The 121,896-nt window shown below is 54.1% G+C and overlaps 6 protein-coding genes across 21 annotated transcripts in view; 4 read left to right on the top strand and 2 right to left on the bottom strand.

The window, feature by feature from the left end:
* Positions 1-322: 322 nt before the first annotated feature.
* On the top strand, positions 323-26,592 carry FUT3 (fucosyltransferase 3 (Lewis blood group)). 5 transcript variants are annotated; one of them, XM_055104052.2, is made up of 4 exons: positions 323-7,677; positions 13,839-13,896; positions 22,078-22,258; positions 23,840-26,592. In XM_055104052.2, the coding sequence occupies exon 4, from the start codon at positions 23,852-23,854 to the stop codon at positions 24,968-24,970; it is 1,119 nt and encodes a 372-aa protein (XP_054960027.1). In that variant the 5' UTR covers positions 323-7,677; positions 13,839-13,896; positions 22,078-22,258; positions 23,840-23,851; the 3' UTR covers positions 24,971-26,592. The 5 variants fall into 5 exon arrangements, with proteins under 5 accessions (XP_054960027.1, XP_054960028.1, XP_054960026.1 ...); XM_055104053.2 differs by having other exon boundaries at positions 323-7,681; XM_055104051.2 differs by lacking the exon at positions 13,839-13,896.
* An 11,458-nt stretch (positions 26,593-38,050) lies between these two features.
* On the top strand, positions 38,051-40,772 carry FUT6 (fucosyltransferase 6). The gene has a single exon (XM_008972654.6). The coding sequence runs from the start codon at positions 38,062-38,064 to the stop codon at positions 39,139-39,141; it is 1,080 nt and encodes a 359-aa protein (XP_008970902.2). The 5' UTR covers positions 38,051-38,061; the 3' UTR covers positions 39,142-40,772.
* Positions 40,773-42,376: 1,604 nt separating this feature from the next.
* Positions 42,377-65,666, bottom strand: NRTN (neurturin). Its single transcript, XM_034945970.4, has 3 exons — positions 65,280-65,666; positions 46,366-46,932; positions 42,377-42,952 (listed from the first exon to the last, which is right to left on the bottom strand). Exons 2-3 carry the CDS (start codon positions 46,532-46,534, stop codon positions 42,528-42,530), a joined length of 594 nt encoding a protein of 197 aa, XP_034801861.1. The 5' UTR covers positions 46,535-46,932; positions 65,280-65,666; the 3' UTR covers positions 42,377-42,527.
* A 13,539-nt stretch (positions 65,667-79,205) lies between these two features.
* Positions 79,206-86,889, top strand: DUS3L (dihydrouridine synthase 3 like). Of its 2 annotated transcripts, none has more exons than XM_055103154.2 (13): positions 79,206-79,425; positions 80,134-80,422; positions 80,750-81,274; positions 82,079-82,120; positions 82,309-82,461; positions 82,776-82,892; positions 83,121-83,186; positions 84,851-84,961; positions 85,177-85,273; positions 85,480-85,555; positions 86,237-86,425; positions 86,518-86,646; positions 86,754-86,889. In XM_055103154.2, exons 1-13 carry the CDS (start codon positions 79,328-79,330, stop codon positions 86,824-86,826), a joined length of 1,965 nt encoding a protein of 654 aa, XP_054959129.2. In that variant the 5' UTR covers positions 79,206-79,327; the 3' UTR covers positions 86,827-86,889. The 2 variants fall into 2 exon arrangements, with proteins under 2 accessions (XP_054959129.2, XP_054959130.2); XM_055103155.2 differs by lacking the exon at positions 79,206-79,425 and adding an exon at positions 79,472-79,942.
* Positions 86,890-87,028: 139 nt separating this feature from the next.
* Positions 87,029-89,069, top strand: PRR22 (proline rich 22). 2 transcript variants are annotated; one of them, XM_055103157.2, is made up of 3 exons: positions 87,029-87,498; positions 87,590-87,652; positions 87,976-89,069. In XM_055103157.2, exons 1-3 carry the CDS (start codon positions 87,369-87,371, stop codon positions 89,049-89,051), a joined length of 1,269 nt encoding a protein of 422 aa, XP_054959132.1. In that variant the 5' UTR covers positions 87,029-87,368; the 3' UTR covers positions 89,052-89,069. The 2 variants fall into 2 exon arrangements, with proteins under 2 accessions (XP_054959132.1, XP_054959131.1); XM_055103156.2 differs by having other exon boundaries at positions 87,029-87,652.
* Positions 89,070-91,984: 2,915 nt separating this feature from the next.
* Positions 91,985-121,896, bottom strand: part of CATSPERD (cation channel sperm associated auxiliary subunit delta) — a 58,947-nt gene continuing 29,035 nt past the window's right edge. For 6 of the 10 annotated variants that reach the window (XM_034945973.3, XM_055103760.2, XM_055103758.2 and 3 more), the window contains 11 exons: positions 120,239-120,415; positions 117,815-117,928; positions 114,095-114,184; positions 112,886-112,944; positions 108,776-108,854; positions 105,926-105,978; positions 103,811-103,885; positions 100,968-101,096; positions 99,069-99,246; positions 95,720-95,874; positions 91,985-93,658 (listed from right to left, as the gene is read on the bottom strand). In XM_034945973.3, the coding sequence (XP_034801864.1) occupies positions 93,358-93,658; positions 95,720-95,874; positions 99,069-99,246; positions 100,968-101,096; positions 103,811-103,885; positions 105,926-105,978; positions 108,776-108,854; positions 112,886-112,944; positions 114,095-114,184; positions 117,815-117,928; positions 120,239-120,415 (1,410 nt within the window). In that variant the 3' untranslated portion in view covers positions 91,985-93,357. Of the gene's footprint in view, positions 93,659-95,719; positions 95,875-98,374; positions 98,490-99,068; positions 99,247-100,967; positions 101,097-103,810; positions 103,886-105,925; positions 105,979-108,775; positions 108,855-112,885; positions 112,945-114,094; positions 114,185-117,814; positions 117,929-120,238; positions 120,416-121,896 lie in introns of all 10 variants that reach the window. The other 4 variants (XM_055103762.2, XM_055103766.2, XM_055103764.2 and 1 more) reach the window with 1 other exon arrangement.

The raw sequence follows: 121,896 nt of genomic DNA, 5'->3' as shown, positions 1-121,896 counted from the left end.
TCCACCACTTAGGGGCTGCAGGTGGTTTCTGACTGTAAATGAGGATGTCCAGAATATTCCGGAACATTCTGGAACATTCTGGGCTTGGGGGAAATTGCTGCTCTCTGGAGAATGCCAAGGGGAACCTGGTGGTGGAAGGTGGTGGTGAATTCCAGGTGCTCTCTGAGCCTCAATCTCCCCATTTGCACAGTGGACATGCAGGCTCTGAGGGCTGAGGAGTGGGGCCCACGCTCTCCAGGAGTGAAGGTGGGCAGGGCTGGGATAAAGGGACCCTCTCTGCCCAGGGTACAGGGTCCAAGGGAGCTGGATGTGTTGCCCAAGGTGTGCAGGGCAGGTCAGGGAAGGGCAGGGTCCCCTAAGGAGGAGGGCAAAGGGTATGTGTGTGACCGTCAGCAGTGGTGTGCACATGGCTGGGGGACACTCGGTGTGACCGCCAGCGGGTGGGTGTCACCAACGCATCACTGTGGGTGTGACCTCAGCGTGACTCTGATAGTGCCTGCAGATGTGTCTCGATGCCTGCCTGTGGCTCTATGTGGGTGTTCGTAGGTGGCGGTGATTGTGAGTGTGAGACGGAATGTGTGGCCCTGGGAGTGAGGCTTTGAGTGTTGGACGGAGCAGCGGCCCCTCTCTGAGTGTGCCGGGCTCTCTGAGTCTGTGTGTGTCTCTGTGTGACTGTGCAAGGCGGTGTCTGCATGGACCTGTGTCCTTGGGTGTGGTGAAGTGGGCTGTGTGTGGACACATGTGGGACTCTTAAGCTGTGTCTGCAAGTGGCTGTGACCGTGTGTGTGGCCTTGTGGATGGGCAGGGAGAGGTGGGCTTCTTAAAAGTATTACAGGAGGGGAAACTGAGGCCCACAGAGGGCCAGGGACCCAGGCCAAACATTCCTCCCTGCAGGGGGGTACGCAGAGACCCAGGCCAAACATTCCTCCCTGCAGGGGGGTACGCAGAGACCCTGCGGGGTGGTGGGAGGATCAGCATGACCTCAGCCTCCTGAAGAAGGTGCCGGCAGTGGCTCCACTCTGTAGAGGAGGTGGCTGACGCCCAGAGAAGTTGAGGAACTCACCCAAGGCCACACAGCTGCCAGAGGTGAAAGTCGGTTTTCTGAAGATCTCAGGTCAAGAAATCCAAAGTCTGGCAAGCCCTGCATAGAGCCCTGCTCCACCACTTAGGGGCTGCAGGTGGCTTCTGACTGTAAATGAGGACGTCTGGAACATTCCAGAACATTCTGGAACATTCTGGGCTTGGGGGAAATTGCTGCTCTCTGGAGAATGCCATGGGGGACCTGGTGGTGGAGGGTGGTGGTGACTCCCCGGTGCTATCTGAGCCTCACTTTCCCCATCTGCACAGTGGACATGCAGAGGTGCCTGTGATGGCTCCCCCAGGCCCAGGTGGGAGGGTGGAGGGGCATAGGGTGGGGAAGGTGTGAGGGGACTGGAGAGTCTCTGTCAAACCCCCTTGTGACTCCGGGCCTGAGCCAGCCTCGATGGGCCCATCACTCACCTGCCACCCATACCACACACCTGGGCCCCTCTCTCCACTGCCTGGCTGCAAGTCAGGGGTCCCAGGAGGGGATCGGGGGCTCACGGGAGGCCAGGCCAGGTCTTCCTAACAGGGTGGTGTGGGGCCAGTCCGCTGGGGGTAAGGAGTTGGAGTGGGGACAGGCTGCTCTGTCCCCTGACGCCCCTGGAGCCCCTGTTGTCTCCGCCTCTACCTGAGCTGATGTCAGAGTGAACAGCTCCCTTTCCCAACTTCTCTTTCTCTCCCTCTGGAATTTCCTCTGAGGCTTAGAGGGACATGGAAACCCTCCTTGGGTCCCACAAGGGCAGAGGCCCAGCCACCTGGCCAACGTTGGGGGACCCTGGCCTGCCCCCTCTGGAACCCCAGGACCGCTCCCAACCCCCATTGCCTCCCTGTATGCTCCGGATCTCACATGTGGTTCATGGCGCACCCAGCCCAGCCCGTGGGGCCTTCTCCCTCCTCCTGAGCGGCAGCTGCCCTTGGCTCCCAGCCCTGGGCCCCAGGGGGAGAAAAATTTCCAGCAGGCTGGCAGCTGCTCCATCACCCACCCAGCCCAGGCTGAGGGAGGAGCTGGGGGGTCCGATGAGGGCAGAGACCCCAACGAGGAGGTCCTCGTGATCCCCCAGTCTGGGCTCTGGGCTCAGCTGTTTGACAGGGAGACCTCACCTGGCACTAGCCTGATGAGCCCTGCTCAGAGAGGGCCAGGGAATCTCTCAGGTCACACAGCAACTTCAAGATAAGCACACACTGTCTCTGGCAATTGGCCGCAGCTCCTCTTCCAGATCTCAGTGGCTGGAGGCTAGTCCAGTTGTGGATCTGATGGCCAAGGGGCCTGGGTTGCAATCCCAATCCCCACCCCCAGCCCTCCCAACTCCTGGCTACGTGAACAAGGTGGACTGGGGTTGGATGTTACAGGAGGAGGGAACCAGTTCAAAGGACACAAGAAGTGATTCAGGGTGAGGGCCAATCAGATGTGGGCCGTGAGCTGCCAGGGCGGATCTTGGGGACAGGGCAGGGGCTCCATGGGCGACAGTGCCAGTGCGGTAATGACCACATTTGAGTGGGGTGGGGTGACCTCACCAGGAATCTGTCTTCTGCCCTGCTCTGTCAAAAGGAGCATGTGGCCGGGCACGGTGGCTCATACCTGTAATCCCAGCACTTTGGAAGGCTGAGGTGGGCGGATCACTTGAGGTCAGGAGTTCGAGACCAGCCTGACCAACATGGAGAAACTCCGTGTCTACTAAAAATACAAAAATTAGCCGGACATGGTGGCATGTGCCTGTAGTCCCAGCTCCTTGGGAGGCTGAGGCAGGAGGATCACTTGAACCTGGGAGGCAGAGATTGCAGTGAGCTGAGATTGGGCGATGGCACTCCAGCCTGGGAGACAGTGCGAGACTCCGTCTCAAAAAAAAAAAAAAAAAAGCATGGGATTCATTTCCAGTCCCTGTGGAGGGACAGGACATGCAGGAAAGGGCAGATGTGGCCAAATTGACCAGGATTCCTTAATGACCCAATAAAGTAGGCCGGGCGCAGTGGCTCACGCCTGTAATCCCAGCACTTTGGAAGGCCAAGGCGGGTGGATCACGAGGTCAGGAGATGGAGACCATCCTGGCTAACACGGTGAAACCCCATCTCTATTAAAAAAAAAATACAAAAAATTAGCCAGGTGTGGTGGCGGGCGCCTGTAGTCCCAGCTACTTGGGAGGCTGAGGCAGGAGAATGGCGTGATCCCGGGAGACGGAGCTTGCAGTGAGCCAAGATCGCGCCACTGCACTCCAGCCTGGGTGACAGAGAAAAACTGTCTCAAAAAAAAAAAAAAAGACCCAAGAAAGCATTTACCAACCTCTACTTTCTTGCTGTTGGGGCTTAGGCAGAGTCTGGCCTCAGGTGTGATTGGAGCTCAGCCTGGAGTGTGGACTTGGCCCCCATTGCCATTGCCTGAGGCAGGAGGAGCACCATTGCCTCAGCCAGCCCAGCCTCCCATTGCCTGGTGATCACAGCTGTGGAATGGGCAGAGTCCTGTGGCCCTCCACTAGACACCTACCCTTGGGTTTCTCACTCCAGCTTCCCTCATCTCTTGCTCTTCTAGGTTTTCTGTCCTCACGAGGCTGCCAGCCCAGCAGGGGAAAGAAGGGACACAGTGTGGCCTGAGCTAGGACAGGGGAGACAGAGGCAGTTGCAGGAGCCAGTGGAAGGAATTGATCTGGCTGGAAGAGGGCCCCTATCTGTGGAGGCTTCCTAGGGGAGCTGTCTGCACCAAGCCCTGAAGAATGGGAACTAGGCAGGAGGCAGGGGGCAGAGAGTGCCGTTGTCCAACTGGAGACAGCCTGCTACATTTGAAACTCCAAGTGACTCAGCAATGAACACCCTCTCTCAGGACCTCAGTCTTCACATCCACAGGACAGCTGTGTGGGGCGGAAGCCTTGCCCATCCAGGCTTGGCTGGGGCTCCACTCTCAGAGGCATGTGAACCAGAGCAACTCCATCTTGAATAGGAGCTGGGTAAAATGAGGCTGAGACCCACTGGGCTGAATTCCCAGGTGGTTAAGTCATTCTAAGTCACAGGATGAGACAGGAGGTCAGCACAAGATACAGGTCATAAAGCCCTTGCTGATAAAACAGGTTGCAGTCAAGAAGCCGGTCAAAGCCCACCCAAACCAAGATGGTGATGAGAGTGACCTCAGGGCATCCTCACTGCCACACTCCCACCAGCACCAGGACAGTTTACAGATGCCATGGCAACATCAGGAAGTTACCCTATGTGGTCTAAAATGGGGAGGCATGAGTAATCTACCCGTTGTTTAGCATATCATCAAGAAATAACCAGCTGGGCACGGTGGTTCAGGCCAGGTGTGGTGGCTCACGCCTGTAATTCCAGCACTTTGGGAAGCCGAGGTGGGTGGATTGCCTGAGGTCAGGAGTTCGAGACCAGCCTGGCCAACATGGTGAAACCCCATCTCTACTAAAAATACAAAAATTAGCTGGGCGAGGTGGCGCACGCCTGTAGTCCCAGCTACTCAGGAGGCTGAGGCACGAGAATCGCTTCAGCCCAGGAGGTGGAGGTTGCAGTGAGCTGAGATCCTACCACTGCACTCCAGCCAGCCTGGGCGATAGAGTGAGACTCCGTCTCAAAAAAAGAAAAGAAAAAAAGAAATAACCATAAACGGGCAACCAGCGGCCCTCAGGGCTACTCTATGGAGTAGCGATTCTTTTATTCCTCTACTTTCCTAATAAACTTGCTTTCACTTTACTCTAGGGACTAGCCCTGAATTGTTTCTTGCGTGAGGTCCCAGAACCCTCTCTTGGGGTCTGATTGGGACCCCTTTCCTCTAACACCAGGACAAAGTGATACCGAGACTGATAACCCCACAAGTTGTCTTAATCAGTCACAGAGAATGTCCCCAGCGAGGACATGAGCAGAGAGCAGACTTAGGTCACCCCTTCTGGAAATGGCCTGCCTGGGAGACTCCAGTCCCTGGCCCAGCCCTGTCCCCTCAGTCTTCCCCACTGTCTTGGGCCTGGCTGGGCACCGAGATGGTGGAACCCCAGGCAGCGTGAAGCAGCCTCCTGGAAATGATTTCTAGAACAGGGAAGACATCATACATGGAGGCTGGACCTTAGATTCGGTCGCCTCTGCACCCAGTTTGGGACTGACAGAGTTGAAGGCCATCCTGTCTCAAGGACAGCCTTCCAGATCATTTCTCTTCTCCATTCCAGGAAGCCTATCTGGCTCCCTGGACTTCTGCTGTGATTTACAGGAGAGGGTGGGGAAAGGGAGGGCTTTTGTGTTTTGTTTTGTTTTGTTTTTGTGAGACGGAGTCTTGCTCTGTCTCCCAGGCTACAGTGCAGTGGCGCAATCTTGGCTCAGTACAACCCCCGCCTCCCGGGCTCAAGTGATTCTCTTGTCTTAGCCTCTCAAGTAGCTGGGGTTACAGGTTCCTGCTACTGCACCTGGCTAATTTTGTTTGTTTGTTTGTTTGTTTTTTTGGTGGGGATGGGGTTTCACCATGTTGGCCAGGCTGGTCTCGAACTCTTGACCTCATGATCCACCCGCCTCGGCCTCTCAAAGTGCTGGGATTACAGGCGTGAGCCACTGTGCCTGGCCAAGGGAGTGCTTTTGAGGCACACAGAGGGCCTTGGTGAGGCCACCGCTCTGGGGCAGAGGACCCTCACTGCTTGCCAGGACGCCTGAAAACAGCCTCCTCTTCCTCCCCGCTCTCCTCTGCTCTGTCCCGATGGCCTGTGCCCAGCATGTCCTGATAAAGCATCTCAAACCACATATTAATATGGTAACCTGGCTGGGTGAGGTGGCTCACACTTGTAATACCAGGGATTTGGGAGATTGAGGTGGGAGGATCACTTGAAGCCAGGAGTTCGAGACCAGCCTGGCCAACATGGTGAAACCCCATCTCTACTAAAAATACAAAAATTAGCCAGGCGTGGTTGCATGTGCCTGTAGTCCCAGCTACTCAAGAGGCTGAGGCAGGAGAATCGCTTGAACCCAGGAGGCAGAGGAGCCGATATTGCACCACTGTACTCTAGCCTGGAAGACAGAGCAAGACTCCATCTCAAAAAAAAAAAAATTAAAAATTAACGTGGTGGTGCACACCTGTACTGCTAGCAACCAGGGAGGCTAAGGCAGGAGGATCATTTGAGCCCAGGAGTTAGAGGCTGCAGTGAGCTATGATCACCACACTGAACTGTAGCCTGGATGAGAGTGAGACCTTGTCTCAAAAAAAAAAAAAAAAAGAAAAGAAAAATGGCCGAGCGCAGTGGCTCACGCCTGTAATCCCAGCGCTTTGGGAGGCTGAGGCGGGCAGATTGCTTGAGCTCAGGAGTTTGAAACCAGCCTGGGCAACATAGCGAGACCTCGTCTCTACAAAAAATAAACCATATTAGCCAGGCATAGTGGCACATGGCTGTAGCCCTAGCTACTCGGGAGCCTGAGGCAGGAGGATCGCTTGAACCTGGGAGGTGGAGGCTGCAGCGAGTCGTGGTCATGCCATTGCACTTCCAGCCTGGGCGACAGAGTGAGATTCTGTGTCAAAAAAAAAAAAAAAAAGCAACCCCACTGCTTGAAGCTTTGCACGGCTTCCTATCACCCTGGTGCTAAACATGCCACCATTGACCATGGCTGGATGTGGCTCAGCCCCAGAAGCAGCACTGTCTCATCTTCCGCTTGTGAAGACCCAGCCTAGAGTTTCCTTCAGCTCCTCTAATGCGCCTGGACCTCTGCTTTGCACAGATTCTTTTTTTTGAGACAGCGTCTCTGTCACCCAGGCTGGATTGCAGTGGCATGATCTCGGCTCACTGCAATCTCCTCCTCCTGGATTCAAGCAATTCTCCTGCCTCAGCCTCCTGAGTAGCTGGGATTACAGGCGCGCGCCACTGCGCCCGGCTAATTTTTGTATTTTTAGTAGAGACAGGGTTTCACCACGTTGGCCAGGCTGGTCTCAAACTCCTGACTACAGGTGATCCACCCGCCTCAGCCTCCCAAAATGTCATGCGTGTCTGTGTGAAGAGACCACCAAACAGGCTTCATGTGAACAATAAAGCTTTTTAATCACCTGGGTGCAGGCAGGCTGAGTCCGAAAAAGGAGTCAGCAAAGGGAGATAGGGGGTGGGTCAGTTTTACAGGATTTAGGTAGGTAGTGGAAAGTTACAGTTAAAGATGGTTATCTCTTGCGGGCAGGGGCAGGGGTCACAAGGTGCTGGGTAGGGAGATCATGAGACTCATTGTCCAGGAGAAGAAATGTCACAAAGTTAATTGATCAGTAAAGGTGGGACAGGAACAAATCACAATGGTGGAATGACATCAGTTAAGGCAGGAACTGGCTGTTTTCACTTCTCTTGTGGTTCTTCAGCTGCTTCAGGCCATCTGGATGTATACATGCAGGTCACGGGGGATATAATGGCTTAGCTTGGGCTCAGAGGCCTGACACCAAGTGCTGGGATTACAATAGTGAGCCACCGCACCTGGAGCACAGATTCTTTTCTCTACGTGGAATGCTCTTCTCTTCCCTTTTGACTTACAGAACTCCTACGGGGCTTCAGCTCCCAGCTCAAACCTCCAGGAAGCCCAGACCACGTGACAGCCACCTTCATATTCTGCAAATATTGTGTCACGCACGTCGGTGCGAAGAAAGTCACCAAACAGGCTGTGTGTGAGCAATAAAGCTTTTTAATCACCTGGGTGCAGGCGGGCTGAGTCCAAAAAGAGAGTTAGCAAAGGGTGGTGGGATTATCATTAGTTCTCATAGGGTTGGGATAGGCGGTGGAGTTAGGAGGAATTTTTTGCGGGCAGGGGGTGGATCTTACGAAGTACATTCTCATGGGCGGGGAGGATATTACAAAGTACCTTCTTAAGGGCAGGGGGAGGATATTACAAAATACCTTCTCAAGGGCAGGGAGGGTGTATTGTTACAAAGTCAATTGATCAATTAGGGTGAGGCAGGAACCAATCACAATGGTGGGATGTCATCAGTTAAGGCAGGAACTGGCTATTTTCACTTCTTTTGTGGAAAAATACTGGCCCTCTGGAGCGGGGGCTGGAATATTGGCAGGTGTGGAGGCATTGGCTATTTCTTTTGCTGTCCTGTCGACATAGGCATTTCCTTTTGCAATAAGATCAGTAGGTTTCTGGTGTCCTTTACGATGAATGACTCCAGCCTTGGGCAGCAGGAGAGCAGCCTTAAGGAGGGCCTTTATTAGGGAGGCATATTGATCATGGAAGAGCCTTGTGTGGTAAGGAAGCCTCTTTCAGCCCAGAGGGCAGCATGGTTATGGAGGATGTGGAAAGCATATTGGAGTCAGTGTAAATGTTAATGTGCATTCTGTTAGCAAGAGAGAGCGCACGAGTTAAAGCAATTAGTTTGGCTTGTTGGGAAGTGGTGGAGGGAGGAAGTGCAGCAGCTTCGAAAATAAAGGTGTGGGACACGACATCATATCCAGCTTTAGCTGGTGAAAATTGATTGGGTTTAGAAGCACTGCCATCGATAAACCAAGTGTGGCCTGGGTTTGGAATTGGAAGAATAGAAATCTGAGGAAAGGGGGAAGATGCTATGTGTATTAGGGAAACACAGTCACGTGGTTCAGGACTTGTGTTGGGTGTTAAGTGAGAAGCTGGGTTGAAATCGGGCCCATAGGCAATAGTTACTGTTGGGGTTTCAATAAAGAGTGAACAGAGCTGGAGGAGTCGAGGGGCAGACAGTAAGTGTGAAAGGTGTGAGGAGGATATTAACGCTTGAAGGTTGTGAGAACTGTAGAGGGCAAGTGGAGCATGGCCTGTGATTTTGAGGGCTTCCGGAAGTATTAAAGTGGTGGCTGCTGCCACATGTAGACATGAGGGCCAGCCTAAAACAGTAAGGTCAGGTCGTCTGGATAGAAAGGCTGCAGGGCACAGTCCTGGCTCTTGTATAAGAATTCTGACCACACAGCCCAGCACTTCGGCTGTGTGTAAGGAAAAAGGGTTGGGCTATGTCAGGGAGAGCTAGTGTGGGAGCAGTCTCTATAGCTGTTTTCAAGGAACGGAAAGAGGAGTGGGGAAAGGATTTAGGATCTATGGGGTCAGCTAGATTTCCCTTTGTGAGTTTATATAATGGTTTTGTTAGGATGGCAAAACCAGGTGTCCAAAGGCAAAAGTACCCAACCATGCCCAGGAAGGAAAGAGTTTTTGCTTTGTAGGAGGGGTTGGGGTTTGAGAGATCAGCCGGACATGATCGGCAGGGAGAGCACCTGTGTTTTCATGAAGAATTATGCTGAGGTAGGTAACGGATGAGGAAGAAATCTGGGCTTTGGAGGGGGATACGCAATATCCCTTTAAGAATAGATGTTGGAGGAGCAGGAGGGTATCCTGTTGGGAAGATTTGCAGGAGGGGCTATAAAGTAGAAGGTCACCAAAATATTGAATAAGGTGAGAAGCAAAGGGGTGGAAAGAAAGTAAATCATGAGAAAGAGCTTGGCTGAAGTAATGAGGGCTGTCCCTGAAGCCTTGTGGCAGTACAGCCCAGGTAAGCTGCTGGGACTGATGGGTGTCAGGGTCAGTCCAGGTAAAAGCAAAAAGAGGCTGGGATGAGGGGTGCAGGGGAATGGTGAAAAAAGCATCTTTAAGATCAAGAACGGAATAGTGAGTTGTGTAGGAAGGTATTGAGGACGAAAGAGTGTACGGGTTGGTCCCCACAGGGTGGATAGGAAAAACAATTTGATTGATAAGGTGCAGATCGTGAACTAACCTGTAAGACTTGACCAGTTTTTGGACAGGTAAAATGGGGGAATTGTAAGGAGAGTTTATAGGCTTTAGAAGCCCATGCTGTAGCAGGCGAGTGATAATAGGCTTTAGTTCCCTTAAAGCCTGTTGTGGGATGGGATACTGGCATCGAGCGGGGTAAGGGTGATTAGGTTTTAATGGGATAGTAACGGGCGTGTGATTGGTTGCCAGGGAGGGAGTAGAGGTGTCCCATACCTGTGGGTGAAGGTGGGAGGGATACAAGAGGAAGACACGAAGGAGGCTTTGGTTTGGGAAGAAGGGCGGCAATGAGATGTGGCTGTAGTCCAGGAATGGTCAGGGAAGAAGACAATTTGGTTAAAATGTCTCGGCCTAATAACAGAACTGGGCAGGTGGGGATAACTAAGAAAGGGTGCATAAAAGAATGTTGTCCAAGTTGGCACCAGAGTCGGAGAGTTTTAAGGGGTTTTGAATCTTGGCTGTCAATACCCACAACAGTTATGGGGGCAAGGGAAACAGGCCCTTGAAAGAAAGGTAATGTGGGCTGGGTGCGGTATCTCATGCCTGTAATCCCAGCACTTTGGGAGGCCGAGGTGGGCGGATCACCTGAGGTCAGGAGTTCGAGACTAGCCTGGCCAACAAGGTGAAACCCCATCTCTACCAAAAATACAAAAATTAGCCGGGTGTGGTGGCGGGCATCTGTAATGCCTCTACTCGAGAGGCTGAGGCAGGAGAATCACTTGAACCCGGGAGGTGGAGGTTGCAGTAAGCCGAGATTGCTCCATTGCACTCCAGCCTGGGTGACAGAGAGAGACTCTGTCTCAAAAAAAAAAGAAAGGTAATGTGGATGGGTAGCTCCCATATCAGTTAAACAGGGGATGGCCTTACCCTCCACTGTGAGAGTTACCCGAAGCTCGGCGTCCATGATGGTCCAGGGGGCTTCCGAGGCGACCAGGCAGCATCAGTCTTCAGCCGCTAAGCTGAGAAGATCTGAAAAGGAGTCAGTCAGAGAGCCTGGGGCCAGAGTTCCAGGGGCTCTGGGAGTGGCTGCCAGGCGAGTTGGACGGTCTGATTTCCAGTGGGGTCCTGCACAGATGGGACACGGCTTAGGAGGAATCCCAGGCTGCGGGCATTCCTTGGCCCAGTGGCCAGATTTCCGGCACTTGAAGCAAGATCCTGGGGCAGGAGGTCCTGGAGGAATGCCTGGCAGATGCGGTTTAGGCGTTTTGAAGTTCTCATGTTCTGGAGATGTGGCTGGCGTTTCTCTCTCAGTGGAGGCAAGTAATTACAACTCAGAAATACGTTGCCACTTGGCTGTATCTTTTTTATTATTGTATACCTTGAAGGCAAGGTTAATTAAGTCCTGTTGTGGGGTTCGAGGGCTGGAATCTAATTTTTGGAGTTTTTTCTAATGTTAGGAGCGGATTGAGTGATAAACTGCATATTGAGAATAAGACGGTCTTCTGGTCCCTCTGGGTCTAGGGTGGTAAAGCATCTCAGGGTTGTTGCCAAATGGGCCATGAACTGGGCTGGGTTTTTATATTTGATGGAAAAGAGCCTAAATGCTAACTGATTTGAGAAAGGTCAGCTAAAGAAAAAGGAGCATTAACCTTGCCTATGCCTTCAGCTCCAGCCACCTCTCTAAGAGGAAATTGTTGGGCAGGTGGGGGAGGGCTAGTCACGGAACGAAACTGTAAGCCGGACCGGGTGTGCGGAGGGGAGGTGACAGAAGGATTATAGGGTGGGGGAGCGGAGGTTGAGGAAGAATTGGGACCTGGCTCTGCCTGGCGAGGAGCAGCCTGGGGAGGAGGGGAGAGGTCAGATGGATTCGTAGAAAAGGAGGATTCAAAGGACTCAGAGCTTGGGGTGGAGACTGAAGGAACAGACAGGAGAGAAAGAAGAAAGATTTGGGACGAGTCGCACTGGGAGCAGAGACTAGGGAGGGACCAGTGTGTAAAAGAACGCCTGGACGCGGCCGGGCACGGCGGCTCACGCCTGTAATCCCAGCACTTTGGGAGGCCAAGGCGGGCGGATCACAAGGTCAGGAGATCGAGACCATCCTGGCTAACACAGTGAAACCCTGTCTCTACTAAAAATAAAAAAAATTAGCTGGGTGTGGTGGCGGGCGCCTGTAGTCCCAGCTACTCAGGAGGCTGAGGCAGGAAAATGGCGTGAACCCGGGAGGCGGAGCTTGCAGTGAGCCGAGATCGCGCCACTGCACTCCAGCCTGGGCGACAGAGCGAGACTCCGTCTCAAAAAAAAAAAAAAGAATGCCTGGACGTCAGGCACCTCGGACCATTTGCCCATGTTTCAACAAAAATCATCTAGGTCTTGTAAAGTGGAGAAATCAAAAGTGCCGTTTTCTGGTTGGAACCGTTGTCGAGTTTGTATTGGGGCCTAGCAGTATTGCAGAATAAGGCAGTTAGGTTTTTAGGTCAGGTGTGAGTTGAACAGGTTTTAAGTTCTTGAGAACACAGGCTAAGGGAGAAGGGGGAATGGAGGGCGGACGGTTGCCCATAGAAAGGTAGAGACACGGAGAAGTGGGGCTGTGGGGGGTGAGCAGCCAAAGCAGGTGTCCCCGCAATTGACTTGCCACCAAGGGAATGTGGGTGAATGAGCAAGGCAGGCGTCCCCCGCGGTGATCAGACACCAATGGAATGTGGGTGAATGATCAGGGCAGGCGTCCCTGCAGTGATTAAACACCAAGGGAAGACCGTCTTTCCAAGTCCGTGACCGGCGCCGGAGTTTTGGGTTCACGGATAAAATGTATCTCCTTTGTCTCTACTACAGAGGAAAAAGAACTGGAATTGGAAGGACAGGGAGACTGAAGGGTAGCGAGAGAGGCTGGAGAAGAGAGTGAAGAGACCGCTTACCCCATTTGAAATTGGTGAGATGTTCCTTCGGCTGGTTGGTCTGAGGACCTGAGGTTGCAGGTGGATCTCCTCACGGAGTGAGGGCGAGGACAGGAGACCGGTCTCCCAAAGGAGTCCTCCTGTCCTAGGTCTTCGGCACCAAATGTCACACTCACCCGTGTGAAGAGAGTCTACCAAACAGGCTTCGTGTGAGCAATAAAGCTTTTTAATCACCTGGGTGCAGGCGGGCTGAGTCCGAAAAGAGAGTTAGCAAAGGGTGGTGGGATTATCATTAGTTCTTATAGGTTTGGGATAGGCAGTGGAGTTAGGAGCAATTTTTTGCGGGCAGGTGGTAGATCTTACAAAGTACATTCTCAAGGGTGAGGAGAATATTACAAAGTATCTTCTTAAGGGCTGGGGGGAGAATATTACAAAGTGCCTTCTTAAGGGCAGGGAGGAGGATATTACAAAGCACCTTCTCAAGGGTGACCAGGGTATATTGTACAAAGTATGTTCACAAGAGCGGGGGAATATCACAAAGTACATTATTGCAAGGGTGTGGTGTATTGTCACAAAGTCAGTTGATCAGTTAGGGTGAGGCAGGAACAAATCGCAATGGTGGAATGTCATCAGTTAAGGCAGGAACTGGCTATTTTCACTTTTTTTCTGGATCTTCAGTTGCTTCAGGCCATCTGGATGTACACGTGCAGGTCACAGGGGATATGGTGGCTTAGCTTGGGCTCAGAGGCCTGAAGAATTGTTCCCTTACAAAAGTCATGTATTGTGTGATTCACCCACTTGCTCCCTGCACTCTCCCTGGGTCTGGTATGCGATAGGTGCATAAGCAATGTTTGTTGATTGACTGACTGAGTGGGTGGGATGGTTACAATTCTGCTCACTTCCCTCCCTTTACCATCTCCCGAGAAACCCATGGGGCCCCCGTGGGACCCACTTTGAGAATCAAAGCTTTAGACCAGCGTTTTCACTTTATGGATGGACCAGCTATGCACCCAAAGCCAGGCAGCCTTCAGGCTACAGATGGAGCCCCGGTCATGTCCCGGGCCTCCAAATTCCTGCACCCTTATCCAGTCTCACAGGCGAGATTAGGACACCCCGGAAACTGGCTTCCAGACAATATCCCTGCTGCAGGGGAGAACACCCTAGGTCACCTGGTGACAGGTGTGTGTTGCAGTGTACACGTACTTGTTCCTCCTCTTCTCTGTTCCCACTTCCTCCCTGCCCCAGGAAACCTGCCACGGCCTCCTGGTGAGCTGTCCTCATCCACTGCTCGCTGCCTCTCCAGGTAAGTTATCCCATTCTACCTTTCCCCCCCACCCAGAATGCCTGGGAGACCTCCCAGGAGAGGCCTCCTGGCTCCGTCCCTCCTCCCCTCGGCCCCCATCCTATGGGCCCTGATTCATGATGTGGCTGGGCTGGCACAAAATCCCGGTGGAGAGTCACCAAACCGTCCATGACCTGGAATGTGGCCAGCACCCCCTAGTCACAGGCAGGGGTCTTTCTGGGTGTGGCGTGCACCACCGTTGGGGAGGGCATGGAAGGTTCTGGGTGATTTGCCAAACCGGAAGGAAAGAGTGGCGTTTGTCTCTCTCCCTGGCAGAGCTCTGGAGTGGAGTCCCCTCTGCACCCCAACCCCATCAACAGCCTCCCCCCACTCATCTTTTCTGGCCTTGGATTCTCTCTGGCCCTGCCCGGCCTGGGGTGGACTTAAGATGCATTTTTTTTTTTCTTTTTCTTTGAGACAGAATCTTGCTCTGTTGCCCAGGCTGGAGTGCAGTGATGCAATCATGGCTCACTGCAGCCTCAAACTCCTGGGCTCGAGTGATCCTCCTGCCTCAGCCTCTGGAGTAGCTGGGACTACAGGTGTGTGCCACCTCACCCGGATACTTTTTAATTTTTTTTTCTTTTTTTTTTTTTTTTTTTTTTGTAGAGATGGGGTCTCACTATGTTGCTCAGGCAGGACTTTTTTTTTTTTTTTTTTTTTTGAGACAGAGTCTTGCTGTGTCGCCCAGGCTGGGGTACAGTGGCATGATCTCGGCTTATTGCAACCTCTGCCTCCCTCGTTCAAGCAATTCTTGTGCCTCAGCCTCCTGAGTAGCTGGGATTAAGGTGCCTGCCACCACACCTGGCTAATTTTTTATTTTTAGTAGAGACAGGATTTCACCATGTTGCCAAGGGTGGTCTCAAACTCTTGACCTCAGGTGACCTGCCCACCTCAGCCTCCCCAAGTACTGGCATTACAGCCATGAGCCATTGCACCCGGCCAATCAGGCAGGTCTTGAATTCCTGGGCTCAAGAGATCTGCCCACCTCACTCTCCGAAACTACTGGCATTACAGGCATGAGCCACCACGCCCAGCTATTTTTTTGTTTTTTGCTTCCTGATCTTTGTGATGTCTCAGCAGAGTAGCATTTTTTAATCTTTTTCTAGGAAAAAATATCTTGGGTTCAACTGGGGTGGGATCTCAGTCCTAATCGCGATCTCACGTGTCTGTGTGAAGAGACCACCAAACAGGCTTTGTGTGAGCAACAAGGATGTTTATTTCACCTGGGTGCAGGCGGGCTGAGTCCGAAAAAGGAGTCAGCAACGGTGGTGGGATTATCATTGTTCTTATAGGTTTTGGGATAGGCAGGGGAGTTAGGAGCAATGTTTTGCAGGCAGAGGGTGAATCTCATAAAGTACATTCTCAAGGGTGGGGAGAATTACAGAGAACCTTCTTAGGGGTGGGGGGGAGATTACAAAGTACATTGATCAGTTAGGGTAGGGCAGAAACAAATCAATGGTGGAATGTCATCAGTTAAGGCTATTTTCACTTTTTTTGTGGATCTTCAGTTGCTTCAGGCCATCTGGATGTATACGTGCAGGTCACTGGGGATATGATGGCTTAGCTTGGGCTCAGAGGCCTGACATTCCTGTCTTCTTATATTAATAAGAAAAATAAAACGAAATAGTGGTAAAGTGTTGGGGTGGCAAAAATGTTTTGGGGTGGTATGGAGAGATAATGGGCGATGTTTCTCAGGGCTGCTTCGAGCGGGATTAGGGGTCGGTGTGGGAACCTAGAGTGGGAGAGATTAAGCTGAAGGAAGATTTTGGGGTAAGGGGTGATATTGTGGGGTTCTTAGAAGGAGTGTTTGTCATATAGAATTATTGGTGATGGCCTGGATGCGGTTTTGTATGAACTGAGAAACTAAACAAAAGACACAAGGTCCAAATAAGAGAAGGAGAAAAACAGGGATTAAACGACTAAGAGGCCAGACGCGGTGGCTCACGCCTGGAATCCCAGCACTTTGGGAGGCCGAGGTGGGCGGATCACGAGGTCAGGAGATCGAGACCATCCTGGCCAACACGGTGAAACCCCGTCTCTACTAAAAATAGAAAAAATTAGCCAGGCGTGGTGGCGGGCACCTGTAGTCCCAGCTACTCGGGAGGCTGAGGCAGGAGAATGGCGTGAACCCAGGAGGTGGAGCTTGCAGTGAGCCGACATCACGCCACTGCACTCCAGCCTGGGCGACAGAGCGAGACTCCGTTTCAAAAAAAAAAAAACAAAACTAAGAATTGGGAGTACCCAGGACATCAAATTCCAGAGTGTGCAAGGGGATTCTGTGTAATTATTTGCTTGGTTGGTGAGTTTTTGGGAAAAGACCATTAGTCCGTTTTACCTTTCCTGAAGATTGAGGATGGTAAGGGATATGAAGGTTCCACTGAATACCAAGAGCCTGAGAAACTGCTTGGGTGATTTGACTAATAAAGGCCATTCCGTTATCAGACTCTATAGAGGTGGGAAGGCCAAACTGAGGAATTATGTCTGACAGAAGGGAAGAAGTGACCACGGTGGCCTTCTCAGATCCTGTGGGAAAGGCCTCTACCCATCCAGTGAAAGTGTCTACCCAGACCAAGAGGTATTTTAGTTTCCTGACTCGAGGCATGTGAGTAAAGTCAATTTGCCAGTCCTAGACGGGGGCAAATCCCCGAGCTTGATGTGTAGGGAAGGGAGGGGGCCTGAACAATCCCTGAGGAGTAGTAGAATAGCAGATGGAGCACTGAGAAGTGATTTCCTTAAGGATAGATTTCCATGATGGAAAGGAAATGAGAGGGCCGGGCGCGGTGGCTCACGCCTGTAATCCTAGCACTTTGGGAGGCCGAGGCGGGCAGATCACAAGGTCAGTAGATTGAGACCATCCTGGCTAACATAGTGAAACCCTGTCTCTACTAAAACTTCAAAAAATTAGCCAGGCGTGATGGCGGGCGCCTGTAGTCCCAGCTTCTGGGGAGGCTGAGGTGGGAGAATGGTGTGAACCCGAGAGGCAGAGCTTGCAGTGAGCTGAGATCACGCCACTGCACTCCAGCCTGGGCAACAGAGCGAGACTCTGTGTCAAAAAAAAAAAAAAAAAAAAAAAGGAAATGAGAGGTTCTAAGAGGTGGGCTAGCAGCTTGTAACCTACGTGGAAGAGGTTATGAAATGACGATAGAATAGAATGGGCCTGTGAGGCTGGAAGGAGATATTTTCCTTGGTCCAAGAACCATTTGCCTTGTGTGGGAAGAGACTGATAGGTGGAAGTTTTAGTGGGAGAGTAGGTGGGAGTGACTGATGAGAAGGAGAAGAACTTGCCATGAGGGACAGAAGTTGGAACGCTAGCTGCTTTTTTAGCTACCTTATCAGCATAAGCGTTGCCCTGAGTGATGGGATCTGATGCCTTTTGCTGGCTCTTGCAATGAATGACTCCAGCTTCCTTTGGAAGTAAAGTGGCCTAGAGAAGAGTTTTTATTAAAGAGGCATTAATGATGGAGGACCCTTGTGTAGTGAGGAAACCTCTTTCTGCCCATATAACAGCATGGTGGTGCAGGATATGGAAGGCATATTGAGAGTCAGTATAAATATTGACACGTAGTCCCTTTTGCAAGAGTGAGGGCTCGAGTTAAGGCAATGAGTTTGGCTTGCTGAGAGGTAGTGGAGGCGGACAGAGTGGTAGCCTCAATGATAGATGTGGAAGATACTATAGCATAGCCTGCCTTTGTTGGTAAGTGGTGATTAGGCCTGGTGGAACTGCCATCAATAAACCAAGTGTTATCAGGGTGAGGAACACGAAAGAAGGAAATACGGGGAAATGGAGTGAATGTCAGGTGGATCAGAGAGATACAGTCATGTGGGTGGGGGGCAGCCTAAAACAGTAAGGTCAAGTTGTTTGGACAGAAAGGCTACAGGGCGCGGTCCCAGCTCTTGTGTAAGAATTTGGCCACACAGCCCTGTACTTTGGCTATGTGTAATGAAAAGGGTTGGGATGAGTTAGGGAGAGCCAGCATAGGGGCAGCTTCTAGGGCTGTTTTTAAGGAACGGAAAGAGGAGTGGCAAAAGGATTTAGGATCTATGGGGTCAGCTAGGTTTGCTTTTGTGAGTTTACATAATGGTTTAGTCAGGATGATAAAACTAGGTATCCAAAGGCAGAAGTACCTAACCATGCCTAGGAAGGAAAGGAGTTGTTGTTTTGTAGAAGGGGTTTCGGTTTGGGAGATTAGCCAGACATGATCAGCAGGGAGAGCACGTGTGTTTTCATGATGAATTATGCCGAGATAGGTAACAGATGAGGAAGAAATTTGGGCTTGACTGAAGTAATGGGGGCTGTCTGTGAAGCCTTGAGGCAGTACAGCCCAGGTAATTTGCTGAGCCTGATGGGTGTCAGGGTCAGTCCAAGTGAAAGCAAAGAGAGGCTGCAATAAAGGGTGCAAAGGAATAGTAAAGAAAGCATGTTTGAGATCCAGAACAGAATAATGGGTTATGGAGGGGTTGTGGAGGGAGGTATTGAGGATAGGAGAGTATATGGCTTTGGCACCACGGGGTGGATAGGCAAGACAATTTGGCTGATAAAGCGCAGATCCTGAACTAACCTATAAGACTTGTCTGGTTTTGGACAGGTAAAATGGGGGAATCGTAATGAGAGTTTATAGGCTTTAAAAGGCCATGCTGTAACAGGCGAGTGATAACAGGCTTTAATCCTTTTAAAGCATGCTGTGGGATGGGATATTGGCGTTGAGCCAGGTAAGGGTGATTAGGTTTTAATGGGGTAGTAATGGGCATGTGATCGGTTGCCAGGGAGAGAGTAGAGGTGTCCCATACTTGTGGGTTAAGGTCAGGGGATACAAGAGGAGGATGTGAAGGAGGCTTTGAACTGGGGAAAAAGGCAGCAATGGGGTGTGGCTGTGCCTAGAAATGGTCAGGGAAGCAGATAATTTAGTTAAAATGCCTCAGCCTAATAAGGGAGCTGGGCAGGTGTGGATAACTAAAAAGGAGTGCGTAAAAGAATATTGTCCAAGTTGGCACCAGAGTTGGGGAGTTTTAAGAGGTTTAGAAGCCTGGCCGTCAATACCCACAACAGTTATGGAGGCAAGGGAAACAGGCCCTTGAAAAGAAGGTAATGTGGAGTGGGTAGCCTCCATATTGACTAAGAAGGGGACAGACTTACCCTCCACTGTAAGAGTTACCCAAAGCATCTGTGATGGTCCTGTAGGCTTCCAAGGTGATAGGGCAGTGTCAGTCTTCAGCCACTAAGCCAAGAAGATCTGGGAAGGAGTCAGTCAGACAGCCTTGGGCCAGAGTTCCAGAGGCTCTGAGAGTGGCTGCCAGGTGAGTTGAACAGTCTGATTTTCATTGGGGGTCCTTCACAGATGGGACACGGCTTAGGAGGAATCCCGGGCTGCGGGCATTCCTTGGCCCGGTGGCTAGATTTCCAAAACTTGTAGCAAGCTCCTGGGGGAGGAGGTTCTGGAGGAACCCCTGGCAGCTGCGGTTCAGGCGTTTGGAGTTCTTGTGTTCTGGAGATGTGGCTGGGGTTTGTCTCACGGTGGAGGCAAGGAATTGCAACTCAGAAATACATTGCTACGTGGCTGCCTCTACTCTTATTATTGTACACCTTGAAGGCGAGGTTAATTAAGTCCTGTTGTGGGGTATGAGGGCCGGAATTTAATTTTTGGAGCTTTATTTAATGTCAGGAGCAGATTGGGTAATAAAATAAAATGCATTTTGAGAATAAGACGGCATTCTGACCTTTCAGGGTCTAGGGCTGTAAAACATCTCAGGGTTGCTGCCAAATGGGCCATGAACTGGGCTGGGTTTTATATTTGATGAAAAAGAGCCTAAACGCTAACTGATCTGGGAGAGGTCGGATAAAGAAAAAGGAGCATTAACCTTGACTGTGCCTTTAGCTCCAGCCACCTCTTTAAGAGGAAACTGCTGGGCAGATGGAGGAGGGCTAGTCGCGGAAAGAAACTGTAAGCTGGACTGGGTGTGAGGAGGGGAGGTAATAAAAGGATTATAGGGTGGAGGAGCAGAGGCTGAGGAAGAATTGGGACCTAGCTCGGCCTGGCGAGGAGCAGCCTGGGAAGGAGGGGAGAAGTCAGATGGGTTTGTAGAAAAGGAAGAGTCAAGACTCAGCAACGCTTGGGGTTGGAACTGAGGGGACAGGCAGGAGGGAAAGAAGGAAGATTTGGGATGAACTGCATTGGGAACAGAGACTAGGGAGGGACCGATACATAAAAGAATGCCTGAACGTCAGGCACCTCAGACCATTTGCCCATTTTATGACAAGAATTATTTAGATCTTGTAGGATGGAAAAATTGAAAGTGCCATTTTTTGGCTATTTGGAACCACTGTCTGGTTTGTGTTGGGGTCAAGCGGCATTGCAGAAGAAAATAAGACATTTAGGTTTTAGGTCAGGCGAGAGTTGAAGAGGTTTTAAGTTCTTGAGAACACAGGCTAAGGGAGAGGAAGGAGGAATGGAGGGTGGAAGGTTGCCCATAGTGAAGTAGGCAAGTTTAAAGAGAAGGGTAGAGACACGGAGAGAAGGGGTGGGGGATGCTTATCCCTCAGGAAAGTGGAGAAGGGATGGGAGGTGCTTGCCCCCCAGGAAAATGGAAACGGGGTGGGGGGTGCTTGCCCCTCAGGAAAGTAGAGAAGGGGTAGAGACACGGAGAGAAGGGGTAAGGTGAGCAGCCAAAGCAGGCGTCCCTGCAATTGACTTGCCACCAAGGGATGTGGGTGAATGACCAAGGCAGGTGTCCCCGCGGAGATCAGACACCAATGGAATGTGGGTGAATAATCAGGCAGTCGTCCCCGCAATGATTAAACACCAAGGGAAGGCTGCCTTCCCAAGTCCGTGACCGGCGCCAGAGTTTTGGGTCCACGGATAAAATGTGTCTCCTTTGTCTATACCAGAAGATGAAAGGAATTTAAATTAAGAGAAGGGAGAGATTGAAGGGTGGTGCCAAGATTGAAAGGAGAAAGAGGTTGAGGGATAGTGAGAGAGGTTGGAGAAGGAGTAAAAGAGGCCACTTACCCGATTTAAAATCAGTGAGATGTTCCTTGGGCTGGTTGGTCTGTGGACCTGAGGTTGTAGGTGGATCTCTTCAGGGAGTGAAGGTGAGGACAGGGGACTGCTGTCCCGAAGGAGTCCCGCTGACCCGGGTCTTCGGCACCAAATGTCTCATGCGTCCGTGTCAAGAGACCACCAAACAGGCTTTGTGTGAGCAACAAGGCTGTTTATTTCACCTGGGTGCAGGCAGGCTGAGTCCAAAAAGAGAGTCATCAAAGGGTGGTGGGATTATCATTGGTTCTTATAGGTTTTGGGATAGGCGGTGGAGTTAGGAGCAATGTTCTGTGGGCAGGGGGTGGATCTCACAAAGTACATTCTCAAGGGTGGGGAGAATTACAAAGAACCTTTTTTTTTTTTTTGAGACGGAGTCTGGCTCTGTCGCCCAGGCTGGAGTGCAGTGGCTCTTTCTCGGCTCACTGCAAGCTCCGCCTCCCGGGTTCAAGCCATTCTCCTGCCTCAGCCTCCGGAGTAGCTGGGACCACAGGCGCCCGCCACTACGCCCAGCTAATTTTTTTTTTGTATTTTTAGTAGAGACGGGGTTTCACCGTGTTAGCCAGGATGGTCTTGATCTTCTGACCTCGTGATCCGCCCGCCTCGGCCTCCCAAAGAGCTAGGATTACAGGCTTGGGCCACCGTGCCCGGCCTACAAAGAACCTTCTTAAGGGTGGGGGAGATTACAAAGTACATTGATCAGTTAGGGTGGGGCAGAAACAAATCACAACGGTGGAATGTCATCAGCTAAGGCTATTTTCACTTCTTTTGTAGATCTTCAGTTGCTTCAGGCCATTTGAACGTATATGAGCCGGTCGTAGGGGATATGATGGCTTAGCTTGGGCTCAGAGGCCTGAAAATCGCCCCCACCAATCACCCGTTTCCCCCAATCTACCCTCCTGAAGGTCACTGACAAAGACTTCATTGTCTCCTAGGAGAGGCTGCCATATATCCAGGGCTGACGTAATTCCATCTTAATATCAATTACATTATAAAAATTTACCTCGTGCCTGAGGCCCCAGAGCCCAAGGGTGCAAAGCAGTAATTGGTCAAAGTTCAACCTCCCTCCCACTCTGGGCTCAGACTGTCCCCTGAGGGCCTGTGTTTTCAGTCTCTTTCCAGAACCTTGGTGTGAACTTAGGTCTTGGCGTTGGGATCCCTTTTCATCACACCCAGGACACTGCAAGGTTTAGACCAGTTCGGACCAACAGAGAAAGCAGGCAACCACCATGTCATTTGAAAACAGTTTCATCGGGATAGAATTCGCAAACCATACAGTGAATCCATTTAAGGTGTGTAAGTCAAAAGTTTTTCGTGTATTACCTTATGTTTATTTTATTTTATTTTATTTTATTTATTTATTTATTTATTTTGAGATGGAGTCTCGCTCTGTCCCCCAGTCTGGAATGCAGTGGCACTATCTCGGCTCACTGCAAGCTCCACCTCCCGGGTTCATGCCATTCTCCTGCCTCAGCCTCCCCAGTAGTAGCTGGGACAACAGGCACCCGCCATCACGCTTGGCTAATTTTTTGTATTTTTAGTAGAGACGGGGTTTTACCATGTTAGCCAGGATGGTCTCGATCTCCTGACCTTGTGATCTGCCCACCTCAGCCTCCCAAAGTGCTGGGATTACAGGTGTGAGCCACCGCGCCCGGCCTTTTATTTTATTTTTTTAAGACAAGGTCTTGCTCTATCACCCAGGCTGGGGTTAAGTGGCGTGATCACAGCTTGCTGCAGCCTCAAACTTCCAGACTAAAGCAATCCTCCCAAGTAGCTGGGACTACAGGCGCATGCCACCTTGCCCGGCAAATTTTTGTATTTTTAGTAGAGTTGGGATTTTGCCATGTTGCCCAGGCTGGTCTTTTTTTAAAAAATTATTTATTTATTTATTTTCGAGATGGAATCTTGCTCTGTCACCCAGGCTGGAGTGCAGTGGCATGATCTCAGCTTACTGCAACCTCTGCCTCCCAGGTTCAAGTGATTCTCATGCCTCAGCCTCCCGAGCAGCTGGGATTACAGGCATGAGCCACCACACTCGGCTTATTTTTGTATTTTTGGTAGAAACAGGGTTTCACCATATTGGCCAGGCTGGTCTCAAACTCCTGACCTCAAGTGATCCACCTGCCTCAGCCTCCCAAAGTGCTGGGATTACAGGCGTGAGCCACCAAACCCGGCTATTATTTATTTATTTATTTTTGAGACACAATCTCCCTCTGTCGCCCAGGCTGGAATGCAGTGGTGTCATCTTGGCTCACTGCAACCTCCGCCTCCTGGGTTCAAGTGATTCTCGTGCCTCAGCCTCCCAAGTAGCTGGGACTACAGGTGTGCGCCACCACACCCAGCTAATTTTTGTATTTTTAGTAGAAATGGGGTTTCATCATGTTGGCCAGGCTGGTCTGAAATTCCTGACCTCAGGTGATCTGCTCACCTCGGCCTCCCAAAGTGCTGGGACTACAGGTGTGAGCCACTCTGCTCGGCCGGTCAGCTCATATATTACCTGCAAAACCCAGTCCCATTGTACCTTTCTCTGGCTGAGTCATGGATTCAAGCCTTGCCTCAGTGACATGGGAAGCAATGATGACCGGCTATGCCTTCTCCCCTGCCTCCAGGGCATTTGTATTTCAGTAGACTGGGGAAGACTTCGGGGATTCCAGGAAAGGTCTTGTCTAATAGGTAGAAGGAAGTGGACTCTGGGACAAGGTCCCTTTGTTCAAACACCAGCTGTGCTGATTTTTGCTGTGAGTCACTTGGTCTCAGTTTTCTCATCTATGAAACAGGAATAATAGCAGCTCCTCTCAGGACTCATGGCCCGGAGCTTTGGTAAGCAGGAGATTGTCATCAATGACCCTCACTCCTCTCTCCTCTCTTCCCAGATACTCTGACCCATGGATCCCCTGGGTGCAGCCAAGCCACAATGGCCATGGCGCCGCTGTCTGGCCGCACTACTATTTCAGCTGCTGGTGGCTGTGTGTTTCTTCTCCTACCTGCGTGTGTCCCGAGACGATGCCACTGGATCCCCTAGGCCAGGGCTTATGGCAGTGGAACCTGTCACTGGGGCTCTCAGTGGGTCCTCCCGACAGGACACCACTCCCACCCGCCCCACCCTCCTGATCCTGCTGTGGACGTGGCCTTTCCACATCCCCGTGGCTCTGTCCCGCTGCTCAGAGATGGTGCCCGGCGCGGCCGACTGCCACATCACTGCCGACCGCAAGGTGTACCCACAGGCAGACGCGGTCATCGTGCACCACTGGGATATCATGTACAACCCGAAGTCACGCCTCCCACCTTCCCCGAGGCCGCAGGGGCAGCGCTGGATCTGGTTCAACTTGGAGCCACCCCCTAACTGCCAGCACCTGGAAGCCCTGGACAGATACTTCAATCTCACCATGTCCTACCGCAGCGACTCCGACATCTTCACGCCCTACGGCTGGCTGGAGCCGTGGTCCGGCCAGCCTGCCCACCCGCCGCTCAACCTCTCGGCCAAGACCCAGCTGGTGGCCTGGGCAGTGTCCAACTGGAAGCCGGACTCGGCCAGGGTGCGCTACTACCAGAGCCTGCAGGCCCATCTCAAGGTGGACGTGTACGGACGCTCCCACAAGCCCCTGCCCAAGGGGACCATGATGGAGACACTGTCCCGGTATAAGTTCTACCTGGCCTTCGAGAACTCCTTGCACCCCGACTACATCACCGAGAAGCTGTGGAGGAACGCCCTGGAGGCCTGGGCCGTGCCCGTGGTGCTGGGCCCCAGCAGAAGCAACTACGAGAGGTTCCTGCCGCCCGACGCCTTCATCCACGTGGACGACTTCCAGAGCCCCAAGGACCTGGCCCGCTACCTGCAGGAGCTGGACAAGGACCACGCCCGCTACCTGAGCTACTTTCGCTGGCGGGAGACGCTGCGGCCTCGCTCCTTCAGCTGGGCACTGGATTTCTGCAAGGCCTGCTGGAAACTGCAGCAGGAATCCAGGTACCAGACGGTGCGCAGCATAGCGGCTTGGTTCACCTGAGAGGCCGGCATGGTGCCTGGGCTGCCGGGAACCTCATCTGCCTGGGGCCTCACCTGCTGGAGTCCTTTGTGGCCAACCCTCTCTCTTACCTGGGACCTCACACGCTGGGCTTCACGGCTGCCAGGAGCCTCTCCCCTCCAGAAGACTTGCCTGCTGGGGACCTCGCCTGCTGGGGACCTCGCCTGCTAGGGACCTCGCCTGTTGGGGACCTCACCTGCTGGGGACCTCACCTGCTGGGGACCTTGGCTGCTGGAGGCTGCACCTACTGAGGATGTCGGCGGTCGGGGACTTTACCTGCTGGGACCTGCTCCCAGAGACCTTGCCACACTGAATCTCACCTGCTGGGGACCTCACCCTGGAGGGCCCTGGGCCCTGGGGAACTGGCTTACTTGGGGCCCCACCTGGGAGTGATGGTTCTGGCTGATTTGTTTGTGATGTTGTTAGCCACCTGTGAGGGGTGCAGAGAGATAATCACGGCACGGTTTCCAGATGTAATACCGCAAGGAAAAATGATGACGTGTCTCCTCACTCTAGAGGGGTTGGTCCCATGGGTTAAGAGCTCACCCCAGGTTCTCACCTCAGGGGTTAAGAGCTCAGAGTTCAGGCAGGTCCAAGTTCAAGCCCAGGACCACCACTTATAGGGTACAGGTGGGATCGACTGTAAATGAGGACTTCTGGAACATTCCAAATATTCTGGGAATTTGGAGGGAAATTGCTGCTGTCTACAAAATGCCAAGGGTGGACAGGCGCTGTGGCTGACGCCTGTAATCCCAGCACTTTGGGAGGCTGAGGTAGGAGGATTGATTGAGGCCAAGAGTTAAAGACCAGCCTGGTCAATATAGCAAGACCACATCTCTAAATAAAAAATAATAGGCCGGCCGGGCACGGTGGCTCACACCTGTAATCTCAGCACTTTGGGAGGCCGAGGTAGGTGGATCACGAGGTCAGGAGATCGAGACCATCCTGGCTAACACGGTGAAACCCTGTCTCTACTAAAAATACAAAAGATTAGCCAGGTGTCATGGCGGGTGCCTGTGGTCCCAGCTGCTCCAGAGGCTGAGGCAGGAGGATGGCGTGAACCCAGGAGGTGGAGCTTGCAGTGAGCCGAGATGGCGCCACTGCACTCCGGTTTGGGCGACACAGTGAGACTCCATCTCAAAAATAACAATAATAATAATAATAGGCCAGGTGCAGTGGGTTATGCCTGTAATCTCAGCCCTTTAGGAGGTCAAGGAGGGCAGATCACCTGAGGTCAGGAGTTGGAGACCAGCCTGGCCAACATGGTGAAACCCTGTCTCTACTAAAAATACAAAAATTAGCCTGGCATGGTGACAAGCGCCTGTAATCCCAGCTACTTGGGAGGCTGAGGTACGAGAATCACTTGAACCCAGGAGGTGGAGGTTGCAGTGAGCCAAGATTGCACCACTGCATTCTAGCCTGGGTGACAGAGCAAGACTCCGTCTCAAGAAATATATACATATATATAAAATAAAATAAAGTAAAATAAAATTGCCAGGGGAGACCAAGACGTGGGTGGTGGTGGTGAATCCCAGGTGCTCTCTGAGCCTCAGTTTCCCCATCTGTACAGTGGAGGTGCAGAGGTGCCTGTGATGCCTCCCTGAGGCCCAGGTGGGAGGGTGGAGGGGCATAGGGTGGGGAGGGTATGGGGGGCCTGAAGAGTCTCTACCAAACCCCCTGGTGACTCTGGGCCTGAGCCAGCCTTGCTGGGCCCATCACTCACCTGCCAGCCACACCACACACCTGGGCCCCTCTCCCCACCACCTGGCTGCAAGCCACAGGTCCTGGGAGGGGGACGGGTCCCTCGGCAGGCCAGGCCAGGGCTTCCTAACAGGCTGGGGCAGGCCCAGTCCCCAGGGGGTAAAGGTGTGGGGACAGGCTGCTCTGTCCCCTGATGCCGCTGGAGCCCCCGTGGTCTCCGCCTCTCCCTGAGCTGATGTCAGAGTGAACAGCTCCCTTTCCCAACTTCTCTTTCTCTCCCTCTGGAATTTCCTCTGAGGCTTAGAGGGACATGGAAACCCTCCCTGGGTCCCACGAGGGCAGAGGCCCAGCCACCTGGCCGATGTTGGGGGGCTGTGGCCTGCCCCCTCTGGAACCCCAGCACTGCCCTCAAACCCCCATTGCCTACCTGTATGCCCCGGATCTCACATGTGGTTCATGGCACACCCAGCCCAGCCTATGGGGCCTTCTCCCTCCTCCTGGGCGCCAGCTGCCCTTGGCTCCCAGCCCTCGGCCCCAGGGAGAGAAAAACATCCAGCAGGCTGGCAGCTCCATCTCCCACCCAGCCCTGGCCAGGGAAGGCACTGGAGGGTCCAATGAGGGCCAAGACCCCAACGAGGTGCACAGATGGCCTAACTGCCCCTGCAAGCCTCAAGCAGGTCCTAGCTTGCCCTGAGCCTGAGGGAAGATGTCCTCATGATACCCTACTCGCTCTGGGCTCAGCTCCTTGGCAGGGAGGTCCCACCTGGCACTGGTATGGTGAGCCCTGCTCAGAGAGGACCAGGAAACCTCTCAAGTCACACAGCAGTTTCAGGATGAGCACACGTTCTCTCTGGCACCATCCCTGAGGTCAGCCCAAGGTCCTCTAGCCTCCCTTTGCCCAGCGATCACATCGATGGAATGACTAGAGCCCTACTGTCCCTCACTAGAGACCTACCTTTGGATTTTGAATCCTTAAGAAACAACCCAGCTGGGGGCCGGGCGTGGTGGCTCACGCCTGTAATCCCAGCACTTTGGGAGGCCGAGGCGGGCGGATCACAAGGTCAGGAGATCGAGACCATCCTGGCTAACATGTCTCTACTAAAAATACAAAAAAAAACAACAAAAAAAAAATTAGCTGGGCGTGATGGCGGACGCCTGTAGTCCCAGCTACTTGGGGCAGGAGAATGGCGTGAACCCAGGAGGCAGAGCTTACCATGAGCCGAGATCGTGCCACTGCACTCCAGCCTGGGCCGCAGAGCGAGACTCTGTCTCAAAAAAAAAAAGAAAAAAAAAGAACCCAGCTGGGCGGAGTGGCTCATGCCTGGCCTCTAATCCCAGTACTTTAGGAGGCTGAGGCAGACAGATCACCTGAAGTCAGGAGGTCAAGATCAGCCTGGCTAACACGGCGAAAACCTAGCTCTACTAAAAAAATACGAAAGTTACCCAGTGCTGTGTCACGCGCCTATAGTCCCAGCTACTCGGGAGGCTGGGGCATGAGAATCGCTTGAGCCCGGGAGGCATAGGTTGCAGTAAACTGAGACTGTGCCACTGCACTCCAGCCTGAGTGACAGAGCGAGATTCCATCTCAAAAAAAAAAAAGAGAGATAGGGGTATCTCTGTTTTCCCTAGGCTGGTCTCAGACTCCTGGGCTCAAGCGATCTTCCTGCCTCTCCTTCCCAAACTGTTGGGATTACAGGTGTGAGTCACTGTGCATGGCCTCAGAAGTCTTTTTTTTTCTGTTTTTTTTTTTTGAGATAGGGTCTCAGTCTCTTACCCAGACTGGAGTGCAGTGGTACAACCTCAGCTCACCGCAACCTCTGCCTCCCAGGCTCAAGTGATTCTCAGCCTCCCAAGTAGCTGAGATTACAGGTGCACACCACTACGGCCCGGCTAATTTTTATATTTTTAGTAGAGACCAGGTTTCACCATGTTGGCCAGGTTGGTCTTGAACTCATGACCTCAGATGATCCACCTCCCTCGGCCTCCCAAAGTGCTGGGATTACTGGTGTGAGCCGCTGAGCCCAGCCAGAAGTCTTTTTTTTTTTTTTTTTTTGAGACAGAGTCTTGCTCTGTTGCCCAGGCTGGAGTGCAGTGGCTCAATCTCGGCTCACTGCAAGCTCCGCCTCCTGGGTTCACACCATTCTCCTGCCTCAGCCTCCCAAGTAGCTGGGACTACAGGCACCCACTACCACGCCTGGCTAATTTTTTTGTATTTTTAGTAGAGACAGGGTTTCACTGTGTTAGCCAGGATGGATGGTCTTGATCTCCTGACCTCGTGATCTGCCCACCTCGGCCTCCCAAAGTGCTGGGATTACAGGCGTGAGCCACCGCGCCCGGCCCCCAGAAGTCATTTTTTTAATAAGTTACAGTCAACCTCACCAGTCAAGGAATGAGACATGAGTGGAATTAGGTTGCCACTTCTGGAGCTCTGGGAGACCCCAACCCCCTGGCCCATCCCTACCTCCCAGAACCTCACTGGTCTGGGCGTGGCTGGGCACTGAGATAGTAGAACTCAGGCAGCATGACGCAGCCTCCCAGAAATGATTTCTAGAACAGGGCAGTCGTGATACTTGGAGGCTGGGCTTTGAGCTTGGTCACCTTTGCACCCAGCTTGGGAGTGAGAGAGTTTAAGGTCATCCTCTCTCAAAACCAGTATTCCAGATCATTTCTCTCCATTCCAGGAAGTTTGCATAGCTCCCTGGACTTCTGCTGTGCACTGCCCTGCAGGAGTGGGTAGGGAAAGGAAGTGGCTTTGAGGCACACAGAGGGGCTTGGTGAGGCCACCGGAGGAAGCTTCTGCCACCAATGTGGGACCTGTGCCCAGCCTACCAGAAGAGAGCATCTGAAAACATGTATCGACATGGTAACCCCTCTGCTTGAAGCCTCACATGGCTCCCTATTGCCTTGGTGCTGAACACCCTATGGCTGACCGTGGCCCGGCCTCTGCAGCAGCTCTGCCTCCTCTCCAGTGGTGAAGACCCAGCCTGCTGAGACTCCTCCTGCAGTTCCTCAACATGCCTGCATTTCTGCTGCCTCAGGGCCTTTGCAAAGGTTGTTCCTTGTAACCGGAATGCTCTTCTGTCCCTTTTTTATTCAAAAGGCTGCAATTTTAATTGAAGAAAGTTCCCTTCCAAGGTTCATGAGTTGCCTGACTTGCCCACCGGTTTCCTGCAAGATCCCTTGGCCTGGCACTTCGTGCTCAGGAAATATTTGGTGATGGGCCAACTGAGTGAGAAGGTGGGATCTGGTGGGAAGGAAAGCGGAAAGGTAGAAATTCTGCTCACTTCCTCATTCCCACCTCCCAAGGAACCCCTGGTGTCCCTGTGGAACCCGCTTTGGGAACTGGTGGTTCAGGTCAGCCTTTTCACTTTGTACTCAAAGCCACATCGCATTGAAGCCACAGGTGGGGCAAGGTCATGCATGACCTGAGTCTCCAAATCCCTTCACCCTATTCGGTTCTGCAACAGGGATTAGGGGAGCCCCACGATTTGTTTTCAAAGGATGTCCGGACTCCAGGACAGGATGCCCTGGGTCACCTGATGACAGGTGTGGTGGTTGGAAAGGGCCTGGTTTCAGCTCCGGGTACACTTCCTCCTTCCTTCTGCTCCCTGGTGTGGCCTCTTCCACGTCCTCAGAATCCAGCTGTTATTCCGTCCGCGGCCTCTCAGCTCTAGGGCCCTCTGCACACTGGCCCCCCCAGGTAAGGCCTCTTGTCCCACTTTCACCCCCAACCCGGATCGCATGGGTCCAGGGAAAGGCCTCCTGGCTCCGAGCCTCCTCCCCTCAGCCTCAATCCTGTCTGCTGTAATTCAGAGTGCAGGTGGGCTGGCACAAGATCCCTGGGGGAGGGTCTGCAGGCTGTGCAGTGGCCTGGCATTTGGCCAGCAGCCCCTAGTTGCAGGCAGGGGTCTTTCTGGATGCACCGAGGTGGGCTGAGGATATGGGAGGTCTGGCTGATTTGCCAAACCAGGAGGAAGTGGGTGTCTGTCTGTCTCTCTTGCAGAGCTCTGCGGTAGAATCCCGTGCCCCCCGACCCCATCAGCAGCCTATACCCCTTCATCCTTCCTGGCCCCGGATTTTCTCTGCCTCTGCCACTCCCGGTGGTAAAAGAGGGCTTAGAATGCGGTTTGCTTTTTGGCTTTGTTTTTTTGCATCCTAATCTTTGTGGTGTGGATCGATCATTTTCCAGGGAAAGTACCTTGGGTGAGATCTCTCTCCTGGATTCCCATTCCCCGTTTCCCCCAATCTCCCCTCCTGAGGGTCACCGGCAAAGACTTCACTGTCTCCTAGGAAGAGGTCGCCATAAATCCAGGGCCCACATGATAATATATTAATATTAAATGTATCTCTAAACATTAACCTTTCACTGGCAGCCCAAGAGCCCAACAGCACAAAGGAATACTTGGTTAAAATTCAACCTCCCTCCCAGTCCGGGTTCTGACTGTCCCTCGAGGGCTGTCTCTTGAGTCTTTTTGAGAACTTTGGTATGCGCTTGTGATCTCAATCCCTTCTCATCACACCTAGGTCACCATGCCTGGAGCTCCGCTATGCACCATAAGGTTTAGACCAACTCAGTTTATTTATTTTATTTTATTTTTTTGAGACAGAGTCTCGCTCTGTTGCCCAGGCTGGAGTGCAGTGGCGCGATCTCGGCTCACTGCAAGCTCCGCCTCCCAGGTTCACACCATTTTCCCGCCTCAGCCTCCCGAGTAGCTGGGACTACAGGCACCCACCATCACGCCCGGCTAATTTTTTGTATTTTTAGTAGAGACGGGGTTTCACCGTGTTAGCCAGGATGGTCTCGATCTCCTGACCTCGTGATCCGCCCGCCTCAGCCTCCCAAAGTGCTGGGATTACAAGCGTGAGCCACCACGCCTGGCCCTATTTATTTATTTTTGAGACGGAGTTTTGCTCTTATTACCCAGGCCAGAGTACAGCCTCCCAAGTATCTGAAATTGCAGATGCCCACAACCATACCCGGCTAAGTTTTGCATTTTTGGTAGAGAAATGGGGTTTCACCATGTTGGCCAGGCTGGTCTGTAACTCCTGACCTCAGGTGATCCGCCCGCCTTGGCCTCCGAAAGTGCTATTACAGGCGTGAGCCACCATGCCCAGTCCCAACTCAGTTTAGAGTTGGCAAGGTTTAGATCAATGGCAAAAGTTACCAATATGTTGTGGTTTTGTTTTGTTTTATTGTTATTATTATATTTTTTTTTGAGATGGAATCTGGCTCGGTTGCCCAGGTTGGAGTGCAGTGACGCGATCTCGGCTCACCACAACCTCCACCTCCCAGGTTCAAGCAATTCTCCTGTCTCAGCCTCCCGAGTAGCTGGGATTACTGGCGCCTGCCACCACGCCCAGCTAATTTTGTATTTTCAGTAGAGACGGGGTTTCACCATGTTGGCCAGGCTGGTCTCAAACTCCTGATCTCACGTGATCCACCTGCCTCAGCCTCCCAAAGTGCTGGGATTACAGGCGTGAGCCACCACGCCCAGCCCCAGTGCATTTGAAATTGTGATAACTGCCAGTTTCAATTCCTTAGAAATTCTAGACCAGCACACACTGTCCAACTGAAATATAACAGAAGTCGCATAGATAATAATTGTTGTTCTAGTAGCTATATTTAAAAAATGAGAAAGACACAGGTGAATCATCGTAATAATATTCTTTATTTAACCTGATAGGTCCAAGTTACTGTAGTATGATTTGAAGGTGTAAACAATATTTAAAAGTTTTGTATTTTATTTTATTTATTTTTGAGAGGGAGTTTCACTCTTGTCGCCCAGGCTGGAGTGCAGTGGTGCGATCTCGGCTCATTGCAACCTCCGCCTTCCGGGTTCAAGTGATTCTCCTGCCTCAGCCTCCTGAGTAGCTGGCATTACAGATGCCCGCCACCATGCCAGGCTAATTTTTTTGTATTTTTAGTAGAGACGGGGCTTCACCATATTGGGCAGGCTGGTCTCGAACTCCTGACATCAGGTAATCTGCCTCGGCCTCCCAAAGTGCTGGGATTACAGGCGTGAGCCACTGCGCCTGGCCTGTTTTGTTTTGTTTTCTTGTTTTTGAACTCTGGTGTCCAGGCTGGAGTGCAGTGGCACAATCATGGCCCACTGCAGCCTCAATCTCCTGGGCTCAAGCAATCCTCCAGCCTCTGCCTCCTGAGTAGCTGTGACTATAGTTGCGTGCCACCACACCCGGCTAATTTTTGTATTTTTTGTATAGACGAGGTTTCCCTAGGTTGCCCAGGCTGGTCTCAAAGTCTTGGCCTCAAGGGATCCTCCCACCTCAGCCTCCCGAGTAGCTGGAATTACAGGCATGTGCCACCGTGCCTGGCTCATTTTGTATTTTTAGTAGAGACAGGGTTTCACCATGTTGGTCAGGATAGTCTCTAACTCCTGACCTCAGGTGATTCGCCCGCCTCCACCTCTCAAAGTGCTGGGATTACAGGCATGAGCCACCGTGCCTGGCCTTTAAAAAGTTTTATTGAGATATCTGACATTCTGTTTTTCATCCTAAATCTTGGCAATCTAGTGTGCATTTTACCCTCAGAAGACAATTCAGACATTCAATGTCTGTCATAACTACTCAATCTGTATTTAGTTTCCATAAAATGAGGCTGGGCATGGTGACTCATGCCTGTAACCCCAGCACTTTGGGAGGCTGAGGTGGGTGGGTCAATTGAGGTCAGGAGTTCAAGACCAGCCTGGCCAACATGGTGAAACTCCATCTCTACTAAAAAGACAGAAATTACCTGGGCGTGGTGGGGGGCGCCTGTAATCCCAGCTACTTGGGAGGCTGAGGCAGGAAAATCACTTTAACCCGGGAGCTAGAGGTTGCAGTGAGCCAAGATCACGCCACTGTGCTCCAGCCTGGGTGACAGAGCAAGATTCCATCTCAGAACAAACAAACAAACATAAAAAGTACAGGTGAAGAAGTAGATTTGCCCATCCAAGATGTTCTGAAGGTACTCAAAAGTTTCCCAATTACTGACTGTAATATCAGTCATTGCTTTTTTTCTTTTTGAGTATCTGTTTCTTGTGTGCTTTTTTGTGGTTTTTGTTTTCTGTGTTTTTATTTTTTGTTGTTATTATTTATTTATGTATTTATTTATTTTGAGACACGGTCTCATTCTATTGTCTAAGCAGAAGTGCAATAGTGCAACCATGGCTTACAGCAGCCTTGAACTTCTGGGCTCCAGAAATCCTCCTGCCTTAGCATCCTGAGTAGCTGAGACTACAGGCCACCACGTCTGGCAAAATAATAATAATAAATAATAAAATTCTTTGTGGAGATGGGGTCTTGAGGTCTTGAGGTCTTGCTATGCTGCTCAGGCTGGTCTCAAACTCTTAGAATCAAGCGATCCTCCCACCTCAGCCGCCCAAAGCATTGGGATTACAGGTGTAAACCATTACTCCCGGCCAGTATCTATTTTTAAGTTTAAATTAGCATTGGGCCGGGCGCCGTGGTGCACGCCTGTAATCCTAGCACTTTGGGAGGCCGAGGCAGGCAGATCATCTGAGGTCAGGAGTTCAAGACCAGCCTGGACAACATGGTGAAACCCCATCTCTACTAAAAATACAAAAATTAGCCAGGCGTGATGGCACGTGCCTGTAATCCCAGCTACTCAGGAGGCCGAGGCAAGAGAATCGCTTGAACCCAGGAGGCGGAGGTTGCAGTGAGCTGAGATCGTGCCATTGCACTCCAGCCTGGGCAACAAAAGTGAAACTCCGTCTCAAAAAAAAAAAAAGAAAAGAAAAGAAAATTAACATTAGCCAGGCCGGGCACAGTGGCTCACACATGTAATCTCAGCACTTTGGGAGGCTGAGGCAAGGCAGGTGGATCACCTGAGGTCAGGAGTTCAAGACCAGCCTGGCCAACATAGTGAAACTCCGTCTCTACTAAAAATACAAAAACTAGCCAGGCACGATGGTGCACACTTGTAGTCCCAGCTACTCGAGAGGCTGAGGCACGACAATCACTTGATCTCAGGATGTAGAAGTTGCAGTGAGCCAAGATCATACCACTGCACTCCAGTCTGGGCGACAGAGCAAGACTCCATATGAAAAAAAAAATTAGCATTAACTATTCTGTTTTTCCGACAGCATGGTCACTTTTGAAGGGCTCATTGGCCACCAATTTTGATACTGCATATACAGAACATTTCTGTCATCACAGAAATTTGCTTTATTTTTGTTGAGACGGAGTTTCACTCTCATCACCCAGGCTGGAGGGCAATGGTGCAATCTCGGCTCACTGCAACCTCTGTCTCCCAGGTTCAAGCAATTCTCTTGTCTCAGCCTCCCGAGTAGCTGGCATTACAGGCTCCTGCCACCATACCTGACTAATTTTTGTATTTTTAGTAGAGACATGTTGGCCAGGCTGGTCTTGAACTCCTGACCTCAGGTAATCCACCCACCTCAGCCTCCCAAAGTACTGGGATTACAAGCATGAGCCACCAAGCCCGGCCCATCATCACAGAAAGTTCTGTGGGACAAGGTTAGTCGGGAGATGTCAGCTCCATCTGCAAAGTCCTAGAGGAGTTTGGGGTGACATTAAGGTGGGGAGACTTTGGGGTCTGGATCAAAATGGCTCTAGTTGTGTGTACTCAGCAGGACACATAGGTGTCTCTCTGAGCCTTAGTTTCCTCATCTGTAGAATGGACAGCTGTAGGGCTGCAAGGAACAGAGAGGGGCAGGGCTGGGGTCTTGGATTTCTGTTCCTGAGGCCAGGATCTGGGGTCTGGAGGACTCTGTGACACCCTATAGGGGCGGGAAGGACCTAGGAATGGAGTGAGATTGGCCAGACCTTCAGACCTTCAGACCTTCAGAGCTGAGGCTCAGTGGCCGGGCTCTGTTGAGGTTCACGGACACAGTCCCCTTGAGTCTCTGGCTTTTTGCAGTGTCACGGGCATCCAGACGGGATCCAGTGCATCCTCTTTTAGAAGAAAGGCCTGTCTCCAGATCCCCGAGTCCCTCTAGCATCTCCCAGAAGGTGTCAGACGCAGCAGTGTCCAGGGAGCGGCAGCAGGTCCTTATCATGGTCCAAGGGTCCCTCCCAGCCTCCAAGTCTCACCCCATCCATGAAAAAAGGTGGCCCCGGTTTCCCGCCACCTCCTCCACAGCACCATCTCTTTGAAGGTTTCCTCCTGTTTTTGTTTTTGTTGTTGTTGTTGTTGAGACAGCGTCTCACTCTGCTGCCCAGGCTGCTGGAGTGCAGTGGTGTGATCCAGGTGGCTCACTACTTCCGTTTCCTGGGTTCAAGCAATTCTCATGGCTCAGCTTCCCAAGTAGCTGAGAATACAGGCGCGCATGCCACCACGCCCAGCTAATTTTTGTATTTTTAGTAGAGACGGGGTTTCACCATATTGGTCAGGCTGGTCTCGAATTCGTGACCTCAAGTGGTCCACCCGCCTCGACCTCCCAAAGTGCTGGGATTACAGGCGTGAGCCACCACACCCGGCCTGAAGGTTTCTCTTTCTCTGGCTTCCCAGACCCAGTGCCCACACTCCAGGGGATTTGGGCCCTCCCCTGTCTCCCTCCAGCTCCCTGGGGCCAGTCCGCTGCTGGGTATCTCCAGGACGGGCCGGGCTCAGCAAGTTCCACCAAAGCCTGCTTCTCTCCTGGGGGTTCCCCATGTCTCCGGGTGGCCCCACTGCCCTCCTGGTCAGCACATGAGTCCCCACGCCTGCCTATTCTCCCTCCCATCTGTCCCCACCTCTCCCCCAGCGTCAGCCTACCAGAGGAGTAACCTTTGGGTGCTTGTTGAAAGAAACTCCGAGTGAATATTTCTATTCTCTCTTTTTTTTTTCTTTTTGAGACAGGGTCTCGCTCTGTCACCCAGGTTGGAGTGCAATGGTGTGATCTTGGCTCAATGCAACCTCTGCTTCCCAGGTTCAAGTGATGCTCATGTCTCTGTCTCCCGAGTAGCTGGGACTACAGGCATGTGCCACCATGCCCAGCTAATTGTTGTATTTTTAGTAGACATGTGGGTTCTCCATGTTGGCCACGCTGGTCTCAAACTCTTGACCTCAAGTTATCCGCCCTCCTCTGCCTTCCAAAGTGCTGGGAATACAGTCGTGAGCCAATGCACCCGGCCCTGAGTGCTTATTGAATGAAACCCCGAGTGAATATTTCTTTCTTTTTTTTTTTTTGGAGACGGAGTCTCATTCTGTCTCCCAGGCTGGAGTGCAGTGGTGCCATCTTGGCTCCCTGCAACCTCCTCCTCCAGGGTTCAAGTGATTCTCCTGCCTCAGGCTCCTAAGTAGCTGGGATTACAGGTGCCCGCCACCACGCCCAGCTAATTTTTGTATTTTTAGTAAAGACGGGTTTCACCATGTTGGCCAGGCTGGCCTCGAACTCCTGACCTCAAGTGATCCACCTTCAGCCTCCCAAAGTGCTAGGATTATAGGCATGAGCCACCGTGCTTGACCCAAGTTAATATTTCTTTTTTCTTTTTTTTTCCGAGATAGAATTCCATTGCCCAGGCTGGAGTGCAGCGGTGCGATCTCGGCTCACTGCAACCTCCACCCCCCAGGTTCAAGCAATTCTCCTGCCTCAGCCTCTCAAGTAGCTGGGATTACAGGCACATGCCACCACGCCCGGCCAATTTTTGCATTTTTAGTAGAGATGGGGTTTCACCACGTTGGCCAGGCTGGTGACCTCGTGATCTGCCCGCCTCGGCTTCCCAAAGTGCTGGGATTACAGGCATGAACCACCGCGCCTGGCTGCCATTACTTTCAATGGTAAAAACAGCAATTACTTTTGCACCAATCTAATATGAACTCGACACTGGCAGCCCTGAGTACTTCCTTTGCTTTCTCTGCAAACTGCTCAGGGGTCTCTCCCCACTAGGCCTTGGCAATGGTGGTTTCCTCTGCCAGGAGCACCCTTTCCCACAGGTCTACTCTATCTGGTGAGCTCTTATATTACCTCCAAAACCCAATCCCATTGTGCCCTTCCCCAGAAGAGTCATGGGTTCAAGCCTCGACTCAGGGGCACTGGGGGGCATTTATGACTGGCTGTGTCTTCTCTCCAGATTGAGGAAGAGTCTGGGGACACACCAGAAAAGGACAGGATCAAGGTGGGACCTGAGGGCCCTTGGGGCCTCTCCCAACTTCCCCAGGGACCCCTGCCCATGTAGAAAGGGCCTGTTGTCTAATGGGTGGGAGGAAGTGGACTCTGGGCCAAGGTCCCTTTGTTCAAACACCAGCTGTGCTGACTTTTGCTGTGAGTCACTTGGTCTCAGTTTTCTCATCTGTGAAACAGGAATAATAACAGCTCTTCTCAGGACTCATGGCCCGGAGCTTTGGTAAGCAGGAGATTGTCATCAATGACCCTCACTCCTCTCTCCCCACTTCCCAGCTACTCTGACCCATGGATCCCCTGGGCCCGGCCAAGCCACAGTGGTCGTGGCGCTGCTGTCTGACCACGCTGCTGTTTCAGCTGCTGGTGGCTGTGTGTTTCTTCTCCTATCTGCGTGTGTCTCGAGACGATCCCACTGTGTACCCTAATGGGTCCCGCTTCCCAGACAGCACAGGAACCCCCGCCCACTCCATCCCCCTGATCCTGCTGTGGACGTGGCCTTTTAACAAACCCATAGCTCTGCCCCGCTGCTCAGAGATGGTGCCTGGCACGGCCGACTGCAACATCACTGCCGACCGCAAGGTGTATCCACAGGCAGACGCGGTCATCGTGCACCACCGAGAGGTCATGTACAACCCCAGTGCCCAGCTCCCACGCTCCCCGAGGCGGCAGGGGCAGCGCTGGATCTGGTTCAGCATGGAGTCCCCCAGCAACTGCCGGCACCTGGAAGCCCTGGACGGATACTTCAATCTCACCATGTCCTACCGCAGCGACTCCGACATCTTCACGCCCTACGGCTGGCTGCAGCCGTGGTCCGGCCAGCCTGTCCACCCGCTGCTCAACCTCTCGGCCAAGACCGAGCTGGCGGCCTGGGCGGTGTCCAACTGGGGGCCAAACTCCGCCAGGGTGCGCTACTACCAGAGCCTGCAGGCCCATCTCAAGGTGGACGTGTACGGACGCTCCCACAAGCCCCTGCCCAAGGGGACCATGATGGAGACGCTGTCCCGGTACAAGTTCTATCTGGCCTTCGAGAACTCCTTGCACCCCGACTACATCACCGAGAAGCTGTGGAGGAACGCCCTGGAGGCCTGGGCCGTGCCCGTGGTGCTGGGCCCCAGCAGAAGCAACTACGAGAGGTTCCTGCCGCCCGACGCCTTCATCCACGTGGACGACTTCCAGAGCCACGAGGACCTGGCCCGCTACCTGCAGGAGCTGGACAAGGACCACGCCCGCTACCTGAGCTACTTTCGCTGGCGGGAGACGCTGCGGCCTCGCTTCTTCAGCTGGGCACTGGCTTTCTGCAAGGCCTGCTGGAAACTGCAGGAGGAATCCAGGTACCAGACACGCAGCATAGCGGCTTGGTTCACCTGAGAGGCTGGTGTGGGGCCTGGGCTGCCAGGAACCTCATTTTCCTGGGGCCTCACCTGAGTGGGGGCCTCATCTACCTAAGGACTCGTTTGCCTGAAGCTTCACCTGCCTGGGGACTCACCTGCCTGGGACGGTCACCTGTTGCAGCTTCACCTGCCTGGGGATTCACCTACCTGGGTCCTCACTTTCCTGGGGCCTCACCTGCTGGAGTCTTCGGTGGCCAGGTATGTCCCTTACCTGGGATTTCACATGCTGGCTTCCAGGAGCGTCCCCTGCGGAAGCCTGGCCTGCTGGGGACGTCTCCTGGGGACTTTGCCTACTGGGGACCTCGGCTGTTGGGGACTTTACCTGCTGGGACCTGCTCCCAGAAACCTTCCACACTGAATCTCACCTGCTAGGAGCCTCACCTGCTGGGGACCTCACCCTGGAGGGCACTGGGCCCTGGGAACTGGCACCCATGGGGCCCCACCCATGAGTGATGGTTCTGGCTGATTTGTTTGTGATGTTGTTAGCTGCCTGTGAGGGGTGCAGAGAGATAATCACCGCACCGTTTCCAGATGTAATACTGCAAAGAAAACCGATGATGAGGCCGGGTGCGGTGGCTCACACCTGTAATCCCAGCACTTTGGGAGGCCGAGGCAGGCGGATCACAAGGTCAGGAGATCGAGACCATCCTGGCCAACATGGTGAAACCCGTCTCTACTAAAAATACAAAAATTTGCTGGGCGTGGTGGTGCATGCCTGTAATCCCAGCTACTTGGGAAGCTGAGGCAGGAGAATCGCTTGAACCAGAGAGTCGGAGGTTGCAGTGAGCCGAGATCGCGCCACTGCACTCCAGCCTGGCGACAGAGCGAGACTCTGTCTCAAAAAAAAAAAAAAAAAAAAATTAGCTGGGTGTGGTGGCCGGTGCCTGTAATCCCAGCTGCCCAGGTGGCTGAGACGCAAGAATCGCTTGAACCCAGGAGGCAGATGTTGTAGGGAGCCATGATCGCACCACTGCACTCCAGCCTGGGTGACACAGTGAGACTGTCTCAAGAAAAAAAAAAAAGGGGGAGTGTCCCTTTCTGAGTGTGCAATTCTGTGTGGAAGGTGACTGTGTAGGATCATGGGTCCTGCCTGCTGAGCCCTTATGGATGGTGATCTCTGTGTCTTGTGAGTGTGCTTGTGTGTGTGTGTGAGAGAGACCCTCATCCGGTGTGCCGATGCGCTGATGACAACCGCAGCCCCAGGGAACTGCAGGGGCTTCTCCGTTTATTTATGTTCCAATTCCCTGGTGGGCTGGGCCCGCGCCCTGTGGTTGGGACGCTGGATCTGGGTGGGAGACAGGAAGGCCGATGTCCGGGAGGCCCCGGAGGGTGGGCAACACTCACACACACATGCACACTGTGGGAGGAGAGCTTCGGGGGGGCGGCAGACCCCTGATGGTCAGCTTTCTCGCTGTGTGTCCTGGGCTGAACAACACTCCTCTCTGAGGCCAGGCCATCTAGGATGGGGAAACGGAGGCTCGGAGTAAGCGTCACTTGGGCTTCCGCAGCGTCTGGGAACTCCGGCCTCTCTGCGGAGGCCGGGCTGAGTCGGCCCAAAGGGTGGAGGAATCCACCACCTTAAACCTCAGAGTCAGAAGACTGTGGGGGTAGGCGGGGACCCCAGCCAGCGGCAGCCCTGAAACTGCTTCCCAAGCAGATCACCCGCCTGGCCGCCAAGCCCTGCTCTCAGGGCTCCCTGGAAGTCCTGCTGATTAGCCGCCTTGAGTGTCTCCAGCTGTAGCTGTGGGTCCCCGGGAGTCAGGGGCTAGGGATGTTCCTTCATGGCTGGGTGATTCTCCCTGGGGGCGGTTTCCGATCTGCGCCCTCCAGCTTTGCGGGGGGTGGGGGGATGCGGGCTGAGCCTGGGAAGGGACACTGTGGTTAGAGGGTGGTCCTAAGGGCAGACGTGTGGGAAGGAGGGGAGGGGGCCCAGCTAAGGAGAAGGGTTGTAGCCTTGGGAACCCCCAGTCTGAGGGGCAGGAGGGGAGGAGTCTCGCCTCGCCGGTGCCTGCTCTGGGCTCGCAGTGCCCGCCCCTTCCCCGCCCCTCAGACCGACCGTGGGACCCGCCGACCCCTCCCGCGCTCTAGCAACCCAACACCCGAGGCCTGCCAAGCATCAAGGTGACACCGTGGGGAAATCTAAACACCGAGCTGGGCTTTTTCCATACTCCGCAGGGGCTCGTCGTAAATCCCCCCCCTCGAGGCCCGGCCAGGGCTTTTATGGGCCGAGGACCCAGGTCTCTGGGGACCCAGCTCTACCCCAGCAGGCGCCGGCTTCGGGCTGGATGGGGCTGGCGCCCGCCCCAGGCCTCTCCCCGCCGGGAGGTGGGCAGCGTGCGGGTATTTTTAGTAGCTGGTGGAAGGAGATAGTGGCTTTCAGCTCACTCTGGTGGGCGAAGACCGGCCCGAGGAGGCCGTCGGATAAGGGAGGCCCAGGTCCACCTGGACCTCACTCTCCTCACCCCCAGAGTGGCTCCCCCTTCCTAGAAACCCACATAGCGGGATCAGTGCGGACGGGGAGACGCTGGGGAACTGATTCCACCTGGACCTCAGGCTCCTCACCCACAGTGTCTCCCCCTTTCCCCGTCTCCAGAAGTCCACACAGCAGAGAGGTGCAGTCAGGAACAAGCTGGGGAAACTGGGTCCACCTAGACCTCAGTCTCTTCATCCCAGAAGCGAGAGGTGCAGTCAGGGACAATCTAGGGAAACTGGGTCCACCTAGACTTCAGTGTCTTCATCCCAGAAGCCCGCACCGCGGAGAGGTGCGGAAGGGAACAAGCTGGGGAAACGGGGTCCACCTAGACCTCAGTCTCTTCATCCCAGAAGCCCGCACCGCGGAGAGGTGCGGAAGGGAACAAGCTGGGGAAACGGGGTCCACCTAGACCTCGGTCTCTTCATCCGAGCATAGCTCCCCTTTCCCCTCCCCAGAAGCCCACACAGCGAAGAGGTGCGGACCGGAACACGCTCGGGACGGGCAGAGGGACCCGTAGGGAGGCAGGAAGGACGGTCCCTGCCAACATAGCCCCATTCACCCCATTTTCCTTTTTGTCCGCCATAAACTGGACCCACTTTGCATCTACCCTTCCCCCAAAGCAAACAGCATCCTCCCACTACCCTGCAGCTGGGCCCCCCCACTGGTCCCCGCTTTCCCGGCGGAGACTGCGACGCGGCCCACACGCGAGCCCCTCGCCGAGGATGAATCACCAGCCAGCTCGAGTTGCCACACTTTATCTCAGTACAGTTATCGCGAGAGTCCCGGGGCCGCGCCGGCGTGCTCTACGCACGCGCAGTCTTTCGCGGGGCCGGCCAGTGGTGCCGTCGAGGCGGGGGGAGTAGCCGCCGCGCCGGCCGAGTGAGGTAGGGTCACACGCAGGCGCACTCGCGCGCCGACAGCTCGTGCACCGTGTGGTAGCGGCTGTGCGCGTCCAGGAAGGACACCTCGTCCTCGTAGGCCGTCGGGCGGCAGCAGGGCTGCGCGCGCACCCGCTCCCGCCGCAGGCGCCGCCGCTGGCGCAGTCGTCGCAGCCCGAGGTCGTAGACGCGCGCGGCAGCCTCGCAGGCGCCTGCGCAGTAGCGGAACAGCACCGTCTCGTCGGACGCGTAGCCCAGGCCCAGCTCGCTCACGCGCACCTCCAGCTCGCGCAGCCCGCAAGGCCGCGCCCCCAACCGCGCACGCGCGCGCCGCCGCCGGGGCCCCGCCCGACGGCGCGGACCTGGGGGCCGCCCAGCCCAGGGCGTCAGCTCGCGCAGCTCCATCGCATCCGGGGCGCCCTGCAGCAGTGCACGGTCTGCGAGGGGAGGAACAGAAAGGAGGGGGGGTCAGTGGGTGCAGGGGGTGGGAGGGAGCCCCCTACCCTTTCTGTACCCTGCAAACGAAGACCCTTGCTGGGACGCCAGGCCTAGACGGCTTCTCGTCTCACTCCCAGATCCCAAATTTCCCCACCCTCTTGCTGAGCTGCTCATGCACCCTCTCTGGGCGGCACTGGGGGGCACGTACACACTCACACCCCTACGCTGGTCCAAAACCCCTTTTTGAACCCTGAGCCTGTATTGGCTGCCCAGAACCTGGTCCATCTTTTCTGGGCCGCTTTCCAGCCCGTCTCACCTTGAGCTGAGCTGACTGGGGTCTCTAACTCACCTCCTCTGGGCCCCTCTCTCACCCCATTGCTGCTCCATTCTCCTCGTCCTCCATCGCAAATCTATCTGGACCCCTCCCCTATGCTGGGCTGCCCCAGGACACTGGTGCACCCTCTCTGGGCAGCACTGGGGGGCTGCTTCCCATGCCCCATCCCTCTTTAGTGAGGTTGTCATAGGTCTCTAGAGCCCCCCTCTTCAGGCCCCGACGTCTGCTCTGAGTCCCCGGGCTTTTCAGACTCCCTCCATCCCCACTGCCCCGCTGTGCAGTGGAGCCTCAGTTTCCCTATCCAAGAAATGAATCGGGGTGTTTGGGTTTCTCAGAATGCAGAGGAGCAGCAGGTACCGCAGCCTACTGCATCCGAGGCCTGTGTGGGGACCCCACTCCATGGAGTGGCAGCAGCTACTGTCAAGGCCACCCCCATGTGACAGGTGACAAAACGGACCATCCCAAGGTCACATCATTAGCAGGTGGCCGAGAGAGAGCGACAGAGGCGGGCTTAAAGGTCATTCTTCCTGCCTTCATCGTTCACCCAAGTTTGGCCCAGGTCCAGCCGCTTTCTCCCACACTCGCCAGGAGGTGCCCAAGTCACCAATTCCCAGGGCCTGGCAGCCTAAATTTATTACCCAAGCGGTGGCTCCACCCCCAAACTCGGAAGCCCCAGGAGAGAACTGCAGACGCTGGAATGACAGGCAGCGCTGCTGGCGGACCTGCAGGCAGGGGACTCCCAGCCCCAGAGCAGGTGGCAGTCACGCTTGTGGTTGGGAGAGGAAATCTTTAGTCCCCACCTGCCCCCCGGGCTGGTGCACCTGGCTGTCAAAAGAATGAGCCTCTGGGTGGCCCTGGGGAAGGAGGGGCTGTCTGTCTCCTGGGGTTTGGTGGGGGAGGAGATGTCTGTTCCCACAGGGGGTCTCAGAAACAAGACAAACCCAGCCTCAGAGCATGACTCTAACACTTTCGCCACTTGCAACCTCAGGCCTCAGTTTCCCTGTCTGTCCCATGAAGCTTCCATGATCTCTGTCTTGGCCGGGGCTGAGAGGGTGGGAAATCGGTGCGGGGGGTGGGCGATGACTGAGCAACCTAGTCCGTGTTCTTTAAGCCCCGGAGCAGGACTGGAGTGGCCAGGACTGTGCTGGGGGGTTAGTTAGGGGCACACCCAACCCCAGAGGGGTGCATCGAAGCAGACATTTGTGGGCTTGCCCGATACAATACAGATGCCCGGCTAAATCTGAATTCCATATAAACAATGAATAATCTTTTTTTTTTTTTTTTTTTTTTTTGAGACGGAGTCTCGCTCTGTCGCCCAGGCTGGAGTGCAGTGGCGCGATCTCGGCTCACTCAAGCTCCGCCTCCCGGGTTCACGCCATTCTCCCGCCTCAGCCTCCGAGTAGTTGGGACTACAGGCGCCCACCACCACGCCCGGCTAATTTTTTTGTAATTTTAGTAGAGACAGGGTTTCACAGTGTTAGCCAGAATGGTCTCCATCTCCTGACCTCGTGATCCGCCCACCTCGGCCTCCCAAAGTGCTGGGATCACAGGCGTGAGCCACCGCACCTGGCAACAATCTTTTAGGATGTCTGTCCCTGCCTCCCTGCAACGGGGCTGGCTGCTTGCACAGGGGCTAGAACACAAGGTCCCCAGCCTGAAATTCCACCAGGAGCCTAGAACATGGGGACTTGGGGAGTCAGTGGCCACTCCCTTTTTGCAGTAGGGCAGACAGGCACCCACCCATGGGCCCTGACCCTCCGCAGTGCCTGAAATTCCTCCATTCGTGCTTTGCCCCCCGCACCCCAAGTCCTGGAGCACTGGATTTTGGGGGTCCCGCCCGGGTCTCTGTCCCAGAGTCCTAGGAAGGACTTCACGCCGCTTGCAGAGAGGGAAGTGGTGGGAGGACAGAAGTGGAGCTCGTGCTGGAGGCCACCCTTGTGCATTGTAAGGACAAGAAAAGAGGATTGTGTGGGCTGGCAGGGGCGGGCGCAGACGCGCACATGGGCGTACTCGCCCACACCCAAAGGCGCTGCACACGCACCCTGCCGGCATCCACGCCTCAGATGCCCGTGCAGGCGCACGCATGGACATGTGCGTGAGCACAGGGGTCAGGGCCCACGCACCACCCTCACCCCACAGCACCTGCGGTGGGGCAGGCATTAGGGATTGGTGGGGAGTTGGGCGAGGGTCTTGCCCTCAGGGTGGGCATTTCTGTGTCCCTATAGCAGCACTTTTGCCCGTGTCTGTGCCCCCAGCCCCGTCTCTCCTCTCTCCACCCCTCCTCACCCCTTCGAATCTCTGGGCCTTTCTTCCGGTTTTTAGCTCCTGCCCCATCTCCCGCCTCCCCTTGGTCCCTGTCCCCTGGGGCAGGTCACTGGGACCTCAGATCCAGCCTCTCTCTCCTCCCACCGCCCCCCCTGCTGCGCCGCGGGGGCCAACCAGGCGAATGCCCAGGTCTAATCTCCATCTGGCCCCCACGGGACCTCAGGGCAGAGCCTAATTCGTTGTGACAGCTGAGCCGAAAGACCCCAGTTCCCAGAAGTCACCCTAGCTCCACCAGGCCATTGGGGGAATTTGCAACCTCCCTCCACCCCATCTTTTTTTAGAAAATGTATTTATTATTATAATGTTTTGAGACAGAATCTTGCTCTGTTGCTCAGGCTGGAGTATAGTGGTGCAATCATAGCTCAATGCAGCCTTGAACTCTTGGGCTCAAGTGATCCTCCCACCTCAGCCTCCCAAGTAGCTGGAACTACAGGCGTGCGCCACTACACCTGGCTAATTTCTGAAGTTTTTTGTAGAGATGGCGGTCTCGCTACATTGCCCTGGCTGGTCATGAACTCCTGGGCTCAAGAGATCCTCCTGTCTCAGCCTCCCAAAGTGCTGGGATTATAGGCAGGCGCCACCATGCCTTGCCCTGAATAATCTTTTAGGATGTCTGTCCCTGCCTCCCTGCAAGGGGGCTGGCTGGTCCTATCTTTAAAAAACCTATGACACCCCCCCCACCTCCCACTCCACTGCCTGAAATTCTACCCCTTACGTTGGGGGTATCTGACCCCACACAGAGGAGGAGCTTACACTGGGCCAGGCGGGCAATCCGGGCGTCCAGAGTTCGAGGCAGGCGGTGCAGGGGGACCAGCGCAGGTCCGAGGCGGTGGCTGAGAAGCAGGCCCTCTCGACACATCCAGATGGACAGCACGGAGCTGCAGAGCACTGAGGCCAAGGCCGCCGCCTTCCAGCGCTGCATCCTCAGCCTGCGGGCACGGGATGGTCAGCCGCACGCCCCGTCTGTCCCTCCAGCAGCCAACGGGCACAGGGCGCTGGGCCAGGACTCAGTGTGGGGCCTTTGACTTTGAACGCCTGCCGAGTGGTCGATAATCACATGGGAATGGTCCCTCAAGGAAACATTGAACAAGGAAGGGGTTGGCCTCCGTGCCAGGAGTCACAGGGAACCGCCCCCATCTGGGGGTCCCGGAGTGCCTTCCTGAGGAGCCGATGACAAGGTCCAGACTTGAATAAACGTAGGAGTTGGCCAGGCAGAGGAGAATGGCATCACAGGCAGGGGACACAGCCAGTGCAAAGGCCCCGAGGCCAGACTGAGTGTGGCGTATCCCAGGAACAGCAAGGAGGCCGGAGCGGCTGCAGCTGAGGAGCCAGGGGGAAGAGTGAAAGGAGGAGAGGTCATTCCCGGCAGGTGGCAGTGTGGGACAAAGGCGCGGGGAGGGTGGTGTTTAGGACAGTCTGGAGGCAGGAATCTGGGGCTGACACTGTTCCCTACATGCTGGTGTCCTCCATTGACTCTGCCCCTCTCTGAGCCTGTTTCCCATCCAGATGGATAAGCAGGCCCAGAAGTGGGCAGCAATGGACCAGAGCTGCCCTGGACATGGAGTCCCAGCTCTGGGCTTTTGCACAGATAGGTCCTTCCATGGAAAACACTTCTTCCCTCCTTCCCCACTCCCACTCCCCTTTCTTCCTCTTTTTCTTTTTTTCTTTTGGAGATGGAGTCTCGCTCTTGTCCCTCAGGCTGGAGTGCAGTGGCGCAATCTCAGCTCACTGCAACCTCTGCCTCCCGGGTTCAAGCGATTCTCCTGCCTCAGCCCCCCAAGTAGCTGGGATTACAGGCACCTGCCAGCATGACTGGCTAATTTTTGTATTTTTAATAGAGACAGGGTTTCTCCCTGTTAGCTATGCTGGTCTCAAGCTCCTGACCTCAAGTGATCCGCCCACTTTGGCCTCCCAAAGTGCTGGGATTACAGGCATGAGCCACCGCACCCAGCCTCCTCTCTCTTTCTCTTTCTTTCTTTCCTTTCTTTTTCTTTCTTTCTTCTCTTTTTTTCTCTTCCTTTCTTTCCTTTCTTTCTCTCTCTCTCTTTCTCTCTCTCTCTTTCTTTTTTTTTGAGACAGGGTCTTGCTCTGTCACCCAGGCTGGAGTGCAGTGGTGTGATCACAGCTCCCTGCAGCCTCCACCTCCTAGGCTCAAGCGATCCTCCCACCTCAGCCTCCCAAGTAGCTAGGACTGACTACAGGCATGAGCCACCATGCCTGGCTAATTTTTAATTTTTTTTGTTTTTGTTTTTGTTTAATAGAGAGGGGAGTCTCACAACGTTGCCCAGGCTGGTCTCAAACTCCTGGGCTCAAGCTATCCTTCCACTTTGGCCTCCCAAAGAGCTGGGATTGCAGGCGTGAGTCACTGTACCTAGCTGTCACTCCCCTTGCAATCTCAGCTTGGAGGGTGCCTCCTCCAGGAAGCCTTCCATGACTGCCTACCCTATTCACTTCAACCTCTGGCTGGTGCAGGGGCGCTAGTGGGCCCCCAGGAATGCCCTGAGCTTTACCCATTCAGGCACCAGTTACTTGGTGCTGTGAGTGCCTGGTGGCATCCTCCTCACTGCATATAGTCGGTGTTTAATAACTCGCGTGTACACACCCACCACACTCGACGCCGTCTGGGCTCCTCCCGAGTGTCCCGCGGCCCCCAGCCCGAGTTTACATTCCCCCTCCTGGCTGCCTAGTGTGGGGCGGCGTGGAGCCTGGCGGCCGGCCAGGTGTAAACATTTACACCGAGCACTGAAAGCCAGGCTGGATGCGGGTCAGCACCTCCGGGCCTGGGCTCGGCTCATGGGGTTCCCAGGCGCCCCCCCCCAATGCGTGCACCTTGTACCTCCAGCCTTGCGCAGTGCCCTGCACCACCCAGAGATTTATTTGCATGGGATTTGCATTTCATTTGCATGGACCGTGCCTCGTGTCCTTATGTGCAGAAACTTGAACCACCCCTTCCCCACCCCACTCACCCCCATGGGCGGCGACCACGGGAGCTACACACATCAGACCTTAAGTAACAGGACACATTTATTAAGCACCAGCTGTGTAACAGGCCTGGTGCTGAGCCCACGAGAGAGGCACTACTATCTCCATTTTACAGCTAGGGAAACCGAGGCACAAAATGAGTATGGGCTTGTCCAAGGGTTAGAAAAGGACATGGGATTCGAACCCAGGTTCTTTGACACAGCACACACCATATGGGCTGGGCTGGGCTTGGGAGCAGATGCTGTAGTCACCCTGAGAACTCACCACTATTGGTGGTACTTGAGACTGTTTGGTATTGGTGGTGGTTATTCTTAGTAAGGAATGAGTTCCCCAACGTGAGGGCATCTAAACAAATCCTAGACCAGCCCGGGGATCTGATGAGAGTGAATTTGCAGGGGAAGTCGATTCTCCCCCAGGGCCAGCCCAGCTGGTTCAGTGGCACAGAGTAGGCGCTCATAGACATTTGCTGAATGATGAATGAATGAATGAATGAATGAACACAAAGAAGCTAGGCTGATGGGTGCGGTGGCTCATGCCTGTAGTAATCCCAGCACTTTGGGAGGCTGAGGAGGGCAGATTACCTGAGGTCAGGTGTTCAAGACCAGTCTGGCCAATATGGTGAAACCCCATCTCTACTACAAATACAAAAATTAGCCGGGCATGGTGGCACACCTGTAATCCCAGCTACTTGGGAGGCTGAGGCAGGAGAATCGCTTGAACCCGGGAGGCGGAGGTTGCAGTGAGCTGAGATTGCACCACTGCACTCCAGCCTGGGTGACAGAATGAAACTCTGTCGCAAAAAAAAAAAAAAAAAAAACTAGGCACTGGGTGGCCCAGATCCTGAATTGGAGGGTCCAGAATTTCATGTCTGAGTGAATGGATGGATGGATGGATTTATTGGGAGGATGAAAAAGAAACCACAGTTGAAGTCTCTGGGCATAGTATACAATCAGTGCATAATAAAGATGACTGTCCTGAATGGGGCTAGATTCACTGGGGGTGGGCAGGGGGGCCCTCCCTGAGGAGGTGATGCATGCATTAAGACCCAAGTGTGAGAAGTCAGCCATAGGAGAATCTGGGGGCAGGTGTTCCAGGCAGAGGCACGGCCTGTGCAAAGGCCCTGGGGCAGACCACACGTGGCATGTTGGAGGAACAGTGAGGAGGCCCGTGTGTCTGAGCAGAGTGAGGAGGGGAAGAGAGAGGAGGGGAGGTTTGGAAGGGGATGGAGCAGCTCGTGCAGGGCCTCGTGTGGGCCATGGGAAGGACACTTCATTCTTGAGGTTTTGCAGAAGCGGATGGCAGCAGCAGCATTTTGTCAGATGTCAAACCCATCCCCTTTATTCCTTTTTTTTTTTTTTTTTTGAGACGGAGTTTCACTCTGTTGCCCAGGCTGGAGTGTGGAGCGCAGTGGTGCGATCTCAGCTCACTGTAACCTCCACCTCCTGGGTTCAAGCGATTCTCCTGCCTCAGCCTCCCAAGTAGCTGGGATTAAAGGAATGTGCCACCATGTCTAAGTAATTTTTTTTTTTTTTTTTTGAGACGGAGTCTCACTCTGTCGCCCAGGCTGAGTGTAGTGGCGCGATCTCGGCTCACTGCAACCTCCGCCTCCTGGGTTCAAGTGATTCTCCTGCCTCAGCCTCCAGAGTAGCTGGAACTACAGGCGCCCGCCACCACACCCAGCTAATTTTTTGTATTTTTAGTAGAGACAGGGTTTCACCGTGTTAGCCAGGATGGTCTTGATCTCCTCACCTCGTGATATACCCGCCTCAGCCTCCAAAAGTGCTGGGATTACAGGCGTGAGCCACCGTGCCTGGCAATTTTTTTTTTTTTTTTTTGAGACGGAGTCTTGCTCTGTTGCCCAGGCTGGAGTGCAGTGGCACAATCTTGGCTCACTGCAACCTCCGCCTCCCAGGTTCACGCCATTCTCCTGCCTCAGCCTCCTGAGTAGCTGGGACTATAGGCGCCCGCCACCACGCCCAGCTAAATTTTTGTATTTTTAGTAAAGACAGGGTTTCACCATGTTAGCCAGGATGGTCTCGATCTCCTGACCTTGTGATCCACCCGCCTCAGCCTCCCAAAGTGCTGGGATTACAGGCGAGAGCCACCGTGCCTGGCCATCATCCCCTTTATTCTTAATGATCACCTACTTTATGTCCAACCCCATTTTACAAACTTAACACAGATACAGTCATTCCAACCTTACAAGCGTCCTAAGAAGCAGGTAATACCCCCACTTTTTTTTTTCTTTTTTGAGACAGGATCTCACTCTGTTGCCCAGGCTGGAGTACAGTGGTGCAATCACAGCGCCCACTGCAGCCTCAACCTACCCAGCTCAGGTGATCCTCCCACCTCAGCCTCCCAAGTAACTGGGACCACAGGCATGCACCATCACACCCAGCCAATTTTTATTTATTTTTTAAAATTTTTATTTATTTTTGAGATGGAATTTTGCTCTTGTTGCCCAGGCTGGAGTGCAATGACATGATCTCGGCTCACTGCAACCTCCACCTCCCAAGTTCAAGCAATTCTCCTGCTTCAGCCTCCCAAGTAGCTGGGACTACAGGCATGTGCCACCACGCCTGGCTAATTTTTTGTATTTTTAGTAGAGATGGGGTTTCACCATGTTGGTCAGGTTAGTCTTGAACTCCTGACCTCAGGTGATCCACCCGCTTTGGCCTCCCAAAGTGCTGGGATTACAGGCGTGAGCCACCACACCTGACCAATTTTTAAATTTTTTGTAGAGACGAGGTCTCATCATGTTGCCCAGGCTGGTCTTGAACTCCTGGGCTCAAGCGAGCCTCCTGCCTTGGCTTCCCAAAGTGCTGGGATTACAGGCATGAGCCACTGCGCCTGGCTGCAAGTAATACCCTTATCCCCACTGCATGAATGGGAAACAGGCCCAGAGCTGGGAAGTGACTTGTCCAAGGTCATAGAGCCAGCATTTGAATGCTGGTGGTAGGAGGTGGAGACAGGCAGGAAACCTACCCGGGCCCCGGACCTCTCTGGACCCCCTCCACCCTGCTTGCCCACACATTCAAGTCTTGGAGTGGTGTGACTCAGTTTCCCCATTGGATTGGAACAAGTCTTGGGCTGTGGTGGTCTGTTTCTACCAAGGGCCTAGCCCCAGCATGGCCTGGTCACAGGACCCCCTGGAGGCCTTGGAGCTTCAGACTCACCCCACCTAGAGTTCTGGTGGAGGGCAGGAAATCGGGGGGCCATTGGCGGAGGGGGCCCAGCAGGCAGGGCTGATTAGCAGCCATGAACAATGGGCCTCTCTGTTCTCGGGGGCCACCTAACTGGTTTGTCTCTGGCATGGACGCGACCAGGTGGGGGTGATGTGGGTGTGGCGGAGGGCACGGGGAGGGGGCTGGGTGTGCACAATGCGTGTTCCTGTGTCCCGGAGGCCCTAACCTAGGGAGGCATCTGTACCTGTCCAACTGCATAGAGACACACATTTGTAGGTACAGGAGTGCCCACTGTCATTTGCAATCTAGCTCAGGTCATCATCTGTGCCCTGAGACCCCTCATCCTGGCCACACACACAGGGGTACACAGGTGAACACGCTGCCAGCACCCACAGCTGCCAGAGCCCAGGAATTCGAGACCAGCCTGGGCAACATAGCGAGATGCCCCATCTCACACAGCACACTGTCAGGCTTACACTTGTGTGCCCATTCACACTCATTCACACCCAGCCATCTCATGTCCTCACACTCAGGTTCTTTCATACTCGTACACACACACTCCCACACTGCCCACACACACACGATCACACTCACATGCTCAAGCATTCTCACTCAAGCACACTTGTGTGCTCAAACGCTCCCACATTTGGCTGGGTGCAGTGGCTCACACCTGTAATCCCAGCACTTTGGGAGGCTGAGGCGGTTGGATCACCTGAGGTCAGGCGTTCGAGACCAACCTGGCCAACATGGTGAAACCCTGTCTCTACTAAAAATACAAAAATTAGCCGAGTGTGGTGGTGGGCGCCTGTAATCTTAGCTACTCGGGAAGCTGAGGCAGGAGAATCACTTGAACCTGGGAGGTGGAGGTTGCAGTGAGCTGAGGTCTCCCCACTGCACTCCAGCCTGAGCGACAGAGCGAGACTCCATCTCAAAAAAGAAAAAAAATTAGCCGGGTGTGGCAGTGTGCGCCTGTAATCCCAGCTACTCGGGAGGCTGAGGCAGGAGAATCGCTTGAACCCGGGAGGCAGAGGTTGCAGTGAGCTGAGATCACACCACTGCACTCCAGCCTTGGTGACAGAGCAAGACTCCGTCTGGAAACGAAACAAAACAAAACAAAACACTCCCACATTCACTGTTTTCACATTTCCACACTCAAACAGGGTTACACACACATCCTGGGGTGTCCTCACACTCACACACACTTGGACTTTTTCACACGCATTGAAACACAATCACACATTTGACCATGATGACACTCACACGCCTGCCTGCCTGCCTGCCTTCTTTTTTTCTTTCTCTCTCTCTCCCTCCCTTCCTTCCTCTCTTTCCCTCCCTCCCTCCCTCCCTCCCTTCCTTTTTCCTTTCTCTTTTTCTTCCTCTCTCCCTCCCTCCCTTCCTTCCTTTCTCTCTTTCTCTCTTTCCCTTCCTTCCTTCCTTTCTCTCTCTTTCTCTTTCCCTTCCTTCCTTCCTCTCTCTCTTTCTCTCTCTCCCTCTCTTTCCCTCCCTCCCTCTTTCCCTCCCTCCTTCACTCCTTTCCTCCCTCCTTCCTTCCCTCTCTCTTTCCCTCCCTCCCTCCCTCACTCCTTTCCTCCCTCCTTCCTTCCCTCTCTCTCTCTTTCTTTGATAGAATCTTGCTCTGTTGCCCAGGCTGGAGTGCAGTGGCGCAACCTCGGCTCACTGCAACCTCTGAGTCCTGGGCTCAAGTGATCCTCCTGCCTCAGCCTCCCAAGTAGCTGGGACCACAGGTGTGTGCCACCATGCCTGGCTGTATTTTTGTTTTTGTTTTTGTTTTTTGGTAGAAACTGGGTTTCACTGTGTTGCTCAGGCTGGTCTCAAACTCTTGGCCTCAAGCAATCCTCCCGCCTCAGCCTCCCAAAGCACTGGGATTCCAGGTGTGATCCACTGCACCCAGCCAGTATTTTCATACTTATACCCAAACATGATCCCATGCATACTCAGATGTTTCCAGGCTCACATATTCTAACACAATCACACCCACACACCAGAACACCACCGCATGAATCCACTAGTGTGTTCTCACACTCACATTTGAATACATCGTGCTCACATGCTAGGGCGTTTTCACAGTCACACTCAAACATGACCACACTCACACACTTGGACGCTTCCACCTTCATTCAAAACACTCACTGGCTGGGCAAGGTGGCTCATGCCTTTGATCCCAGCACTTTGGGAGGCCAAGGCAGGAGGACTGCTTGAGGCCAGGAGTTTGAGACCAACCTGGGCAATATAGGGAGACCCTGTCTCAGAAAAGAAAAGAAGACAAGACGGGGCACGTTGGCTCACGTCTGTAATCCCAGCACTTTGGGAGGCCAAGGCAGGCAGATCATTTGAGGTCAGGAGTTTGAGACCAGTCTGACCAACATGGTGAAACCCTGTCTCTACTAAAAATACAAAAAAAATTAGCCAGTCATGGTGGCAGATGCCTGTCATCCCAGCTACTCAGGAGGCTGAAGCAGGAGAATCGCTTGAACCTGGGAGGCGGAGGTTGCAGCGAGCCGAGACTGCACCACTGCATTCCAGCCCGGACGACAGAGCAAGACTCCGTCTCAAAAACAAAAAAAGAAACGAAAAGAAGATGAGAAGAGAAAAGACAAAAAGAGTCAAGGTCATGAAGGACAGACAGATGGAGGAGGAGTCTCAGATTGGAGGGGCCAAAGGAAAGGGGATGGCTAAATGTCATCTGGGATCCTGGATGGACCCTGGGACAGAGAAAGGACGTTAGCAGAAATACTGGTGAAACTCGGCCAGGCTCAGTGGCTCACGCCTATAATCCCAGCACTTTGGGAGGCTGAGGCGGGGAGTTCGCCTGAGCCTGGAAGTTCGAGACCAGCCTGGATAACATAGTAAGACCCCATCTCTACAAAAATAGAAAATAATAAATTTTTAAAAGACACCATCGGCCAGGCACAGTGGCTCACGCCTGTAATCCCAGCACTTCGAGAGGCCAAGGCGGGTGGATCACTTGAAGTCAGGAGTTCGAGACCAGCCTGGCCAACATGGCAAAACCCCATCTCTACTAAAAATACAAAAATTAGCCAGGCACGGTGACAGGCACCTGTAATCCCAACTACTCAGGAGGCTGAGGCAGAAGAATTGCTTGAACCCGGGAGAAGGAGGTTGCAGTGAGTCGAGATCGCACCATTGCACTCCAGCCTGGGCAACAGAGTGAGTCTCTGTCTCAAAAAGAAAAAAAAAAAAAAAACAGGCCGGGCGCGGTGGCTCACGTCTGTAATCCCAGCACTTTGGAAGGCTGAGGCAGGCGGATCCCTGGAGGTCAGGAATTTGAGACCAGCCTGGCCAACATGGCGAAACCCCGTCTCTACTAAAAATACAAAAATTAGCCGGGTGTGGTAGTGCACGCCTGTAATCCCAGCTATTAGGGAGAGTGAGTAAGGCAGGAGAACTGCTTGAACCCAAGGGGTGGAGGTTGCAGTGAGCCAAGATCGCGCCACTGTACTCCAGCCTGGGTGACAGACCGAGACTTCGTCTCCAAAAAAAAAAAAAAAAATCACACTCACACACTTGAGTGCTTTCACACTTGTGGTGAAACGTTATATCCACGTGCTGGTGTTTGCACACACACACACACACACACTTGAACAACCCCACAGTGAAAAACCAGGGTGTTTTCACACTCACACTCAAGCATGATCCCACTTACACACACAGATTTTCCCCACTCACACGTGATAATCCGGTCTCACAGAGACACACACAAGAGCATCCATTGTCATTTGTGCTCTGGCCAAGGTCCCCAAGACCCTCCTCCTGGCCACACACACACACAGGGGTGCACAGGTGAACACGCCACCAACGCCCACAGCTGCAAAGATTCCAGGGCGCACAGACACGGTGGGAGGAGAGTGAGAGGAGGGGAAGCAGATGGGGCCGGGGGACTCAGGAGGGAACGGCCCCGCCCTGACCACTGCCCGTGTCCACCCCTGCAGGGATCCCGGGTGCCGTCTACATTGCCTGTGCAGGGCCTGGCTAGAGATCCCTTCCCAGTCCTGGAGAAAACGTAGAAATCCTGGAGAACCTGCATTGCCTGGAGGGAGGGAAGCCTCCTTCCTTCCTGGAGGGGCTGGGAGCGTAGCAGTGTGAGGTGCAGCAAGAAGGACCTAGGACAGACCTTCACTTTTAGCTGGAGGCCACACAATCCCCAGAGCTGGGGAAGGAAGGGGAAAGAAGGGAAATGGACTCAGAGAGAGGCAAAGAGCAGCCCAACGTCACACAGCTAGGCAGGCCCTTCCAATCAACCAAAGCAACAGACAGCCGGCGCAAGGGTGTGTGTTTCTGGCACCTTCCTTGGTGATGCCAGGAAATGTTGCTCATTATCTTTATGCACAGGCAACGCCCTGGCACCCCCACTCCCCTTCCCACCGAACTCCCCAGGGGACACCTGCCGGGCACACCCAGTCCCAGGGATAAAAGCCTCTGTCCTACAGAACTCCCGATCTCAAAGAGTGGCACCTGAGAGATGAAGAAAGGGAGGGGGACCCTCTCTCCATGTAGGCATCTCTTCTAATCTTGGGGAGGCCTGGAATTGGGGCCTATCTTAATTTGGCAAACTCCTACTCTACCCTGAAAGCCCTAGCTCCTACAGCCCCTCCACCAGAAACCCTTCCCTGCTACCCATCTTGGCCACCCCCAGCCATGGGGGCCTTCCTCTTGCCCAGCCCTGTAAGCATGGTGTCTGTGCCCATGACTGTCTTTGCTGGATGGGAGTTTCTAGAGGGACATCTTCGGCTGAGGTTTTGCAGGGCACAGGGCTGACTTTGAGAATTCAGTTTACAGAGGGGTGAGCTTGCTGCAGATCCCAAGTCTGCACACTTTTGCCTGTGGGGGTGCTGCCCTGCATACACTTCTCCTTCCTCTCCGTTTCACTCCTGGTCCTCCTGTGACTCAGTTTCCCCATATATATATATATATTTTGAGACGGAGTCTGGCTCTGTTGCCCAGGCTGGAGCGCAATGGTGTTATCTCAGCTGATTGCAACCTCTGCTTCCCAGGTTCAAGCCATTCTCCTGCCTCAGCCTCCCAAGCAGCTGGGACTACAGATGCCTGTCACCATGCCTGGCTAATTTTTGTATTTTGTCTTTTGAGACAGAGTCGCATTCTGTCACACAGGTTGGAGTGCAGTAGTGCGATCTCAGCTCACTGCAACCTCTGGCTCCCGAGTTCAAGCGATTCTCCTGTCTCAGCCTCCCGAGTAGCTGGGACTACAGGTGTGCGCCACCATGCCTGGCTTTTTTTTTTTCAGACGGAGTCTTGCTCTGTTGCCCAAGCTGGAGGCTGGAGTGCAGTGGCATGATCACAGCTCACTGCAACCTCCGCCTCCCAGGTTCAAGCAATTTTCCTGCCTCAGCCTCCCGAGTAGCTAGGATTACAGGCATAAGCCACCATGCCTGGTTAATTTTTTTGTATTTTTAGTAGAAACGAGGTTTCACCATGTTGGCCAGACTGGTCTAAAACTCCTGACCTCAAGTGATCCGCTCGCTTCGGCCTCCCAAAGTGCTGGGATTACAGGCGTGAGCCACTGCGCCTGGCCAAACTTTTATATTTTTTAGTAGAGACAGGGTTTCACCATGTTGGCCAGGCTGGTCTCAAACTCCTCACTTCAGGTGATCCGCCCGCCTCTGCCTCCCAAAGTGCTGGAATTATAGGCATGAACCACTATGCCCAGGCTCCATCTGTTTTTTTTAGAATTAAAAAAAAATTTTTTTAATAGAGACAAAGTCTCGCCATGTTACCCAGGCTGGTCTCGAACTCCTGGCCTCAAGCGATCCTCCCTTCTTTGCCTCCCAAAGTGCTGTGATTACAGGTGTGAGCCACCATGCCTGGCCTCCCATCTTCAATAGGGCACGAAGGGTGCCACCCAGCACTGTAGGAAAGCCAGAGAGGACCTGGAAGAGCTTGACCAAGTGGCTCTTGTGCTCTTGCCACTGCCCATGGGTAGAGGATGCCAGGCCGTGAAGCCAGCACATGCCAGTGGGGAAGTGCCTGTGTGTGTGAACGCCGCGGCATACATGTGTTTGCGCACCTGTGCCTCTGTTTTCCCCAAGTGCTGATAGCTTGAGGGCTCATGGCCGGGCCTGTTCCTAGGGCAGCCTCCTGGTCTCCTGTTCCTAGATGGCCCCTAGGAGTTCCCTGAGGTTCCACTGGTGGAGAAACTGAGGCCCCATGAGGGGCAAGACTTGGCCAGGGGTCTGGGCCTCTCAAGGCAAGACTCAGTGATTCTGCAAAACACAAAACAAATTCCACAGCCCACAAAAATGTGCCCCCTCCCTCAGAGGGCCCCAGGGCCTGGGCCCACCCCACGGGAGGGATGAGGCAGCCAGGACAGCCTCGAACTGGCGACACACATCTGGGGGCAAACCAGGAACATCTGGCAAGCACAGCTGGTTCCGATACTGCGTCTGCGGGGGCCAGAGGCCAACCTAGGGGTGGCTTCATGTGTCAGGGGGTGCAGACACAGACACCCCCAGCCGCCCCTTCCAGGTCTGCCGGACAAAGAGGTCCAGCCTCTCCTCTTCTTCCCCCAGCACAGAAGCTGAGTGCTGCCCAACTGCTAGAACTATCGCTGGCTTCCTGCTACCCTGGGCATCAAGTCTCAGCACATGAGCTTGTCTTGAAGGACTCTGGGTCTGTCTTTGCCAAAGTGAAGCTGAGGGATGGATGGTCAGGGATAGTGGTTTCTGGGGAGGAGTATGGTGGCTCCTTCGTGATAATAATAGTGGTAAAATAATAATAATAACTGGGCCCGGCACGGTGGCTCACGCCTGTAATCCCAGCACTTAGGAGGCTGAGGCGGGTGGATCACGAGGTCAGGAGATCGAGACCATCCTGGATAACATGGTGAAACCCTGTCTCTACTAAAAATACAAAAAAAATTGGCTGGGCGTGGCATTGGGCGCCTGTAGTCCCAGCTACTTGAGAGGCTGAGGCAGGAGAATGGCGTGAACCCAAGAGGCGGAGCTTGCAGTGGGCCAAGATCGCACCACTGTACTCCAGCCTGGGTGACAGAGTGAACTCTGTCTCAAAAAAATAAATAAATAAAATAATAATAATAATAACTGGGCCGGGTGCGGTGGCTCACAGCTGTAATCCCAGCACTTTGGGAGGCCAAGGCAGGCGGATCACTTTAGGCCAGGAGTTCGAGACCAGCCTGGCTAACATGGTGAAACTCCATCTCTACTGAAAATACAAAAAAAAAAAAAAAAACAAATTAGCCGGGTGTGGTGGTGCACTCCACCAGTCCCAGCTACTCGGGAGGCTGAGGCAGGAGAATCACTTGAACCCAGGACATGGAGGTTGCGGTGAGCCAAGATCGCACCAGTGCACTCCAGCCTGGGCGACAGGGCGAGACTCCGTCTCTAATAATAATAGTAATAATAACTGAAACTAACACTCGTGAACAACACTATTAGTGCCATTCTAAGCACTTTACATGTAGTAACTTGTATCAAGGTATGGACTATTTTATCCCCATTTGGTAGGTGGAAAACTGAGGTCCAGAGAAGTGAAGTAACTTGCTCAGATTCAAACAACCTAAGTGGCTGAGCTGGGATTTGAACACAGGTGGTCAGCAAACTCCTACTCATTCCTCAAAGACTCACTTCCAACACCCCTCCCTCCATATTCTTTTTTCTTTTATTATCCAATCAATGGCTGCAAAACCTCTATTTTTTTCTTTTTTTCAAGACAAAAGTCTCGCTGTGGAGTGCAGTGGCACGATCTCGGCTCACTGCAACCCCACCTCTGGGGTTCAAGCGGTTCTCCTGCCTCAGCCTCCTGAGTAGCTGGGATTACAGGTGCACGCCACTACACCCAGCTAATTTTTTTGTATTTTTAGTAGAGACGGGGTTTCACCATGTTGGCCAGGCTGGTCTTGAACTCCTGACCTCAAGTGATCCTCCTGCCTCAGACTCCCAAAGTGCTGGGATTACAGGTGTGACAACCGTGCCCAGCCTATAACCTATATATTCTTTTTTTTTTTTGAGATGGAGTCTTGCTCTGTTGCCAGGCTGGAGTGCAGTGGAGCGATCTCAGCTCAGTGCAACCTCTGCCTCCTGGGTTCAAGCGATTATCCTGTCTCAGCCTCCCAAGTAGCTAGGATTACAGGCACGAGCCACCATGTCCAGCTAATTTTTGTATTTTTAGTAGAGATGGGGTTTCACCATGTTGGCCAGGGTGGTCTTGATCTGACCTCGTGATCCGCCCGCCTTGGCCTCCCAAAGTGCTGGGATTACAGGCACGAGCCACTGCGCCAGGCCGTAACCTCCATATTCTTAAGCATGTGCTTTCTGGCCTCTCTGACAACAATAACAACACCAGCAATGTTGGCTATTCCATTATTTAGAGGCAGACACTGTGATGAGTGCTTTCCCCTACATTTAATTCTCCCACAGTCCCTGAAAAACATGTTATTATTATTAGCCCTGTTTTCCACGTAGGTAAACTGAGGCTAAGAGAAGTTAAGTGACTTATTCAAGGGCACACAGCAAGTAAGCAGCTGAGGCTGGTTGTGGTGGCTCATGCCTATAATCACAGCATGTTGGGAGGCCAAGGTGGGAGGACTGCTTGAGACCAGGAGTTCAACACCAGCCTGGCCAACATAGCAAGACTCTGTCTTTACAAAAAAAAATTTTTTTTTTTTTTTTGAAACGGAGTCTTGCTCTGTCCCCAGGCTGGAGTGCAGTGGCGCGATCTCGGCTCACTGCAAGCTCCGCCTTCCGGGTTCACGCCATTCTCCTGCCTTGGCCTCCCGAGTAGCTGGGACTACAGGCGCCCGCCACCACGCCCAGCTAATTTTTTTGTATTTTTAGTAGAGACGGGGTTTCGCCATGTTAGCTAGGATGGTCTTGATCTCCTGACCTCGTGATCCGCCAGCCTCGGCCTCCCAAAGTGCTGGGATTACAGGCATGAGCCACCACGCCTGGCCAAAAAAAAATGTTTTTAATTAAAAGTAACAAGTGTCTGAGCTGGGATTGGAACCTGGATCCAACTCCAAACTTGTTCTCTCCCGGACTCCACAACTACTGCCTGGGAACCCGCTGGCCTGTGTTAACAAGAGGAAAAGAGGAGAGGTGAGAGAGGGGCTTAGGACCTGCTGTTTGAGAGAACAGTGGCGCTGAGACCCAGGGAGGTACGAGATTTTCTTAAAGACACACAGCAGAGCAGATCCAGCAAGTAAAAGGCCCCAGTGGCAGAAAGCCCAGAGTGCCAGGCTGGGTTCCGCCTCCAGCACACGAATTAACCTGACAAACACTTATTGAGCGCCTACTGTGTGCCAGGGCCTGGCTGGGGACCAGGGACTTGGTGGTAACCAAGGCCACCCTGGGCCCCTCCCCGACAAACTCACCATCCAGTCGGGGAGACAGATAATAAATGTGAAATAAGGTAATTAGATGTCAAGAGCACACAAACAACAACAAAAAACCAGGATGGGGCTGGGTGCAGAGTGGCTCATGCCTGGAATCCCAGCACTTTGGGAGGCTGAGGCGGGAGGATCGGTTGAGCCCAGGATTTTGAGACCAGCCTGGGCAACATAGCGAGACCCCCGTCTCTACAAAAAATTTTAAAATTAGCTGGGCTTGGTGGCATGTACCTGTAGTCCCAGCTACTCAGGAAGCTGACGCAAGAGGATCGCTTGAGTCCAGGAGGTGGAGGCTGCAATGAGCTATGATTGCACCACTGCACTCTAGTCTGGGCGACAGAGCAACACCCTGTCTCAGGAAAAAAAAAAAAACTCAGGATGAAGCCATAGTGACTGGAGGCTGCTTCTAGACTGGGGAGTCAAGGAGGGCTTCTCAGAGGAGGAAGCATTTGAGCTGACGCCTGGATGACAGTAAAGATGCCACCATTGGCCGGGCGCGGTGGCTCACGCCTGTAATCCCAGCACTTTGGGAGGCCGAGGCGGGAGGATCATGAGGTCAGGAGATCAAGACCATCCTGGCTAACACAGTGAAACCCCGTCCTTACTAAAAATACAAAAAATTAGCCGGGCGTGGTGGTGGGCACCTGTAGTCCCAGCTACTCGGGAGGCTGAGGCAGGAGAATGGCGTGAACCCGGAAGGCGGAGCTTGCAGTGAGCCGAGATCGCACCACTGCACTCCAACCTGGGTGACAGAGTGAGACTCTGTCTCAAAAAAAAAAAAAAAAAAGCCACCATTGAAGATCTGGAAAGAGTGTTCCAGGCGGAGGGAGCTGCACATATAAAGGCTCGGAGGCAGGACCGTGCCTGTTCGAGATGACCAGCGTGGCTGGAGTGCCAGGAGCCAGGGGACAATGCAGGGAGATGAGGCAGGAAGTAACGAGGGCCCTGTGGCCTGCAGGGTCAGTGCCCCGCAGTCCCCCACCGGCACCTGGAGCTCTCTCTTCCTGTACCCGCCACCCAGCTGTGTCTGGGGAGGGAGGCTGGGGAGCGTGCGTGTGCCAGCTTCTTAGACCCACTATTTCTGGCCCTGGCCCTCTGTGGTTGGGCTATAAAGTTGCCACCTTGACCACACCAGTCTCTTGGGGCTGGCCAGGCTGCCCCAGGGCTGGCCTCGGAGGCATCTGGAGCTGGCAGGAGGGGGGTCCCCGGGGTGGGATGACAGGATCAGCCTAATGAGGCCTGGCATGGCTAAGCAGCTGGCACAGGTCCCAGCGGGTGGCTTGAGCGACATGGGTCCTCCGGGAGCGGCCAGGACACCACAAGATGCTGGCCATCTGATGGAAAGAGAAACTGAGGCACAGACCCCAGATGAAGGTTAAACCCTAACACTGGGTGAGACTGGGAACCACTCTTCAGTTTCCCGGGAAACAGGTCATCTCAATCATCTTGTCTTTCTTCTTTTGAGACGGGGTCTCACTCTGTCACCCAGGCTGGAGTGCAGTGGTGCGATCTCAGCTCACAGCGGCCTCGACCTCCTGGGCTCAAGAAATCCTCCCACTCCAGCCTCCCGAGTAGCTGGGACCAGAGGGGGATGCCACCACATCTGACTAATTTTTGCATTTTTGGTAGAGATGGGGTCTTGCTATGCTTCCCAGGCTAGTCTGGAACTCCTGGGCTCAAAGGATCCACCTGCCTTGGCCTCCCAAAGTGTTGGGATTACAGGCATGAGCCACTGCGCCCGGCCATCATCTTTTCCATCTCCCCAAATTCAAATTGTGCCTTGGTTCCTGACACACTGCGCTATTTAAGCACGAACAGTGCCCTCTCTCTGGGCCTTAGTTTCCCCACTTGGGAAGTGAGGGCCACATGCTGTAAGCTGGGCCTGCTGTCTGATTTCTTCCAGGGCTCGCCTGAAGCCTGATTTCTTTTGGATTTGACAGGGAGACCCCTCCATTCCAACATCATCATCTCCGAGACACCCTTCCTGCAGGCATGCCCCATTCACATCCACTCTTTCTTCAGGCTTCCTTCAAGGCCATTATCAGCCCTGCAAGTGCAAGGCTGGTTTGGGAGCCTCCTGTCCATCTCCCGACCCCGACCCCCGGCCACCACCTCCACCTTGAGGCCCCAGAGCCTCTGCCTCAACTTGGAGGACCAGGGAGATGCATCAGCGGAGGAAACCCACAGCCCCGCAGCAAAGATAGCCCAGCCCAGTGACTCCAGATACATTAACAACTTGCACCTCTCTAATCTGTGTATTCAGCCCCTATCTCCAGGGATTCAACCTTGAGTGCCCCAGCCCAGTTCTTCCTCTGCCAGCCTTCTAGAACAGTCTCTCCCACACTCACCAAGGTGCCTTGACTATTCCATGCCTCCAGATCTTTGCATGCACAGCCACCTGGAATGCCTTTTCCTTTCCCACTTAGAAAACTCCTACTCATCCTTCACAGCCCCACCTCTGAGGCCCTTCCTCCAGGAAGGAAGTCTTCTCTGACATTCCTACCCTGAGGTAGAGCCCTCCATCCCCACTCTGAGCTTCCCCAGCCCTGTGTCCCTGGGTGTAAATCTGCCTCCCTTGAAGGACAGCACCCAACAACCCTGACACCAGTCAACCACGCGGTTGCCATCGACACACATTTGTCGAAACAATCTTTTGATTGTGTTGTGCCCGGCTGCAAACTTCTTGAGTCCCTTCTGCCCAACTCTTGAAAGCTGTCTCCTCTGTTTGCTCCCTGAAAACTGGGACCTGAAACGTGAGGGGCCAGTGCTGATGGTGGAGTTTCAGATGCAGTACCCAGCTGAAGAGGGGAATGTTTTATTTTCTTCCCTGCACCCCTGGAAGAAGCTTTCTGTAGCTCCCTGGGGGTGGAGTTGGTGCCGGAGCTATGAACCTCGGGAGTCTTAGGATGAAGGGAGGAGGGAGGGGTGTCCAAAGGGCCCCAAGGCAAGAAGCTGGGGGTGGGAGAAGCTGGCAGTGTGGGTGGGATCCTGCCCCTCACTGACATCCTCTGAGGCTGGTCACACCCCACCCAGGCTTCCTCAGCCCGGGGCACTCAGAGACAGACAAAGAGGGCCATGGAACAGGGACAAGGATGTAGAGAACAGGGAAAGGGCAGGGGAGACAGGCAAGAGGGAGGAAAGTCAGGGGTCCGGCCTCCTGCACCCCCCTGCTTTAAGCCCCTGGCCCCACTCCCCAAATCTGGACCAATGACGAGCCCTGCAGGTAATCACAAGCCTGTGGGCAGGTCGGATGCGTTCTGGGGAGGGGACAGTGGTGGCATTCACCCTGGAAGAGCCATTTCTCTCTCCAGCACACCCCCCTCCCCACTAATCTGTCTGCAGCCCCCTTGGGCCTAATAACTCCTAATCCACAAACCACCTCCTGGGACAATTCGGGGCTATCCCCGTGCAGGAGACACCTTTTATAAAAAGCAGGAAAGGCAGGCACAGCCTCCCCCCACTTCACATCCAGGCTTTGCCCTTAAGGGACCCCCCACCCCCAACACCAAAGGGTTTCACGCCCTCTGGTGGCTGAACGGGCTGCTCCAGGAGCCGAGAGGGCCCGGCCCTCACCGGAGGACACCGTGTCCCCGGCGGCGGCGGCGGCGGCGAGCAGGGAACGCGCCACTGACAGATGTTTACTTCTGTGCGCAGCTGGACCGCGACGGCAGCCCCCCGCCCGGGCTCTGCAGGATCCGGAAGCCCCCCAACGGCCCCTTGGAGACCACATGGCTAAAGGGGTGTCTGGGTCTCGCCCTCCTAGAGGCTAAGGGGATTCTGGGGAGGGCACCGTGCCTTCCTCAGATGCACACTTGGAGGTTTTAGGAGACAGGAGTGCGCCCGCCCCGTCGGACAGGGACACCGCGGCTGGATTCGGGCTTGGAGAGCCGCTTAGGATCTGGCTTCACGCCCCCGCCCCTCCCCACGCGCTGACCTGTCGTCCCTCTGACCCCACCCTCATACACCCGCTGGTTCTGCTGCAGGAAGGAATCCCCTGGTCTACTCGGAGTCCTCAGCACCCTCCATGCCCCGTCCATGGGGCAGGTCGTCCCCGTCGTACCCTGCTGCCCCCCCACCTGCCCCGCCTGCCCCTTGCTTACCTGCTGTGGGCGCCGGACTACCCGTCAGTGGCGGCCGCGCCGGCCCCAGCCCCTGCCCCAGCCGCCGCGACCGCCATCCGGGCCGCCTGGGCCCGCGGTGCCCGGGGGGGGCCCGGGCCGGAGGGGGCGGCCGCGGGCGGGGTGCGGCGCGGGCCGGCCCATGGGGCCCCCCCGGGCTCGCTTAGCCGCGGGCTGCGGCCGTCCCGGCCCGGCGGGGGCTGGGGCTGTGGGTGGGTGCCCTGGACGGCCGGCGGCTCAGAGGGCGCGGGGCGCGGGGGCGCACGGACGGCGCAGGCGGCCTCGGCGCGCAGCACGGGGCTCCGGGGCGGCGGCGAGAGGGACCTGGGCACTCGGAGCGGCTTCAGGGCGCGCTCTCCCGCCGCCTCCGCCGCTCCCGCCGCGGACGGCTCGGCCGGCGCGGGGCCGGGGGCGGGGCCGGGGGCGGGGCTGGGGGCGGTGGCTCGGGTTTCCCCGGCCCTCCCTGCCCTCCCCGCCCCCGCCGGAGGGGGACCGGAGGAGCGCAGGTGGCAGAGGCGCGGGAACCAACCACAGAGCCCCCTTTAGACGGCTTTCTCCCCCGGCCCCGGGGACTCCGACGGCTCCCCTTCGGGAAAGCCGGGACCCCAAGACACCCCCTCCGAAGGTGTCTAAGAGCCGCAGCTGTCCCGACGCCAGTGCCTGTGGCCCTTGGCGCCCCCCACATTCTATCGAGGATCTGACCTTTCTGCCAGACCTCCCAAACCTGTCCCAGGTCCCCTTCCAGAGAACAAGGCGCCAAGAAGTCCCTTCACTAAAGAAGCCCCTCAAGGGAAGCCCCCAGAGCGGCGCCCCCCTCAAACTAGCTGTTTCCCATCCTCACTCCGGGGACCCCTGACGGCTCCTCTTGCCTAAATCCGGAGCCCCAAGACGCTCCCCCGACCCCTTCTGGCGAACTAAGACCAATGGCCCCCACCCCGACAGCTGTGACCCCCGCATACAGCTCCCCCCACCCCACTGAGGATTGGGGTGTCCCCCTCCAATCTCGTCCCAGGTTCTCCTTCCCCAGAAGCTGAAGAAGCCCCCTCCCAAGAAAGCTCTTCCAGGGAACTGAGACGCAAAGTCTTCCCCTCGGACGGATGACGACACCCGCTGTCCTCAGTGCCCCCCATCAAGCAGTAAGTCCCCCAGTGCGGCCTCAGAGCCCTGCAGGGGATTTCTCGCTCCTAGCTCCCGCCGGCGCCCCCTCCTGGCACCAAGGCTCGCGGGCAGGGGAGCCCAAACCCACCCGGGCTCCTCCCCGACGGCTCCGCGCTCCCACAGCGCCCCCTGGCGGCGCCGGGCTAACTCGGGGACGGGACTGGGATGGCTGAGCTGGGCTGGGACTGCTGCGGCCCCGCCCCCGCCCCGCGGGGTGACCGAAAAACTCCCGCCCTGCAGACTCCTCCCCGCGCCGCCTGCGTTCTTGGAGCCCCCGTGCTCTGGTTTCTCGCTCCCGCCGCTGAGGTTCTTGGGGCCTCCTCCTCACTCCGGCCCTGGCTGCCTGCATTTTTCTGATTCCAGCAGCCTGGGGGTTCGCATGCAGATTAGGCCTTCCTAGAAGATCCCTAACCCCAACATATGCACGTCCCCACAAAGCGCCTGTAAAACTTGCGGGGCTGCGCAGTGCGCGCGGTGATGGGGACACTCACGCAGCCTCGCCTCCTGCTGCACGCGGGCTGATGCACGCGGTGCTGTGCACGTGCGCGGGGTGCGTGCTGGAATGTGAGTTGTGGGTGGGGGGACGAGAGAACGGGCCTATGTCAGAGAAGTGGCAGCCTGTTCCCAGATCTAGGATGGAAGATAACAGGGATCTGTGTTCTGTGTGGCCTTGGGCCTTCCCCCCCGTGCCTCAGTTTCCCCACTTGTAACAGGGTATTACTAGTAGATCTTCACTGTGTTCTAGTAAGGACTGAATGAGTGTGAACAAGCTTGTATAAGTAATGAGTAAATGTGAATAAGTAAGTGAGTAAGCCTGGCAAGTTGGGGGTGATGTCCCAATGTCTGCCATTACTGGTGTTCCCAAATGTTCACTCCCAGAAACCCACTCCCAGTGACACACATACCCTAACCTCAAACACACACCCTCAAACCTTTGTTCCCGGTGGGGTCACCCCCAATGCCATCTCTCTTTTTTTTTTTTTTTTTGAGACGGAGTCTTGCTCTGTTGCCCAGGCTGGAGTGCAATGGCATAATCTCGGCTCACTGCAACCTTCGCCTCCTGGGTTCATGCGATTCTCCTGCCTCAGCTTCCCAAGTAGCTGGGACTACAGGCGCGCGCCACCACGCCCAGTTTAGTAGAGACGGGGTTTCACCATGTTGGTCAGGATGGTCTCGATCTCTTAACCTCGTGATCCGCCCGCTTCGGCCTCCCGAAGTGCTGGGATTAGAGGCGTGAGCCACCGCGCCCGGCCTATCTTTCCTTCTCACACAAGCCTAGATGCCCTAGTGAGCACAGACATTCCTGCACTGTCACACCCCGCCCCACCCCCGGGTCCTCACACGCAGACACACGCTGACACAACCCCTCCACGAGTATCTCACAAGGTCACGCGTACACTCTCCTGCGGGGGGGTCCTTCCTTACCCCACGCCCTTCTGAATGCACTCATGCCCACAGACCCGGGGTTCACTCAGCCCCTGACACACACACACACACACACACACACACACTCTCTCTCTCTCTCAGCAGATCCTTACACACCCCCACGCTGCCTGGCACTGGTTAGTACACACACACACACACAGACACACAGACACACACATACACCCCGGACCCCGTCTGGGAGGCACAGCCACCCCTGCACACACACAGCAGGGCCAGGAGCCCACCCCCACCCCAGCCCTCCATCATTAAGCTGTCACCAGCTGCCCCTCGGCTGCCTCCCGCTCACCCCACACCGCCTGTGCCCCCTCCCCGCCGCGGCTGGGGGCCATGGGGGCGGGGGCCGAGCAGACACATGGGGCGCAGGACACACACACATGTGCCCACCATGTGGACGCTTGTAAAACGGTTGCCCCGGCAACAGCGACTTGAAAGAGTTGGTTCTTCCTCTGGGATTAGGGGGAGACGCTGGGGGCATGTCCAAGGTGGGGGGCGGGGCGGGGCGCAGGAGGTGGGGACGCGAGGACCTACGCCCAGCTACAGCCATTCCACTCAGGGACACACACGCTGAAACAACCACACATGTGGTTGGAGACCCCGTCGCACCGGGGGGACACGGAGACCCTGCCTTGCTCAGCCCCATGTGGTCACACCAGGAACACAGTTCCTTCCATCCTGACACCCTCCCAAATCACCCGCACACTCTCTCTGTCACCAACCCACATGCTATCTCACCCCCTGTGACAGGCGGTGACAGACACCCTGTCACACCCGCTGACCCACACCAAAGCCGGGAACTGAGGTGCACAGGGACACACGGGCCCCTCCAGGATCCCTCCACCCCCTATCCCAGAAAGGAACCCAGGGACCAGGACTCTCCATTAACACCCCTCTGTGAGCTAGGTGCAGTGGCTCATGCCTGAAATCCCAGGGCTTTAGGAGGCTGAGGCAGGAGGATCAATGGAGGCCAGGAGTTCGAGACCAACCTGGGCAACATCTGGAGACCCCCATCTTTACAAAATAAAACTTTTTTCAAATTAGCTGGGCGTGGTGGTGCACGCCTATATTTCCAGCTATTTGGGAGGCTGGGGCAGGAGGACCCCAACCCAGGAGGTCAAGGCTGCAGTGAGCTATGATCGTACCACTGCACTCCAGCATGGGTGACAGAGCGAAACCCTGATCCCCCCCCCCCAAAAAAAACAAAAAACAGCCCTCTGAATTCCACCCCTTTCCAAGAAACTGTCTGGGCTTGGCTGCCCGGGAGGCCAGGGAACTCAGAGGCTGGCTCTATTTGCAGGAAACAAGGGTATTTACAATGCTTTATTTTTAAATCTTTTTTGTCCCAGACTTGGGCTGCCGCAGGGCGGGCCGGATGTCGCCAAGTACTGAGCCTCTCTCTCTTCAAGTGCAGCCTGTGTGTAGGATCTGTGGTCTTCCCAGAGCACAGATATGGGGAAACTGAGGCTCAGAGAGGAGCAGGAAGGCACCTGACCTTTTGTTTTCTTTCTTTCTTTCTGGAGACAGGGTCTCACTTTGTCACCCAGGCCGACGTGCAGTGGCGCCATCATAGCTCACTGCAGCCTTGACCTCCTGGGCTGAAGCCATCCTCCTACCTCAGCCTCCGTGTAGCTGGGACTACAGATGTGCACCACCGCACCCAGTTAATTTCTTAATTTTTTAGAGAGATGGGGTCTTGCTGTGTTGCCCAGGCTGGTCTCCAAATCCTGGGCTGAAGCGATCCTCCCATCTCAGCCTCCCAAAGTGCTCGGATTACAGGCATGAGCCACCATGTCTGGCCCAGGCAGCTGACCTCTTTGACTGATTCAAGCCTGCTGGCATCAGGGTCAAGGCCGAGGCAGGGGTGGAACCGTGCAGGGGCGGCTGAAAACCATATCCCGAAGCCTGCCTGCCCTTTCTGGTGTTTGCCTGGTAATTAGTTCTGCTCGTTCACTGCCTCCACTCCCTGCAACACTCACCCCACCTCCACCTGCTCTCTGCCCACGTGGTGGTTGTGAAACTCAGGGATCAGAGAGGTCAAGCCACTAACCTAAGGTCATAAGTAAGGAAAAAGCTGCAAAGTGGGGCTGGATGGCTGTACCACGCTCCACCCCTGTCCTCCCGGAGGCTGGCCCCCTGCCCTCCCCGGGAGGCTGGCCCCCTGCCCTCCCCGGGAGGCCACTGCTCCCAAAGGGAGTGATCTGTTCTTGGGTGGAGACTCCAGGGCAGAGGTTCTGGGAGGCCGGGGGCCGCTGGCCAAGACTCAGACTTGGCTGCTGGAGAAGTTTCCATCTTAGTGCCAGGAGTTGGGCCAGGTTCCGGGGGCTTGGGCTGCACCTCAGGACCCCCGGGGACCAGCCCTGTGGGGGTGGAGGTGGCTGGATGCCCACTGTGTCCCCTGGCTGGAGCACTGGCCATCCCAGCACACTGAGCACCACCCCAGCCTCCAGTGTGTTGGTGACTGAGCTTATGGGGTCTGTTTCCCCATCTGCCAAATGGCTCCCACGTTTGTTCTGTGCCCAGCACTGGGCACGTAATATGTTATCAGAGGTGGGTGCTGTCATTCTCCCGTGGAGAGGGAAAGGGACTTACCCGGGACACTGGGGCAGCTCAGGCCTCCCCAGAAACGATGTTTTGGGGCTACTGATTCAACAGTCACTCTCACCCCAGGCCCAACCATGCCGAGCACACACAGAGGCCTCAGCTCAGGCGGAGGACACAGAGCTGGAGACACACTCCCGGGCGGGGGTCAGGCTGGCCCGGAGGAAGGTCCCCAGGAGCTGGGGTAGGAGCCCGCCAGGTGGGGATGGGACCCACAAGGCCTGTGGGTGGCAGGAAGGGGCCGGCCCGTTCCAGGTGAGGATGGTGAAAACAGGGCCAGCAGCTGTCCCCACAGGACCATTTAGAGCCACAGGTCGCAGGTCAAGGGGCCCGTCCCTGGGGGCCTTAGGTCAGCAAGGTGGGAAAACCATCAGGCCCACCAAGGAGGCCAGGGCAGGGGAATAGGGTCTCAGGAGCAAGGTTGTGCAAGCAGGGAGCTGGGCTGGGGTTGTGCGGTCTCGTGTGGGACACAGCAGTGGCTGAGTGGCTCTTCTCAGGAACTCACAGTGGCACCAACATTCATGCACACCCACACACAAACACACAGACACACACATACAGAGTCATACACAGGCCACAGCCACCAAGGTATATACACAATCCCTCATGCACCTTCATAACACACTAGACAGACACACAATCACGCAGACACACAATGGCACACACACAGGCCTCCCCCAAGTCATGCATCCACAGCAGTCTGGCTCCTACATGCACACACACTCAGGGACACGCGCTCGCACCCGGCTCCCCCGCTCTCTGCCACCTCCCGCCCACCCGCCTGCCCTGCCATCTCGCGTCCTTGGCCCGGGCTGCCCTAATCCCAGGCTCCTGTCCTGAAGCCAGGAGATAAGGAGCAGCTGCAGCCACAGATAAAGGAGTCGCAGCCACAAATCCGGGGCGGCCGCGGCAGCATCGGGCACTGAGCCCGGGGCCGCACCTGCCCTGCTGCTGCCACCCCCATCCGGCCTGGGCGAGAGGGCTGCAGAGAGGGCAAGAGGGGGACACAGAGTGGGGGAGAGACTGAGGAGCATGGAGGGAGGGGGAACTAGAGAGAGAGAGAGGGAGAGATGCAGAGAAAAATTCGAGAGATTCGAGAGGGTCACAGAGAGAAGGAAATACAGAAAGAACTAGAAATGTTTTCTGAGTTAGAAACAGGAAGAATAGGTTGAGCACAGTGGCTCATGCCTGTAATCCCAGCAGTTTGGGAGGCTGAGGTGGGAGGATTGCTTGAACCCAAGAGTTTGAGACCAGCCAGGACAGCATGGCGAGACCCTATCTCCACAAAAAATACAGAAATTAGCCAGGCATGATGGTGGGCGCCTGCGGTCCCAGCGACTTGTGAGGCTGAGGCGGGAGGATTGCTTGAGCCCAGGAGGTTGAGGCTGCATTGAGCCGAGATCATGCCACTGCACTCCAGCCTGGGTGGAAGAACAAGATCCTGTCTCTAAAAAAAAAGAGAGAAACAGTGGCCGGGCACGGTGGCTCATGCTTGTAATCCTAGCACTTTAGGAGGCCGAAGTGGGTGGATCACTTGAGGTCAGGAGTTTGAGACCAGCCTGGCCAACATGGTGAAACTTCATCTCTACTAAAACTACAAAAAATTACCTGGGCGTGGTGGCGGGCACCTGTCAGCCCAGCTACTTAGAAGGCTGAGGCAGGAGAATCGCTTAAACCTGGGAGGAGGAGGTTGTAGTGAGCCGAGATCACGGCACTGCACTCCAGCCTGGGCGACGGAGCGAGACTCCGTCTCGAAAAATAGTAATAATAATAAGAAAGAAGGAAGGAAGGAAGGAAAAGAAAGGAGGGAGGGAGGGAAGGAAGGAAGGAAGGAGGGAGGGAGGGAGGGAAGGAAGGAAGGATAAGGGGGAGAGAGAGAGAGAAAGAGAGACAAAGAACAACCAGCTGGCGACTAAACAAAGAACCACCAGTTGAGTCCCCAGGCCCTGCTCCACCCCTACCTGGGTGCCTCAGTCTCCCCACCTGCTCAGGGGCCCCAGGACCACCGACCTCCATCCTGCCTCCTCCAGGTTAGTCAAGGACAGTCCAGGCCTGGTCCAGGATCGGGGGGCATATTCCTCAGTGTCCCCACACACTGTACAGTGACACCAATAGCTTGAGCCAGGGCCCTTGGGAAGCCCTCAGCCCCCTCCCTCAGCCTCAGTGAAGGTGGGATTCTCTAGGGCAGGCTCTGCACCCCTGTGCCTCAGTTTCCCCAGTCATGGTAAGACGCATTCACTCGGCAAGTGTCCACGGAGCACCTCCTGTGTACCAGACCCTGTGCTGGGCGCTAGGGACACAGAGTGACTAAGCTAAGCCCGTTTCCCACCCTCTCTGGGCTCATCGTCCAGTGGGAAAGACGGGCATGTGGCCAGGCATCCCCAGTCCTGCCGGGGCCCTGATGGGGGGCCATTCAGAAAGCTGCAGAGCCCAGGCCACGCGCGGTGGCTCATGCCTGTAATCCCAGCACTTTGAGAGGCCGAGGTGGGCGGATCATGTGAGGCCAGGAATTGGAGACCAGCCTGGCCAACATGGTGAAACCCCATCTCTACTAAAAATACAAAAATTAGCTGGGCGTGGTGGTATGCACCTGTAATCCCAGCTACTAGGGAAGCTGAGGCAGGAGAATCACTTGAACCTGGTTGGCAGAGGCTGCAGTGAGCTGAGATTGCACCACCGCACTCCAGCCCAGGCAACAGAGTGAGACTCTGTCTAAAAAAAAAAAAGAAAAAGAAAAAGAAAGAAAGCTGCAGAGCCCAAAGTGGATACTGAACCCACCCTGAGCAGGGGACAGTCAGGGAGGTATTTTTTTTTTTTCAATACATAGTCTAGCTCTGTCACCCAGGCTGGAGTGCGGTGGCCCGATCTCAGCTCACTGCAGCCTCCACCTCCCAGGTTCAAGTGATTCTCATGCCTCAGCCTCCCAAATAGCTGGGATTATAGGGGTGTGCCACCACGCTCGGCTAATTTTTGTCGTGTGTGTGTGTGTGTGTGTGTGTGTGTTTGAGACGGAGTCTTGCTCTGTTGCCCAGGCTGGAGTGCAGTGGCATGATCTTGGCTCACCACAACTTCTGCCTCCCAGGTTCTAGTGATTCTCCTACCTCAGCTGCCCAAGTATCTAGGACTACAGGTGCACGCCAACATGCCCGGCTAATTTTTGTATTTTTAGTAGAGACAGCGTTTCACTATGTTGGCCAGGCTGGTCTCTAACTCCTGACCTTGTGATCTGCCCGCCTTGGCCTCCCAAAGTGCTGGTATTACAGGCGTGAGCCACCACACCCAGCCTCCAACTTTTTTTTTTTTTTTGAGAGAGAGTCTTGCTCTGTCGCCCAGGCTGGAGTGCAATGGCATAATCTCGGCTCATTGCAACCTGCACCTCCCAGGTTCAAGGGATTCTCCTCTCTCAGCCTCTTGAGTAGCTGGGACTACAGGTGCGTACCACCACGCCTGGCTAATTTTTGTATTTTTAGTAGAGACAGGGTTTTGCCATGTTGGCCAGGTTGGTCTCGAACTCCTGACCGCATGATCCGCTCACCTCGACCTCCCAAAGTGCTGGGATTACAGGCATGAGCCACCGCGCCTGGCTCTGGCCTCCAACTCTTTCTGCTTGATTGCTTGAGGCCAGAAGTTCAAGACCACCCCGGGCAACACAGCAAGAACCCATCTATAGGAAAAATAGAAAATTTAGCCAGGCAAAGTGGCATGAGCCTGTAGTCCGAGCTACTTGGGAGGCTAAGACAGGAAGATCACTTAACCCTGGGAGTTCGAGGCTGCAGTAAGCTATGATCCCACTCCAGCCTGGGCCCTGTCTCTGAAAAAAAAAAAAAAGAAGAAGAAGAAGAAGAAGAAGGCTTAGAATGGGGCCTGATACCCAGAAAGTGTTCAGTAATTGTTCAGCTACTGGTAAACAATATTATACCACTACAATAATATAATAATGGCCAGGCGCGGTGGCTCACACCTGTAATCCCAGCACTTTGGGAGGCTGAAGCAGGTGGGTCACGAGGTCAGGAGTTCCAGACAAGCCTGTCCAGCGTGGTGAAACCCTGTCTCTACTAAAAATACAAAAAATTAGCCAAGCATGGTGGCATGTGCCTGCAGTCTCAGCTACTCGGGAGGCTGACGCAGAATTGCTTGAACCCGGCAGGCGGAGGTTGCAGTGAGCTGAGATCGGGCCACTGCACACCAGCCTGGGCAACAGAGTGAGACTCTGTCTCAAAAATAATAACAACAATATAATAATAATAATAATAAATTATATATATTAGTAAACAGTTGATGTTATTTTATTCATATTAATATCATACTTAAAAATTGGCCAATCCACAGCCCTCCTCCTACAGGAAGCCTTCTGGCATTGCCTTACACTGAGGAGGTGGAGTTATCACACGGCACAGCCAGGCAGCCCTGGGAGATCTCTTCTTCAAGGCTGAGGCCCAGAGAGAGGCCACATTCCTCAGGTTGCCTTTTGTGGGCCTCAGTTTCCGCCATCTGACAATTGTCTCCTCAAAGCTGTCTGGGGTAGTAGTGACATGATAAGAAAGAAAAGTGGGAGAACCTCAGAGGGGAACGGAAAGGCACCCATGGAGGGAGGAGTACCCATCCCTGGATGGTGGACAAGCCCAGCTGGACAAGAAGTCTCACCCTGACCAAGCGTGGTGGCTCACACCTGTAATCCCAGCACTTTGGGAGGCCAAGATGGGTGGATTGCCTGAGGTCAGGAGTTTGAGACCAGCCTGGCCAATATGGTGAAACCCCATCTCTACTAAAAATACAAAATTAGCCAGGCATGGTGGCGGGTGCCTGTAATCCCAGCTACTCAGGAGGCGGAGGCAGGAGAATGGCTTGAACCCAGGAGGCGGAGGTCGCAGTGAGCTGAGATCGCGCCATTGCACTCTAGCCTGGGCAACAAGAGCGAGACTTAATCTCAAAAAAAAAAAAAAAGTCTCACCCTGACTGCTTTGGTTTCTTCTGGTTTTATTGATTTATTTTTAATTTTTATTATGTGTATATATATATATATTTTTTGAGACGGGAGCTCACTCTGTTGTCCAAGCTGGAGTGGAGTGGCACGATCTCAGCTCACTGCAACCTCCACCTCCCGGGTTCAAGTGATTCTCATGCCTCAGCCTCTCCAGTAGCTGGGATTACAAGCACCTGCCACCACACCCGGCTAATTTTTGTGTATTGTTAGTAGAGACAGGGTTTCAACATGTTGCCCAGGCTGGTCTTGAACTCCTGACCTCAAGTGACTCAACCGCTTCGGTTTCCCAAAGTACTGGGATTACATAAGCCACCACACCTAGCCATTTATTTATTTATTTTTAGAGACAGGGTCTCACTCTGTTGCCCAGGCTGGAGTGCAGTGGCACAATCATAGCTCACTGCAGCATCGACCTTCCAGGCTCAAGCAATCCTCCTGCCTCAGCCTCCCAAGTAGCTGGATCCACAGGTGCATGCCACCTTGCCCAGCTAGTTTTTCCATTTTTTTTGCAGAGAAGGGGTCTCCTCTCTAAGTGGCCAAGGCTGCTGGTCTGGAACTGCTGGCCTCAAGTGATCCTCCTGTCTCCAAAGGGCTAGGATTACAGCATTAAGCCAAGGTGCCCGGCCTTTTGCACTTTTAGATTCCCGGGTTCCACCGTTTTATTCCCAGGTTGTCCTACAGAGGGCAGCCAAGGCCAGAGATGGAAGACAAAATGCCCGCTCTCCCCTCAACTTTCTCCCAGGTCCTGGAAAAGCAGGTTCCAAGCCTGTTGTGGCCTCGGGCAAATCCCTTCCCTCTTTGGGCCTCAGTTTCCCCATCTGTTTTTGTTTCTTTTTTTTTTTTTGAGACAGAGTCTCTCTCTGTCACCAGGCTGGAGTGCAGTCGCGCGATCTTGGCTCACTGCAAGCTCCACCTCCCATGTTCAAGCGATTCTCCTGCCTCAGTCTCACAAGTAGCTGGGATTACAGGCGTGTGCCACCACGCCCAGCTAATTTTTGTATTTTTAGTAGAGACGGGGTTTCACCACGTTGGCCAGGATGGTCTCGATCTCTTGACCTCGTGATCCGCCCGCCTCGCCCTCCAAAAGTGCTGGGATTACAGGCGTGAGCCACCGCGCCCGGCCTAAGGGAGATACTTTTATCTGGCCCATTTTATTGATGAGGTGACTGGGGTATGAGAGGGCTAAGTGAGATGCCCAATGTTTCCAGCTGGTAAGTGGAGGGGCGGGGATTCAAACTTGGCTGAGTCCAGAACCCTGAATTTCCTGTGCACACCAAACCTTCTCCAGGAATAGGGAGTTTTAGGGGGCACAACAGGGCTTGGTGGGGACGCTGGGAAATGCTGAGTAGATCCAGCTTTCCTTGGCGCACAGCCTTCCGTGGCTCTCGTTTCACTCACGTAGAAGAAAACCAAGTCCTTCTCAAAGTGCACTGGGTCCTGCAAAACCTGCACCTTTTCACCTCCCTCCCCTGGCCTCCTCCTTCTGTCCCCCTTGGACTCTCTGCTCCAACCACATGGGCCTCCTCAATGTTCCTCCAACATGCCAGGACGTTTCCTCCTGCCTCAGGGCCTTTGCACTGGCTGTTGCCTCCACCTGGTACACTTTTCCCTCTGATACCCCTCCAACTCTCTCCCACAGCTCTTCCAAATACTCTCAAACATGACCTTCCCCAGGAAGCCTTCCCTTTGCCAGCCTGTTAACAACTGCAACTGCAGCAGTGGGCTATAATTGCGCCACTGTACTCCAGCCTGGGCAACAGAGCAAGATTCTGTCTCAAAAAATAAATAAATAAGTCTATTTTTAAAAATAAATAAGTAAATAAATAAATTTAAATAAATAAATAAACTCTGTCTCTCAAAAACAGTTAAAATGTGGCTGGGTGCGGTGATTCACACTCAAGGCAGCTGGATCACTTGAGGCCAGGAGTTTAAGACCAGCCTGGCCAACATGATGAAACCCCATCTGTACTAAAAATACAAAATTTAGCCAGGCATAGTAGTGGGCGTCTGTAATCCCAGCTACCTGGGAGGCAGAGTCAGGAGAATCGCTTGAACCGGAAAGGTGGAGGTTGCAGTGAGCCGAGATCGCGCCACTGCACTGCAGCCTGGGTGACAGAGCGAGACTTCCTCTTAAAAAAAAAAAAAGAAAAAAATTCCAACAGCCAAGGGTGGCATTCCCAATCCGCCTTACTGCTTTATTACCTACTCACTTACGGTTTAATTTACTTATGTACAGTTGACCCTCGAACAACGCGGGTTTGAATTGCATCCATCCACTTATAAGTGGCCTTCGAAAAATAAAATACAGTTGGCCATCCGTATCCGCGGGTTCTTTAACCCCTACCAAATGCGGAGGCAGGATGGGAAAGCTGCGGATACAAAGGGCGGATTTTTCCTATACAGGGATTCTGTTGGGCGACTTGGGGACGAGTATACGCGGATTTTGGTATATGCGGTCTTGGAACCAATCCCCAAAATTCCGAGGAGTATTATGTTTTTCGTCTGTGTTTCCAACTCCCAAGTTAGCTCTTAAAGGTAATGATTTCTCCGTTTTGTTTACTACCACGCCCCCAGCATCTAGCACAGCATCTGGCATACAGATGCTCAACTAATTATTTGTTGAAACTAATGTCCTGCATAAAAGTAGTGTAATTTACTTTTTTTTTTTTTTTTTTGAGATGGAGTCTTGCTCTGTCGCCCAGGCTGGAGTGAAACGGCCGATCTCGGCTCACCGTTAACCTCCGCCTCCCGGGTTCAAGCGATTCTCCTGCGTCAGCCTCCTGAGTAGCTGGGATTACAGGCGCCCATCACCATGCCTGGCTAATTTTTGTATTTTTAGTAGAGACGGGGTTTCGCCATGTTGGCCAGGCTGGTGTCGAACTCCTGACCTCTGGTGATGTGCCCACCTCGGCCTCCCAAAGTGCTGGGATTACAGGCGTGAGCCACCACACCCGGCCTTATTTATTTATTTATTTATTTAGAGACAGTCTCGCTCTGTCCCTCAGGCTGGAGTGCAATGGCGTGATCTCAGCTCACTGCAACCTCCACCTCCCGGGTTCAAGCGATTCTCCTGCCTCAGCCTCCCAAGTAGCTGGGATTACAGGCATGTGCCACAACGCCCAGCTAATTTTTTATATTTTTAGTGGAGACGGGGTTTCACCATGTTGGCCAGGCTGGTCTCAAACTCCTGACCTCAGGTGATCCGCCCGCCTCGGCTTCCCAAAGTGCTGGGATTACAGGCGTGAGCCACCGCTCCCGATCCCTAATTTACATTTTTAAAAACCCTAGCAGGGGCTGGGAACCATGGCTCACGCCTATAATCCCAATGCTTGGGAGGCCAAAGTGGGAGAATCGCTTGAGCCCAAGAGTTCAAGATCAGCCTGGGCAACCTGGCGAGACCTCGTCTCTACAAAAAATTTAAAAATTATCCAGGCCTATTGGTGCATGTCTGTAGACGCAGCTACTCGGGAGGCTGAGGTGGGAGGATAGCTTGAGCCTAGGACGAGGCTGCGGTGAGTCGTGATCGTACCGCTGCACTCCAGCCTGGGCGACAGAATGAAACCGTTTCAAACAGAACAACAAAGACAAAAACCTCCAAAACACCCTAACAGTTAAACTTCCTCAGTCCAGAAGCCGATTGCAGTCCAGTTCGCAATTGGCCAGGCTCTAGTTTATATAGGACCTGAGGCTCCACCCATGTGCAGGCACCGCCCCCGTGGCGTCACGAGCGAGCAATGGCGTCATTGGAATGACATGAGCATGCGCACTTCCCCAGCACACTCAGGGAAGACACGCGTGACCCGGAAGGCCTTCCCGCCACACTCCAGAGTGGGCGTGACGGGCGCCGATGGCGGAGGGAACGGTGGAGGCCCCTCTAGAGAATGGTGGTGGTGGCGACTCGGGAGCCGGAGCTTTGGAACGGGGAGTGGCGCCCATTAAGCGTCAGTGAGTCGCCGGGGCAGGAGGGAAGCTCAAGGGCCCTTTCCGGCACCCATAGCGCGGTCCGAGCTGTGCATGCCGGGAGATTAGGCAGCGGCTGAGGGCGAGAAGCCACCGGCTCTTCATTCCGGGCCGTTCTTCCGCCTGCAGGGTGGTCAGCGGAGGTACCTGAGATCGTGCACGTTGGGGAGTGTCACATGCGCGAAGGACACCACGTGCATGCTAGGGCAGGTGGGATTTGAGGCCAGGCCCGCGCTGCATACTGGGGATTGTAGTCCCTGCATATGGACGTACGGCGCATGTGCTCTGCCAGCGGCAGTTACTGGCGGGTCTTGGGTTTGAAGCGAGTGCCGCGGGGCGTGCTGGGGCTTGCGGTGTTTGAAGGGCCGAAAGGCGTGCTGGGAAATGTGGTGGCTTAGACTCCGCTTCAAGGCATGCTGGGAATTGTAGTTTTTCGCAGCCTAACGTGCGCAGGGACGTTCTTGACTGAACCTGATAATTGTTTCGCGCAACACTTTGGACAGTGAGGACCCGGGGACAAAATAGGTCTTTTTTGAGGCCGGGAGGGGCTCCCAGGCTGGGAGCTGGCTGGTTCTTAAGTAGTGAGCTCCCCATCAGCAGAAGGATTTAAGGACGTGCAAGTGTTTCTAGCCTCCTTTCCCCAGTGTTTATTGACTATGTTCGGAGGGTTTTCCTTTCCCTTTCTGTCGGCAGATACCTCACCACCAAGGAGCAGTTTCACCAATTCCTGGAAGCCAAAGGGCAGGAGAAGACTTGCCGGGAAACCGAGGTAGGAGACCCTGCTGGCAATGAGCTGGCTGAGCCTGAGGCTAAGCGGATCCGACTGGAGGATGGACAGACGGCGGACGGGCAGACGGAGGAGGCAGCAGAGCCCGGGGAGCAGCCACAGACTCACAAGAGGGCCCGGGGACAAAACAAGGGCCGGCCCCATGTGAAGCCCACGCACTACGACAAGAACAGGCTGTGTCCCTCCCTAATCCAGGCAAGTGCGGCCACGTGAGCATTCCTGCCGGGGCAGGCAGGAGCAGGGTGTGTTTCCTGGCAGCGGGTAATTGTTAGAAAGCTCCTGGGCCTTCAGCAACGAGCAGTGAGCTTGCTCTGATGCCATTCCGTCTTCATTCTCCTCGGGATACATTGTAGGGCTTGTCATTGTTCTCATTGTATAAATGGAGATGCAGAGGCACGGTGAGGTGCCTGACTTGCTCAGGGACACAACAGCCAGGAGGGGTGATCTAGAGTTTGAACCCTGGCTGCTGGGCTGCCCCGGGGTCTCCCTGTCCTCCCTCACTCCTTCTCTGTTTCCTCGCAGGAGTCGGCTGCTAAGTGTTTCTTCGGTGATCGCTGCCGCTTTCTGCACGACGTGGGGCGCTACCTGGAGACCAAGCCGGCTGACCTGGGCCCCCGCTGTGTGCTCTTCGAGACCTTCGGCCGGTGCCCCTATGGCGTGACCTGCCGCTTCGCTGGGGCCCACCTGGGGCCCGAGGGACAGAACCTGGTGCAGGAGGAGTTGGCGGCCCGCGGGACCCAGCCCCCGTCCATCCGCAACGGCCTGGACAAAGCCCTGCAGCAGCAGCTGCGGAAGCGCGAAGTCCGCTTCGAGCGAGCTGAGCAGGCCCTGCGCCGGTTCAGCCAGGGCCAGCTGCCGGGCCCCACACCCGCTGCCGCTGTCCCCGAGGGCACGGCAGCCGAGGGTGCTCCCAGGCAGGAAAACTGTGGTGCCCAGCAGGTCCCCGCAGGGCCGGGCACTAGCACCCCTCCCAGCAGCCCCGTGCGGACCTGCGGGCCCCTGACGGATGAGGACGTGGTCAGGCTGCGGCCCTGTGAGAAGAAGCGGGTACGTGTTGAGGACAATGTCAGTAGCAGATCTGTCCATCTGGTGTGCGTCTATTAAATACCAGCTGTGTCCACGTTCCTGTTCTAGCTGCCTGGGAGTCAGAGGCTGTGTGCCTTGAGGGAGTTCCTGGCTGAGTCTCCCTCTCTGTGCTCTGTCCCAGCCCTCAGGAGGTCCCACTCTGGTGGGGACAGAAAGAGCTGGACAGGGCCGGGGGCGGTGGCTCACGCCTGTAATCCCAGCACTTTGGGAGGCAGAGGCAGGCAGATCATTTGAAGTCGGGAGTTCAAAACCAGCCTAGCCATCATGGTGAAACCCTGTCTCTACTAAAAATACAAAAATTAGCCGGGCATGGTGGCGGGCACCTGTAATTCCAGCCACTCAGGAGGCTGAGGCAGGAGAATCACTTGAACCCAGGAGGCGGATGTTGCAGTGAGCCAAGATTGTGCCACTGCACTCCAGCCTGGGCAACAGAGCAAGACTCTATCTCAAAAAAAAAAAAAGCTAGACACACTCTAAGTCTCAGAGGGTCAGGGTTGGGCAGCGGGGGACAATGTGGGAGGCTTCCTGGAAGAGGGGGCATTGGGACTGGGTTTGGATGGTTAAGTAGAAGCTCTCCAGTGGAGGAGACGATGAGGAAAGGAACATTCCTGATGAAGGGATTGATTGGCACATGCAGAGGCCCAGCAAAGGAGCCAGACCATTTGGGCCAAGTGTGTCCTAGACTGTGGGTAGAAGGGAGGCTCCAGGGCCTCAGCAGCTGGGGTGGAGGCCAAGCTCCACTTGTGTGTATTTTTTTCCCTCCAGCTGGACATCCGTGGCAAACTTTACCTGGCCCCCCTCACCACGGTAGGACCTGGGTCAGGTGGCTGGTCGGGTGGCAGGGTGGCAGTGTGGTCATTCCAACAGGGCTTAGTGTCTGTCCCCACCTACTGGATTGTGGGGCTGGGGCGCATATTCAGGGTTCTGCTGTGTGTGTGTGTGTGTGTGTGTGCGCGCGTGCAAGAGCATGTGTGTCTGTCCTGCTCCCCCCGCAGTGTGGGAACCTGCCCTTCCGACGGATCTGCAAGCGCTTCGGGGCGGATGTGACATGTGGAGAGATGGCCGTCTGCACCAACCTGCTGCAGGGCCAGATGTCCGAGTGGGCCCTACTCAAACGCCACCAGTGTGAGGACATCTTTGGCGTCCAGGTCAGTGCCCACCCCGAGGGAGGGAGAGTGGAGGGGCCCTCAGCCGCCCTGTCTCAGAGCCAGGTTCCAGGTCTGCCCTGGTTGCCTCCCTGACCCCCTGGCCTCAGCTGTGGAGTGGGGGTGATGCCCTGATCCACCTCTGGGGGCTGATGGCCGTGGCCGGGGACCGGTGCCTCACAGACCTTGGCTCCTTCCGGGGAGGCCCCGAGAGAGGAGGCCACTGGCCCAGGGCCCCCCAGTGGGGAGGGAACGGCCAAGTGGGGACAGTTCGGACTCTCCCCTCACCCTCCTGTTCTGCCACTACCCACCTACAGCTGGAGGGCGCCTTCCCTGACACCATGACCAAGTGTGCCGAGCTGCTGAGCCGCACTGTGGAGGTGGACTTTGTGGACATCAACGTCGGCTGCCCCATCGACCTCGTGTACAAGAAGGTAGCGGCCCTGGACGTGTGCCTCGGTTTCCCCATCTGGGCAGGGAGGCACTGAGCCAGCCGGCGATGTCGTGGGTGGAGGGTCAGGGGTGTGGGCTCAAGTGTGGCCCTGGAGTTCCTGCCTTTCCTGCAGGTCGGCGTCTCCTGTTGGGGGCCTCTGGGCAGCAGGGGTGAGGGGTCTTGGGGCGGCCCGCGTCCTGCCCTCCCTCCACCCGCCTGTCTCTTCCAGGGTGGGGGCTGTGCCCTCATGAATCGCTCCACCAAGTTCCAGCAGATCGTCCGTGGCATGAACCAGGTATGGCCAGCCACATCCTCGCACTGGCTCCCAAACAACTCCCCCGGGCCCTGCCTCCCACCACCGCCCACTGTCTCCTACCACCGCCCACTGTCTCCTACCACCTCCCACCGTCTCCCACCACCTCCCACCGTCTCCCGCCACCTCCCGCCACCTCCCACGTCTCCCGCCACCTCCCTCCCACGTCTCCCGCCACCTCCCACCACCTCCCGCCGTCTCCCGCCACCTCCCACCACCTCCCACCGTCTCCCACCACCTCCCACCACCTCCCACCGTCTCCCGCCACCTCCCACCGTCTCCCGCCACCTCCCACGTCTCCCGCCACCTCCCGCCACCTCCCACGTCTCCCGCCACCTCCCTCCCACGTCTCCCGCCACCTCCCACCACCTCCCGCCATCTCCCACCACCTCCCGCCGTCTCCCACCACCTCCCGCCGTCTCCCACCACCTCCCACCGTCTCCCACTGTCTCCCACCATCTCCCACCACCTCCCACCATCTCCCATGACCTCCCACCATCTGCCAGTGTCTCCCACTACCTCCCACCACATCCCACCGTCTCCCACCACCTCCCACCGTCTCCCGCCACCTCCCTCCCACGTCTCCCGCCACCTCCCACCACCTCCCACCGTCTCCCACCACCTCCCACCACCTCCCATCTCCCGCCGTCTCCCACTGTCTCCCACCACCTCCCACTGTCTCCCACCACCTCCCACCACCTCCCATCTCCCGCCGTCTCCCACCGTCTCCCACCACCTCCCACCGTCTCCCACCACCTCCCACCGTCTCCCACCACCTCCCACCACCTCCCACCATCTCCCACCACCTCCCACCGTCTCCCGCCACCTCCCACCACCTCCCGTCTCCCGCCGTCTCCCACCACCTCCCACCGTCTCCCACCACCTCCCACCGTCTCCCACGACCTCCCACCGTCTCCCACCACCTCCCACCACCTCCCACGACCTCCCACCGTCTCCCACCACCTCCCACCGTCTCCCACCACCTCCCACCGTCTCCCACCACCTCCCACCACCTCCCACCATCTCCCACGACCTCCCACCGTCTCCCACCATCTCCCACCACCTCCCACCGTCTCCCACCACCTCCCACCGTCTCCCACCACCTCCCGTCTCCCGCCACCTCCCACCGTCTCCCGCCACCTCCCACGTCTCCCGCCACCTCCCTCCCACCACCTCCCGCCGCCTCCCGCCGTCTCCCACCACCTCCCACCGTCTCCCACCACCTCCCACCATCTCCCACGACCTCCCACCATCTGCCAGTGTCTCCCACCACATCCCACCGTCTCCCACCACCTCCCACCGTCTCCCACCACCTCCCACCGTCTCCCACGACCTCCCACCACCTCCCACGACCTCCCACCATCTGCCAGTGTCTCCCACTACCTCCCACCACATCCCACCTTCTCCGTCTCCCACCACTTCCCACCACCTCCCGCCGTCTCCCGCCGTCTCCCACCACCTCTCACCATCTCCCACCACCTCCCACTGTCTGCCAATGTCTCCCACTACCTCCCACCACATCCCACCATCTCCGAGTGTCTCCCACCACCTCCCACCGTCTCCTACCACCTCCCACCGCCTCCCACCTCCCACCATCTCCCACGACCTCCCACCGTCTCCCACCACCTCCCACCACCGTCCTGTAGGTGCTGGATGTGCCGCTGACTGTGAAGATCCGCACAGGCGTCCAGGAGCGTGTGAACCTGGCGCACCGCCTGCTGCCCGAGCTGCGGGACTGGGGTGTGGCACTCGTCACGGTGGGTCTTGGGACGCCTCGGGCATTGGGGCCTCGGGGTTGACCCCGCGTCCCTTCCTAATGGCTCCTCTCCTCCCATCCCTCCCTCTTCACCTCCACACCTCCCTCTGTCTCTGCCTCTGTCTCTCTCTGTCTCTCTCAGCCTGGCTCTCTTGGTCTCTTTCTCTCTGCGTCTCACTCTCTGCCTCCTACCCTGCGTGGCGACTTCTCCCCCAGCTCCACGGCCGCTCTCGGGAGCAGCGCTACACCAAGCTAGCTGACTGGCAGTACATCGAGGAGTGCGTGCAGGCCGCCAGCCCCATGCCCCTGTTCGGTGGGTGTTCCGGGAAGCCACCTCCCTCTCCCCTACCACCCCTGGTCACTCACACCTCTGGGCTGTTCACCTTCCCACCTGGGACCCCCTCGTACCACCCTGATGGGAGCCACTGGGTCAGCCAAAACTCCTGAAGGGCTGGTGAGCAGAACTCCAGGGTCCCACCTGCCCATGTCTCCCTGAGACCCCAGCCTCTGTCTCCTCAGGAAATGGGGACATCTTGTCATTTGAGGATGCCAACCGTGCCATGCAGACTGGTGTCGCCGGGATCATGATTGCCCGGTAAGTGCCCAGGGATGTTAGAGATCCAGCTCCAGCTTCATGCACAGCAGCAGTGCCCTGAACCCAGCACGCCGTCACCCACCCCTGTTCTGTGGTGGGCTGTCGGTCCCAAGATGGGAGGAGCAGAGAGCGATGTCAGCAGTTGCAGCTGTGTTGCGGCAGAGGGGACTGGAAATTGCTGCTGCTGTGGGATCTGATGATTGTGGGTTGAAAGTCCTGGGCTTTGGCCAGGTGCATGGCTCACGCCTGTAATCCCAGCACTTTGGGAGGCCAAGGCACGCCGATCATTTGAGGTCAGAGGTTCAAGACTAGCCTGACCAACATGGTGAAACATCTCTCTTAAAAATACAAAAATTCGCCAGGTGTAGTGGTACATGCCTGTAATCCCAACTACTAGGGAGGCTGAGGCAGGAGAATTGCTTGAACCTGAGAGACGGAGGTTGAACAGTGAGCCGAGATCTTACCACTGCACTCCAGCCTGGGCAACAGAGCCAGACTCCGTCTCAGAAAAAACAAAAGAAAGTCCTGTGCTTTGAAGGTTGTGTGCACACAGCTGGGAGGCTTACTAGGCTTGTAGGTTTTGTGGTCTGGGCTCCGGCTAAGGCCAGGCCATGGAAGCAGAGGCCACACGATCCCAGGCAGGCTGGTGGCTGGGCCCACTGATCGTCACCCGTCCCACAGTGGCGCCCTGCTCAAGCCGTGGCTGTTCACGGAGATCAAGGAGCAGCGGCACTGGGACATCTCGTCGTCCGAGCGCCTGGACATCCTGCGGGACTTTACCAACTACGGCCTGGAGCACTGGGGCTCGGACACGCAGGGCGTGGAGAAGACCCGGCGCTTTCTGCTCGAGTGGCTGTCTTTCCTGTGTCGGTGGGCACCGGGGCTGGCTGGGGTGGGCGGTGCGTGGGCCGCGGCTGGCTAGGGCTGACTCAAGCCTGTTCTGCCTGCCCACCCGCCCGCAGGTACGTGCCTGTGGGGCTGCTGGAGCGGCTCCCACAGAGGATCAACGAGCGGCCGCCCTACTACCTGGGCCGTGACTACCTGGAGACACTGATGGCCAGCCAGAAGGCAGCTGACTGGATCCGCATCAGGTGCCTGGGTGGGCTGGAGTTGGGGGGCTGCAGTCGGGGGCCCTGGGTCATGGAGGGTACTTTGCAGGCCCTGGGCCTGACCTTGCTTTCCACCTGCTCTCCCACAGCGAGATGCTCCTTGGGCCAGTGCCCCCCAACTTCGCCTTCTTGCCGAAGCACAAGGCCAACGCGTACAAGTAGCCTCAGGCTTTCCCAGGGGCACCCTGGGGCGAGGAGAGTACAATAAATTTTATTCTTTTAAAATCCAGGCCTTTCTGTGACCCTGAAGCAGCCCCTCCTCGGCCCCCACCTTCCCCAAACCTCTTAGCTGCCTCCATGGGCTCTGCCCCAAGCTGGGTGCTGCTAGTGCCCAGAGAGGCCTTGACCCCCAAGAAGGTAGCGGGTTGAGGACCCGGGAGGCCTCAGCCTGTGTGGGTGTGGATCAGGGCAGCCTGCCTGGAGGAGGCGGCCTCAAAGCTGTTAGGGGGGTGTTGCTGGAAGAGGCAAAGGCCTGGCCCAGAATCCTCCCTCCCATGGTGATGACCATCTCTGCCAATGTCTGCCCCTGCTTGCCCCCAACACCCAGAACCCCAACCAGTGGGCACGCTGCAGGCTGGAACCCGCTGCCCCGAGTAACCAGGCAAACAGAACCCCACCAGGTTCTCAGCCTGTTTTCCGGTTGGGCCACCTGAGCTCCCACTGCCGCCCTCCTGGCCTGTCTGGACCAGGCCCCCCGCTGTCCCATGCAGCACCCCAAACCGTTCTATGCCCCTGCAGCTCCCCAGGAAGGTTTCAGCCCGCAGAGTCTGGAGGGGGCTGAGGCGCTGGGCAACCAGCTTGCTCCCACCTGCGCCGAGCCTCCTCCCGCTGTGGGTACGATCGGGTGGGTGGGGGCACCTGCTGGAGAGGGTTCAGGGGCCCACCCGCCTAAGGGCCCTACCCACCCGGGCACCTTTGTCCACAGGCTCCTTGAACCTGTATCATCCCCCAGACCCAGAGAAAGAGGTGTTTCCAGCCCCTCCAGCAGGTACCGGCCTCCCCTGAACCCTTGACGTGGCTGGGAGTGGGTTTGAGTGTGCAGGCCCATCTTGCCCCTGCCCCGTCCCTAGGTGGGAGCCCGAAGGCATGGCCTCTGCTCCCCATGCTTCACACAGGTCCCCCAGATGAGCCCCAAAGACAAGCTCTGTGTCATCCATCACCCAGCCAGGGCCCCAAAGCAATATCTATGTTGTCCCCCAAAGGGGCCCCCCAATGGCAAGGTTCTTGTGGCATCTCCCAAACAGGCCCCCAGGCTTGGGCTGGGCCCCTCAGGCAGCGGCTGCTCTCAGGGCACCCGCCTGCCGCCCACAGGTTTCCAGATGGCCCCATGCGGGTGCTTCTTCGACCCCCGCATCTATCGGATCGAGTGGACCACCCCCGACCTGGGCCAGTCAGCCCTGTATAAGCTGGCAGCAAGCAGCGGGGGGCCAGCGGGGGTCCCCTCTGCCCCAGGCAGCTACCTCCTGGAGCCTCAGCCCTACCTCAGGGCCCCGGGGCTGCCTCCATACCCCCACTACCAGCCGGCACCCGGGGGGCCCCAGTTTCTCTTGCCCTACTTCCCGCCTGAGGGCCCCGGGCCAGAGGCTCTGGGCTTTGTGGGGGACGCAGGGCCCGCCGCCTTCGTGGAGCTGCCCCTACCGCCCCTAGAGGAAGGCCCGGCCCCACTGCCACCCCCACCCCCCAAGGAGAACAAGCCGCCCCCTGTACTCATCACGCTGCCTGCAGAGCCCACACTGCCCCCGGACGCCTACAGCCACCTCCAGGGTCACCTCAGCCACTTCCCTGGGCCCGAACCCCTGGCCTTCCCCGTGAAGGAGCTGCAGGGCAGTGGGGCCCGACCTGGGGTGCCCCTGTACCCACCGGGCCTCAGCGAGCTCAAGGTGGCCGAGGTCAAGGAGGGGGCCCTGCTGGGGGCAGGCAAGGTCAAGGCCCCCAAGACGGCCAGAGCTTTGGCACTGCCTGACAAGGTTCTGCTGGAGGACGCCATGAAGCTCTTCGACTGCCTGCCAGGCGCCTCTGAGCCCGAGGGTACCCTGTGTGAGGTCCCTGGGCTGGCCCTGCCTGACAGCAGTGGTGGGAACTCAGCCGATGACATCCGCTCGCTGTGCCTGCCCGAGGAGCTGCTGTCCTTCGACTACAGCGTGCCTGAGATCCTGGACACCGTGTCCAACGTTGACTACTTCTTCAACTTCAAGGCGCTCGACGAGGAGCAGCCGCCCCACCCGGGGCCTCCTGCCACCAACACCCCGGCCCCCATTCTGTCCGGCAAGAGAAAGGCCTCGACAGCCAAGAAGGGAAAGCCGGGAAGGAAGGCCAGGCAGCCGGCAGGCCCAGCCAGCGCCACTCCCCCGGGGCCCAGGCAGGACCTGGGAGCCACCCCACATTAAAGCACATTTGACCTTTCAGCTCCATGTCTGCGTGGTGGCCTTCGGGATGGGGAGGGGGCTGGAGATGCACGCCTGGCCCCTCACCCCATCATCCCGCGGACTGGCAAGGCAGCGCCCCCAGCCTCACAGTGAGGCCTCTTAGCAGGGGAGCCCCGGAATCACAGGACACCCTAAACTCCTTGAGTCCCAGCCCTGGAACATCAGACTCCTCTGGCAGAGGCAGGGGCCTCCTGGGGCACGAGGGAGCTGACCCCCAGACTCAACGCGTTCTAAGGGTTTTCACCCCTTTGTTTGGTGGGGAAAAGCAAGGCTGCCCAGAGCGGCAGGAACTTCCCTGGAGAGACACAGCTATCAGGGCAGGACTTGAGGAGCAGCCTCCAGATCCCCACCCAGCTGCCTCCTGTTCCCAGGAAGCCACAGCCACTGCAGGCAGGGCGGGAAGGGCCACGCTCTTGTTCAGACAGACAGGTGGGTGCAAGGGCTTCACCTGATGGTCTGAGGGTGGGGGCTGGGGCAGGGACCACGAGACAGTGCCCACGCGTGAAGGGGTGGGGAGCACACGGCACCCAGGGGGCCTGGCATGTGCACCCAAGATGGAGACAGGAGACAGCACCTGGAGCCCAGGAGAGGGTCAGGGGCCCCACCCGGCCACACTTCGGGGTCCAGGGTGGCAGGGACAGCCTGGCTACTTGTTCCAAAATGGGATGGGCCCAGCCTCGGAAGAACAACCTCCGGGTGCTGGTTCCCGTCACTGCTTACCCACATCAGGGTCTCGAGAGCCCTCCTGGGGGTCCAGGCAGTGGCCACCTGTACCCTCCTCCCCTGAAACGCTCATGGTGGCCCTGGAGAGGCTGACCCCATTCCCCCAGGGACACATAAGGAAACAGGAGGTCGAGTGCCATCCAGCGCCTCCTGGGGTGAGGACACCCCTCTGGGATGGGAACCTTCAGCCTACCCCTTCCCCAGGCTGCGGGCTGGATCTCCTGGGTCTCCGGAGTTTGGGTTTCAAGGCCTCTGCTTGGGGAGGCCCTGGGAGGCTCACCTAGAGTCCAGGAGGCTGATGGGCGTTTGGAGGCCGAGCAGAGACCGTGGTCCCGGCTCTGTGTAGGGCACTGTGTCTGCTGCTCTCTGGAGCTACTCTCCTGGAAACCCTTATTCAAAAAACTCAGGAGGAGGCCAGGTGCAGTGGCAAACACCTGTAATCTCAGCACTTTGGGAGGCCGAGGCGGGCAGATCACTTGAGGTCAGGAGTTCGAGACCAGCTTGGCCAAAATGGTGAAACCCTGTCTCTACTGAAAATACAAAAATTGGCCGGGCGTGGCTTCTCACGCCTGTAATCCCAGTACTTTGGGAGGCCAAGGCAGGCAGATCACGAGATCAGGAGATTGAGACCATCCTGGCTAACACAGTGAAACCCCATCTCTACTAAAAATACCAAAAAATTAGCTGGGTGTGGTGGCGGGTGCCTGTAGTCCCAGCTACTCGGGAGGCTGAGGCAGGAGAATGGCATGAACCCGGGAGGCGGAGCTTGCAGTGAGCCAAGATCGCACCACTGCACTCCAGCCTGGGCGACAGAGTGAGACTCCGTCTCAAAAAAAAAAACAAAAAAAAAACAAAAATTATCTGGGTATGGTGGCAGGCGCCTGTAATCCCAGCTACTCAGGAGACTAAGGCACAAGAATTGCTTGAGCCCGGGAGGCAGAGGTTGCAGTGAGCCGAGATCACATCACTGCACTCCACCCTGGGCAATAGAGCAAGACTCCATTTCAAAAAACAAAAACAACTCCGGGCAGTGTCTCGGGGCCATGCAGCTGTGGCCCTCAAGGCAGGGTCCCCCTGTCCCAGGGACTGTGCCATGTGCCCTCCTGGCATCTGCAGTGATCCCCATTCATCACTGTTTGACCCGTGGGGACACAGGCTGGGAGAGACTCCAAGTGCACTTTTGTTTTTTTGAGGCAGAGTTTCGCTCTTGTTGCCCAAGCTGGAGTGCAATGGCGTGATCTCGGCTCACTGCAACCTCTGCCTCCCGAGTTCAAGTGACTCTCCTGCCTGCCTCAGCCTCCCGAGTAGCTGGGATTACAGGTGTGCACCACCACACCTGGTTGTTTGTATTTTTAGTAGAGACAGGATTTCACCATGTTGGTCAGGCTGGTCTCGATCTCCTAACCTCAGGGGATCCGCCCGCCTCAGCCTACCAAAGTGCTGGGATGACAGGCATGAGCCACCGCGCCCAGCCCCAAGCCCACTTTTCTCAGCTGCTTTTCAACTCCTTCTCCCCGAAGCCTCATTAGGGGTACCTCTGAAACTAAAACCAGGTATCCCAAGTGTCGGGGAGGCCCTGGCTGATGAGGAAGTGGGGCAAGGACCTGGATCACTTTTCTTGAAGATTAATGTGGAGTGAGGGTCACACAGTGGATGTCTGCAAGGACCCAAGCAGTAGCTTTTTTTTTTTTTCTTTCTGAGACAGGGTCTCTCTCCGTCGCCCAGGCTGGAGTATAGTGCCGTGATCATGGCTTACTGCAGCCTCGACCTCCTGGGCTCAAGCGATCCTCCTACCTCAGCCTCCCAAGTAGCTGGAACTACAGGCGTGCACCACCACACTCAGCTAATGTCTAAAAAAATTTTTTTGTAGAGATGGGGGGTCTTGCTATGTTGTCCAGGCTGATCTTGAACTCCTGGCCTCAAGTGATCCCCCTGCCCCAGCCTCTTGTAGCTATGTGGGGCAATTTAAAATGATCACAGAATATATATATATATATATATATATGTATTTTTTAATATATATATTTTTATATATATGTAGTTTTTAATATATATTTATGTATGTATTTTAAATATATATATGTATTTATATATGTTTATATATGTATTTTTAATATATATATTTTTTATGTATTTTTTATGTATATATATTTTATATATATATTTTTTTAACCAGAGAGTAATCGGAAGTCATGAGACTGACCAAATTTTCACTTAAAAGGAGATGGCTGACCCTGGGGCAGTGGCCCACTGAGAATCCCAGCACTTTGGGAGGCTGAGGCAGGAGGATCGCTTGAGCTCAGGAGTTTGAGACCAGCCTGGGCAATATGTCAAAACCCCATCTCTACAAAAAAAAATAGTAAAAAAACAAAATTACCCAGGCATGCTGGCGTGGACTTGTAGTCCCAGCTACTTGGGAGGCTGAGGTGGGAGGATCACTTGAGCCCAGGAGGCAGAAGTTGCAGTAAGCCAAAATCACACCACTGCATTCCAGCCTGGACAAAGGAGCAAGAATCTGTCTCAAAAAAAAAAAAAAAGGTTGGGGGTGGGGCAGGCACGGTGGCTGATGCCTGTAATCCCAGCACTTTGGAAGGCCGAGGCGGGCAGATCATGAGGTCAGGAGTTTGAGACCAGCCTGGCCAACATGGTGAAACCCTGCCTTTACCAAAAATACAAAAATTAGCCAGGCATGGTGGCAGGCGTCTGTAATTGCAGCTACTCAGGAGGCTTAGGCAGGAGAGTTGCTTGAATCTGGGAGGCAGAGGTTGCAGTGAGCTGAGATCACACCACTGCACTCTGGCCTGGGCAACAGAGTGAGACTCCATCTCAAAAAAAAAGAGAGAGAGAGATGGCTAACCCTAGATTACTGGCCCATCCATAATCCCAGTACTTTGAGAGGCTGAGGCAGGAGGATCGCTTGAGTCCAGGAGTTCAAGACCAACCTGGGCAACAAAGTGAGACCCTGTCTCTACAAAAACTAAAAGTAAAATTAGCCATGTGTGGTGGTGGTTCCTGTAGTCCCAGCTACTCAGGAGGCTGAGGAGGGAGGATCACTTAAGCCTGGGAGTTTGAGGCTGCAGTGAGCTGTGATCACACTACCACACTCTCAGCCTGGGCAACACAATGAGACCACACTGATACTAAAAAAAAAAAAAACAGGCCAGGCATGGTGGCTCATGCCTGCAATCCAAGCACTTTGGGAGGCCGAGCTGGGCGGATCACGAAGGTCAGGAGTTCGAGACCATCCTGGCTAACACGATGAAACCCTGTCTCTACTAAAAATGCAAAAAAATTAGCTGGGCGTGGTGGCGGGCCCCTGTAGTCCCAGCTACTTGGGAGGCTGAGGCAGGAGAATGGCGTGAACCTGAGAGGCGAAGGTTGCAGTGAGCCAAGATTGCGCCACTGCACTCCAGCCTGGGCGACAGAGCAAGACTCTGTTTCAAAAACAAACAAAAAACAAAAAACTGGTGAATACATACTGCTTCCTGCTATGTTACATTATACTTTATTTGAAGACAAGGGGTTGGGACCCTGTGGACCGGCCTCAGTGGTCAGACCTGCCTCCGTGAGGAGTGCGGTGGCGTCCCGGGGGCTCTGTGCCTGCCCTGGCTGTGGCTGAGGCCCTGAACTGGCAGACCGTCTTGCATCTCCTACACAGCTGTGTCGCACACTTCTTGATCCTGCGGCCGCGTGCTGTGCGTAGCAGCTTGGGGGTCTTGTAGGCCAGCCAAACGGACCCCAGGATGCTGGAGATGATCAGTAGGATGACGACTCCAGCAGAGACCAGCTGCACGGGGAATGCTCCATACACGTAGATGCTAAAGATGGTCTCCAGTTGACAGTAGCTGCAGTGGGGGGAGGCGGGGAGAGGCTGTTGGGCGTTGCCTTTGGGGGACTTCGCCTTATCTCTGGCAAAGGTGTTCAGACCCACAGGAGGGAGAACCAGGCCCACAGCAGTGACCGGGTATACCCACTTCTGTTTCCATTCACTATGCCTTTTTTTTTTTTTTTTTTTGAGTCGGAGTCCCTCTCTTGTCACCCAGGCTGGAGTACAGTGGCACGATCTCGGCTCATTGCAACCTCCGCCTCCTGAATTCAAGCAATTCTCCTGCCTCGGCCTCCCAAGTATCTGGGATTACAGGCACCTGCCAACCATGCCTGGCTAATTTTTGTATTTTTGGTAGAGATGGGGTTTCACCCTCGGCCAGGCTGGTCTCGAACTCCTGACCTCAAGTGATCTGCCCGCCTCTGCCTCCCAAAATGCTGGGATTACAGGTGTGAGCCACTGCACCTGGCCCACTTTGACTTTTATGGGTTTTTGTTTTGTTTTGTTTTGTTTGTTTTTTGAAACGGTGGAATCTGGCTCTATTACCCAGGCTGGAGTGCAGTGGTGCAATCTCGGCCCACTACAATCTCTGCCTCCCGGGTTCAAGCGATTCTCCTGCCTCAGCCTCCCGAGTAGCTGGGATTACAGGCGCCCGCCATCACACCTGGCTAATTTTTAGTAGAGATGGAGTTTCTCCATGTTGGCCAGGCTTGTCTCGAACTCCTGACTTCAAGTGATCCACCTGTCCTGGCCTCCCAAAGTGTTGGGATTACAGGCGTAAGCCATTGTGCCAGACCGACTTTTATGGGTTCTGAGTCGGCCATCCTCTCCATGCCCTCTGGCAGCTGTCACCAGGATCCCTATTCTCCCCCAGTGCCCAGGCTCTGGCTAGAGAGGGCGGAAGGGGCAAATTAACTAAATGGTCCACCAACAGCCAGGAAGTCGTGGGTGACAGTGGAGGCTAGGTCAGGGCAGGAAAGGTTCAGGGGTGTCACAGAATCCACGGCAGGGAGGGGGACAGTGCAGGTCACGTGGTGCAGGGAGCACCTGTGGCACGGGAGAGTCCCACACATGTCTCCTCTCTCTGGTGGACATCCTCACCCTACCCAGTGCCTTCCACCTGCTGCCACCCCAGAGCTGATCCTCCTAGTCTGGGGCCTCTAGAGAAGGCAGGACCTCCACGTGTTTTTTTTTCAGGGGGTGAACTTTCATCCTACTGGAGAGGACAGGTGATAAGTGACAATGACTTCCAGTAGGGGTGAGGATATGAGGAAGATTCCACCTGGTGTCCCCCTTCCAAAGGGACACACTGATCCACATGGCATGGCTTCGATGTAGCTTTATAATCTCCTCAGCACCTGTCAGTGCTAAATATTTAACAACTGGCTCTCAGAGGGGAAAGGCCTCCTGGGTAGTGTCTGCCAATTCCCATAGTGTAAATATTTCCACTGTGGCTGATTCGAAGCCACTGACATTAAATTGACTGGTGTAAGATTCCTTAATTTTTTTTTTTTTTTTGAGATGGAGTCTCGCTCTGTTACCCAGGCTAGAGGCCAGTGAGTGGCGCAATCTCAGCTCACTGCAACCTCTGCCTCCCGGGTTCAAGCGATTCTCCTGCCTCAGCCTCCCGAGTAGCTGAGATTAAAGGCACCTGCCACCACACCCGGCTAATTTTTGTATTTTCAGTAGAGACGGGGTTTCACCATGTTGGCCAGGCTGAAGATTCCTGAATATTTGAGAGTCTGCTCCTGGTGAGCCAGTTTGAGCCAGCTCTGGCCCGCAGCCATCAGCACACTCTAGCCATGGGGAGTAGGAGAGGGCGACTCGGGTGCGCCAGGGCAGCGGCACGGCCTCTGGTCACTGCTGTTCCCCCAGCACTCAGTGCAGGACTCTGAAATGAGTATTTAGTTCACATGGGAACAAATGTCACCCATAACTTAAAACATCACTTGTCCTGGGGACGGCCTGGGCTGTTGGGGGAATTCAGGTTTAGCCAGGACCTGCATGTCCCCCGAAACGGGTGACCTGCCCCCAGGGGCACCAGGCGTCCCCTGTCGTAGGGGCAGATGGGCCCACTCACCTGTAGTATGGATCCACGATCGAAATGTAGAAGACATAAAAGCCATTGTGGCCGAAAATGATCTGGTTTGCTGTCTGGCCGCCCAAGATCTGATACTGGACGTCTGGCCACCTCAAAGGGGCATTGTTGTTGGGGTCGTGGCAGCTCACATAGTTCTGTGGGGGACAGAGACATGCCCACTGGCCCTAGGGACTGGGGAGGAGGCCCTGAGCCTCCCTCCTCCCTGCAGAGGCCCTGCACCCACCCCAGTCCTCATTAGGCACGCATGGGTGGGACTCTGGGGCCAAGTGCCCATGGTGTGGGCAGGTTCATGCTCCCTGCAGAGAAGAGTGGACGGAGGCTGCTCAGCCTCCATCTCACCTGCCTCTGTTGGAGGCCGAAAGATTGAGGGTGGTGATCAACTCAGTATACCACTGGAGGCCATATGAGTAAACAGCAAACTTTCTCGTAAAAGCAGAATGTTGGCAAACTGACAAACTGTGTCTGCCGCCCCGAAGGAATGCTGAGGGCGGTCACCAGCCAGGCACAGTGTTTCTTGTGATTTGGTACATCTGAAGCCTATTAGTAATAATATGAACCTGTGATCAATTAAGCAGCTGACCAATCGTTACCTCCTCCTCCCTGCTCTTTCTTTCTTTTTCTTTTTTTTTTTTTTTTTCTTTTTTGAGATGGAGTTTCACTCTGTTGCCCAGGCTGGAGTGCAGTGGCGTGATCTCGGCTTACTGCAAGCTCTGCCTCCCGGATGCATGCAATTCTCCTGCCTCAGCCTCCCGAGTAGCTGGGACTACAGGTGCCCGCCACCGTGGCCAGCAAATTTTTTTTTTTTTTTTTTTTTTTTGTATTTTTAGTAGAGACGGGGTTTCACCATGTAAGCCAGGATGGTCTCAATCTCCTGACCTTGTGATCCACCCACCTCAGCCTCCCAAAGTGCTGGGATTACAGGCGTGGCCACCTCGCCTGGCCCCTCCCTGCTGTTTCTACTCAATAAATACGCAGGTCTGTGGAAGCTTGAGGGACTGCCTTTACTCACTAGAAGCGGGGAGCTCTCTTCTTCCCCATGCCTCTTCTTTAAAACAGTTTCTTTTGTCTTAAGTTTTCATTTCTACATTCGTTCCCCCTTCCTTCAGTCTTGTAACGAAGGTCTCAAGTAGTAGCAGTAGTAACTGTTGTAGTGACTGTCTCAAGTAGTAACCGTGGCAGTCTGCCACAGGCCTGCTTTCAGGCCTTCCTGGGCTGTGGAGGCTGGAGGCTTAATAACTTAGCCTGGGTGAGAGTCAGGCGCTGCCAATGACTTTTTTATTTTGAGACATTTTCTTCTGCTGTCCCCCAGGCTGGAGTGCAGTGGCGTCATCTGGGATCACCGCGATGTCTACCTCCCAGGTTCAAGCAATTCTCCTGCCTCAGCTTTCCAAGTAGCGGGAACTACAGGTGGGTACCATCATGCCCTGCTAATTTTTGTACTTTTAGTAGAGACGGGGTTTCACCATGTTGGTCAGGCTAGTCTCTAACTCCTGACCTCAAGTGATCCATCCACCTCGGCCTCCCAAAGTGCTGGGATTACAGGCGTGAGCCACAGTACCTGGCCACTCTTTATTTATTTTTAAATTTTATTTTATGTTACTTTTTTGAGAAACAGCCTCGCTCTGTTGCCCAGGCCGGAGTGCAGTGGTGCAGTTTCGGCTCACTGCAACCTTCACCTCCTGGGTTCAAGCGATTCTCTTGCCTCAAGCTCCCCAGTAACTGGGATTACAGGCGTGCACCACTATGCCCAGGTAATTTTTGTATTTTTAGTGGAGACGGGGTTTTGCCATGTTAAGCTGGTCTTGAACTCCTGTCCTCAAGTGATCTGCCCACCTTGGCCTCCCAAACTGCTGGGATTACAGGCGTGAGCCACTGTGCCTGTCCAGGAAAACTTCATGTTCTACAAAAGCAGCCACTCACCACAGCTGATGGAAAAAAAAAATAGTAATGGGGCCATCTCTTAAATGCACTCATGCAATTTGCAATGAGACAGCCCATATGAAGAATGCATATAGAAATAGCAACAGAGCCGACCGGGCGCAGTGGCTCACGCCTATAATCCCAGCACTTTGGGAGGCCGAGGCGGGCGGATCACAAGGTCAGGAGTTCAAGACCAGCCTGGCCAACACGGTGAAACCCCGTCTCTACTAAAAATACAAAAATTAACCGGGCGTGGTGGCAGGTGCTTGTAAGTCCAGCTACTCAGGAGGCTGAGGCAGGAGAATCGCTTGAACTCGGGAGGTGGAGGTTGCAGTGAGCTGAGATTGCGCCACTGCACTCCAGCCTGGGGGACACAGTGAGGCTCCGTCTCAAAAAAAAAAAAAACGCAAATGCAAAAAAAGAGCCAGGACACCATCTGCTGGTGGCTTTGCTGCATGCACTGCATTCCTGATACAAAACATTGTGTCCCGGGAAGATACACGTGGACTGATGCAATCTCTTTGTAGGGACAGGACATCACTCGTATGATAGAAATACACACTGAGGCTGAGCGTGGTGACTTATACCTATAATCCATGGGAGGATCGCTTCAGCCCAGGAGTTCAAAGCCAGCCTGTGTAACATACTGAAGCCCTGCCTCTACAAAAAAAAAAAAAAAAGATACAAAAATTAGCCGGGCATGGTGGCACACACCTGTAGTCCCAGCTAATTGGGAGGCTGAGGTGGGAGGATCACTTGAGGCTTGAGTCTTCAGTGAGCTGAGATTGCACCACTGCACTCCAGCCTGGGAGACAGAGTGAGACCCTGCCTAAAAGAAATAAAAATAAAACAGATGCACACTGAGTAAGACAGCCCGGGAATTCCATCCATCCCTCAGTAGCAAGCATTGGGATGGTCCCAGGCATTTCTCATCATCAGCAAAGCCCCCTGAACACCTTGGTGCCTGCATTTCCCGTCCTTCGGTCAGTTCCTTAACTCCTCAAAGGCCTTGTACACCCCTAAAAGGAATTGGGGTTCCTGCTAGATCCCCTAAAGGACCTTCGAGTCTTTTGCAGTCGTGATCTCTGCTCACTGCAACCTCTGCCTCCCAGGCTCAAGTGATTCTCCTGAGTAGCTGGGAGTACAGGTGTCCGCCACCATGCCCGACTGATTTTTGTATTTTTAGTAGAGACGGGGTTTCGCCATGTTAGCCAGGCTGGTCTCAAACTCCTGACCTCATGATCCGCCTGCCTTGGCCTCCCAAAGTGCTGGGATTACAGGCGTGAGCCACCATGCCCCAACTCTTTCATTCCATACTCAGTTCCATGGCCGCACGGTGTCCTCACGCACTCTCCCACCCCCTGGTGGGCTGCTGATTCTTCTGGAAACGATCCTAGGGTCCTGTTACCTCTCTGTTCCAGAAGAAGGGCCCCCCGAATTCCTTTATCATGGTGGTCCAGTTCTGCGGCTGGGAGGTGCACATGGCCGACTGGGCCGTCAGGGAATAGGAGTATGAGAACTGCCCGTTCACCTCCAGTAACACATACTCGGCATCGATGACCTCCTGGAAACTGTCTTTTCGCCACCTAGGACACAGGCACGGGGCAGGGCTGTGCAGGGAGCAGGGACAACCCAGGAAGACCCGGGCCACAGCCACCTGGACGGCTGCAAAACTGCTTGGGGGGTGGGAGGTGACAGAGAGGAAACCAAAGGACGCCTGCCGCTCCCAGGTGAGGATGCCGTGTGTGGGCTGCGGGGAGGCCAGGAGAAAGAGCTGGGTGGATGGGGAGATGGGCAGCAGCCAGCACTGAGCATTGATAACAGGGAGGAAGGAAAAGTCTGCTCCGAGCTACGCGCGGCGGCTCACGCCCGTAATCTCAGCACTTTGGGAGGCTGAAGCGGGAGGATCACGAGGTCAGGAGATCGAGACCATCTTGGCTAACACGGTGAAACCCTATCTCTACTAAAAATAAAAAAAATTAGCCGGGCGCAGTGGCGGGCGCCTGTAATCCCAGCTACTCGGGAGGCTGAGGCAGGAGCATGGCGTGAACCCGGGAGGCGGAGCTTGCGATGAGCCGAGATCACACCGCTGCACTCCAGCCTGGGCGACAGAGCGAGACTCTGTCTCAAAAAAAAAAAAAAAAAAATTAACCGGGCATTGTGGTATGCAACAGCAGTCCCAGCTACTTGGGAGGCTGAGGCAGGAGGACCGCTTGAGCCTGGGAGGTTAAGGCTGCAATGAACTGTGTTCATGCCACTGCACTCCAGCCTGGGCAACAGAGCAAGACGCCAACACAAAAAAAAAAAAAGAAAAGAAAAAAGGAAACAGAGAGAGAAAGAAAGGAAGGAAGGAAGGAAATGAAGGAAGGAAGGAAGGGAGGGGAGGAAAGGGAGGAAAAGAAAAGAAAAAAAGAAAAAAGAAAAGAAAAAGAAAAGCTATATGAGGTCATAGGATATAGGGTGGACCCTGATCTGATAAGACTGGCGTCCTTATAAGAACAGGAAGATGGCCAGGTATGGTGGCTCATGCCTGTTATCCCAGCACTCTGGGAAGCTGAGGCAGGTGGATCACGAGGTCAGGAGTTCGAGACCAGCCTGACCAACATGGTAAAATCCCATCTCTACTAAAAATACAAAAACTAGCCAGGCATGGTGGCACGCGCCTGTAATCCCAGATACTCGGGAGGCTGAGGCGGGAGAATCGCTTGAACCCTGGAGGTGGAGGTTGCAGTAAGCCAAGATCATGTCATTGCACTCCAGCCTGGGTGACAGAGTGGGGAAAAAAAAAAAAAAAAAGAACAGGAAGACAGCAGGAGTGCACAGGCATAAAGCAAAGCCCATCGGCCGGGCGCAGTGGCTCATGCCTGTAATTCCAACACTTTGAGAGGCCAAGGCAGGCGGATCATCTGAGGTCAGGAGTTCAAGACCAGCCTGCCCAACATGGTGAAACCGAATCTCTGCTAATTAGCTGGGTGTGGTGGTGGGCACCTGTGGTCCCAGCTACCTGGGAGGCTGAGGTGGGAGGATCGCTTGAGCCCAAGGGACAGAGGCTGCAGTGAGCTGAGATCATGCCACTGCACTCCATCCTAGGCGACAGAGCAAGACCCTGTCTCAAAAAAAGAAAAGGTGTTCCAGGGAGAGGGCCCTGGGGGCCAGTGGGGCTGGGGCAGGAGCACGGTGGGAAACAGTGACCATCATCATTTTGAGGGATCTAGGGGAGCCTGGAGGGCCAGGCTGGTACCCCAGGGCCAGGGAGCATGAGGCCCTGCCACCGTCCCCACCCTGCAGCACTCCCCTGGGGTCTTACAGCTCCACGACGGGCTTCCATAGGGTGTCATAGTAGACGAGGAGAGGACAGCCCAGCTGCTGGTAGGAGTAAAACACGTGCAGGTCCTCGGAGGACTGCTGCCCCTGGAAGCCGGGGTGGTAGAATTCCCTTCAAGACACCAAGAAGCAGAGATGGGGAGTCTGTGAGTTCCTGCCCAGTCTGCCAACCCTTCACAGCCGCAGTTTCTTTTTTGCAAATGGGGATCGTCCATGAGAGTGGCAGGAGGTGGCATCTGAGGTGGGCGATTGAGAGCCATGGACCAGATGATATTGGAACTTCCGTTCTAGTTAATTTTTTGGCTGGAGCATAGTAATGCAGTCATCACTCACTGCAACCTCCACCTCCTGGACCCAAGCAATCCTCTCACCTCAGCCTCCCGAGTGGCTGGGATTACAGGCACGCGCCACCACGCATGGTTAATATTTTAAATTTTTGTAGAGATGAGGTCTGGCTGTGTTGCCCAGGCTGGTCTCAAACTCCTGGCCTCAAGTGATTCCCTCACCTCAGCCTCCCAAAGTGCTGGGATTACAGGTATAAGCCACCAAGCCCAGCAAAATTTCTGCTCCTTAAATTAAATCGGTGCAAAAGTAATCGAGGTTTTTGCCTTTTTTTTTTTTTTTTTGAGATGGAGTTTCATTCTTGTTGCCCAGGCTGGAGCACAGTGGTGCAATCTCAGCTCACTGCAACCTCTGCCTCCCAGGTTCAAGTGATTCTCTTGCCTCAGCCTCCTGAGAAGCTGGGAATACAAGTGCCCTCCACCACGCCCGGCTAATTTTTTGTGTTTTTAGTAGAGATGGGGGTTTCATCATGTTGGCTGGGCTGGTCTTGAACTCCTCCTGACTTCAGGTGATCCACCCACTTCAGCCTCCCAAAGTGCAGGGATTACAGGGGTGACCCACTGCGCCTGGCCGGTTTTTGCCATTACTTTCAATGGCAAAAACCGTAATTACTTTTTTTTTTTTTTGAGACAGAGTCTCGCTCTGTTGCCCAGGCTGGAGTGCAGTGGCGTGATCTCGGCTCACTGCAACCTCCGCCTCCCGGGTTGAAGAAATTCTCCCACCTCAGCCTCCTGAGTAGCTGGGACTACAGGCATGTGCCACCACGCCTGGCTAATTTTTGTATTTTTAGTAGAGATGGGGTTTCACCACATTGGCCAGACTGCTCTCGAACTCCTGACCTCAAGTGATCCACCGGTCTCGGCCTCCCAAAGTGCTGGGATTACAGGCATGAGCCACCCTGCCCGGCCAAAACCGTAATTACTTTTGCACCAACTAATAAATTACCCAGTTTAAGGCATTTTGCAATACAGCCCACATAGACTAAGATGACACTCCCCTCTGTGTCCTCCGCAGGTTCCAAAGTCACTGCCCCTTAGCAGCCCAGAAGCACTAGTTTAGGCCTCAGCTCTAAATGGGTAACTGACTCTTGACTTGCATTTGAAGGCTCAGGTCTTACGAATCACATGGAAGTGTGCACTCGCGTGGCAAGGAGCTCCCCCATGCTGGATGCAATGAGGGGTCTTCATATGGTTTGGATATTTGTCCCTTCCAAAGCTCCTGCTGAAACTGGATCCCCAGGGTTGGAGCGGGAGCCTAGTCAGAGGTGTTTAGGCCACAAGGGCAGAGCTATGAATGGCTTGGAGCCATATTTATGGTACTGAGTGGGTTTTCAATCTCAGCTTCCATGAGAAGTGCTTGTTTAAGAGCCTGGCACCTCCTCCCCCCATCCCACCACCCTCATTTTTTTTTTTTTTTTTTGTCTCTAGGTTGCCCAGGCTGGTCTCAAACTCCTGGCCTCAAGCAATCCTCCTGCCTCAGCCTTCCAAAGTGTTGGGATTACAGGTGTGAGCCACTGCGCCCAGCCTCCTCTCTCCTCTCTCTCTCTCCTTTTTTTTTTTTTTTTTTTGAGACAGAGTCTTGCTCTGTTGCCCAGTCTGGAGTGCAGTGGCTCAATCTTGGCTCACTGCAACCTCTGCCTCCCAGTTTCAAGCAACTCTCCTGCCTCAGCCTCCCGAGTAGCTGGCATTACAGGTGCCCACCACCATGCCTGGCTAATTTTCGTATTTTTAGTAGAGATGGGGTTTTGCCATGTTGGCCAGGCTGGTCTCGAACTCCTGAGCTCAAGTGATCCGCCTACCTCGGCAGGGATTACAGGCGTGAGCCACCGGGCCCGGCCATAACTCTTCTTTATAAATCACCCAGCCTCAGGTAGTCTTTTAAAGCAGCACAAATTGACTGAGGCCCAGACTCTCGTATGGGCGTGGCAGCACATGCTCACTGAGCCGGACAGCATGTGGGACCAGCCAGCTAAGGGAAGAGGATCACTTGAGCCCAGGAGGTCGAGGCTGTGGTGAGCTATGATTGCATCGCTGCACTCCAGCCTGGGCCACAGGGCCAGACCCTATCTCTTAAAAAATAATAATAGGCCGGGCGCGGTGGCTCATGCCTGTAATCCCAGCACTTTGGGAGGCTGAGGTGGGCGGATCACGAGATCAGGAGATTGAGACCACCCTGGCTAACACAGTGAAACCCCATCTCTACTAAAAATAAAACAAATTAGCCGTGCCTGGTGGCGGGCACCTGTAGTCCCAACTACTCAGGAGGCTGAGGCAGGAGAATGGTGTGAACCCGGGAGGTGGAGCTTGCAGTGAGCCGAGATCGCGCCACTGCACTCCAGCCTGGGCGACAGGCGAGACTCCATCTCAATAATAATAATAATAATAAATAAATAAATAAATAAATAAAATTCCTAATTTGCTCTTGGCTTTTGCAGGCCCAGTGGTCGCCTTGGGTGTCAGGTGTTGCGGGGGGACGCTGGCTTACTTCTCAATGATGAAGCTGTAATTGTCTTGCAGGGTCAAGGGGTCCAGGATGCCCATGGAACAGGCGGTAACTTTGCTGCAAGCAAAAGTGGACATTGAGCAATTGCATGACCTCACAAAGAACCAAACCATTATGGATGGGACAGAAAGGGAGGGGCTGGGCGTGGTGGCTCAGGCCCAGCACTTTGGGAGCTGAGGTGGGCGGATCACCTGAGGTCAGGAGTTTGAGACCAGCCTGGCCAACATGAGGAAACCCCGTCTCTACTAAAGATACAAAAAGTTAGCCAGGCGTGGCATCACGCGCCTCTAATCGCAGCTTCTTGGGAGGCTGAGGCAGGAGAATCACTTGAACCTGGGAGGCGGAGGTTGCAATGAGCTGAGATTGCGCCATTGCACTCCTGCCTGGGTGACAGAGCAAGACTCTGTCTCAAAAATAAATCGATAAAAATTAAAATAAAATAATAAAACAAATAAAAAAGGGAGGGCAGGCCAGGCGCGGTGGCTCATGCCTGTAATCCCAGCACTTTGGGAGGCCGAGGCGGGTGGATCACAAGGTCAGGAGGTCGAGACCATCCTGGCTAACACGGTGAAACCCCATCTCTACTAAAAATACAAAAAAATTAGCTGGGCATGGTGGCGGGCGCCTGTAGTCCCAGCTACTCGGGAGGCTGAGGCAGGAGAATGGCATGAACCAGGGAGGCGGAGCTTGTAGTGAGCCGAGATCAGGCCACTGCACTCCAGCCTGGGCGACAGAGCAAGACTCCGTCTCAATAATAATAATATATAAAAGGGAGGGCACACCTTTGCGTCTAATGCATGAGCAGTTGCCAAATGAGCAGATATGGAAAAAAAAAAACCTGAGAGACCCCAGCTCTGGGAGGGGCATGGCAGGAAATGGCTCTGCACTTTGCCGTTAGGGGTGTAGCTGGTCTGGCTTTTTTTTTTTTTTTGAGACAGAGTCTCGCTCTGTCGCCCAGGCTGGAGTGCAGTGGCACGATCTGGGCTCACTGCAAGTTCTGCCTCCCGGGTTCACGCCATTCTCCTGCCTCAGCCTCCCGAGTAGCTGGGACTACAGGCGCCCGCCACCACACCCGGCTAATTTTTTTTTTCTTTGTATTTTTTAGTAGGGACAGGGTTTCACTGTGTTAGCCAGGATGGTCTCAATCTCCTCACCTCGTGATCCGCCTGCCTCGGCCTCCCAAAGTGCTGGGATTACAGGCGTGAGCCACCGTGCCCGGCCACTGGTCTGGCTTTTTAAAAAATTTATTTTAAAAATTGTGTTAGGCCAATCGCGGTGGCTCATGCCTGTAATCCCAGCACTTTGAGAGGCTGAGGCGGGCAAATCACTTGAGGTCAGGATTTGGAGACCAGCCTGGCCAACATGGTGAAACCCCGTTTCTACTAAAAATACAAAAATTAGCCAGGCATGGTAGCGGGCGCCTGTAATCTCAGCTACTTGGGAGGCTGAGGCAGGAGAATCACTTGAACCTGGGAGGCGGAGGTTGCAGTGAGTCAAGATCGTGCCACTGCACTCCAGCCTGGGTGACAGGGCGAGACTCCATCTCAAAAAAAAAAAATGTGGATATCACCAACAGGTGAAGGAGGGGAGGCCAACATGCTGGAAACAAACTTAACCTATTAGGGTGAATCATTTAACTTTTTATTATGGAAATAGTAAATATATACAAAATAAATAATCGAAAGTCATCCACCTCAGCAATTGTTACCATGTGGCTAATCGTGCCCTGTCAACTACTCTCCTCCCCTCTCCTCACTCCACTCCAATATCAACATACTTTTTTTTTTTTTTTCAATACAAGAGTCTTGCTGTGTCAGCCAGGCTGGAGTGCAGAGTGCAGTGGCTCGATCTCAGCTCACTGTAGCCTCCACCTCCCAGGTTCAAGTGATCCTCCAGCCTCAGCCTCCCAAGTAGCCGAGATTGCAGGTGCCTGCCACCACGCCTAATTTTTTTTTTTTTTTTTCAGTAGAGATGGGGTTTCGCCATGTTGGCCAGGCTGGTCTTGAACTCCTGACCTGAAGTGATCTGCCCACCTCGGCCTCCCAAAGTGCTGGGATCACAGGAATGAGCCATGGTGCCCGGCCTCAACATACTTACTTCTGGATGACGATCTTTTTATCCAGGTCGCAGCCAACTGAAATCAGTGTCGACTGCAGAGGAGAGAGACAGAAATGCGGACCCAGGTCAGTGAGGGTCACCCAGACACAGTGAACCCTATACAGGGACACACTCCTGTGGGAATGGTTTGGAAACCATGTGGCCTGGATCCCAATAGCGTGTCCCTGGATGCCTGGGATGCACTGTAACTGCAGCTGGCCCCGCGGAGCTTAAGCTCTGAGAGCCTGGGGTGTGGCTAAACTCCTGGTGTCGCCTGACGAGCTATTAGTGGCTTCACAGAGACCAGAATTAACTTTTTCTTTTAATTAATTAATTTTTGAGACAGAGTTTTTGTTCTGTCACCCAGGCTGGAGTGCAGTGGCCCAATCTTGGCTCACTGCAACATCCTCTCCCTGGGTTCAAGCGATTCTCCTGCCTCAGCCTCCCAAGTAGCTGGGATTACAGGCGCCTACCAGCACACTCAGCTAATTTTTGTATTTTTAGTAGAGACGGGGTTTCATCGTGTTGGCCAGGCTGGTCTCCAACTCTTGACCTCAGGTGATCCACCCGCCTGGGCCTCCCAAAGTGCTAGGAATACAGATGTGAGCCACCATGCCAGGCCCAGAACTAATTTATGAGCCCAGCATGATCCTTGGTACACAGAGAGCATGGGGAAAAAAATGCACGCATGCATGTATGAATGAATGAATGAATGAATGAATAAATCAATGGCCTAGAATGAATAAACAAAAAGGAGAAAGAAGACAGAGAGAGCAGTTGGGGGTTACTCTACAGCCTTAGGGACATGCTTCTCAAACTGCAGTGCACGGCACCCTCAGAGTTATATAATGGAGTCTAAAAGCCACAGGACCAAGGGACTTTCAGTATTTGAAAACTGTTTTGTATTAAGACAAACATGGGCCAGGCGCAGTGGCTCACGCCTTTAATCCCAGCACTTTGAGAGGCTGAGGCAGTAGGATTGCTTGAGGCCAGGAGTTAGAGACCAGTCTGGGCAACATAGTGACACTTCATCTCTATGAAAAATAAAACTTAGCCGGGTGTGGTGGTGCACGCCTGTAATCCCAGCTACTTGAGAGGCTGAGGCAGGAAGATCACTTGAGCCTAGAAGGTTGAGGCTGCAGTGAGCCTTGATTGTGCTACTGTGCTTCAGCCTGGGAGACAGAGTGAGACCCTGTATCTACAAATAAAAAACAGCCAGGTGCTGTGGCTCACACCTGTAATCCCAGCACTTTGAGAGGCCAAGGCGGGCAAATTGCCTGAGGTCAGGAGTTCAAGACCAGCCTGGCCAATGTGGTGAAACCCCATTTCTATTAAAAATACAAAAAATTAGCTCGGCGTGGTGGGGCTTGCCTGTAATCCCAGCTACTCGGGAGGCTGAAGCAGAATTGCTTGAACCCAGGAGGTGGAGGTTACAGTGAGCCAAGATTGCGCCACTGCACTCCAGCCTGAGCAACAAGAGCGAAACTCCATCTCAAAAATAAATAAATAAATGGCCGGGCGCGGTGGCTCACGCCTGTAATCCCAGCACTTTGGGAGGCTGAGGCGAGCGGATCACGAGGTCAGGAGATCGAGACCATCCTGGCTAACACGGTGAAACCCCATCTCTACTAAAAATACAAAAAAATTAGCCGGGCATGGTGGCGGGCGCCTGTAGTCCCAGCTACACGGGAGGCTGAGGCAGGAGAATGGCATGAACCCGGGAGGCGGAGCTTGCAGTGAGCCAAGATCGCACCACTGCACTCCAACCTGGGCGACACAGTGAGACTCCGTCTCAAAAAATTAAAAAATTAAAAATAAAATAAAATAAATAAATAAAGCAAACCAAAAAGTAAGACAAACATGGATTTACCTTAGAACAGAATGCAAGATTCATATCTTTAAAAAAAAAAAAAATTGGCCAGGTGCAGGGGCTCACGCCTGTAATCCCAGCACTTTGGGAGGCTGAGGCAGGAGGATCACAAGACCAGGAGTTCAAGACCAGGTCGGGCGCAGTGGCTCATGCCTGTGATCCCAGCACTTTGGGAGGCCAAGGCGGGCAGATCACTTAAGGTCAGGAGTTCGAGACCAGCCTGGCCAAGATGGTAAAACCCAGTTTCTTCTAAAAATACAAAAATTAGCTGGGCATGGTGGCACATGCTTGTAATCCCTGCTACTGGGGAGGCTGAGGTTAGGAGAATTGCTTGAATCCGGGAGATGGAGGTTACAATGAGCTGAGATCGCACCACTGCATTCCAGTCTGGGCGACAGAGTAAGACTCCATGTCAAAAAAAAAAAAAAAAAAAAACAAAGGAGTTCAAGACCAGCCTGGCCAACATGGTGAAACTCCATCTCTACTAAAAATCCAAAAATGGCCCAGGCACAGTGGCTCACGCCTGTAAGTGTGGGAGCTTTGGGAGACCAAGGCGGGCAGATCATCCAAGATCAAAAGTTCAAGACCAGCCTGGCCAACATGGTGACTGCCTGCAATCATCCCCTTCCTCAGCCCCTGACACCCCCCATCCTACTTTCTGTCCCTATGAATCTGATGACTCTAGGGACCTCCTAAAAGTGGAATCACACAGGATTTGTCCTTTCGTGCCTGGCTTCTCTCACTGTGTGGGATCTCCTCGAGGTTCATCCATGTGGAAGCATGCATCCATGAATTTTTTTATGCCATGAATGTTTATTTTTATTTTTAATTTTTTTAGTTTTTGAGGCAGAGTTTCACTCTGTTGCACCCAGGTTGGAGTGCAGTGGCACTATCTCAGCTCACTGCAACCTCAGGGCCAGCTTCCATAAGTCTTAACACTTACGACACCAAATATGGGACAGCAAAGATTTGGGACCTACCAGTGGCTTGATATCCACACATGAAATTTCCTTGTTTGCTATGTCCACAGTTAAGGTAGACATGGTGGCTCTCTTTAAACTGCAAGGCAACGGAACCTGTGTTATTAGAGAATAGCACCCCTGTAAACGACACAGCTGCATTCCATTCATCCTTCAGTCCATTCAATCATCCATGCATCCATCCATCCAACTCATCCATCCTTCCATCCATTCATTCTACCCACCCATCCATCCATCCATCCACCCTTCCATCTCTCTACCCATCCACTCATCCATCTACGCATTTATCCATCCATTCCATCCACCCACCCATCCATCTACTCATCCATCTATTCACTTATTCATCCATCCATCTATCTATTCATCTCTCTATCCATCCACCTACCCATCCATCCATCTCTCTATCCATCCAATCATCCATCTACCCATTTATCCATCCATTCCATCCACCTATCCATCCATCCACTCATCCATCTATCCATTTATCCATCCATCCATCTATCTCATCCATCCTTCCATCCATTCATTCCACCCACCCACCTATCCATCCATCCATCCACCTATCCATCTCTCTATCCATCCACTCATCCATCTACCCATTTATCGATCCATTCCATCCACCCACCCATCCATCCATCTATTCACTCATCCATCTATCCATTTATCCATCCATCCATCCATCCACCCACCCATCCACCCATCCACCCAACCATCCATCCATCTCTCTATCCATCTATCCACTCATCTGTCTACCCATTTATCCTTCTGATATGGTTTGGTTCTATGTCCCCACCCAAATCTCATCTCAAATTGTAATCCTCACATGTCAGGGGAGGGACCTGGTGGGAGGTGATTGGATCATAGGGGCAGTTTCCCCCTTGGTGTTCTTGTGATAGTGAGTGAATTCTCACAATATCTGATAGTTTAAAAGTGTATGGGGCTGGCCTCAGTGGCTCATGCCTGTAATCTCAGCACTTTGGGAGGCCGAGGTGGGCAGATCACCTGAGGTAAGGAGTTCGAGACCATTCTGGCCAACATGGTGAAACCCTGTCTCTACTAATAATACAAAAATTAGCCAGGCATGGTGGCGTGTGTCTGTAATCTCAGCTACCTGGGAGGCCAAGACACAAGAATCACTTGAACTCGGGAAGTGGAGGTTGCAGTGACCGGTGATCACACCACTGCACTCCAGCCTGGGCGACAGAGTGAAACTGTGTCTCAAAAAAAAAAAAAAAATGTATGGCACGCCAGGCGCAGTGGCTCTCACCTGTAATCCCAGCACTTTGGGAGGCCAAGGCGGGCACATCACCTGAGATCAGGAGTTCAAGACCAGCCTTGCCAATATGGTGAAACCCCATTTCTACTAAAAATACAACAACAACAACAAAAATTAGCTGGGCGTGGTGGCACACGCCTGTAGTCCCAGCTACTCGGGAACTATAGTCCCAGCTACTTGGGAGGCTGAGGCAGGAGAACTGCTTGAACCCAGGAGGTGGAGATTGCAGTGAGCCGAGATCGTGCCATTGCACTCCAGCTTGGGCAACAAGAGCGAAGCTCCATCTCAGAAAAAAAAAAAAAAGAATGTATGACAGTTTCTCTCTCTCTCATTCTCTCTCTCTCTCTTCTGCCGCCATGAGAAGACATGCCTTGTTTCCCCTTCGCCTTCCGCCATGATTGTAAGTTTCCTAAGACCCCCAAGTCGTGCTTCCTGTTAAGCCTGAGGAACTGTGAGTCAATTAAACCTCTTTTCTTTATAAATTACCCAATCTCAGATAGTTCTGAAAACTGTGAAAACAGACTAATACACCAGCCAGCCAGCCATCCATCCATCCATCCATTAATTTCTGAACACTGGCCGGGTGCGGTGGTTCATGCCTGTAATTCTAGCACTTTGGGAGGCTGACGCGGACGGATCACCTGAGGTCAGGAGTTCAAGACCAGCCTGGCTAACATGGTGAAACCCCATCTCTAGTAAAAATACAAAAATTAGCCGGGCGTGGTGGCACATGCCTATAATCCCAGCTACTCGAGAGGCTGAGGCAAGAGAATCACTTGAACCCAGGAGGCAGAGATTGCAGTGAGCTGAGATTATGCCACTGCTAAGGCAGGAGAATGGCTTGAACCCAGGAGGCGGAGGTTGCAGTGAGCCAAGATTATGCCATTGCACTCCAGCCTGGGCAACAAGAGCGAAACTTCGTCTCAAAAAAAAAAAACAAAAACAAAACAAATTAAAAAAACTTCACAAAACTGACTCAAGAAGCAGTGAAAACTTGATAGAAGGCTTTCAGTCAGCATTCAGAAATTTTTTTTTTTGAGATGGGGGTCTCGCTCTGTCGCCCAGGGTCAGGGTCTTGCTCTATTGCCCAGGCTGGAGTACAGTGTCATGCCCATAACTTACTACAACCTGAAACTCCTGAGCTCAAGCAATCCTCCTGCCTCAGTCTCCTGAGTTGCTATGGATCTCCTGAGTTGCTGTGATTATAGGCGTGAGCCGTCACACCGGGCCCCAAATTTTCCATCTTAACCATTTTAAGTGCACCATTCATCAATATTAACTACATTCACAGAGTTGTGCAACCATCACCACCATCCATCTCCAGAAGTTTCTCATCTTCCCCAACTGAAACTCGGTCCTCATGAAACACTCACTCCCCATCCCCCTCCCCAGCCCCTGGCACCCCCCATCCTACTTCCTGTCTCTGTGACTCAGACCACTCTAGGGACCTCCTAGGAGTGGAATCACACAGGATTTGTCCTTTTGTATCTGGCTTATTGCACTGAGCATGTTGTCCTCAAGGTGCATCCAATCTAGCCTGTATCTTGCGTCAGGATTCCCTTACTTTTTTTTTTTTTTTTGAGAACGAGTTTTGCTCTATCACCCAGCATGGAGTTCAGTGGCGCAATCTCGGCTCACTGAAACCTCTGCCTCCCGGGTTCAAGCGATTCTCCTGCCTCAGCCTCCCGAGTAGCTGAGACTACAGGCGCCTGTCACCATGCCTGGCTAATTTTTGTATTTTTAGTAGAGACAGAGTTTCACCATGTTGGCCAGGCTGGTCTCGATCTCTTGACCTTGTGAGCTGCCCGCCTCAGCCTCCCAAAGTGTTGGGATTACACCTGCCTCAGCCTCCCAAAGTGTTGTGGGCCACAGCCCCCGGCCTTTTTTTTTTTTTTTTTTTTTTTTTGAGATGGAGTCTCACTCTGTCACCCAGGCTGGAGTGCAGTGCCACAATCTCGGCTCACTGCAAGCTCCGCCTCCTGGGTTCAAGCAGTTCTGCCAAAGCCTCCTGAATACCTGGGATTACAGGCGCATACCACCATGCCCGGCTAATTTTTGTATTTTTAGTAGAGATGGGGGTTTCACCATGTTGGCCAGGCTGGTCTCGAACTCCTGACCTCAGGTGATCTGCCCGCCTTGACCTCCCAGAATGCTGGGATTACAGGTGTGAGCCACTGCGCCCGGCCCAGGACTCCCTTCCTTCTTAAGTCTGAGTCATATTGCGATGTGCGGATGGACCACACTGTGTTCATCCTTTCATCTGGTGATGGACCGGTGGGTTGATTTTTGCCTTTTGACTGTTGTGAATCACGCTGCTGTGAGCACAGGTGTGCAAATATCTCCCTGAGTAGCTGGGATTATAGGCGCCCGCCACTACACTTGGCTCATTTTTGCTTTTTTTTTTTTTTTTTGGAGCTGGAGTTTCATGTTTGTCGCCCAGGCTACAGTGCAATGGCACGATCTCGGCTCACTGCACCCTCTGCCTCCTGGATTCAAGCAATTCTCCTGCCTCAGCCTCCCGAGTAGCTGAAATTACAGGTGCCTGCCACTACGCCTAGCTAATTTTTTTTGTATTTTTTAGTAGAGACGGGGTTTCACCGTGTTGGCTAGGCTGGTTTCGAACTCCTGACCTCAGGTGATCCACCCACCTCTGCCTCCCAAAGTACTGGGATTGCAGGCGTAAGCCACCGCACCCAGCTCTTGTAAAGTGTTTTAATCGCCTTGTTTTACTGTTCTGGAGCTGGGGGTCTGATCTCAGCCCTGCTTCTCTTCGCTCCTGCTAAGGAAACCCCTGTAGGCAGCCCGGTCCCCGCCTCTCCCAGGAGACAACATACCTGGAAGTGAAGTTGGAGTCGGTCCTGCCCCAGTGCTGCTGCTGTTTTAGGAAAATATCCTGTGGGGTCAAGAGAGAAAATCCCAAGTGTATCCGTGGAACACCATGGGCATCCCCAACTCAGGACATTGGGAGAGATGGGGTGTTGGAGGGGACATGGGGGGACGAACCTGGAAGCCGCTTAGCCCCACTCTGTTCCTTTTTTTTTTTTTTTTTTTTTTTGAGATGGAGTCTCTCTCTGTTGCCCAGGCTGGAGTGCATTAGCACGATCTTGGCTCACTGCAACCTCCGCCTCCCTGGTTCAAGTGATTCTCCTGCCTCATCCTCCCAAGTAGCTGGAACTACAGGTGAGCGTTACCATGCCTGGCTAATGTTTGCCTTTTTTTTTCTTCTTTTTTTTTTTAAGACTGAGTCTCGCTCTGTCACCCAAGCTGGAGTGCAATGGCACGATCTCGGCTCACTGCCAGCTCTGCCTCCCGGGTTCACGCCATTCTCCTGCCTCAGCCTCCCGAGTAGCTGGGACTACAGGCGTCCGCCACCACACCCGGCTAATTTTTTGTGTGTGTGTGTATTTTTAGTAGAGACGGGGTTTCACCATGTTGGCCAGGCTGGTCTCAAACTCCTGACCTCAAGTGATCCACCCACCTTGGCCTCCCAAAGTGCTGGGATTCCAGGCGTGAGCCACTGCGCCCAGCCAAGCCCTGCTCTGTTCTAGTCCCACCGCCTGTGAAAGGCTTCTGGAAGCTCACAGAAACAATGGCCCCAATATGATGGCTCCTATTCCCTTGCTCCCTGAGTTCTGGGGACCCACAGTGAGGAGTGACTGTTTTCCTCACTCACCTGGATGTGATGTGACGAGCCTGGTTAAAGGAGTTTGCTGTCACCAACTTGCACCTGGTCAGGCCCCTGCCCTGTGGAAACTGCCCCCACGCAATCCTCATACCTCAGTTTACCCAACTAACTCAGATCTCCGGCTACCCTCCCCGGGCTGGGTTAGGCTCCTCCCTGTCATGCCATCCGGGTCTCTCCCGTGTGACACTTTAATGAGGTCAAGCGTGTGGGTGACGGCTGCCTGATCATCTTCCCACCGCGGGGCACGGCCAGGGGCTATGTACCCTGGAAACTCCTAAATTTTTATGCTGATAAGGGAAGGAGGAAGAGGGGGCCTCTCAAGGGACAGGCGACAGGGTTTGGTGGGGACGCGGCTCACCAGTTTGTACTTGGTGTTCCCATCTGATGTGTACCCGTTCTCGTAGAAGGTGGCCTGGAACCCCAGGGAGTGGGGGTTGCTTACCATCACCTGGGAGTGGGGGAGAGAAGCTCAGGCTGTATGGAGCCAGCAGGCAGGACGGGGCGACAAACCCCTACAGTGACCCCAGCACACCTTCAGATGAAAAATCAGGGCTGGGCGTAGTGGCTCATATCTGTAATCCCAGCACTTTGGGAGACCAAGGTGAGAAGACTGCTTGAGCCCAGGAGTTCAAGACCAGCCTGGGCAACACAGCGAGATCCTGTCTCTACAAAAAAAAAAAAAAAAAAAAAAAAGTTGGCCAGACGCGGTGGCTCACGCCTGTACTTCCAGCACTTTGGGAGGCCGAGGCAGGTGGATCACCTGAGGTCGGGAGTTTGAGACCAGCCTGACCAACATGGAGAAACCCCATCTCTACTAAAAATACAAAATTAGCCAGGCATGGTGGTGCATGCCTGTAATCCCAGCTACTCGGGAGCCCGAGGCAAGAGAATCGCTTGAACCCAGGAGGCAAAAGTTGCGGTGAGCTGAGATCACGCCATTGTACTCCAGCCTGGGTAACAAGAGCAAGATTCTGTCTCAAAAAAAAAAAAAAAAAAAGAAGTTGAAAATGCATTTATTTATTTATTTATTATTTTCTTTATTTATTTATTTTTGAGATGGAGTCTCACTCTGTCACCCAGGCTGGAGTGCAGTCCTGCAAACTCAGCTCACTGCAACCTCTGCCTCCTGGGTTCCAGTGATTCTCTTACTTCAGCCTCCCAAGTAGTTGGGATTACAGGCATGCGCCAACACACCCAGCTAATTTTTGTATTTTTAGCAGAGATGGGGTTTCACCATATTGGCCAGGCTGGTCTGGAACTCCTGACTTCATATGATATGTCTGTGTCGGCCTCCTAAAGTGCTGGGATTACAGGCGTGAGCCACCGCACCTGGCCTATTTATTTATTTTTATTTTTTTTTGGAGGCAGAGTCTTGCTCTGTCACCCAGGCTGCAGTGCAGTGGTGAGATCTTGGCTCACTGCAACCTCTGCCTCCTGGGTTCAAGCGATTCTCATGCGTCAGCCTCCCGAGTAGCTGGGATTCCAAGCACGCTACCACACCCAGCTAATTTTTGTGTTTTTAGTAGAGACGAGGTTTCACCATGTTGCACAGGCTGGTCTCAAACTCCCGAGCTTAGGCAATCCGCCCACCTCGGCCTCCCAAAGTGCTGGGATTACAGGTGTGAGCCACCGTGCCCAGCCTGAAAATGCATTTAATATACCTAACCTACCAAGCATTGGAAGTTAGCCCAGCCTACTTTAAATTGAGAATAAACCAAGCAATACTAAAAGGAGAACAAAACCCACTCGCCCTTCCACCCCTTGGATCACGATGTTGACATTTCAGTGGTCCAGCTTTCCTAAATGTTTGTACAAATAGATAATACATTTGGATGAATTTACCCACCTTTAAGTGTATAATTAATTCAATGGCTTCCGGTAGATTCACAATATCGTGCAACCATCACTGCCATCTGTTTCCAAAACTTTCGCATCGTCCCAAATGGAAACTCTGTCCTCATGAAGCAATAATTTACCTACTTTTAAATTTTTTATTTTTATTTATTTATTTAAATTTTTTTTCTTTGAGAGGGAGTCTCACTCTGTCACCCAGGCTAGAGTGCAGTGCCATGGTCTCAGCTCACTGCAACCTCCACCTCCCAGATTCAAGTGATTCTCCCACGTCAGCCTCCTGAGTAGCGGGGATTACAGGCATGTGCCACCACACCCGGCTAATTTTTGTATTTTTAGTAGAAATGGTGTTTCACTATGTTGGCCAGGCTGATCTTGAACTCCTGGCCTCAGGCAATCTGCCCACCTTGGCCTCCCAAAGTGCTGGGATTTCAGGCGTGAGCCACTGCGTCTGGACAAATTTTTTATTTTTTAAGAGATGAGGTTTTACTCTGTTACCCAGGCTGGGGTTCAATGGCATGAGTATAGCTCACTGCAGCCTCAACCTCCTGGGCTCAAGTGATCCTCCTGCCTCAGCCTCCTGCTTCAGCCCCAAGTAGCTCGGACTACAGGTGCATGCCACTACACCTGGCTAATTTTTATTTTTTTAATTTATTTTTATTTATTTATTTATTTATTGAGACAGAGTCTCATTCTTTTTGCCCAGGCTGGAGTGCAATGGCACGATCTTGGCTCACTGCAACCTCCGCCTCCTGGGTTCAAGTGATTCTCCTGCCTCAGCCTCTCAAGTAGCTGGGATTACAGGCATGCACCACCACACCCGGCTAATAATTTTTATATTTTTTATACAGACGGAGTCTCACTGTGTTGCCCAGGCTAGTCTCGAGCTCCTGGGTTCAAGCGATCTTCCCACCTCAGCCTCCTGAAGTACTGAAATTACGGGCGTGAGCCACCGCGCCCGGCCCTCGTGTAATTTATTGAATACTATACTAACAGTGAAAAACAGAAAGGCTGTATCAGTACTGGAAATACAGTTTCTATTGAGTATAATAGTTTTTGTATACTCAATATTTTGAGTATAATATATTGAGTATTATACTCAATAGTTTGAGTATAATCGGTTTTGTGCCTTTGTAAAGTCAAAAAATTGTGGGGCCATCTGTACTTGCAACTAATGCCTAGGCTTAGACACTTGGATTTTGGATCGAGAAACATCCAAGCACTTCCTGCTGGGTGGGGGAAGGCCATAGGGGTCAGGGCTCTTAGCTGCTAGCAAGAGAAGCCAATTCAGGCTGAGTTAAGAAAATTAGGCCAGCATGGTGGCTCACTCCTGTAATCCCAGCATTTTGGGAGTCCAAGGTGGGTGGATCACCTGAGGTCAGGAGTTCAAGACCAGTCTGACCAACATGGCGAAACCCCATCTTACTAAAAATACAAAACTTAGCCAGGCATGATGGCAGGCACCTGTAATCCCAGCTACTTGGGAGGCTGAGGCAGGAGAATGGCTTGAACCCGAGAGGCAGAGGTTGCAGTGAGCCGAGATCGTGCCATTGCACTCCAGCCTGGGCGACAGAGCAAAACTCCGTCTCAAAAAAAAAAAAAAAAGAAGAAGAAGAAGAAGAAGAAAACAAAGGAAAAGAATAGAAAATGAATGTATGGGCAGCTCAGAAGGATGGAGGAGGCACAGAGACAGCACAAGGGCGGCCAGGCGGCCAGCTGGACAGCCACAGCCTCATCACGCCCAGACATGCAGAGGCACGTCGAGGGGGAAGACACATAGAAATGGCTGGGCATGGTGGCTCATGCCTGTAATCCCAACATTTTGGGAGTCCGAGGTGAGCAGATCACTTGAGACCAGGAGTTCAAGACCAGCCTGACCAACATGGGGGAACCCCGTCTCCACTAAAAATACAAAATTAGCCAGGCGTGGTGGCACATGCCGGTAATCCCAGCTACTCGGGAGGCTGAGGCAGGAGAATTGCTTGAGCCCAGGAGGTGGAGGCTGCAGTGAGCCGAGATCACGCCACTGCACTCCAGCCTAATGGACAGAGCGAGGTTCTGTCTCAAAAAAAAAAAAAAGACACAGAGACAATTTCTATGCAGAATTGTGAGTGTGCGAGTAGCGTCTCTCCTTGTAGGGGATGCCAGGGGATTTCCAGAATCTGGGAGTGGGCACCAGGCATGTGGCTGAGAATCCCAGATAGCAGAAACATTAAGATGTACTTACCAGGGGAATCAGGGATGTGCCTGGCTGGGGTATCAACGAAGCAGTCAATTCCAGCTGGCTGTGCATGTCAATGGTATACATCCTGTATATAAATTCTCCTGTCAGAACCTCTATCTAGTTAAAAAGGCGAAGAAGAAAGATAATCATGCTCCTGTTCCCATAAAGAAAGGGCAAGGAGGCAGGAAGGAGGAAGGGACCCTCCTGGTCCTGCAGCCTGAATCTCCACTTGTGCCTCTGTCTTCCCCACTAGACTCTGTATTTCCAGAAGGGGCTCAAGATGGGCACAATGCCAGCCCCTCCCTCCTCTCCAGAAGTATCCCCCAACCCTGACATTTGCAGTAATTGCTTCTTTCTGTTCCTTTCTTTTTTTTTTTGAGACAGGGTCTCGCTCTGTCGCCGACGCTGGAGTGCAGTGGTTTGATCATGGCTCACTGCAGCCTTGACCTCCCAGGATCAAGCAATCCTCTTCCCTCAGCCTCCCAAGTAGCCAGGACTACAGGCGTGCACCACCATGCCCGGCTAATTCAATTTTTTTTTTTTTAATAGAGACAAGGGCTTACTATGTTGCCACGCTGGTCCCAAATTCCTGGGCACAAGTGATCCTCCCATCTCGGCCTCCCAAAGTGCTTGAGGTTACAGTTGTGAGCCACTGCGCCTGACCTCTTTCTGTTTCTTTTTTTTTTTTGAGACAGAGTCTGGCTCTGTGGCCCAGGTTGGGGTGCAGTGGCGTAATCTCGGCTCACTGCAAGCTCTGCCTCCGGGGTTCATGCCATTCTCCTGCCTCAGTCTCCCAAGTAGCTGGGACTACAGGTGCCCACCACCACGCCCAGCTAATTTTTTTTTTGTATTTTTGGTAGAGACGGGGTTTCACTGTTAGCCAGGATGGTCTCGATCTCCTGACCTTGTGATCCGCCCACCTTAGCCTCCCAAAGTGCTGGGATTACAGGCGTGAGCCACCGCGCCCGGCCCCTCTTTCTGTTTCTTTAGAGTAGAGCTGCCCTAGTATGCATCTCAAGATCATCACTCAGTCTTGCCCGTTTCCCAACACAGGTATGTCTTTTAATCCTCTTTCAATCTACAGGTTTGTTGGCTGGGTTTAGTGGCTCACACCTGTAATCCTGAGGTGTAGAGAATCACTTAAGTTCAGGGGTTTGAGACCAACCTGGACAACACAGGGAGACTCCTGTCTCTACAAAATCTACTTTTTTTTTTTTTTTTTTTTGACATGGAGTCTCACTCCATCACCCAGGCTGGAGTGCAGTGGCTTGGTTTCGGCTCACTGCAACCTCTGCCTCCCAGGTTCAAGCGATTCTCCTGCCTCAGCCTCCTGAGTAGCTGGGATTACAAGCATGTGCCAGCACGCCCATCTAATTTTTGTATTTTTAGTAGAGACGGGGTTTCGCCATGTTGGCCAGGCCGCTCTCGAACCCCTGACCTCAGGTGATCCACCCGCCTCAGCCTCCCAAAGTGTTAGGATTACAGGAATGAGCCACCACGCCCGGCCCCCTTTTCCTTTCCATGGATTTTGGAAGTCCCCACACTGTTGGGCCTGTAGCATTTCTCAAAATCTGGATTTCCCTGGTGCAGGTGAACCCATTCCTCTGTCTTTTGTATTTCTGGCAAATTTGCAGCTGGATTGATGCTCGCCTCATGAGATTGAGTTTGATCGTGTTGGCAGTGGTCAATGGGTGATGTGATTGATCTCTTATTGGTGATGAATACTATCTTGTTGTCTCTAATTTTGTTAATTTCTCTTTTTTTAAATTAGTGTTTTAGAAATGGGGGTCTCATTTTGTCACCCAGGCTGGAGTGCAGTGACTCCATCATAGCTCACTGCAGCCTCGAACTCCTGGGCTCAAGTGATCCCCACACCTCAGCCTCCCAAGTAACTGAGAGTACACACCACCATGCCCAACTTATTTATTTATTTATTTATTGAGACGAAGTCTCGCTGTGTCACCCAGGCTAGAGTGCAGTGGTGTGATCTCGGCTCATTGCAACCTCTGCCTCCCAAGTTAAAGAGATTCTCATGCCTCAGCACTCGAAGTAGGTGGGATTACAGGCGCCCGCCACCACACCAAGCTAATTTTCGTATTTTTAGTGGAGATGGGGTGTCACCATGTTGGCCAGGCTGGTCTGGAACTCCTGACCTCAAGTGATCCACCCGCCTCAGTCTCCCAAAGACTCAGTCTCCAAAGTCTCCCACCGTACCTGGCCAACACCCAGCTTTAAAAAAAAAAAAATTTTGTTTTAGAAATGGGTGTATGTTGCCCAGGCTGGTCTTGAACTCCTGGCCTCAAACAACCCTCCAGCCTCAGCCTCCTGAGCAACTGGGGCTACAGGCGTGCACCACCATGCCCAGGTTGAATTTGTCTTTTTAAAAAAGTACATTGAACATTGATCAAAACAGTTAGGATCACATACCTTGCACTTCCCAACGTGGAGTTCAGGGTCCATGAGAAGCGCCTGGATATTCACGAGGCACTTCTGGAAATCAAAAGCTGGAAAGGCTGTGTCACGCACTGGGGTCAGTATTTCCAGAGTCCCTGGGTTCCTGAACATCAGGGCCACCTCTTCTGACCAGATGTATTGGTCTGCAAACTAAGAAGAAAATGATTCCTGAGATCTAATCATTGTAATCGTTTTTCTGGAGGTTTAAATTTTATTTCATGATGCAGTTTTTTTTGTTTTTTTTTTTTGATGGAGTCTCACTCTGTCTCCCAGGCTGGAGTGCAGTGGCGCCATCTTGGCTCACTGCAAGCTCCGCCTCCCGGGTTCACGCCATTCTCCTGCCTCAGCCTCCCGAGTAGCTGGGACTACAGGCGCCCGCCACCACACCCGGCTAATTTTTTTTTTCTTTGTATTTTTTAGTAGGGACAGGGTTTCACTGTGTTAGCCAGGATGGTCTCGATCTCCTGACCTCGTGAGCCGCCCGCCTCGGCCTCTGAAAGTGCTGGGATTACAGGCATGAGCCACCGCGCCCGGCCTTTTTTTTTTTTTTTTTTTTGAGACGGAATCTTGCTCTGTCGCCTGGGCTGGAGTGCAGTGGCGCAATCTCAGCCCACGGCAACCTCCGCCTCCCGGGTTCAAGCGATTCTCCTGAGTCACTGGGATCACAGTCGCACCACCATGCCCAGCTAATTTTTGTATTTTTAGTAGAGACGGGTTTCACCATGCTGATCAGGCTGGTCTTGAACTCCTGACCTCGTGATCCACCCGCCTCGGCCTCCCAAAGTGCTGGGATTACAGGCATGAGCCACCATGCCCGGCCATGATGCAGATTTAAAGAAGGTAGAGGGAAGAAAGAAAAAGAAAAGAGAAAGGAAGAGAGAAAGAGAAAGGAAAGGAGAGAGAGAGGGCTGGGGGAGGGAGGAAACACAGTCATAAGGACAACTTGTGATCTAACTTCTCTTCAGCTTCATTCATCCTTTGGTAATTATTTTTTTTTCTTTTTTTGAGAGGGAGCCTCACTCTGTCGCCCAGGCTGGAGTGCAGTGGCTTGATCTCTGCTCACTGCAAGCTCCGCCTCTTGGGTTCACGCCATTCTCCTGCCTCAGCCTCCCGAGTAGCTGGGACTACAGGTGCCGCCACCACGCCCGGCTAATTTTTTCGTATTTTTTTTAGTAGAGACAGGGTTTCACCGTGTTAGCCAGGATGGTCTCGATGTCCTGAACTCGTGATCCACCCACCTTGGCCTCCCAAAGTGCTGCGATTACAGGCGTGAGCCACTGCGCCCGGCCAAAATAATTCTTTTATTTTAAATTTTTGTTAGTTTTATTATTATTTTTAAGAAACAGAGTTTCGGCCGGGCGCGGTGGCTTACGACTGTAATCCCAGCACTTTGGGAGGCCTAGGCGGGTGGATCACCTGAGGTCAGGAGTTGAAGACCAGCCTGGACAATATGGTGAAACCCTGACTCCACTAAAATTACAAAAGTTAGCCTGGTGTGGTGGCATGCGCCTGTAATCCCAGCTACTCGGGAGGCTGAGGCAGGAGAATTGCTTGAACCTGAGAGGTGGAGGTTGTAGTGAGCCAAGATTGTGCTGTGGCATTCCAAGCTAGGCGACAGAGTGAGACTCCAT

Source organism: Pan paniscus, chromosome 20, assembly GCF_029289425.2.
Source record: "Pan paniscus chromosome 20, NHGRI_mPanPan1-v2.0_pri, whole genome shotgun sequence".
Lineage (NCBI taxonomy): Eukaryota > Metazoa > Chordata > Mammalia > Primates > Hominidae > Pan > Pan paniscus.
Note: the sequence above shows the minus strand (reverse complement) of the source record. Positions and strands in the feature narration are given on the sequence as shown.

Excerpts from the sequence above, each read along its gene's own strand:
- FUT3 (XM_055104051.2), top strand. The coding sequence starts at position 23,852 with ATGGATCCCCTGGGTGCAGCCAAGCCACAATGGCCATGGCGCCGCTGT.
- FUT6 (XM_008972654.6), top strand. The coding sequence starts at position 38,062 with ATGGATCCCCTGGGCCCGGCCAAGCCACAGTGGTCGTGGCGCTGCTGT.
- NRTN (XM_034945970.4), bottom strand. The coding sequence starts at position 46,534 with ATGCAGCGCTGGAAGGCGGCGGCCTTGGCCTCAGTGCTCTGCAGCTCC. Across the intron at positions 42,953-46,365 it reads GATTGCCCGCCTGGCCCAGT|ACCGTGCACTGCTGCAGGGC; the intron begins GTAAGCTCCTCC and ends CTCCCCTCGCAG.
- DUS3L (XM_055103154.2), top strand. The coding sequence starts at position 79,328 with ATGGCGGAGGGAACGGTGGAGGCCCCTCTAGAGAATGGTGGTGGTGGC. Across the intron at positions 85,556-86,236 it reads GCCGGGATCATGATTGCCCG|TGGCGCCCTGCTCAAGCCGT; the intron begins GTAAGTGCCCAG and ends CCCGTCCCACAG. Across the intron at positions 86,426-86,517 it reads TGGCTGTCTTTCCTGTGTCG|GTACGTGCCTGTGGGGCTGC; the intron begins GTGGGCACCGGG and ends ACCCGCCCGCAG.
- PRR22 (XM_055103156.2), top strand. The coding sequence starts at position 87,391 with ATGCCCCTGCAGCTCCCCAGGAAGGTTTCAGCCCGCAGAGTCTGGAGG. Across the intron at positions 87,653-87,975 it reads GTTTCCAGCCCCTCCAGCAG|GTTTCCAGATGGCCCCATGC; the intron begins GTACCGGCCTCC and ends TGCCGCCCACAG.